The 144179-nt window shown below is 38.7% G+C and overlaps 1 protein-coding gene and 2 pseudogenes across 1 annotated transcript; all 3 read left to right on the top strand.

Moving 5' to 3' along the window:
* The first annotated feature begins 46074 nt into the window (after positions 1-46074).
* On the top strand, positions 46075-56188 carry LOC149146458 (scopoletin glucosyltransferase-like; annotated as a pseudogene).
* A 1295-nt stretch (positions 56189-57483) lies between these two features.
* Positions 57484-95264, top strand: LOC149146459 (cellulose synthase-like protein D2; annotated as a pseudogene).
* Positions 95265-122090: 26826 nt separating this feature from the next.
* On the top strand, positions 122091-124274 carry LOC149146460 (scopoletin glucosyltransferase-like). The gene has a single exon (XM_089449799.1). It carries the CDS (start codon positions 122459-122461, stop codon positions 123971-123973), a length of 1515 nt encoding a protein of 504 aa, XP_089305925.1. The 5' UTR covers positions 122091-122458; the 3' UTR covers positions 123974-124274.
* Positions 124275-144179: the final 19905 nt, after the last annotated feature.

The following is a 144179-nucleotide window of genomic DNA, read 5'->3' on the forward strand; positions in this document are numbered from 1 at the left end:
AAGTCAATTTCCAACCCGATCCGTGGGCTTCCTTAGTTACCCTTGCGCCAGTCAGCGCCTCGCGTTCTTCCTTATTTGGGGCACTTCCTTGGTTACTTTTTCTGGAAAGGTACCATACGTTGTCTTCTCCTTCGGTCGACGTGTAATGCTTGCATGATTTTGGTTTCCAATTTTCTGATATCTACGTCCATTATCATGCTCTTTTGATTCATTCGTACCCGATCTTCCTCAAGTTTGCGAAGCTCAAGGTTCCCTCGCTGAATGGCTTCTTGAATCTGCATATGTTTTTCCTTGCGTGGATGCATAATCTCTTCGCTCTGGTCCTCGCATGCTATCCCAACTGTGGGAGCTGTTGTATAGGGATTCTTCTCCGCTCTTATGGTTTTGTCACTTATCGCCAGTGTTGGGGTCATTTCCGCACTTTGGTTTTTGCTTATGGACCGATAAGCCCATCGAATCGTTGGTACGCACAAGTCCTAGTCAGTTCGTTTCATTTGGTAAAAAAATTTCATGATTCTGCATAGCTTTTTGAATGCTTTGACATGGAATAGTTGTAGTGCGTGTCGCTTTTCTTGCTGTTGTGTCTGGTTCTGATTTTTGATCCTTAGTCTAGGATGTGCTTGCACAACACACATCTTCACCCATCGACATGGGTGGGCGCGCAAGCTACTTCGTCCTAGCTGCTCGGCTCTCGTTCGATGCTAGGGACTTCCAAACCGTAAGCACATCCATCTTCTACATTCACACCAGTTTCCAATGGTCTTCTGATGTGTACTCCACCACCGTGCGGGTGTCATGTGCAACGCCCATTCCAGCGCACCATACTACTGCTATTCCAATACTGCACTTTCAAATATGTTTAAGAATTCATCCACTGCTGTTACCCCATCATATGTTGGCATTTCCCTTGCTTCTGTCATCACACACCACAGTGATCTAATCATCATGTAGCAATTCAGTGTCGTCACTTTGTGCAACCAGTTTTGCCAGTGTTCTACTTCTTCATTTGAGTCCAAAGTACAGGAACTATTGTGTTCCCATGAGATTCTCCCATCTGCAGCCGGGTTCACCCGATTCTGGTCTTGCTCTGTTATCTAGTAAATGCAATATAGCTCATCATCGCTGTCATCTTCGCGCATAGGTTCAGTGTAGCGCGCTCCTTCGGCTGGATCTAGTGGAACTACTACACGTAGGGACTTTTTCTCGAATATCATCTTCCACTTCTTCAAGTTGATGACTCCATTCATATCAGTGGCCCAGTCTATTCCTAGTAATGCGGGATAAGGATTGCTGTCATCAACAATCTCTATCACTTCAAAGTCCATCTGCGTGCTCATGCCTTCAATATCAACTGTTACCCCTTGCAACCTCCCCATGGGCAAAATCTTCTGTTGGTTAGCCATTCGTAATTAAATAGGGGACCATTGGAACATGGGCCTACCCATGCGTTCTCATGTCTGCTTTGGTAACACATTTGCGTTGGAACCCAGGTCCAAGATTACCTGATCCATTTCATATTCACCAATCTGTGCCGTCAACCTCATCTCCCTTCCAGTGCACAATGTATGCTTTCCCAGTTTTTGGACTACGCGTTGTTCACCCAACCCTACGCACCTAGTGATTAGCTCTTGTAGTCATTTAACTTCCCTATTATCACGCAGTAGCTTCATGCATGTCCCTAAAAAGGTAAGCATAGAAGGATCCATTTTGGGCTTTGGTTGATCCTTACTACCTGAAGTAGAGGCCTTCGCGAAACTCTTCTTAGCTTCCATAAACGTCTCCTTTGCACATTCCAAGTCAAACTTAGGTTCCTTTGTAGGAGCCTTGCAAATCCATGTATCTTCCTCGGGCTACTTCCCCTTATCTTCCCCTGTGGTCGCACTACTTCTGAGCACCATATTCACATTTGGGTATTCTTCGCGTGGTTCAGATCTCATCATTTGGAAGTTTTGGGTCGGAGTAGGCTGGAGTACCCCTTTCTCGTGCATTTGTGTGATAAACATAGGAAAATATATCATTTCATGATCAAATTGGTCGCAATATGAACAAGACATTCTCATTGGATTAGTATAATTGCGGGCATAGTGTCCTAGTCCTCCACAATTGTAATAGATTAACTGTCCGTGGCCCCTTCCTAGCCCCATTCCTCCTCGTCCTTGACCTTAGCCCTGAAATCTAGGGCACGCCATCCCCGTGGCTAGGTCGAGGCCTTGCTTTTGGGTCTACATTCTATAGGTTGGGGTTCGCTCCATCATCAATTCGTAGCTGCGACAAGTATGCTCGTCGTGGCCTACTGACCTACATAAATTACAAAATAGCTGCTGCAGGGTTTGTGTATACTTTTGCAATAGATGACAATTGTCTGTCATGTGTTTTCCCCCTATCTGATAGATCGTGCACCATAACACGGGTGTCATACTTAGCCCTGCCTGTGCTTCTGGTCTCAGTGGCATCGACCCCACTCCTGCCAAGTAGTTCGTGAATATTGGACAGTGATGCTTATCGTGGCCTTGACCTTTGTATTTTATACACCACACTTCCTCACGCGCCTCTGGCCATGGTGCCCTATCCTGCTTCAAGCTCTGCATTTCTAGGTAGAGATTTTGTAGTTGCACGTGGATTTGTTGAACTCCTAGCCCTGGATCCTGTATCGGTGTTTCATGCAACCTCATCGCCATTTCCAACGCTTCAGCCTGGGTTGAAAGCTTCTGTTGTGACAACGTCGTCCTTAGGTGGGGTGTCAAATATGCCACAAACCATGTGCAATGTTGCACATCTGTTAGCGTCATATTAGCCTTGCGGATCGTACTATTCAACCACTGATCCAGATCCCATGGGGTCTCGCCTAGAAGCATCGCAATCTCTTTAAAGCCGATGATTGACTACGTCTCTAATTTCGGCCAGCTAAATTATCTCTTCAACGTATTCTGGATCTCCGCTATTCCTGCATTTGGGTGATCATTTGAGTGCTTGATATACCATGTCAATGCACATTCTTGCAGCATGCTCACCAATGTGGCCTTCTTAATGTTTTCATCTATGACACCTTGTGCTTCCCACAGTGCTCTTACCACGAACCAAAACTGATCCGGATCCTCATTTCCTACTCCTCTAAATACGGGTAGCTTGATCGTGCTTGCCATGCTGAACTACGGTGTTGGTGGAGGTGGGGTGGGTGAAGATGTAGGTGAAGGAGGTGAAACGGGTGGTGGTGTAAGTGGAGGTGGTAACTGCGGAATGCGCTGCCCTATCAAACTGATCGCACTTCTTAGAGAGACTCGATCGAGCTCTTCCTCGCTCTCTCGCGAAGGTAAAATCAAGGGACTGTTTCCTAATTCCCCGCTACCTTTGTAGATTCTTTCGCTCTGTGTTGTTCCAAACATTAATGAATTCGCATCACCCATTTCTCACATAACAACATCTTAATCTAGGTATTCAGGGATTTAATGTACCTACCTCGCGGTCCCTTGAGAAAACGTCACTCCGCTTCGTTGTAGCTCACGGTCGTGTCTATCGCAAACTTAGTGATAAAAACCCCTATTATCTGGTCGAGCCAATGGTCCACAGCTCGCACGATATTATCTTCTGATGTCTCTAGTCTGTGCACTAATTCTGGAGTCCACACTATCAGTTGATCAAGCTTATACCTTCCCTGGCTGTCGGCTAACCTTGCGATCCACTCATATAGTTCAAAAGGGAAGAACGCGAAGAAGATCTCATGGATTTGTGTATATATGTAGTGATCCAGCCACCTCTTCTCAGATATCTGTGGAGTTCTATTTTCCTGTGTCACGAACTTGTGAAGTTTATTGTCCAACCACTCTTCAATTTCCTCCTTTGTAGGGTTCCAATGACACGACATCAGACATCCCTTAGGCAGATCCCGGTCCTGGCAACGGAACCATTTGTTGGCTACGTGGGGCTTGATCCAGGTTCAACAGTGAGTTTAGCGAAGCAAATCCCTGTACTACTGGCCCTTTTGGAAATAGTCCGCGGTGCGTGGACTGAGGTCTCACCTAAGGTAGTATGGGAGGGTGCTAGAACCAGGTTTCCACACCCTAGGGATGTCTTGATGAGGTCTAGGAAGTTTGAGAACCCAACCTGCATGCTTGCACTTCTCTACATAGCCATCTGACCTTCGCAACTTGTGCGACTGCTTCCATGTTGTTTTGTAAAGAACGCGAAGAGGTGATATCTGGATCCCTCTATCCTTACTATGCTATCATTATAGATCTTGACTTAATTGTATGTACCCAATATTCTTATTAACCATTCAATATTCATAACAAGTGCATGCAATCATAAAACTATAAAGAGATGCATAAATACAACAGAAGCATAAACACACAGATCTACACACAGATGCACAATATTTCAGAATCAACTTATCTTTTATTAATCCTCTGTTCAAGTACAATCCCAACTCCGCCCTGCACACTCAGCTGCAGGGGTCCACGCAGACAACTGCGGAATTTACCAGGCCTTTGCACACACAGCTACAGAGCCTCTTCCTACTAGTACAACCCAAGACTCGAACTTATAGACTCAGAGCGAATTCCTCATTCAAAAACCCATATTACTTCTCAACGCTAAGACCTCCCTTTACACTTAGAGCCTCACTCTATTTATACAATCCCATGGTCCGCAAACCATGGGTAGGCCGACACATTTTACATTAAATTATATTATTTTAGGGTGGACAACCCTAGACTCTCACGCTCCATGCCTGCATTTCACGGGGTATTTACATTACATTGACCAAAACTCGGGCTTTAAGCCCCAAAAACTTGCTATGGGGGGGGGGGGGGGGTCCGCTGCCCAACACTAGGTTCACCACCTTCGGTCCTTTGACTTCACACTGTCCTTCTCTCTCTGGGATGGTAATATTTCATGGATCTTCTTCTTCTTCTTCTTCTTCAACAGTCACATTGTAACACTCCATCGCATGGTGCAATTGCAAACTCCAATCCGGTTGAGCCCATTCTACTGGTTCCTTCGATGTTCTGAATATAACTTCTTTTATCTCTTTAAGTGCTTCATCAATGCTCTTAAACCCATCCTCAAAGCTGAAAGTTAATAGAAAAATCTCCCTTAAGATGTCCCATTAAACTGTCCCATGGCGAAGCTCTGTCTCCAGATACCATTTCATTGGAATTGTGTCTAAGGTATGACAGAAAATGTGCACCCATTCTGGCTGTGGCTCTATTCCCCACACCTTAGTCCATCGTGTCAAATGATCACTTGGAACATACTTCTCACTGTATTTTTTTGTCATCCGAGTATTAGAATATCCAAACCTTAATTTCATCATCCTCTTGTATTCCTTCCATCAAACAAATTTCTCCTTGTGCGTACCCCACCAACAGGTAGGCATAGTGCGTAATGCTAGTTCTAGAGCTTGGAAGCGATATTATTTAGATACTTTTCTTTCAAATTCATCTAAAAATAGCTCCACATCAGTCAAACCATCATAACGTAGAAGATTTCTTACCTCAGTTGAGACACACCGCAACGACTTGGTCATCATATTGCAATGGAGCGTAGATACTTCATGTAACCAATTCTGCCAGTGTTCAAGCTCTTCATCCGAATCTGAGGTGTAGGAGCTATCCTTGTCCCACACAATTCATCCATTGGCTGTATGATTGATCCAATCTTCATCTCGCGCTATTATCTTATATATCTGATCTAGATCATCATCACTTTCCACAAAATCGCGAACATGTTCCGTATAATGTGCTCCTTTGGCAGGGTCTAGTGGTACTACAACCCTGAGTGACTTCTTTTCAAATGTCATCTTCCGCTTCTTCAAGTTGATTACCCCATTCATATCAATAGCCTAGTCAATTCCTAGTAGCGTGGGGTATGGGTTACTATCATCCACTATTTCAATGACCTCAAAGTTAGCCAATGTGCTTGCACCCTCAATGTCCACCGTTACACCATATAAGTATGCCATCGAAATAATCTTCTATTGATTGGACATGCTCAGTTGAATAGGAGACCACTGCAGCATAGGTCTCCCCATTCTTTCCCATGTCTGCTTAGGCATGACATTGGCATTCGATCCCAGATCCAAGATTACATGGTCCATTTCATATTCTCCTATTTGTGCGTTCAGCCTCATCTCGCATCCTGTTTGCTTCTTATTCTTACCCATCTTTCTCATTGTGAGTTGTTCAACATAAGTGTTTTCATTATTTGCGCACCTATCGATTAACCCTTGCAACCCTTCCACCACTTTATTATCACGTAGTAACTTCATACAGGTCTTTAGAAAAGTAGCAAGTACCGAAGGATCTACTTCTTGTGTTTTACTAGTTTCTGGCATTTTCTCCTGACTCCCTAAGGTAGAGGTCTCATCAAAGTTCTTCTTTGCTTCCATGAAGGTTTCTTTAGCGCGATTAAGATCAAAGTCTACTTCCTTCTCAACAGCCTTGCGCACCCATCCATAATCCTCAGGCTACTTACCTTTATCTTCACCAGTGTCCATACCACTTCTCATCACTATATTTATGATTTGATCTTCTTCTGGGGCTCAACCCTCATCATTTGAATGTTTTGCATAGGATGCCGGGGTTGCGCCTTCTTTTCTTACATATTTTCCAGAAGGACTGGAAATTCCTCTATGAAATGGTCAAACTATCGACAATACTGATAGGATGGATGCGTGGGGTTTGTAGAATCTCGCGCGAAGTGCCCTGCTTCACTACAATTATAGCAGATTATCTGCCTGTGCCCTCGACCAGGTCTGCTGCCTCTACCTTGTCCTCGACCTTGGAATCCTCTGCGCGCATCTCTTGTGCCCTGATCCTGAAGCTGGTTCTCTCCCTGCATTTGGTAGGTGGGGGTTCTATCCATCATCATCTCATAACTTCTACAATGGAGTTCATCATGTCCCACATATTTACAGAAATTGCAAAACAATTGCTGAGGGGTTTGTACAAATTTTTGTAGTAAATGGCAATTATCAGTGACGTGTTGTCCTGTAACCTGACAGATGGTGCACCATAGTGTAGCTATTGTGCTTGTCCCAACGTTATTCTCTGGATTCAAGGGAACATGCCCTCCCCCAATAATATAGTTCTTATAGATCGAGCAATGGTCCTTTTTATGTCCATGGCTCGTAGACTTCAAACACCAGACCTCAACGCGCACCTCCGATTGGGCCTCCATACCTTTCTTCAGATTCTGCAACTCCAAGTGTATGATTTCCAGCTATGAGTTAATTTGTTGGAATCCTAGGTTCGTATCCTATATAGGTGACACATCCAGCCTCATCGCAATTTCCAAAGCTTCAACTTGTGTTGCTATCTTTTGTTGTGACAAAGACACTCTCAAATGCGGAAAGAGCAACGCTATATACCAGTCATGATGATGGGAATGCATGATTATCATATTGGCCTACCTGATCAGGCATTTCAACCTTTGATCAAAATCTCATGGTGTCTCATCTACCTTCTGTGGAATTTCCTTAAACTCAATTACTGACTTTGCCTCTAATTTAGGCTTATTGAACTCCCTATTCAAAGCTTGCTAGGTCTTTCCCAACATCGCGTTGGGGAAATTGGTGTAATACTTGATGTACCATATTAATGTGTGATCCTATAAGGCTGTAACCAGCTGCACTTTCTTGATGTTATCACCCGTAATCTATTGTGCTATCCATACAACTCCTGCAACAAACCAAAACTATTTGAGATCTTCACTCCCTACTCCTTTGAAAATTGACATCTCCATCGCATTCGCCATGTTGAATGGTGGAAGTGGAGGTGGAGTGGCTGAAATTCACTTCATGGCGTAGTCAACACCGTCCCTTTTTCGTCACTTGAAGGGGGTTCAATGAGCGGACTATATTCTAGAATTAATCCTTTGTTTCTTCTAAAGTATCTCCCACTTTGCGTAGCCTCAAACATCAAGGTAATTGCATAACCCTATTTTCACATAACAACATTTTAATCCCAATTTTTAAAGATTTCAAATACTTACCACATGGTCCTTTAAAGAGCCTTAATTTCACTTCGTTATAACTAATGTTTCTATTGATCGTGAAATAAGTCACAAAACTTCCCAATGTGCGATCAATCCAGTGATCCACAACCCACGCGATATTGCTTCCTGATGCCTCTAGATGTCACACCAGCTCAGGAGTCCACATTTTAGGGTCGTCAAGCCTCCACGTCCCTTGACTATTGACCAATTTAGACAATCACTCATTTAGTTCATCAGCGAAGAAACAAAAGAACATGTTGGTCTCGTCTGTGTACAAAAATCTTTGCAACCACTATTCCTTGGATAATTTAGGCCTCTTATTCTCTTGATTAGTGAATGCATGCATGTTTCGATCAATACACTTGTCAATCTATTTCTTCGTAGTAAACCATTTATCACACATCTCTTAGACAGATCCCAGTCCTAACAACGGAACCATTTGTTGGCTTCACGGGGCTTGACCCAGATTCAAAGTTGTTTGCACCAACCAACAAAACCCTAATTTTTGACCCTTTCAGCAACAACCTGCATAACACAGGCTGCAGTCTCACTTGAAGTAGTATTGGGGGATGCTAGAACCAGTTTTCTACATCCAAAGATCGTGTGATAAGTGACCTTAAGCCATTATTTCTTAGATCTGCCTTTGTGTTGATTTGTATCCTTCTATGGCTCGTTATTGCAACTCTATGGAAATGGCTTCTAGACCTTCGTGAAGGTCTGCGATCAGACTTTATAGACCTCTAGGAAATGATCTATCCACTTTCGTGCACTAAATAGTAACCCTAGATCTACCTCGATGCAGATCTATTCAATTTATTAGAAATCATAACAAATTCAACATTTATCTTCATGAAAATCTATAGTCACTTAGTCATGCATAGATATTAAAGGTTTCGTAAGTTCGTGCAACAATTACAAATTATTCCATAGAAAATATGTCATTGAGAAATAAATAATAACATGAACAAAAATAAAAATAATACTCAAAAACAAGATAATTGTCCCAAAATTAGTCTTTATTAAGTTCAGCGTTCAGTTTACAAACTTCTTCCACCCTGTGCACTCAGCTACAAGGGTCCGCGCACTCAGCTACAGACTTACCAAGGTCTCCTACGCACTATTGAAAATGTGTGCAATTTAAAAAATTCACTCATCTAAAATATGAAAGCCCTTAAATTTTGCCCATGGGCTAAAATATTCCCCTAAAATTTTCTATGATACACAAGCCAATTAATCAAGAAAAGCAAAAGGGGCATCAATTTGTGATCACCACTCAAGACTTAAGATCATTGAAGATTCCTTATCACGAAGTCATACCAAGGTAAAAGGAAGAAGAAGACACTCAACACTCAAAATAAGCAATGGCTTGACATTGCCACATCATCGTGAGTCCATGTCAGCAGTATCATGTCATGAGTAGTCACATGCCACACCTTATGGCCAATGATGTAACAAATGTTTCATAAATGTATTGTAAAGTGAAAGTCCAAAGGACATGTGTGGAATATAAAGAGTCATGTAAAGTTGAAAACTCATAGGAAGTCAAATAGTAATGAGGTTAGTCAAAGAGTCACAAGGAAGGGGAAGCATCACCCCTTGGTTATATATACTCCCTCATTGTATGAGCAAAGGACTTTTCACCTTGGCTCCTCCCGCAAAGAATTAGAGAGATAAGCTAGTTCTTTTGGGGAGAAAGGAGTGACTCCAATGATCCACTACTAGAGATAGTGATGTTCATTGTATACATGTGTCTTGGAACTTTTATTTAATAACAAAAGCCTTCAAGGCTAACACATTCTTCATGCATGGATTATGAATGTTTGTAAGACTATTCTGTGGATGTTTCTACTTCATGTTTGCTTTCACATGTGCTAAGATAGTTGAACTATTTCAGTTTTTAGTGCTTATATTATTGAGAATGTGTTGTAATGTTTTTCATTACTATCCCATCCTTGTGGAATAATCCGCAGGATATTAGACAAAATTTTTCATTTGTTGGTTGGAATGACTATCACATCCTCCATGGAATATTCCGATTTATGTTAGACGAATCCTTCCAGTTCATGTGTGTATCTTAATGGGTGGTAATACTACCTCTCTCTTAGAGGCTCTCTTTCCTCTCCTCCCTGCAGTAGAAGAACTTTGACACATTACAACGAAACACTCACCAAACACACCTTATTTCTTTTATAAAGAACCATTGCATCCCTCTCTCTTCCTGACTAGTTAGAGCCAAAGAAAATATTTAAGAACTTGGCAACCAGGCCTTTATACCGGATGTGACTCCTACACCAAATGGTGTGAGGCTTAATTGGGACTTCATATTGGGGAGATCCCTTGAATGTTGGTAGGTCTAGCACTATCAATACACTGGAAATATTTTTCTGAGCTCTTTCCATATAAGTGGGTTTCACCTACTTCTACGATGATATGATTCTCCAATACTAGCTCCAAATTCTGTGCATGATTCTGTTGCCATGCTGCTCCTTTAGTCGGCTTCACGAGACCTTCTTTGATACATGTGCCACCTATTGACATCAATGAAAACTTCGTTTCCATCAATGACAAAATATTTCAACAATCTCCCCCTTTGGCATTGATAACAACACCAAAATCAAACAAAACATCCTTAGCAAGATATAAACAAATCCTTTAATTATTGCCCCCCTTAGGTGCACTTCTTTTGTCCTTAATGGTTTCTTCTACTACTGGTATTGTTGTTGTGCTTGATCTGGTTTGATTTCCTTCTTTTTGTGTGATCGCTATGGATCTCTCCCCTTTTGAAATTAATTCAAAGACACCATTATGCTCCCCCTATCACCATACTCCACCTGTCAACAATCTTTCTTTGTTATGTTGATCTGGTTTACCTGGTAGCTACACCTTTATATGTTGAAAATGAAATATTTTACTTTATTCCTCTTAAAGGAAGAGCTAGTAGAGGGAGGCAAGAGGCAAATTTCCCAATATTTACCTCAAATACTCAAACTATTCTCTAGGAAGTGGCTTAGTGAATATATGAACAAATTTTTCTTTCATAGGAACATACTCCAACTTCACAATTTGAGTTGCAACTTGCTCTCTCAAGAAATGATACTTGATGGGGATATGTTTTGTTTTAAAGTGAAAGCTGGATTCTTTGACATGTTGATTACACTTGTGTTGTCACAAATAATGGGAATAGGTTGATCATAGAACACTTGTACATCTTGCAAATTTTGCTTCATCCACAAAAGTTTAGTACAGCAAGAAGTTGTTGCAATATATTTTTTTTCAGCTCTAGATAAGGAAATTGAAGCGAGCTTCTTTCTATGAGATATATAATAATCCTTTCAGTTGCTAATAGATGGCTTTATCTGGGAGATACTTGAAATATTCCAATTATAGCAACAACCTGCATGATGTCTTCCCTTGAAGCTGTCAAATATAAGAGGCTGCCAATTATGGATATATAAAGTCTAGTCCACTACTGGAGATTCAACCATATTGCTAAGATTGCAACCTATCACCATAGGAGTGCTTACTAAAGAACATTATTCCACGCCAAAGTTCTTCAACACTTATTTGAGATACTTTCTTTCAGAGATAAAAATTCTTGTGGGGATATGCACAGTCCATTTGGTTCGTTGTTTCACTCTCTCGATCATGATTTCTCACTATTTCTCATATAATTTCCCATATTTTCTTAACTAAATGAACTCGACCTCTATTCATAGAGCACCAAATCATCCATTCCGCCTCCACTCAGAGGACATCAAGGACATTATTTTATGCATTCCCATTTCACCTGTGCTCAAACAGAATGCAAAAAAACAAGGACAACAACGCAGTTGATCAACCAACAGGACTGGCAACACTATCTATTTGAGGCAAACCCGACTTAGCCATCACCGGAATGGCTCATGCTAAACCGTTAGGGGCGAGAGGAATTGGTACTAAATGGTCAGTTGAATTTACTTTTGCCCAGATTCATGGATTTGCCAATGCGAGAGATGTACTCGAATTGGTTACCCGACCTCTACGACGTAACGAAAATTTAGATAACTTGGATTGGACCACCCTGGTTCGAAAGAACAACGAGTTATATACCAGTACTCCTGTTAAATAAGATAACAAATAATATATATTAATAGCATATGCAATATCCAGATATTATAATATTTCTTATAAATCAATTATGTTAAATCGAATATTTATTTATATAATATAAAAACTATTTCTATACTTAGAAATAATATATATGATAAAATCATAAAGTTATCAAAATAATTCTTTGATCAAGATCAAAGGGAGTTTTAATATGATAAAATTACTTGGTCTACTATTGGGTCCATTATCCTCATGGGTAGAAGTTTCAGGTCCGATCATCATATTTGGGCTATATTATGGATTTCTTGCTACATTTCCTTTTGGTCCCTCTAAAATCTATTCCACGAGATCCTTCCTTTTGGGAAAACCTGGCTATGGTATAATAGCCATAAGTGGTTCTATTACGGGACAATTAATAGGATTTTTGTCCATGTATTATTCGCCCATCTATGCAGCGCTGTGGAAACCTTATGCAATAACTTCATTAGTCGTACCATATATGTTCTTTCGTTTTTTCCAAATTATGGACAAACCTTCAAGTTCTGAATCTCCGCACCTCATGAATTCGATCAACAATCCAAAAGCTCTAAGTCTATTTATGGATGGTCTAATTCTTCAATTGTTGAATCCCATTCTTTTAGCAAATCCCGTATTAACAAGACTGGTGAACCTCTTTCTTTTTCGTTACAGCCCTAATATATCCTTTATGATAAGTGGTCTTTGCGGTTGGTTGGGCGGTCATATTCTATTAACAATTTTTATAAAATGGGTATCTTTCCGTATAGATCGTAATTCACTTATCGATAATACTTTATTAAGACGTTATATCAATCGAACCTTTAGTTTATTTATTCTTTGTTATTGTTCATTCTATTTGGGTAGAGCCCCATTACCTTTTCTTAAAGGTAAAAATTATGAAGACAACAATGGCCGCTCTGTGACTATGGCTAGAGATGACCGCTCCATGGCTATGGCTAGAAAAAACCGCTCTGTGGCTATAGATCCACAAAAACTTCAAGAACTTATAAAAGAAGAAAAGTTCTTCCGGCAACAACCATGGCCCATTATGTGCTTTGATCATAATAGGGTCTATCAACCGATACGATATATTGGAAATAGCCCATTTACTCGCCTAGGTCCTGTGAGGACCGAAGTCTCTCAATATTTTTTTGGCGCATACTCAAGTGATGGAAAAAAAAGAATCTCTTTTACGTTTTTACCTAGTGTATTGGTCCTTGGGGAAAAGCTCGTCGGTGGATATAGAGATTTTTTATATACTTCTTGCTCATCTGAGGATCCTTATTATAGATGGAATCATACCATGAAAAGAAAAAGAGATTCTTTAGGGAATGAATTTTCGGATCGAGTGAAAGCTCTAAGCCATGGATCTCCCGCTGAAAATGTTATAGAAAGGAGAGTGAAATTCTCCAATTCTAAGGGGGATTCTTTTACTGAAATGTATGATCCATTCCTTAATGGGGCATTCCGTGGAACAATAAACCAATTTGAGTCCCCCCAAATGCTGAACGATTCGATCATTTCGAATCTTTCGGATTTCATAGAGATATTTATGAGAGACCCTAAAGAGGGATTCCCGAATGATCCACTTGGGTATGGGTACCATATCTCTTATCTTTGGCAGGAATTGGAACACGAAAGCTTTCCACTACCCTGGGAGCCCTTACCTACATATACTGTTTGTTCGCTTGTCCCGGTCACTATATCCTCTAATCCCGGAACTCCTCAACCCAAATATGCTTTAAATAGATTAAAAATGAAAAATATCTCTTATCTGATCCAGACCCCAGAAATCCATCCACCATATTGGTTGTGGTTAGCCTGGAGATCATCCATTATATATGTCCCACTGCAAGTAGCTAGATGTTATGGAGAGATCTACACAAACTTTTTAGTTTATGTTTACGGCCGATTTGACCGTCTTATAAAACCTTCGCCCTCAGGTATCGTAAGAATGGATTCGATTTCTTGTCTGTTTAAGAAGGAATATCTTTTCGTTTACGAGAATTTGTGTTTCCTTTTCGAGTGTTTGGCGCAATATGAGTGGACAATACTACTAATATCTCGCGCGGGTATACCTCGGGATAAGCGTTATTCAATGGAAAAGAAAGATTTTATTGCCCTTTACAGGGAAATACTATTAAATGAACCTCTCCAAATTAGAGAAATTCGGAAACATGTGCCTCGATGGTCATCTGGTTTGATGATAGGTGAATATGATGACGTAGACCCAGTTCTATTATCATCGAATAGGATTCTTTCAAGAAAGGTCAAAGATACAATGACCTTTGATATTGGGCAAAGACGAATAGGAGTAGTTCAAAACCGTTATTCTGCCGAGGCAGATTATCGTCGGAACTTAATCTCTACCAAAATGCCCAGAACAACACCAGAAACTCAACTGACCGATATTTTTAGCAGTTTGAAACTATTTTTATAAATTTTTGTAACAAATCTTGAATTCTGTTTCAATATATTTATTTTGTAAATAATTGTATAAATACTTCAGATTTCAAAGTATTGTGGGTTGGATGTTTGTGAATCATAGGTTGGAGCTAGTGTACATTTTGCAGTAATATAACAGGCAGTTGCAGTTATTATCTTGGGATTCTTGTGGTATGTTTTGGTGACAATGTTTTCTCTGATATTTCTTTTTCCTACCACCTCTATGCTTTCTTGTGATTATCTCATGAGTTTTAAACATAATTCATAATCTATATGCTCTAATTTGATGAGATTTCATGCTAGTGTTCTTTCCTCTTGATGAATGAATTCATGGTTACATTCTCATTCTCATCCTCTACCTTTTCATCTCTACACCACCTGACAACCTATTTATGTCACTGATCATGCCTACCTTTCCCAATTATATCTCTGCAATTGATCATTAGAAACCTTAGCCTAATTCCTAGATCTATGAGCTTCATCCAACAAACCTTAAAATCAAACACCATTGAGCTTAATAGCTAGCCTAACATCTGGAATTTCCTATCTAGTCACTTCATTGGTTGTGATATCCTTGAGAGAGCCCTCTCTGATTTGGTAGGGCTAGCTGCCAAGTCTAAATATTGGTTTGAGGTTACCTCCTTGGCTTCCTTTCTCAACCTTGGGACACTGAGGAGTTCTAAGACATACCTTGAGGGATCTTTGGCTTGAGTACTGGAACGTTCTTCATTTTCTTCTTTTGCAAAAGGCTCATCATGTTCCTCAAGGCTAATTGGTTCAACAATGCTAGCTTTTGCTAGTTATTTCTCTTCATGTTCAACGAGTTCATCCACCTGGACATCAATACAGTTAATGATCCTCTTGTTCATTTTGTTACAACATATGTATCCTTTTCTATTGTATGAGTATCCTGGAAAAATACCTGCCATTTTTCTCATCTTTTCTCTTGATGTAGCATTTTCTACCAAAAACTCTAAGTGTTTGATTGTTTTAGGTATTCCATGCCATATCTCATAAGGAGTTTTTTCACTGTTGGGTCTAAAATGATCTTTGTTTAGGATTACCATTGTTGTGTGAATAACTTGTGCCCAAAAAAAATGTTGAACTTTCTTTCATTCATCATGGATCTAGCTAACTGATGCACCAATCTATTTTCTCTTTCTGCTACACCATTTTTTTGGGGAGTCTCTGCTATTGTAATTTCCTTTTGATGCCATTCTTTTTATAGAATTCATCAAATTATTTTGAATTGAACTCACCTCAATTGTCTGACCTTATGCTTTTTATTTTTCAATCATTTTCATTCTCTGCCATGGCTTTGAACTCTTAGAACTTTTCAAAAGATTCAGACTTCTCTCTGAGGAAGGAAACCCACATCATCTTACTAAACCATCAATTTACCTATGGGTGAATGCATTTTGTATAGTCCACATAGATCCATGTGTACTAGCTGCAATGGATTTGATGATGTGTTCATCTTTGCCTTGAATGGAAATCGAGCTTGCTTTCCCAATTGGAAAGATTTACAAATTGTATTCTCTAGTTTTGAAATCCTGGGAAAATCCTTGACAAAATTTTTATTGCTAAGCTTGACTATCTGATCAAAGTTAAGATATCCAAGTCTTTTATGCAATAACCAACTCTCATCAATTTTTTTCAAGCAACACCTCTCTATCTTCTCCTTGAGCACATATGCATTATTATTTGTTCTCACAACTTCAAAAACTATCTCACCTGTGCCTATAGACTTGATTTGATAGTTCATGGCTTTAAATATCACATCATAGCCTTGATCACACATCCGAGATACACTAAGAAGGTTATGCTTTAACCCATCAACATATAGAACATTATTGGATTTACATTTTCCATCTGATAGACTGACCATTTGCAACTATTTTTCCTGGAGCATTGTTGCCAAAAGTCACATTACCTTTGTCAAATGGTTTCCAATTCAGAAACTTCCTTTTGTCTCTTGAAATGTGCCTGGAACAACCACCATCCACATACCATTGGCCCTTAATTATGTGCATACAATGAAATCTCACATTGCTCTGGTTTCTCCTTTTTTTTTTTTTTCCAGACCTTGGGGTTTTGCTCAATTTTCTCAATTACTAGCTCTGTCTTATTCTCCTGTAGCCTGCAATTAACTGTTATATGCCCAAAATTTTGACATTTAAAACATTGCACCAAATAATTCAGAGGAGAAAAATAATTATTATACCTGGGTTTTCTTTGTCTTTGTTGAAATATTCTTCAAGAACTAAGCTGCCTATAGGAAAGATTGACGCTGCAATTTTCTTCTTTGTGACCATAATTTATGCATGTGAAACAATACCCTAGGAGAATATAATTATACCTCGAAGGTTGTCTTCTGCACTAGACTAAATTATAGGCAGTTCGATTTTCTTGGCTAACGTTCTTGTTTTGCTGCTGCTTATTTTTCTTTGGCTCTGTAATTGTCTTTTGCTGCTATGTAGTCCCTTCTGTAACAAAGGTAATTTCATTTTTACCTTTTAATTCAGCTTTTGCACTGGACTTATCTTTAATCCAATACCACTATTATCTTTAGATGCACACTAAGCTTTTAATATTTCATTCAAATCTTCAGTCCCTTTTCCAAATTTTTGGCTGAAACTGAGTTGCGTTTTAGCCTTCTCTAACTCCTTATTCAACACCACCCTTTCTCCTTCCAACCTTTCACATGCTTGATTCTTTTCATTCATCTATTGGTTCAAAGAATCATGAGTCTTCTTTCCTTCTTCTATTTGCAAGAGCAATGTATCAACAACCTCAACCTTTTGTTTTATCAAATATTCTTTCTATTTTTTTCTTTCTTTCTCAGCCTATCTATTTCCTCAAGTGCACTTACAAGTTCTCCTTCAAGATTAACTTATACCTCTTCATCATTAGAATTAATAGTCTACCTACTTAACTCCTTCAATCAGCCAATATCACCACTTTGTCTCTCATCAACTCGAAGTCATTGAAAGCCAAGAAGGATGAGGTCATTGGCAGCTAAGCCAATGCAGTTCAAGGAAGATCTAGATCTACCTTTCTCGTGTTTTGGGAGACAAACATCTCTATTTCTAGGGGGCTATTGGTAGCTACGCTTTTGTATAAATAAACATGCCAAGGAACTCATTAGTATTTGAATTTTGGTTGCAGCTATGAAGCTATTTAGCTCAAGCACTTGTGGCTGTTATTTTTGACTTATTATGTGATGTGTTTGACATTTTTGCAATTATAATGAGAAGTTTATTATTGATCCATCATCGAGTTAGTTCAAAGGGTTGAGGTTCTTGGGTTTGGGCCCAACACTAGTAGCTTAGGTCCCTCTTGTGTATTGATGTTCTTCTTTATCTTACAATGCGTATTGGTTGTTTCATTTTAGTAGAATATAATTTCTCAAAAATCCTTTGACTGCACCTCTATCTCATCTCTCTCATGGAAGCCTGACTAGAGGAGTCCACAATCGCAGCCCAAAAACATTGTGTGATGACTTCTTGGAAAAATGTATACATTAGTTATCTTGTTTCACATATGATTGTTGTAGCTTAGAAGTTAATTCATTGCATAGATCAGGTTTTTTAGCATCAGTTAGATAGTTTCCAAATTCAACTCATCTTTTCCACCATTGGTTATAATATTTTGAAAATGAAAAGAAGAACATGTGCATGTTATGTTGCATGATTTTTGGACTTTTAGGAAACAAACCTTTTCACCATCCCCATCTAGGACTCCTCCACTCTCTTTTGATGAATCCGAACCGTTGTCATGATCTCTATTTTTTTGTCACCATGAGCAGCCCTCTTAGTCCAAAGCTGGCCTTCCTGAAGTGTTGAGCTTGGCTAGCGGTGTTGGTCACCTTCCATCCATCCTCCACAACATTCATCCATCTTTCCATCACTTTATCCCATCATCCTTACCCTCCAAACCCTCTAGGTAGACTTCTTGTAGCATTTTAAGACTTTTTGTAGCAATACAAGAATCGTATAGCAACTTCGTGTAGCATGTATATAGCAGCCTATTTTGCCCCTGTTTTGACCTGTAATGACAATGTAGCTTAGTTTAGGAGTATGTTTACCCCCCATCTTGGACTCCATTATCAAAGGTACCACCTATGCCATTCCCTCCATTCCTTTTCCTTCATTGCAAGAGAAAATAGCATTAGTTTCTTCATCACTGATTTGGAAAATAGGACATTACTTAATATGCAAGTGTGAATTAGGTAAATGATGCATGCAATATTGAGTTGTGATTTGGTATAATAATCTTATGTTTTCAAGTGAGTTTGATAGCTAGATGGTTGATTTCAATTAGTATAGTTTCCTTTCTGCAGGTAGCATAACTCTTGGGTTTTTTCTATGAATTGATTCAGTAGCATTTACAAGTGGATAAATTTCACAACTTGGATTTGAGAAACATTTAATTGCACTTTCAGTAGTTAATTCCCCCTAATTCAGTAGAATAATGGTCTTAGAACCCTACTGATCAAATGACCTAGTTGAGGGTGGCATGTGTATAATTCCATCTACTGTGTATACAACAATGTCACCTCCAAGTTTGTATGAACCCCGAGTTGATAAATAGAGTTGAGGAGCCTCTAGGAGTTGAAACAGTCTTGGTTCAATACTAAGGCTCACGACTTTTTGGCACCATTTCTAGGGAGGTGTTTAGGTAGATGTTATTTTTGCTTAAGCATTTCTTTCTATTTTGCATTTAATTTTGAAAAAATCACATAAAAGAAAAAAATTTCTTTCATGCCTCGTAGGAGTAGAGATACTCAAGGAAAATTCTTACCAAACACCCCCACACCATCAAACAATCAACCTTCACTCTTCTTTTGCGACTGTCAAATTCCCTCTAAGACTAGAGGGTAGTTAGAAGACCCCTTAGGTGAAAAACTTGAGATATTTGAAGAACCTATTGGGGAAGAAGAAGAACCCATTTCACCTACCCAAAGCATGTGTGAAAATAGGATTGAGGAGGTTTTTCCTATTAGATAAACTAATGGAGAGGCCAGAATGAAGAATATAATCCCTACTGCCCTTCCTCACTTCCAAGGATTAACCTCTGAGGACCCTAATGCTTTTATGTTTGAGTTTGTTGTTGTTTGTAGGACCTATGATTATACAACTTGGAAGTTTCTGGAAGAGAAAGCTTTGGGGTTCTTTTTAATTTTTTAGAATTTCTAGAATCAACGCACCCCCAATAAGGGAAAACCTGTTGTTGATCAGTGCTGGTGCAGAATGGAGCAACCTACTATTGAACATAGGTCCCTAAAGGGCCACGGTGACTTGGGCCTTAAAAGCACTGATTTGAGGTAGTCAGACCCAAAAAATTAGGGATTTGAGAGAGTCATGCTTATGGTTTTGTGTAGGGATCATGACAAGGTGTTCATGCATGCTGGTTGATCTAGTTTGCAGGCCTATTGATCATATGTGAAAAAATGGCCTATAACATATTACCCCCTAAAGCACAAATTCAAAAACAATGGTTGATCTAGATCTTCCTGGAACTGCATTGGCTCAGCTGCCAATGACCTCGTCCTACTTGGCTTCCAATGACTTCGAGTTGATGAGAGACAAAGTGGTGATCTTGGATTATTGAAGGAGTTAAGGAGGTATATGGATTCCTAGAATCTCTCCATGTTGTTCATCCTAAGTTGTTGTTTACACATGGTACATGAAACTTTGATAGTGTTGTCTCTAATTTTCATAGACATCCTCCTATTGAACATTGATAGATTAATTTCTCTTTTAATCCAAATCTTTATTTTATGGTGATAAGTGAAAGATATTAACATATTGTTGTTGTCTCCTTTACATTAATAGCTAGAATTTCAAATATTAATCAACTTGCATCTCTAAATATATATTTACATATTCACATTTACCTAGTACAATTATTAAATTACGAAGTAAATTATCGAATAATAAATAAAATCGTGTAAATGTATGTTTATCTTTTTACATTTACCTAATACAATTATGAAATCACTCTCTAAATTATTATGTAAGGTTATATAATAAAAACATTATGTGAATAAAAACTTTATAAAAAAAATAGTTATAATAAAACCATTAATTTAAAAGAAAAAAATAATAACATTAAATATATATTAATCACATTTATTAATATAAATATGTCAATAATCGCTCATTTCAAAAAATAACATTAAATATATATTAATCACATTTACTCATTTACTAATATAAATATATCAATAATCACTCATTTACTCAAATTTACTAATATAAATATGTCAATTATCACTCTACTAAATCACTATTAATACAAAACAAAAATCCATTAAAATATGTAATCTTTACATACATACATATATGTCAATTCCATGACACACAACAGATTCGAACCTTAAAAATACTTAGTCCCGACAGATTCCTGAGTTCGAAAGAAAATGTGGCTGTACCTGCATCGATTATGAGATCACTCTTCCTAAAAGAAAATAAACTGAATAAACAAAATAAAAAATCAATAAACTAGTTAAAGGCAAGGCCCAAAAACAATAAACGAGTAAGGAGTCAATTGTCAACATATAAAATTGAAAATCAAGATCAAACAAGTTAAGACGCTAATTCTCAAGATATAAAAAACAAGTGTTGTAACGAGATTGTTGAAGAATGATGGAGGATTAAAATATAGTGTCATGGAAAGTTTGGTAGGATTTTGAATCTTAATAATATTAATAGAAATTTTGTTTATAGCTATTAAGGTTTAAGATTTCAGGTGACTAGGAGTTTTTGATGATGTTAAATTTATTTTTATGGTAAAAATAAAAATATGATTTAAGTATTTTTATTCTCAATTTTTTTTAAAAAGATGTTCAAATTTCTAAATTTTTGTTGTCTACCTAAAATTAATATCTTATAAAAAAATGCCTTGAAAATTATAAATTTATTATTATATTATTAAAATGTAATTTATGATAAACAAAAAGTTTTTACAATATTTTACTATAATTATCTAATTTAATTAATTGCCTTAATTATATTAAAATTTAATGCAATTCTTTATTATAGTTATTTATAATAATATAATTAAATATATATTTATGTTAATTTAAATAATATTATAATGTGAATTGAATTTAAATATAAGATACATGCGAAATATAAAAATTAATACAAAATTAGGCTCATGGGGTAGCTTAATTTGTGTTTGCCTTGATAATCAAATATTATATTCCATGAGACTCTAGATTCGAACCCCTTATGGGTCAACCAACAAAAGAATAATAATAATAATAAACTAGTAATATATTTTTAACGATTATTTTAAGTATCTTGGATGGGGTGCTATCGAAGTGAAAAGGTGAGGATGGTTTATCGTCGTTCCACCTTGCCAAGACACTGGCAAGGTACCCAGACACAACTATTGGTTGTTTCCCTATCACACTGGATCATGTCATACCAAATTGCTTCACTTGTTTCTCATGCAGATACCTTAGTACTTTTCAATTGACAGGATTTTCGCATCAAAATTTCCAAATATAAAACTTGACAAAAACTTCCCCATCCAAGACTTACCATAATGTACTATTCCATGTTCATTTCAACATCTTAGTACTCAAGTAGCCCGGTATGGACCCCACAAGGGTTGACCTTTGGATATGCACTATTTTGGCACAAAACCTTTGTTTTCAGCCATTTTGGCCAAAAAGGAAATACATAGGAAAACCTCATCAGACGGGATCTTGGTACGAATCCCAAGACCTTTGGGTTTGTCAAGTCAATCCACCATGGACCAATCGTGCATTGTGACATGGTCCTTCTTCCAACTCATATTTTTCATGTCTCATTGCCACATCATATCGAATCCTGAACTCAACTTTCATATATAAACTACACTCAATTGTTTGGTGCTCTTGTACCCAGTATACTTAAGCACTACTAATCATGTCCCATACTCACTAATCTTGGTTTAATCATCATTAATCATGGATTAGGGGCCAAGATTAAGGAAACGAGATCTCACGACAAAGTCATTTATTTTAGTTATAATATTTTTCGCCAAGTTATATACTTCCTTAAGTCTTCTAGGAAATATACTAGATTATCCCTTCAACTTATACCAGGCCCCTTTGTTTCCTATTAATCACATTCATCTCCCACATTGTGTTAGACCCTTAGCTACTTCTTGATCTTGGTTCGACCCCCCCAATATTGATATCTATGAATTGCATAACTTGACATCATTGACAACATATACTACCAACATAGGGACCCTTGTAACCATACCTTTAAATGATTATTTTGTCATTAGAAGGTGTTGAACTCTCTTTCGGAAAAGAAATGAGAGTAAAATTTTGAGTTACAACATTGTGCATGTGGCTATGAGTTCATATTTTCTTTTCTTTTTTTCAATACACCATCCATACTTACATGGAATTTTTGTTTAAAGGAGAATGGAAATATGTTCCTTTCACTTTCTATGTGTTGTTTTAATTAACATTCCTTTGCACCTTCCAGGGAAATTACTAGTCTTAGTGTTTCTCTTGTCATGAAACATGGAGACAATTGTAACACAATTCTATGTCTTCTTATCATTGATGGGCATGGGAAAACCATAAATCCAATCTCAATTAAGTTAGAACTAATATTTAAGTTAAGAGATATTTCAATAGTTAGCATTATATATATGGCATATATAGAGGCATTTCAAATTAAAATGTTTCTCCCAAAAAATACTTTGCTACTCAAGGACACTCATCACCTTGCTCTCATAGTCATTGATTAGGAAATCTCCTCATATGTTTCCCAATGAAGGGACAACCTTCTACATGTTCTTCCAAATCATAGATTTCAATGTTTCTTTCGAGTAATAGATCAAACATGAACTAGACAAACTCTCAAATACCAAAATACTGGAAAACTATTTTCATGAGGTTAGAATTAATTGAAATAATGAGGATTTTTCACAAGCTTTTTCAAGTTTGTGAAACCATGAGAAAGGAAGTAACTATGACTAGTGATGCCCGATTTATCATGAGATTCAAAACATTTGAACTTGAATTTTGTCTTTTCAAATTAAAATATTTAGATTCTTATTCTCACTAAATATGGATATGTGTTATTTATTATTTAAAAGTTGTTATTATCTTCTATGTGTTGGATTAATAAATTCAGGGCAGTATACAATGCATGTCATCATGAAAGGACAACTACTCTTTGTGTGTAATGCATGTCATCATGAAAGGACAACTACTCTTTGTGTGTAGATGACAGAACCATGTACTTTTCATAATATTTCTTCTTATTTGAAAGGAAGAGGGTGTACCCAAGAATGTTCAATGGCTAAAATCTAGATTGGGTAAATGTTATAAGCTATAATTTCATAACTCTTGGGACACCTTCAACATTGGAACTCATGCTTCCCTATATAAAACATCCTTTAACATCAACATCGTCTTTGAGATTGGATTGTGGATCCACTATGGGGTCCCTCTAGAAAAGGTGTCATGGGATTTCCATTCTCAAAAGAGATGGGAATTGGAACCCCATATTATTTTTAAGCTCAAGGAACCCTTACACAATGAAATGAAAATGATGTTCTCCTTTCATATATTAGAGACGTGATTTTAATTGTTTATAACCATGATGAACACCCAAGGGAAGTTAACTAATTAATTACACCCATGTTATATTACATCTAAATTGAAAGTAGTCACTTCAGTTATACTTTAATTTGAGTGAAGGTATTATAGAGACAATTATATTTCTATGAAATTTTGAATTATGAACATTTTTAGAACAAGTTCATGAGAATTTGTCATACGAATTAATCTTCCCCAATGAACATAGATATATATTTGATTTTCAATTATTTAATGCAAATAAACCTGAATTGAGAGAGCAAGAAATCCCCTTAAAAAAAACAAGGGATAAGATTTAACATAAAATAGTTATTCCCAATAAAAATAAGTGTTAAATGATTAATGAATGAGATGCCATAAAGAATTTGAAGGAGACAGAAAAAATGTAGTGTCCATGCTTCATTTATCATCCATAGGGTCTATGACCCCATTTGACATGGAAATATAAATTATTAATTTTTTTTGCATTTATTTAATGGTTTCCCTAATTCAATTAAGTTTAATAAGTGTTGGTCTATACTGGCTCTACTAACCTTTATTTCATCCCTGGTTGATCATTTACACGCTTCGATGAAGATGATACATGTACAAGTGTGTCATAGTTCTCACACAAATCAAATTCAAATAAATCTAATGAAAACAAAAATCTAACAAGATCATAATTTATTAAAGCTAAAAAAAATTATTACTATTACATACATAGTGCAAAATACTAAGATATACATAGTACAAAATATTTATGGTAGAAAATATTTACACATAAAACACATTTTATCTTTCAATTCAATCTAAATCACTCTAATAATCATATTTATATAAATACACCAGATTAATTTAAATAATCTTTTTACATAAAACACATTTTATCTCTAGATTCTTCTTTTTGTTGAAGCAAGAGATGATCCTACTATTTAATTAATCCAAAGATAAAGTTACAAAATATACAAAAAATCGTCCAAGTTCATGGACTTAGAAAAAACAAAGGGCACCCTGTCATAGACAAGCCCCCCCCAACAACAGTCATTACAAAACTCTCAAATTACACAAAAAGTTGGACATAAAGATTCTCCAATCACGTGGAAAACGCAGGTTACTTCCTCACCCTACCACCAGGAAAATCGACAACAGTTGCCACCATCCATATTTCTCATGCCAAAACATCTTGATAATACTCGTGGAGAAAAAGATCTGGCCCCACAAAATAGCACGATTGTTTGAGACCGTAGATCCGGTCGGATAGATCCAACGGTCCGGTGCAATATCGCGCTGCCAAGTTGACCGAAAGTTAGTGCGCGATGGAAGGCGGTATTCATTACCACTCCCTTGCCACGTGTTGGAAGCCTAATGGGATCGCTTCCAAATCTCCAATACCAATTACCGCTCAGGAGCCATGCGATCACCTGAAAACTGCTCTGTGCACGGTTTTCCGTCCCGCAAGTGGATTGAAGGTAGATTGTCGCAGCAGGAAATCCCACCAACTTAGACCAATAACCTGCATGATCATTCCCAGCCGTTGAAATGCTTCGCATGATCCGACAGCTGAGGCTCAAATCGCACCGACCAATATCACTGACCATTAGCACTTCCCGCCCACTAAATCGATAACCTGCACGAACATTCTTGGCCGTCGAAACACTTCGCATGATCCAACGGCTAAGGAGCATATCACGCTGACTAATTTCACTGAACATTACTGTGCGATGAGGATGGTTTTTTAGCTGACCCCACCACCACGTGTAGTCCTCTGTATGGTATCGCTTCAAAATCGGCAATACCATTTCCTACATGTAAGGGCCGCGATCGCCTGAAAATCGCTCCCGTCCCGGTATTCCGAACCTGGACAGAAAACCCCTGGTTTTGCGGTTGCTGAGAGTCCCCGAGATCCTACCTATCGTTTCGTTTTCTCTGCCAGAAACTAGGAAGGTTGAAACACCCGCCAATTTTTCTTTCTTTGGAGAACCAGGGCCGCCCGATAGAGTACCCACTGAATCAACTGGATGCTGTCTCCATGGCCCTGCTCCGAAACACAGTCCTGTCTTCATTTGCCTGGTCATAACAATTCGCTTTTAACCTACTCTGTGGCATTTCTTTCCAGCCAAATGCAACCCTATTCTCTGTGCTGATCACCCCTTGATTGGCAAGAAGATCCGCCAATTTATTTGCCAATCTTCGTACATGTTTAAAACTAATAGTCTGAAGACTCTGGAGGTGCTGTTGAATCCATTGAAAGCCCTGGACACCAGTTCCTTGAGAATTTTTCCAGCCATGTACCCCAGCTGATTTTCTTAACTGATTCGATGATTAACTCCGAATCAGCCTCAACAATCACATTTTGCTGGTTATCATGTTTCAGGAAATCTAAACACTGCTCCATAGCCATCAATTTCGCCATGTTATCGGTGGCTCTTCCTAAATGACAGTAGAAGATGAAAATTACTCCTCCGTTCTTATCCCTTAACACACCTCCGTAGCCCGTGGAGCTCGAGTTGCCCTTTGAAACCCCATCAATGTTGAATTTCAAAAATCCCTTGGGGGGAGGATGCCAGAAATCTTTCTCTGAAACCAGGGAGATTACTTTCCTATCCCATCCCTAAGGTATAAGTCCCCGCAAACCCAGTTCACTGATAGTTCTCAAATCCACGGCAGAAGGAGGGTTCTTGGGGAGATATTGCACAATAGTTCCAATCGTTTCCTTGATTTGTTTTAAGATCTACTCAAAAAGGAATTGGGATGGCCTCTTTTCATTCTTGAAGATTCTATTGTTCCTTTCTTTCCAGAAATTCCAAATAATGAAACTTGGAATGATGGCCCATGCTGAGCTGAGAATCTCATTGTCTGAAAAAATGTTCTTCTCCATCTGTTTAGGGTGTTGATGATGCTTCCTTTGTCCTTGTCAATCTGTCAGAAAATGATGGAAAAGGAGTCCCACAAATTGGAGGTGAAGATGCAATTGTTGAGAAGGTGCTCCATAGTTTCCTCTTGGGCTTCACAGAGCTGACATCTGGAAGGCCACAGGACACCCCTCTTCCTGATATTATCCCAGGTCAAGATTTTCTTATGCTGAACTAGCTACATGAAGAGTTTAATCTTCATCTAGCCTTGATGTCTCCATAGGTCTTGCCAAGTCTTATCTGGAGCTTGTGAGTTAAGGTCTAGGAGAATGAGTTTTGCTTCTTTGAGATTAAAGGTACCCTCATTTTTGTTGCCCCATCTTAGCTGATCTTGTCCCCTTGATTTCAAAATCTTCCTTTGTTCTAACATGATTTTTAGAGTTTCTGCTTTAGCCTATAAGAGAGACACATATATTTGTGATTCACCAAATTTTGGCCACGTCAACAGAGAAATTCAAGTCCTTCCTTTTATATTATCCAACAAAGTGAAGAGATACAACCTACAACAAATCAGTTGTAATTTCCTCTTCACTCTCACACAACCTCCTCTCTTTCTCTCGGAATAATCATACAAAACCACAATACAATTCCCTCATATAAATTGAGGGTTTCCTTCTAGGGTAAAAAACCCTAAATTAACATAACTTCTATTGTCAGATCATTCGCCTAATGAATGGCCCAGATTGACTACGAAATTACAATATTTTACAAGGATTTTTTTTTTTATCTATTTTTATCTTCGGGGACGCTACCCCCAACTCCCTGGCAGGGGAGGATCTTTAAAAATAGTCTTCTTCCCCCTAGACCCTCCTGGCGGCTATCATATGAGTGATGTTGCATTTAGGAACTAGGGTCCAACATGGATGAGACCTCTAAAGCAAGAAGATAATCAAGCTCCACACGCAACAAAAAGGGAGATGTCAAAAGGTGAAATGATGGTTTCAAACCCATGGTTTAGGAAGCTTGTGGTATTTTCCCATGGTATTTGTAAAAATGAAATAAAAAAAAGATAATATTGTGTTCTATTTTCAACAATCGATAGATATCATGTATTATTCTTTTCTTATGGTTCATGAATGTTTAAATAAGTAAGAGTTGACTTACATTGATTCACACCCCCCCACCCCAAGTATAAGTGTGTGCTCAACATGGTCATGATCTTGAATAGGTGGAGTACCCTTAAACATATCTCCAAATACCTTGGAATGATTATTGATAATTTATTTTGGAGATCTGCTGCAGTAGAGGATATAATATATATTTGAATGTCTAATGAGCACAATTGTACAATTACACCAAGGTGTCCTTTATTTATTAACCTTGTCATGTTTTTAGATCTTATCACATTATAGGATTTCCCTTAGATACTTGTGAGCTCAATTTTCTTTTCTTCTAAAGAAAACATCATAAACAATTCCTAAAAATGAAGGCCATTATTTTGAATGATTGTAACCATTAGACCCCTAATACAACATTGACACCACCCATTTAGATTGCAATCATGGGACTATCCAATAAATACTCCCCCATATATAGCTTAATGCTATGGCACTTTGATGAATATTTATGTACCATCTATAATCATTACTTGAAACTCAAGGGCTAGAAATGCATAGAATTTGAGAAGTTTTGTCAATTTTCAATTGATGAAATCATGGGTATTAGTAGAATCAATCAAAATTGATACATTTTTATTTTTGATATATCCTTCTATATTCAGTGTTTGCGGAGTGTTGATACCAATCAATGCATGACAAGAATGGTAGGAGTAGTCTATTCTAGTTCTATATCTTGATATGGTAATTTTCTTGATCTTCTTCCTCTTTACCACCTGTGTATAATAATTTGTTCTCATTGCATTTATGACCATTAATATACTTGTTGAAATAATTAAAACACAGTCCTTTTGTTGTTTTATCATCTATTTGTTAATATTTCAACTTTGTTGGTTGAGTGAATTTACGAGAGGAAACATGGTTCTCTCAATAGTTCTTAGTGGCCATCCTTCTGGTAGCCATATTTTCTATTTCCACTTTCCTTGCAATGCAAAAGCATGATGTATGATTTAGGTTCAGAGAGATGCACCTCGTGTTGAATGTTCTCCTTTAAATTTTCCATAAAGAGATCTAACAAATTATCTAACATCTTTTGTAATGTTCTTTACCATAAGACTGAGCTTTTGAAATTGTTGAATGTGCTCTATATTTGGAAATTTTTGTTAAAGATTTATAAATTCAGTAAAGGATGTGTTTCTATCAATATCCCCATAGTCATAATTTTTTGTCAATGCATCTACAAGAATAGACCAAAAGATAATAGTTTTATTTTATTCATAAATCCATTGGTACCAAACAAATTGATCATGTTCTAAATACAAACTTGTGAGAGTTACCTTTTTTAAAGTTGGCACTTGGCGTAAATTGAACAATCACTACATCTAGAACATCCATGTTATAGGATCCTTACAATAAAAATTCCTCATATTAATATTGGGAGTGAAGTAATTCCTTGGTTATGAGTTAAACCCTTGATGATGTGGATATTGGAGTGATGAATAATCATGAATTTGGGATTCAATCTTTATGTCTTCCACATTCGCATAATTTCTTTGTGTCTTGATATCTCCTTTAGGGAATTTTTTGTCTAGGGTATTTATGATCATGGATGACATGGAATTTTTTAATTCTTCCATCTTCTTTTCCATATGTTCATTCATCTATTCCTTAATATCAATCATATTATTTTCCATTTATTGTAGTTTTTTTGGGGGGGTGTTTATAAAATCGTCCATTGTTAACAACTTGTCCCTCAATCCATTAACCTGCTTCTTTCACTACAATAACTAATTATGTATCCCATTATTTCTTCCTAAATAATGGAAGAGATATCTAGATATTTAATTTTCAAAGTAATTTTTGAAGCTCTTGTTGAGAAACAATAATAATTCTTCTCTTTTTACTCTTTATCACAAATTTTGAATCACCAAAAATAGATCTTCCAATAAAAAGCTATGCCAATTATAAGTTGTGTACCTTTCAAACCCTAATTTGGAGGTTGTTTAGAAGGATGATATTTGACATGAAGTATTTTTGAAATTTAAGCTCTTCCAAGTCTAAAATTTTGGCTTCCAACACTTTTGATATGCCTTCTTAAACTCCCAAAAATTTCATATTCTGAAACTTCGCCAAAATTATCAAATGACTTGTTTGAGACTAATTTTAGGACTACCCAAAAATCCCTAACTTCCAAAAAATATACTTCATAAACTATAGCAATTCAAAATATGAAATTTTCTTCACACATAATTCAATACATATCCACAAGATTCTCACAATTTCAAAGTCTAGAGTCTCACCAAAAAATAGTTATGATGAAAATTATAAGACTATATATCTAAAAGTATAATAAAACATGAACTAAACATTTTATGACATGTACCATTATATTTCTCCATTGTATCCTCAACATTTTCTATCTAAAACTTCCTAGGAAAAAGTTTATAACACAAATTCTAAGATGACTTATAAAAATTAATTTCAATATTAATCACAAACATGTATTCTAGTCTATATATCTAAAATAATAATGAACCTCACTCTAAAATTTGACAACTTGCACTCTGATATTTATCCATACTATCCTCAATTTTCACTATCTAGAACTTCTTGGTAAAAAATGTTATAGCTACAATGCCAAGATGTCCCAATCAGAGGAGAGAAACTTTAAGATTGCAGTCTTTGATACCAAATGCTAAGAAACAAATGCCAAATATCCTCAAGATAGAAAGATAAGAAGCTTCATGCCTTGATAAATAAATATAAGAATGAAAGATAAGCATCTTTAAAGGGGTGGCCTCCTTTTACAATAAAACAATTGTGCAAGAATAAATATGATGATTATAAAACCAAGTTTACTTAATTTGTGTGTGCATGATATAAATGGTCCAATTACAATTAAAGAATCTTAGTTGATAACAATAAGAATATAACTCACTCTCTAGGGCTTTGCAAGGGCCTTTTATGCTTAACATGAGACCTTTTCTAAGGCCTAATAAGATTAGATAGCTTGTTGAGTTCGGTAATGAAAAAAGAATGTTATAATATTAAGGTTTTTTAACATCATGAAAGAATGAATATATTGCAAGTTGAGACATTCTTCAAGTAAAAGACATTGAAGTTGCAATGCAAGTGAATTTTTATAATTCTTGGTCTCATAGATCTTACAAGGTTTACATTCAATGAATATAAATGATATTATTTTATTATATTATATCTATTAGTTTTGATTATACAAAATATATATATATATATATATATATATATATATATATATATATATATATATATATATATATCTATATATATATATATATATATATATATATATATATATATATATATATATATATAAACTATCTTGAATTTCTTTTCTAATGTGGATTTATTATGTCAGTCCAAAAGTGTGAAATTACTATTTGAAGGCATGTTATTAGTATGCAATTAATATTTTTGTTGCTTGAAAAAGTAATAAGTGCACTAAACAAGAATTAGTGTTGCTTGAAAAAATAACAAGTGCACTAAACATGACTATGAGGAATTAATTAAAACATGTGTACTATTAGAAACAAAAGTATGGGTTAATTTTCATTTGTTTTCTTCAACTATCTACCATTACAGAGTAATCATGGGATCAAACCACTCAATTCATATAAATTCACGCACAAAACCCAAAAAAAAAATTGTGGGCGCCATAATTCCATTTAATTAGTGGAATTTCCTTCATTGAACCTTTCCCTAGGAGGTTTCATGGTTAATCAAACTTTATGCCACTAAGAAAAAATGAGTTTAAAAAAAATGAATTTATTTATTGATTAACTCACTCCTTTTACAACTAAACACTTCAACTATTGTCTATAAATACTATCCTCCTTTCCCTTAGTATAGGTGAGTATAGGTGGGTATAGGTGGGTATTCCGAAGATTGATCAACACATATGGGTTGACTTTAGTAAATGAAATATGTAGTTTGTCTTCCACTTCTAAGAAATAAATTCAACTATATTTGTGTTAAGGTTGATTACTTCCAACCAGAAGTAAATATATATGTGGTCTCATTAATATAGGGTGTTAATTTTTGAGTTTATGGTTGCAGCAGACATGTGTTATATTCTTTATGATGTCTAAGAGGCTAAGGAACAAGAGATATCCAAAATATAGAAAAGGTTTGACGCGAAAAGACTTGGAAACACTTTAATTAAATTAATTAGCCATAATTAAAATATTTCTTAAGTCTGACGTAGGAAAAGTGGTTAATTAAAGTGAATTATTAAGGAAGTTCATTTTTCTCTAGAGGCTTCTATCGATGAAGTCAAATTTATCTTAGCCATCGGTTGAGATGTAATCGTGATCGTTGAGACTCCAATGAGAGACTATAAGAGTAGGTCGAAGGGCTTGGAGAAGACATTGAGTATTTTGAGAGTCGTTTGACTACCCAATTGTAGGTATTCAGTAAGGGCGCAGTTGAACTCAGGGAAGCATCAAAGGAAAGGGTTTCAGTAGAGATTTGGGAGTAGGATTATAGAGATATTCTTAGTGATTTTCAAGTGTTAGAGTGGCCAAAAAAGGGAGGTTAAATTATCTACAGAGGAAGTCATATTCAACTAGTACGAGTTTCTAGTAGAGAGAGCGAGTTGAAAAGGAGCTCATTTAGTGAGCCAGTGGTTGGATCTATCATCCAGAGGCAAAGCTAGTAAGCCAAGAGTATTACAAGAGGCATGAAAACTTGCAAGAAGGTGATTTTAGGGTTGAACGAATTTCTGGAGGTAGTTGTATGCATTTCCATCCAGGCAGTGTGAATAGCCAGGAAGTGTGAGTTGTCAGGAGAGAAGAAGATATAGTTGTAAAGGGAGATAATTAATCTCTATATTATTTTTCCAACTATTAATATTTGTATTTGCTGGTTCCATTGATAGGAAACTAATTTCAATTTCTCCTAAATAGTTGAAGATAATAATAAAACCCTCGTCTATTGTACTGGTTTTCCCTTTGAGATTTTTCTAGGGATAATTGTCCAAAAACAATGGTGTCATATTTTTATGTGCGTGTGTATATTTCTCATTTCTAGTTTTTATATTTCGCGGTGTTTTTAGTTATGAATATGGCAATAGTGATTTAATAGTTATTTTTCCTAAACTTAATTACATAAGACAAATAATCTGTAGTAGATAGAAGATTAAACTACAATTTATTTCAATTGTGGATTTTTCACATGGTATAAGAGTACTAAATATTGAGTTAGAGGCTCTAGAAGTGAGGGTTGTGAAATTAAAGGGGCGATCTAGAGCACAGTGAGCCAGATCTACATAGGCCAACTAGGACGTGTGAATTATAGAGATAAGTAGTTTGATTTCTAGTCCAATCCAAAGAAAAAGTACTAATTGTCTTAGAGGAAACAATAATAGGCAGTGAGGTTGATGGAATGGGTTTTCAGAGGTAGATCAGATATTCACAAAGAAAATATAGGGCAAAGATTTGCAGCATAAGGGTTTGATCTGTAAACTGTCGTGGATATTCCATTGGACAGTTTGTCACAATAGATTTGATAATATTATATTAAAAATATGAGATTCTACACTATTATAGTTTTATTTAAGTTATAGTGCATGCGTGTAAAAGTAAATTAATCAGAAAAGTAGAGAACAAAAAAATAATATTACACACACATAATACACAAGATATGCTCTCTCGGAAACCCTTTCAGGAGAAAACCCAACTAGAAGGTGAGGTCGTTTCGTTCTCTTTCTCTGTCTAGAAATATGGTTGTAGATACAAAGAAGTAATGTTTGTGGCCCATGGGTTACTATAGTGCACAGATTCTCTCTGTGTGCTCTACCTCCTGTCTCTCATGGCCCGGTTATAACACAGCCCGATAGCCTACTAGTGGTTAAGTTGGACTACATCAACTCTTAACTAGAGGTACAAAATAAACTCTTCTAAAGTATTTTACATCAAAAACACATGGCTAGCCCCTTTTCCATGAATAATTGGGGTTGACGTGGCATCCTCCCGAACTATAGGTGTGAAAACAGGAAGGTCAACTTCTCAGTGGCATAACCTTTGCATACTGACTCTGATTGATGTGATTCTTACGCCGTTGGAAAGTTCTCTGTGTGTAGAATTGCATGAAAAAGTGTTACACATAAGAAACAATTTTTTAAACCCAAGAAACATTGTTTGATGCCTCAAAATGCTCCTAGAAGGTTTCGGACAACGTTTCGCCAAATTGAGTCCCACCGGTAAAAATGGTCCTGTGAGCTTATTCCTCCACGTTTTCCACTCCAAATGCATCTAGATGGATGAAAAAAATATAATGATCCAATTCAGATCAGGGTTTTACAATAGCAAATCTATGCTGGGCAAGGAAGAGAAAGCACACAGAGGGAATTTCAAGAAAAATTCTCTAAAGTTTCCAATTTTCTAGTGTCAGGGAAGGAGGTCATAATTTCAAGCATAAAAACGTTTTAGAAAGAAAAGATATTTTCCATTGCGAGCTTTCCAATCCATCGAATGTGTGTTTCAAGGTCAGCAGTGTGTGTGCAAGAGCCATGAGATTTTCCGGAGCTAGAGCAATTTACCCAGGAGAAGCAGCAAGAAGTGGGAGTTCCGAGAAGAATATCTAGAGGAAAGTGTGAGTTACTTAGAGAAGAATTTCACAATTAAGTGAAGAGTGTGAACTTCCATAAGGGAGGTTGAGTAAAATTTCCGAAAGGAGAAGGAGATTTCCTAGTTTATTATTTCTCTTGTTTATTAAGTTTCGTAGTTTTTAGAGAAGACGATCATAGCAGGACTCGAGGATTAGGATAGGTTGGATGGAGCCTCCAACTTTGGCATCTAGAAGGCCAGGATCATATTCCTTTTGGTTGAGCATGGTCTAAAGGATTTTATGGAAATATTCGTAGTTGTATCAACAGATCCTATCCAGTTACATGAATACAGGAAGGACATGGCCAAATCCAAGAGGATGGTCCTCAACAAAGTATGGGATCATATCGCCCGACATATTACAAAGAAGAGAATTGTAAAGGAGATGTGGGATGCCAGAGTCAACTATACTAGGATCCTTCTGAGAGTCAGAATATGATTCTTAAGGAGAATCTTAGAATGGTCAAAATGCAAAAGGGTGAGAATGTAACATCCTACCTCACCATAATGCAAGATGTTAGAGATGAACTTGCAATAGTTGGAAAAAGTCAGTAGATGACAAGCTTGTATGTATAACTCTAAAAGGGATTTCGAAGGAATGACAAACTTTCATTCAAGTGATTACTAGACGGGAGAAGCTACCAAATTGGGAATGCCTGTGGAGTGACTTCACTGACATGAAATTAAAAACTGAAGGCTTCTTGAAAAATTTTGCAAGCTAGATTATGTCTTGTGGGCAATAGATCAAAATTGCAAAAGCACATAAACTTAGAAATTTTAGTTAAGTTTTGCAGATTTAACCAGAGAAAAATAGACAACATGCAGCATCACAAAACAACAATTTAATGACGGAGTTCACCCCTCCTGGGCTATGTCTCTGGGTCCAGCTTCCAATGTTGGCCCTTTATATTATATGCTCAAAATGTAAATTACATCAACATACAATGCTCAAATCATAAAAAATAATGCTTCCATCGTGTATAGAACACCAACAAACCCTTGTGTAGGCTCTTCTTGGTCTCAAAAAAGCTGAAGATGGCAAAGTTCGATCTCCTTATTCATTTCTCTGTTATCTACCCTACAAAATGACCAAATTAGCAAAACTGGTCATGTGCCTCCACCCACCCCCGCCCCCACCCCCCCCGCAACTCCAAAACAATTACATTTTAATAGAAATTTGCTACAGAGCATTAATAAGTGGATCTAGTGGTGGAACTGTTCGACAGTTTGTTTGTAACTATGAGGTTGTGCGATTGAACCCAATGGAATCCTGTTAGCCCACTAACCAAAATTTTGGCACAAATTCCAACGCTCCCATGGCACCCTCCCATTGGGCCACGTGGCACCTTTTGATTGGTCAAACCAAAACACAACAACTAATAAAAAATTTCCAACCCGAACTATATGACCTACCACATGTCAGCATGGGATTGGCCCGTCTGACATCCGTACTACCCAATCAACCTACTAATGCCAGCGCCATGTCACTGTACGATCTACCTAGTTAATAGTCCAGTCAACCATGCAAGTTGTTTTTTTATCTATTTACTAAAAGCTTCATAACATGATAACTTTCACATATGGTGTTGGATTGAGGTGATTCAAGCATCGTTGGAATCAGACCGACAAGGTCTATGATTTGGCACTAGTTTTGAGATATTTTGAGCACTTTAATTGTTAAGCATATTTTTGATCCCCTGGATCATTCAATCAAGAGGAGTTAAGGCTCAGTCTCATCAATGGTACTACCAGTAGCAGTGGCAAGGAACCAAAGATTGGAAGAAGAAAATGTTGCTGTTTTAAGGAAGGGAAAACCAAAGAAGGGTCCCACTCAAGGACAAGAATATAAAGGAGAGATTAAAAAGGACATGTCAAAGGTCAAGTGCTTTGGATGTGGTGAACTTGCTCACTATGCCAGTCAGTGTCCAAAGAGGAAAAAGGATAAGAAGGGGAAGACAAAAACAACTTCTGCAGAGATAAAGGATTTATCTTCCAGATTAGAGGATGAATTCACACTAATAACAACAATACCTATAAAGGGGAGCAGGATTATAGCACTCTAGTATGCCAAATTAGGTAGGATATGAGGGAGGAGTAGCAAGGAGGTCTAGATCTAGCTAAGGAGGTTTTGATCAGTAGATCAAATCTAATTGTTATTTGTTCCTTAGTTCGATCATTACCTTTGTTATGGGAGCCCAACAATTTATAATAGTAGGAGGATCTAAAAGTCCACAAGGTACAGTTAGATACTCGATAGATAGTTCATAGCTAGTTGCAGAGGGAGCAAGGCACATTCATTATTGAAGAGACAATTGCAGAACTAGTTGCAGTGACATAGTAGATCTAGATAGGTCAATTTTCTAGTTACAAGTGCCAATAGCAGGAAATTCATGTGAATCGGGTGGTAGTGCGATTTGGCTAGTTACAGAGTGCAGGCACAGTTCCAGCCAAAGGGAGACTCTAGGAAGGGGTTTCCATCTAGAGCAGATTTCCAGCATTCTAATTAGGAATGGAACCTAATATTTCCAACAAAATAAGCAAGAACGAGTTCCGTGGTGGAAGTGTTATGTAGTCTAGTAAGCCAATATATGTTGTCGGAAAGAGTGCAAGTAGTCAGGAGGTTCCGGAGATATTTTCTGGAGGTAGAACGAGTTTCCCAATAGCGGTACTACAAATTCCAGTTAGAAGTGCAAGTAGCAGGGAGGAGGTCGAGTTGATTTGCTGGAGGAGATCTCCTAGTTTATATTCAGAGGGAAATTGAGACTAACTATTGTAGTGATAGCAATAGTGCAGAGGTAGCACAAGGGCATCAACAATGTGAGATCAAAGTAACGTAATGGTAGCACATGATGGTTTAGTTACATCATGTAACGAGTGAATCAAATATTGTGTGTAGTGTGGATCAGTTCAACCACAACATGTTCCCATAGATTAGTAGGTGGCTAATATACTCATGAAGTCCTTAGGCGGGCAAAGTTTGCTTACCTTAGAGAGAAGATGGGTATAGTGGAGAACGCCTTCCTCACTAAGAGGGAGTGTTAGTTTTTGAGTTTATGGTAGCATTGAATAGGTGTTCTACTCTCTATGATGTCTACGAGGCTAAGGAGCACGAGATCTCCAAAACCCAAAAAAGGTTTTGCAAGAAAAGACCTTGGAGATTCCTTAATAAAATTAATTAGCCATAATTAAAATATTTTCTAAGTCCAACTGAGGAAAAGTAGTTAATTAAAGTGAATTAACTAAGGAAGTTTGATTTTTCTCTTAGAGAGGGTTCTATTAATGAAGTCAAAATGATCTTAGCCATTGTTTGAGATGTAATCGTGGTTGTAGAGACTCCAACGAGAGATTATAAGTGTAGTTCGAAGGGCTTGGAGAAGACATCGAGTATTTTGAGATAAATTCAACTACCTAGTTGTAGGCATTTAGCAGGGGCATAGTTGAAGCTAGGGAAGAATTAGAGGCAAGAGTTTAGCAAAGATTCTGAAGAGATTCCCAGTGATTTTCTAGTGTCAGAGTGGCAGGAAAAGGGAGGCTGAATTATTTACAAAGGAAGCCATATTCAGCTAGTGCGAGTTGCCAGTAGACAATACGAGTGGTAGAGGAGCTCGTTCCATGAGCCAATGGACATATCTATCATATGGAGGAAGATAAAATAAGCTAGGAGAAATTCATGAGGTAAGAAGACTTGTGGGAAGGTGATTCCAGGGCTGAACAAATTTCTAGAGGTAGGCGTAGGCATTTCCAGCGAGGCAGTGCAAATAGCTAGGAATTTTGAGTTGTTGGGAGAGAGAAAATCCAGTTCCATATGGAGATAAATAATCTCTATATTATTTTTCCACTTGAGATTTATATTTGCTGGAGGTTTTCCAGTGATAGGAAACTAAGTTTAATTTCTCCTAAATTGTTGAAGATAATAATAAAACCCTCATCTGTTGCATTCATTTTCCCTTAGGTTTTTCCGAGGACAATTGTCCAAAAACAACAATGTCATATTTTTAGGTGTATCCACATATTATTCAATTCCAATTTTTGTATTCCACAACATTTTTAATTGTGTAGATTGGAATAGTGATTTAATTTTTATTTTTCGTAAATTTAATTACAAAAGAGAAATAATTTGCAATAGATAAAAGATTCAATTCCATATTATTGTAATCGTGGATTTTTCACATAGGGTATTCATTATCCATTATAAAGAAATATGATGGGGAGCCTTGAATTAGTATTTTCAATAGGTTAGAACCATGCAGATAACATGATTCTAGCCTACCCTCCCTATTTGTTGAAGGTTTGAGGCAAGATTTTTGTCCATCTATAATTTTTCCAACTAGCAACATGTGACCATTATCTGCAAAATGCATAATATTCTTAATAAACATGCAACCTCATAAAATAAACATTGTTGATCCAATAATCTAAACTAAAAAATATTACATGAGGCATTTTATCTAGCTAACCGATTAAAAGACTGTAGTACCTCTCAATTAAAATTCAGCTAAGCACCAAATGCCCCTAAATCTATAACTTTTTACAATTCTAAAATACACATAATTCCAGTGTACCCTACCCTCCCTTATGAAGATTTTACTAAAAAGAATTATTCATTATAATTTTTCCCATGTTTCTTTAGCTTCTACAAAACGATTCCTAATAAACATACAATTACATAAAATGAAGCAAGGTCACATGTTTCTTTGACGTTTACAAAATGATTCCAATTACATAAAATGAAGCAAGGTGATTCAATCATCAAGATTAAAAATTATTATATGAATCCTTTTATCTAACTCACTCATTAAAACACTATAATACCTCTCGCTAAACTTCAACTCAGTATCAAATACCCAAAAAAACTATGGCCATTATAAAATACATACATAAATGATATTCAAATATTCATTTTTTATATTATATTTAATGTATCAAATTGTTAACATTATACTTTATTTAATTTGTAGGAGACCATTCCTAATATCTAACATACTAAACAACACAAATAGGACTTTATATTTCTTTATACCATGCATAACACTCACCAATCTCTAACATACGAGATAACATCAATGGGGCCTTATATTGAACAACCCAAAAAACATGTGTACATAGCCTCAGATTATATTTCTTTATATCATTTTTTTTGTAATATCCATCCCATTTTTCTATTAGTAGTCAAAAAGAGAAAGATTACATTTGATATGCTTTAGAATTCCTTGTTGACCTGGTCATAAGACCCGCATCTTATTGACAGAAAACCACATGTGTCTAATTCATAACATCGTGATTGACTTACATACTCAAAAATCCAAAAGATACTACTATTCAACCCATAACATATTGAGAATATGAACCAAAGAGAGGGAAACATGATGGAGCACATACATATAACATAACTGATTGTAATGTCGTATAAACAAAAGACCAATCAAACCAAAAATAACTAGAAGACGTTGTGTATTTAGTCGTCTAGTATAATGACCAGGAGATCTAGAGAAGGAGATGCAACAACCATATTCAATGGAGTTACATTGATGACCGCCTCCCCATTCTGGGGAGCCACTGAGTCAGAATCAGAATCTGTGACTATGTAACGCTCCATCTTGTTTAAATGAAATTTTATCTCATCCATATCATAGTGAATCTCTCTTCAGGTCCTCTTAATGGCCTCTTGTCCAACAAATAACTTGCAATTTTCTACCTAGTTATGTCGTAACATCATGTGGATAAGGATTTCCATTTGCCTATGGGTTGAGATAGAATGGAGGAAATATAAATGCCTCTTCCACCATTTGTCTGGATCAAGAACCAGTTGGTGTTACCCTTGCAAGCAATCTCTAAGTCTGAATGGTACATACATTCTCCAAACTCTTTGATACCAAGGTGTGAATTTCCTTTTGAATTTCAAGAGGGACTGAGTCAAAAGCGTTTGCTACCAATTCCCACCCGAAAAGGTGTCATTTCCTAGAGTGGGAAGCCCCTGGTGTGACACCTCTTCGACTGAGAAGGCATTGGGGCGATGCCATGCAACAGTTGTACCTGCAAAGAGTCGTGTGAAATAGAGATTTAAACTTCCTACTGACCTGATGACACTTCCGTTGTGAAGAAAGACAGACTACTATGACCCTATCGACTGTGAGATACTTGATGAAAGGACCATATTTGGAAATTAATACCGGGAGAGTGATGTCATCAATATATCCGCACCAAACTGCACCTATAGAGAAATAAAGTCTAAAGATATTATGCGCTTGAGCAGGCAGAAGAGTACCCCTATGTGATGTTAGCCTTAGTGTCATATGTTAAAACAATTCTAAGTCCAAATAATTTAATTAATTAAAATCGTGAAAGTTAGGATTTAATCCTACCTTTCTAGATTGAGTTTTTTCCTCATGGTTAGGATTCAGTTTAGGCTTAGTTTGTTGAGAGATTCTCTCCAACTAGTTAGGCTCCTAGATCCACCCAAAATTGAATAAGGTGACTGACAAAATTACAGTTTAAACACATAATTCAAGTATCTATTAAAACCAGACCAAGAGCGCGCCACTATACCAAACTCCAGCAACCAGGACAAGGCAATTGAAAGAGACTCTTGATGGCTCAACTAACTGAACGTATGCAGAGGACAAAACAAACAAACTCAAAGGAAGGGCCAGATGAGGAGCTATGCAAGAAACATACGAAAAACATGTGAGACCAACACTTACACCTTGATGACTGCATGGACAAATACTAACTATTGTGTTGTAGTGTGAGCATAAAACTTTGCCTAAATCCTTTGTATAACCCTTTACTATTGGTTCAATTGTGGAGAACAAAAAGATATAAGTGAAGTGGATGGATGCCTTAACTTTATGGTAGACATTTTCCCACAACCCTAACCCATACAACTTTGTTGTGAGACATAAAAGAAGCAAAGAATATAATAGAGTGCAGATAATATGAGCAATACCAACTCTTTAACAATACAAAAGTTGCCACCTTAAAATAACAAAGGGAGTTGTCTTTAGTGCGACTTTTTTGACTTTCCGGTGCCAGAATCCCGCAGAAAAAATTGAGTTTAAATCTTGATTTTTGTTATTTAAAACGGGCTTTTGACTACATATTTGGATTCAGCACCCTAAAAAACCCCTAGGAAGCTTTGATTGTGCAGAGATTACCCATAAAACTTGTGATTTCAATAAAATGCAGTCGGATTTTAGAGAAATTTGACCGAAAAACCCATTGGAAAAGCTTCCAAAAGGTCACACTAAAGACAACACATAAAAAAATATATTCACCACAACGAGCTTTTAGACAATAAGGTGTAAATTAACTACCCAACACCTATTTATATGGAATGCAAAACCCTAGTAAAGGGAGGAAACCTAAAACTACTAAGTGAAATCCTACTTCCCGAGATTCATCATCCCAAGGACCTGTATGATGGCAACTTTAATGTTGCGAGATCTTCTATCAGATGTAATCCAAGTCTCATCCAATCTCCTTATCTCTTGCATCACCTCCATGCCTGCGACATAATAGCACATGAAATGTTTTTTCTTGTGGAGGAAGGAAAACTCTCCGCCGTCTTACGTTGTGAATTTAATGTCATCCCCCTTGCATTTTACGAATGCCATAAGTGAAATAACTCAATGCCATGTGTGGATAATAATCAGTAGAGGCCAGGCTTTAAAATTCACACCCGTATGCACGTTTTCACGGTTTTTACTCGTAAAATACAATTTAATTTAAAATAAACATGTCATTATCAACTTGCTAATAATTTTAAAAAATGTCATAATGACTGGCATATCATAAAATGACCAGTTTCAATTAGATATATAAGACATATATATTTATATATCTGTAACGATACTACTGAAGATTTGTAACGATCGTATTCAAGATTTGCAGGACGAACTGACTAGGTGCTCAAGTGTTGCGAGTCAATCCAATCAAAATGATGTGAATACACAGTGGTTAAGAGAAATGGCCTCTAGATATTTGTACTATGTATAGATTTTGATGGACGAACATAGTCTAGCTCTAATGAAATGCATTTCTTAGAGAGGAATGGCCTAGACCTCTTTCACTGTGTAATGCCAAAAATGCCAAAAAGGATCGGGTGAAAGTCGCTCATTTCACAAAAAATTATAGCAAAGTTCAAAATCGTTTGTTTCAGCACATACAACTGAAACCAACGGTGAAAAATTTGCTTTAATAGTGAACAAAATCACAAGATTTAAAGAAGTTTGTTCAAGATTCAAAGTTGGTAATGGACATCAGCTATGGTATTCATTTAACTTCTTCGCAAAAGTAGGTATGTCGTCTTAGATTCCCTTCTTAGAAATGTCCTTGTTGCTTGAACAATCATAAAACTTATTCCTGGATTAAAGAGCTATAGATGTGGTTTTATATTTTATTTTCCCGATTGCTCTGCGCTTCTGATAATTAGAGTTTTTTATTTGGGGAATGGTTAGTTTTCTATTGATAGTAAATATGTAGTTGTTGTGAAAGCATGATTAAAATTTCGGGAATGCGTATACTTTCAATTCCATAACTCCTTCTATTTTGAAAAGCCATTGATTGTTTTGAGTTTAGAGGTGTGATGGTTAAGATACAGTTATAGAATTAAAGTACGAAGGTCATGGTGTGAAATAGAAACACTAAAGTTTAAAGGAGCAACCCACAACTCCATGTCTTTGACTTGCACACAAACAACTAAGATTATGGATAGGAGTGTAAGCTTGACTACAATGTCGAACAAGAGTCAACGAGTATGAGTGTCGAATAACTTAACTACTCCTGATTTGTTTTCCCACTGCTGTTGATTTGTTCTCACTCATCATTACCAGAACCAATCTATTTACTACAAACACATTGGATACATTTCAATATCGATTTACAATTGAGGCAGAATCTTAAATTTGCACAGGAGCTGCTCTTCAGTCAACCAACACTTTCTCTGCCCTCGTTCAGGTGGTGGGGCTCACTTTGTTACTGTTGCTTGCTCAGAGGTGGGTACCCCTGCTATTGGATATTGAAATGGTGGATATGCAATCAATTACTCTAATGGAACTTAAATTGGCTTTCGAACCTTGGGAGATGTTGGGCAATATAGTGGAAAAGGAGAAATTTGGTAACCCGCCTATGCGTGCTTGGCTTCTTCACTTGTAGATCCATGTACCAGCACAAGATGATATAAGCGGAGTCACTACGCAGAGATTCATGATCCTAAATTGAAACGTAGATCCTTATAACAATTCAAGATGATAAAAGGGGAATCATTGAAAATAGATTTGAACAATGATTATTAGATTTGAATTTTGAACTGATAATTACAAGATTTGAATTAAACAAAATATTTCGGTAGAAATCACATGAGAGAATCTTTTGGCCAATGCGTTTCGAACCAACAAGTGTGGTTCATCATCAAGACCAGATGATGAGAATTTTGAACCATAAAACAATAGGCTTGACTCTTGAGGACACAAAAACTTATGTCTCACAAGGAAACCAAGGTAGATTGATTTGAAATATTATTAGATTTCATACACCAGCAAAGCAAAGGCACGCCTAAGCATACCTTCATTACATTTGATTCAATAACCCACCAATCACGCAAAAATGGCAATAATCCTACTCTCTCAATGCGTACTCTCTTAATGAAACCTCATATGACGGGCCGTTTAAAAATAAAACTGTCATGAAAAAATTCACTGATGGGTAGGGGGAATGGCTCGCACTCCAAAGGTCGCTTTCAACTTGGCCATTAGGATGCCTTGCATGCAAATTATTACGAGCGGGGAAGGATTGCCGCCAGAATCCGTCATTTGATTAATTTCCGGGATAACACTCCATCGAGATTCTTTATAATATAACACCAATATATAAACATACAAGATAACATCAATGGGACCTTATATTGAACAACCCAAAAACATGTATACATCGCCTAAAATTAAGAATATTAAATCCACCGCCTTCGTTGTTCGAGCTCCAACCTCCGACCAGTGATATTGGACATTCAAAAATTCAAATTAGATGTCCTCGTAAAATGAATGATCCCCTAAAATAATAATATTATCGTACTGAAAATTTGCATTAGATATACTCGCTCTTAAAAATCAATCGTCCCCTGAAATATAAATACGCAAGATTGATTTAAATATTTTTTTTAAACCAAAGTAAATTGTTATGGGAGTGATTTAGGAGATTTAAAACTGTCGCTATAACAATAGAAACTAGAAATAAAAGAAATTTAGAAAAACTGAAACTCTAAATAGCAGAGCCTACTCTCCTAGACCAAAAATATCTTCCCATAAAATTGGAAACCCTATAAAAACATAATATACGAGTGTACCAAACATTACTCTCGCAAAAGGCTTAGAAAATTGACTTAATTAAGAACGCTATTACCGGGAACTTGCAAGCCATGGGAACCCCACTGACTTAATGTTCTATATCATCCCTATAACACAACCGTGACGCCAATGCTGACGCACATCATGCATCACGGCGGTGTAAATGACGAACAACCTTTCGTCATTTCCACGCACGAAGGCAGTGTTGCCAGTCTCTATTATTACAAATCAACGATTACCGCAGTTAAATCACGGCTCCTCCCTGTTGATTCTGGTACGAATCACGCAATTTAATGACATTGTAAATTAAATTTACTGAAATTTATAACTTAACACAATCCAAAACTCAAAATAAGAGACCTTACTCTGGGACCAAAAATGTCCTCCATAATTGGAAACCCAATAGGAAAACAATAACATTCCTCTCGCACGAGGGCTAAAAAATTTACCCAATTAACAATGCAGTTACACCCAGCGGATTTAAGTTCTATATCCTCCCTATAACACAACCGTGATGTCAATGCTGACGCGCATCTTGCGTCGCCGCGGCCTTAGTCAAGGCACGAAGACAGTGTTACCCATCTCTATTTAACATCAACGAAGCCCGTAGTTTAATCACAGCTCCTTCCTGTTGATTATTGTACGAATCCCGCAGTTTAATCATACCTCCTCCCTGTTCTGATTCTCCTACAAATCCCATTGTTTAATCACAGCCTCCCGCAATTTTGATTCTCGAGCTTGTTTTAGGCTTCTTTGTTTCTACATTCCTTTCGATTTGATCCTTCTTGTTATTTATTGTACGAATCCCGCAATTTAATCATACCTCCTCCCTGTTCTGATTCTCCTACAAATCCCGCTGTTTAATCACAGCCCCTCGCAATTTTGATTCTTGAGCGTGTTTTAGGCTTCTCTGTTTCTGCATTCCTTTCGATTTGACTCTATAAAATTGAAAGCGCAAACAAGAAGGGTGGAATAGAATCAATGGTGCCCAGTATGCATGACCAGGATGGCTCATAAGCGTCATGTGATGATGCTGCCGTCTCTTGGTCACGGCCATCTCATTCCCTTCATGCAGCTCGCCAACAAGCTCGCTGCCAAGGGCCTCACTGTTACCTTCGTCGTCACTTTCCATCATATTTCTTCCCTGAAGGAGAAGGTCAATGAAGCCCGGGAGAGCGAGCTGGACATCCACTTGGTGGAAATGGAGGTCACCAAAGACGAATTGGCGCTTGGCAAGGTCAATAGCAACAACGTCCAGTGGCATCAGCTGCCACCTTTGCTCGCTGGCAACGAGCGCCTCAAGGAACCCTTCGAACGCTTCCTCCACCGGTATCTGGGCAGCCAAGTGAGCGGCGCCCTCACCACTCCACCCCTGAAATGCCTTATTGCCGACTTTCTCCTGGGCTGGGCCTCTGCCGTGGCCAAGAAATTTGACATCCCCAGAGTGTGCTTCGACACATGTGGATGTTAAGCTCCATTAATTTTTTTACCAACTTCTGCCTACAATTATGGAAGTAAACTGCAGTCTTTCCTTAATTTCTGGAAACCAACTGCAGTAATTTCATTAAATTAAGGAAATCAACTGCAGTTAATTAATTTTCTTGTTGGGAGCTTCTGAAGTGGTCCATTACTCCATCTGGAGTTCTCTACCTTGATCTGTGGAACACCTGACACATAGCCATCAGAAGCTTGATGGAAGCTTGGCTATAAATTTATCTGTTTGGTCCCCAAGCTAGCATCTCAATCCCCTTCACTTTTTACACCATCAAGCTGAGAGAGTAGAGCTTGGAAGTGCCTTGAGACTTTCTGTATTCTTTTCTTTATGCTTGGATGAAGATGCTGTTACGATATTTTTAGGCGTGGATAAAACAAGGCAGCAACTGCTGCTCCTCATTTGAATGACTTTGGATTGAAGCTGGAGCGCTGTTTTTAGTCAAGAAAGCAAGTGGACTGTGGAAGCGTAATAGGAAAGTTTTGGTTTGCAATAAGAGCGTTATTAATGGCTGGAGGTAATTTATTTTCCCTGGGCATTAAACCTTCATTTTGATTCTTTAAAGAAATTAATTCCAAATGTAAAGAATTGTATTTCTGCTTGCATTTTTACTGGGCATAAAAGTTTATTCCAGTTTTTATGATTCTTTAAGTTTTTATGATTTCTTTAAAGTTCTAATTCCGCATATAGAATCGCTGTCATAAACTAACATTGGTATCAGAGCGTACACACTTATCTCTGCCTTGGTGTGTTCTGCTTACCAAAACGAGTTGTTATGAGAACGGAAATTACAGATCTTCCACTTTTATAAACAACCACTATTCTCTTCGTGCCATGTTTCACATATTCAGTCTACCCACTCTTCTGGAATACATCCATTGCACGATAGCTTTCCCCAGGTGGGTCATCTCAGAAATTATATTTTTTTTTTGCTTGATTACTACGAATCTAGAAAAGATACATTCACGCATTTGGCTTTAGAATATGATTCGTTTAATTTCTGGATTTTATTACTCTTGAGAAATGGTCTTAATCGACCCAGGTCCCACATGATCTCTCATTTCCATATTTGAGTACTTTTGTGAAATGGCTTTGGAATATATTTTATTTCTGAGAAGACACATATAAATCGATATTGGTCTCTGCGTATTATCACAAATTTATGATACATTTGGGGTTTAACAGTGGTGTCTTGGTCCTTTGTCTCTGGTATATGGTATGTGATTATGGCATCCGACATGATTTGTATGGAACTATAATCTGGAATGAACCTCGAGTTTCTTCAATTGAGCCACAGTATCCCTCATCTACATGACGTGCTCGCGCACACCTTTCACACTGGTGAGCCTTAGGGATGAGAACTTCATGATTAGGGTGCTTTCTAGTGCCTTGTCTGAAGTGACGAATTGATCATCAATGGCCTTCAACAAGTCTCGGACCTTTTCATGCTGATCAACGGAACCACAAATACCAGCTGAAATTTTAGTCTTAATGAACATCATGCTTAGACGATTGGATCACTCCCATCGTTCATAAAGCGTGATGTCCGCTGCAGTGCTGGTATTAGTGAGTGCCGGTGGTTCATCTTTCCTAATAGCATAATATATGTCCATCCACCCCAAATGAAGGAGAATCCTCTCCTTCCAAACCTTATAGTTATCTCCCTTAAGTTCGGGAATGTCACAACGAATTTCAGAGAAATTTGCAGGTTGTACAACTGCATCAAAATTAAAAATCACATGCTTATGTTAAAATTGAGGCTTAGATAAAATTGCATGGTTTACCAATGTAAATCTTGCTCAAAATTGAATCTAATGACATAAAAATTGCCTGTGGGCTAAATTTTTAATTCAAACAGATTCAATTATTCATAATTCTGAACTTTATGATAAAACTTATTAATTCATAACTCCTGTGGGTAGGTTATGAAATTTTATCCTAATTAATTACATAAATATAATAAAAATTCCTGTGGGATAAAATTTATTATATTTAGTCTAATTAATTACAATTTAATGTCTAAATAATCTTTATGTGATCTAACCAATCATAATATATAATTTTATTTAATTAAAGATGTTGTGGCTATTCTCTAATTAATTAAAATTATATGGCTCACTAGACATTATCCATTATAAATTGCATAAACAAAAATATATATATGGAAAGCGGAAACAAATACCGCACTAATCAAACTCTTAAAAAAAAATTTCTTATAAAATTATAAACATTTCTTTAACCAGAGTTAAAAAAAAATGTTTAGTAAAATGAATAAGTCAAAATGTCATTTTTAAATAAACTTCATACAAGAAACTATATGAGTAAAAACTGTGATAAATATCAGTATTACTCCAAATGATGGCAAGATTTCTCCTCAAAATAAATAAACTTTAAATACCTTTTAATGAAAACCATTTCATCTTGGTATATTTATTTTTTTTTGAATGAAAAGGAAATGGAAAACCTAAGAGATAAATCACACATTAAAAGAAAATTCAGACAACCATCTTTACAACAGTACCAGACAAACCCACAATATCTAGTAAGTCGAGCTGCAAAATTTACTAGACCAAGACTGTAACAATGACTATATAGCTAAATTTCAATTATTCTTCACTTTATTATTCATGAAGTTCTCATCCCTAAGGCTCACCAGTGTGAAAGGTATGCGCGAGCACATCATGCAGATGAGGGATACTGTGGCTCAATTGAAGAAACTCGAGGTTGATATATCAGAGTCCTTCCTAGTGCACTACATCTTGAACACCCTTCCACACCAATATGGACCTTTCAAAATCTCATACAACACACATAAGGATAAATGGTCAATTAATGAACTCATGACCATGTGTGTTCAAGAGGAAGAGAGACTAGTGATGGAACTGGGAGAGAGTGCAATGCTGGTAACGCGTGGAAAGGGAAAATCTCAAGCCAATCAGAAAGGGAAAGGTAAAGTACCTCCCCAAGCCGATATCAAAAAGGATTCCAAGTGTTTCTTCTATAAAAAGAAGGGACACATGAAGAAGGAATGTGCCAAATTTCAAAAATGGCTTACGGACAAAGGTAATTTAATCTCGTTTGTTTGTTATGAATCTAATATGGTTAACGTCAATATTAACACATGGTGGATTGATTTTGGATCAACAATTCACATTTCGAATTCCTTGCAGGGTTTGCAAAACCTAAGGAAACCAGTGGGAAGTGATTAAAGCATCTTATCAGGAAACAAGATGGGCTCGCGTGTGGAAGCTATAGGAACATGTTAGTTAACTTTAAGTAGTGGCTTTGTTTTAGAATTAGAAAAGACCTTTTATGTTCCAAGTTTTTCTAGAAACTTGATTTCAGTCTCAAGGCTTGTACCTTTTGGATATTCCATTAACTTTTCAGAAAAATCTTTCAGTCTATTTTATAAATCTGATTATGTTGGGAATGGTATTTTGTCTAATGGTCTTTACTGCATTAATTTACAAAACAATGTGACTTATGATTCAATGCATGTTCACACTGACACTAAAAGATGTGTTATTAATGAAGATTCCTCTAAATTATGGCACCAGAGACTAGGTCATATCTCCATAGAAAGAATTAAAATATTGGTAAATGAAGGGGTACTTAATACTCTAGATTTTACTGATTTTGAGACTTGTGTGGACTGCATAAAGGGAAAGCAGACCAACAAGTCAAAGAATGGTGCCAATAGGAGTTCGGACATATTAGAGATCATACATACTGATATATGTAGTCCAGACATGGACTCACATGGTCACAGATACTTCATCTCCTTTATAGATGATTACTCACGATATATGTATCTCTACATGCTTCATAAAAAGAGCGAAGCATTAGATGCCTTTAAGATCTTTAAGGCTGAAGTAGAGAAACAATGCGGCAAGCAAATTAAGATCGTGAGATCAGATAGAGGTGGAGAATATTATGGTAGATACACAGAAGATGGACAAGCACTTGGGCCATTCGCTAAATTTCTTCAAGAGCATGGGATTGTTGCCCAATACACCATGCCTGGTTCACCCGACCAGAATGGTGTAGCAGAAAGAAGAAACCGAACTTTATTGGACATGGTGCGGAGTATGATTAGCAGCTCCAATCTTCCTAAATCCGTGTGGACTGAAGCACTTAAGATGGTAGTGTATATATTAAACCAAGTTCCAACCAAGGCAGTTCCTAAAACGCCATTTGAATTATGGAAAGGTTGGAAACCGAGTTTGCGACATATGCGCGTTTGGGGATGCCTGTCCGAAGTGAGAATTTATAATCCACAAGAGAAGAAGCTGGATCCAAGGACCATTAGTGGGTATTTCATTGGATATGCTGAAAGGTCTAAAGGTTACAGATTTTATTGTCCATCTCACAGCACTAGGATTGTGGAATCAAGAAATGCAAAGTTTCTTGAAAATGACTTGATCAGTGGGAGCGATCAAACCAAAAACATAGTTTCTGAGAAGGATCATTCAGAATCTCAACCTTCCACTTCAAGTGATAGATTGGTTATTGTTCATGGCACCCCTCAAGTACAAACTGGTGTTGAACAACCAATTGTTGAAGTTCCACAAGCTGCTGACGATATTCCAGTAGATCAAGGAGTTCAAGAGTTTCCAAGAACTTTTGAACAAGTTGAACCACATACTTCTCAGGAAGATGATGGTACAACATTAAGAAGATCTACTAGACCAAAGAGATCGGAAATTCCTAATGATTATGTTGTGTATCTACAAGAATCTGACTACAACATTGGAGCCGAAAATGATCCCGAGTCATTTTCACAAGCCATGAGTTGCAAAGAATCAGAACTATGGTACAATTCCATGAAGGAAGAGATGAATTCCATAAAGAGTAACGAATTCTAGGATCTTGTTGAGTTGCCTAATGGTGCAAAAGCCATTGGATGTAAATGGGTCTTTAAGACAAAGAAAACTCATTGGGCAACATTGAGAGATACAAGGCAAGACTTGTTGCTAAGGGATTCACTCAGAAAGAAGGAATCGACTACACGGAGACTTTTTCTCCTATATCTAAGAAAGATTCCTTGCGCGTTATTATGGCATTAGTAGCCCATTTTGACTTGGAGTTGCAACAAATGGATGTGAAAACGACTTTTCTTAATGGAGATCTAGAGGAGGAGGTTTACATGAAGCAACCTGAAGGATTCCCCTCTAGTGATGGTGAGCAATTGGTTTGCAAGCTCAAGAAGTCATTATATGGTTTAAAACAAGAATCCCACCAATGGTATTTGAAATTCCATAATGTAATTTCTTCTTTCGGTTTTGTAGAAAACATTATGGATCAATGTATATACTTGAAAGTTAGTGGGAGTAAAATTTGTTTTCTTGTTTTATATGTGGATGACATTTTGCTAGCAACCAATGATAAGGGTTTGCTACATGAGGTGAAACAATTCCTCTCTAAAAATTTTGATATGAAGGATATGGGTGAGGCATCTTATGTCATTGGCATTAAGATCCATAGAGACAGATTTCGAGGCATCTTGGGTCTGTCATAGGAAACCTATATTAATAAAATTTTAGAGAGATTTCGGATAAAGGATTGTTCACCAAGTGTAGCTCCCATTGTGAAGGGTGATAGGTTCAATTTGAACCAATGCCCGAAGAATGACTTTGAAAGGGAACAAATGAAGAACATTCCATATGCTTCTGCTGTCGAAAGCCTAATGTATGCTCAAGTCTGCACAAGGCCTAACATTGCATTTGTTGTGGGAATTTTGGGACGATATCAGAGTGATCCAGGTTTAGACCACTGGAGAGCTGCAAAGAAAGTAATGAGGTACCTTCAAGGAACCAAAGACTACATGCTTATGTATAGACGGACGGACAACTTGGAAGTAACTGGATACTTAGATTCTGACTTTGCTGGATGTGTTGATCCATGTAAATCAACATCAGGTTACATTTTTATGATGGCCGGTGGAGCTTTATCATGGAGGAGTGCCAAGCAGACCTTGATTGCCACTTCCACTATGGAAGCCGAGTTCGTCTCCTGTTTTGAGGCTACTTTACATGGTGTATGGCTTAAGAGTTTCATTTCTGGGCTTAGAATTATGGATTCTATCTCTAAGCCATTGAGAATATATTGTGATAATTCAGCTGCTGTTTTTATGGCTAAAAACAACAAAAGTGGGAGTCGAAATAAACACATCGACATTAAGTATTTAGCTATAAGGGAACATGTTAAAGAAAAGAAAGTGGTCATTGAGCACGTCAGCACTGAGTTGATGATCGCTAATCCTTTGACTAAGGGCATGCCACCATTTAAATTCAAGGATCATGTAATGAATATGGGACTTGGTTCCATTATGTAGTTTCTCATTGTATGGACAATGTTATTTTAATGAAATTATTAATTATTGTGATTCTTTTTCTCATATTTATGTGCTCCTTAAGTTGATTTGAGAAAATTCATTTAAGAAGGACCAAGAATAAACATAAGGTTTATTCATTAAGAAATTGTTGCCACATAAATTATAATAAGAATAAATACATAGTAATACATGGAAGATAATACTCGTCATTAGAGGACTTATCGCCATGATTCATGTATCTATTACTTAATACAGATTATCAATGGGTTTTAAGTTGAGACATTAAGTTTGGAAGTATGGACCAAGTGGGAGAATGTTAAGCTCCATTAATTTTTTTACCAACTGCTGCCTACAATTATGGAAGTAAACTGCAGTCTTTCCTTAATTTCTGGAAACCAACTGCAGTAATTTCCTTAAATTAAGGAAATCAACTATAGTTAATTAATTTTCTTGTTGGGAGCTTCTGAAGTGGTCCATTACTCCATCTGGAGTTCTCTACCTTGATCTGTGGAACACCTGACACATAGCCATCAGAAGCTTGATGGAAGCTTGGCTATAAATTTATCTGTTTGGTCCCCAAGCTAGCATCTCAATCCCCTTCAGTTTTTACACCATCAAGCTGAGAGAGCAGAGCTTGGAAGTGCCTTCAGACTTTCTGTATTCTTTTCTTTATGCTTGGATGAAGATTGTATTACGATATTTTTAGGCGTGGATAAAATAAGGCAGCAATTGCTGCTCCTCATTGGAATGACTTTGGATTGAAGCTGGAGGGTTGTTTTCAGTCAAGAAAGCAAGTGGACTGTGGAAGCGTAATAGGAAATTTTTGGTTTGCAGCAAGAGCGTTATCAATGGCTGGAGGTGATTTATTTTCCCTGGGCATTAAACCTTCATTTTGATTCTTTAAAGAAATTAATTCCGAATGTAAAGAATCGTATTTCTGCTTGCATTTTTACTGGGCATAAAAGTTTATTCCAGTTTTTACGATTCTTTAAGTTGTTATGATTTCTTTAAAGTTCTAATTCCTCATATAGAATCACTGTCATAAACTAACATGTTCTGCCTCACCCATATCCTTCATATCATAATTTTTAGAGAGGAATTGTTTCACCTCATGTAGCAAACCCTTATCATTGGTTGCTAGCAAAATGTCATCCACATATAAAACAAGAAAACAAATTTTACTCCCACTAACTTTCAGGTATATACATTGATCCATAATGTTTTCTACAAAACCGAAAGAAGAAATTACATTATGGAATTTCAAATACCATTGGCGGGATGCTTGTTTTAAACCATATAATGACTTCTTGAGCTTGCAAACCAATTGCTCACCATCACTAGAGGGGAATCCTTCAGGTTGTTTCATGTAAACCTCCTCCTCTAGATCTCCATTAAGAAAAGCCGTTTTCACATCCATTTGTTGCAACTCCAAGTCAAAATGGGCTACTAATGCCATAATAACGCGCAAGGAATCTTTCTTAGATACAGGAGAAAAAGTCTCCGTGTAGTCGATTCCTTCTTTTTGAGTGAATCCCTTAGCAACAAGTCTTGCCTTGTATCTCTCAATGTTGCCCAATGAGCCTTTCTTTGTCTTAAAGACCCATTTACATCCAATGGCTTTTGCACCATTAGGGAACTCAACAAGATCCCAGACTTCGTTACTCTTTATGGAATTCATCTCTTCCTTCATGGCATTGTACCATAGTTCTGATTCTTTGCAACTCATGGCTTGTGAAAATGACTCGGGATCATTTTCGGCTCTAATGTTGTAGTCAGATTCTTGTAGATACGCAACATAATCATTAGGAATTTCTGATCTCTTTGGTCTAGTAGATCCTCTTAATGTTGTACCATCATCTTCCTGAGAAGTATGTGGTTCAACTTGTTCAAAAGTTCTTGGCAACTCTTGAACTCCTTGATCTATTGGAATATCGTCAGCAACTTGTGGAACTTCAACAATTGGTTGTTCAACACCAGTTTGTACTTGAGGGGTGCTATGAACAATAACCAATCTATCACTTGAAGTGGAAGGTTGAGATTCTGAATGATCCTTCTCAGAAACTATGTTTCTGGTTTGATCGTTCCCACTGATCAAGTCATTTTAAAGAAACTTTGCATTTATTGATTCCATAATCCTAGTGCTGTGAGATGGACAATAAAATCTGTAACCTTTAGACTTTCTCCTGGGTTGGGCCTCTGCCATGGCCAAGAAATTTGACATCCCCAGAGTGTGCTTCGACACATCTGGAATGTTCGGAGAGTCAGTCCAGCAGATCGTGTGGGACGTTCTACCACGCAATCTCCCGCGCACTGACTCTGGTCGTTATGTTGTCCCGGGGCTTCCCAAGGAAGTCCGTCTCACTCGCCTTCAGATGCTGCCAGAGCACCCTGAGGCCACCACCGACAATGGCACGTACCAGTTCTGGCTCCGGCAAAGGCATGGGAACAAACAGAGCTGGAGGATCATCGCCAACACCTCCTACGAGTTGGAGGCAGAGTTTGTGATGCATTTCCAGAGGGTTAACGACACTCTCAGAACAATCGGCCCTCTGCTCCCTCCAGAGGCATTTGAGGACCGACCTCGCAGGATCGCCCCCGCGGTCGAGATGGGTCTCAATAGGGAAGAAGAAAAGTGCTTGGAGTGGCTGGACGCGCAAGCGTAGGCGTCGGTGCTTTACATTTCTTTTGGCAGTGAGAACTCCATATCGATCGCTCAGATTGAGGAGCTAGCGATGGGATTGGAGGCAAGCGGGACGAAGTTCGTGTGGGTTCTGTGAACCCCGTCGGACACCAGATCGAAGGCGTTCTCATCGGCTCTGGACTTTCTTCCCGAGGGATTCCATGATCGTATGGTGGAGAAGAAGCAAGGATTTATCATTCTGGGGTGGGCCCCGCAGCTGAGCATCCTGGCGCATCCTGCTACAAGGGGCTTTATGTCGCACTGCGGATGGAACGCCGTGCTGGAGACGACGACGATGGGGGTTCCCATGATCACATGGCCGCTGTATGCAGAGCAGCACTTCAACTCAAATTTTGTGGTGGACGAGATCCAGATCGCACTGGAGGCATCGTAGAGAATCGACCAGAATTGGGTGGTCACCAGAGAGGACGTGGAAAGAATTGTGAAAATGTTAATGATGGAAGAAACAGGGCAAGAATTGAGAGAAAGAGTCGGAGAACTGAAGGCGGCTGTCAGAGCAGCGGTGGCCGAGGGCGGATCCTCCACAAAGAATATAAACCTGTTCGTCTCCGAAATCATGTCTCTGTAGACATAACATCATCATTCAATCTGTAATCTCTGTAGGCATCACACATCATTAAATCTGTAATCTCTGTATGCATATTGAATACGTCACGCCTCTGAAAATATAATTAAGAGAGTTGCTTATTTTAGTAAAACTTCGACAGTATTGCCCTCCTTCAACCTGTATTTCAGTTATTGTGATTGTGTTAAATTAAAATTAATATATCAATTTTATGGATGCACACTTTAAGAGTTTCGAGTTTAAAAGAGAGAGTCTCTTCTCATAACAGATTCCGCTGTTTATATGAAAATGAATGCCGAAGTCGTCTTTTTTACTCTTATGGAAATGTTGCTCATAATTTGAAGGGATTTTTGTTAAATAAAAATGGTTAAATTTCATAATTTTAAGTGCTTTAAAAGTTGTTGTTGGTGCTGAATTTATTTTCATCATATGATGATTCAAATATTGTTTTTATAAGATTTTTAAATTTTTTTACTAGGATTCAGAACATTTTTGACTTTCTTCCTATTTATCTAAATTTTTGATGTTGTTGAATCTATTTTAAACACCACTTTTGTAAAAATTTTAAATTGAAATATTTTTACAGAATTCAAATCACTTTTAACCTTCCCAGCAATTCTTCAACCGCGACAGACTACTCCAGAATAAATCTAGGCTAGAGTTCTATATGCCCTCTGGATATAATTACAATCAGACAAAGTTAGAAATAATTAATTCCTACTTGTCTATGGTTGTAATTCTCCATTTGAGGAGTTTGTTCCTATATAATAGGAATTTAGTTTCTCCTAGTTTAGTGTGTGGTTGAGAGAATCTCTCAACCACACTAGTGTACGTCCAAGATAGAATTCCTATCTTGAGACTATTGATTGTATAAATATGTGTGTAATTTCCTCATTCATAAATAATAGAGAATATATTGTTGTGTGCAATTTTATCTTGGTATCAGAGCTTGTGAGGGCTTGCCCCCCCTGGGCTAAGGAAATAAAGAGTTTGCTGTTTACTGTGTATGCGATTTTGTGTGTGCAGTTTTGGGTGTGCCAGGGCGATTGATAGGCAATATGAAGAGTGATACGGTGCTGCATTTTTTTTTTTTTTTGGCGTCTACGATGGCCATGGCGAATCGCAGGTGGTCTTGTTCTGTAAATAATGCCTCCCCGAGGTTCTCGCGGAGGAGTTGAAGATTTTCGGTGGCAACGCGCTAGATGAGATGCAATGGCAGCAGCTCACGAGCGCTTGTTTTGGGAGAGTGGACGCCGAGATCTTATCCGGCAGTATTGTGTGTAGAAATGACTGCATAAATGATGCAGAACCTGGAAATTCTGGATCTTCTACAATATATTTTTGGATTTCAGAAAGACAATGTGAGCAACCAGTGTGAACAAATTGTTTTCTTGCCTTCAAATGCACAAGCTCGCCTTCGTATCCCCGAGGAGAAGCGATCTGGGGGGATTCACGGAGGTGTTAGCCACCGCACTGCCGAGAAGAAGCGATCTGGGGGGGTTCACAGAGGAGTTAGCCATCGCACGGCCGAGGAGGAGGCCGCCGTTGACGCCACCGACACCCAAAACCGACGGCAACTTCGCATAACTGGAATCGAGTTTCCCCAACCTGGATTTAGATCAGCAGAGAGAATTGAAGAGACTGGGTGCAGACTAGAAGACTGATGGAGGGAAATGTTCCCCTAGGGCTTTTTGGGTTGAAACCCTAGCATATTGAAAGTTGTCTCTTCAAAGAAGCACACTTTCACACAGCCATTATGCTATTATAAGAAAATTCTATTGTAAAGGGTACGTACCTTAGGTCCTACATTTGAGAAGACCTTTAGGGTCCAAACCCTTCTTGGAGTTCCCTTCTTCTCCTTTGTCCTGCAAAACAACCAATTCAAAGAACACAGCAGTATATGGACAAAAACTTATAAAGAAACCATCTTCATGTTATAAATAAAGGTAGTTAGTTATGAAATCCACATAACCATTTACATATGAATTCTAAACATGAATATCATTAACATAAAGAAGATTCATTTCGGGAAACAAGACATGTGTTTCTTTTATTATAGACAAAAAAGTACATAAAAATGGAATATTTTCACCTGAATCACCTTCAGCAGGCTCCAAGCAAAGCTTCCTTCCGGATCCATTCCAGCCTCAAGCCTTTAACAAACTCCTTCCATGACTCTCTTCATGATGTCATAAATGGTGGATGAACATCAACACATAAGGAAACAAAGGTTTCCTGGACAAATGGGGGAAGTGCAGAAGGCACAAGGGACTTCAAACCTGGTCAGGGGAAAAATCTCAGCATAATAACCTTTCTCTCTCTTCTCTCCTCCTTTAGGCCTTCCCTTTGAGGTCTTTTTATACCTCTCCCAAAGTAATTTTTTAGTTGGGAGTTGGTTGGCAACAGTTGGGCCACGGGCACTAACAGGTGATCAGCAGGTAAAACCCACGATCTCCGCCCGAAAATGAGGAATTTTATATTTTTTTAAGTGTTTTAATACATATACGTGGGTTGGATATACACAGACCTGCGTATACACGCGTTTAACTCAGGGCAATGTCGCGTATAAGGGATAAAACATTGTTTTTTAAATTTTAGGACTAGGTCTGGAAGGAGGGGTTGCCCTAGGCCATGAATACAACATCACAAACCATAAGAGTGAGATTTGGAGCTATAACAGATGCCCCCTAATATATGAGGTCAGAAGGGGTACATAATGGCCGAAATATATTATGCGAGTACATGGAAAGGAAGTCTGTCAAAAACCTAGGAGGACTTCACCAGAATTCAGCCTGCCAAGCCACCAAAGGAGATCAGAAAGAAACACTGTCTGAGGTGGGCATACCCATGCTCAGAAAAAGTAAAGCATGTCCGCATATCAAGTACAAGCGGATCCACTAAGTATATAAGTATAAATTACTGAAAGATACATAATGGATCATCTGATCATAATAAACAAGTACATGTCTGAATATCACATATAAAACTGTCAATGATGCTGAAAGACGCAACAGATCACTGATATTAAAGACTGATCCCAAAAGGTACCAACTGAACATGATGGTATAGGATGGTACTACACTGCAAACTCAGGTGCCAGCAGATAGAATGTCGCCATGACTAACTGCAACATATAAGGTGGAGTGGTATCAACTTGCAGCAACAGGAGAAACTGTCAAGTGAACCAATGAGTGCTGATACAACTTGAGGTCTTCACCGACCACCGTGGTACATTTCTACACCATGGGAATAAATGATCTGAAGTCGACCATGTGAGAAATCATTTGATTCTGGTCATTGATGTATACCGTTAACAAATGCGAGACTACTCACCGATAATGATAATGAGTGTCAAGGTACCCAATACAATCTAACAAGTGTGAATAGATGAGCTGGAGTCGAACACCTATAAGAATCTATCGATCAGGAGACAATGATGATTTCCCACTGTCGATAGCGAAGGATCTGTCACTAATGACTGCAAACCCCAAGGTACTGCCAAATGGACTCTAGATCTTTGCCCCAGAGCAATGAGTCGGAGTCAATAGGGAAAGATCTGCTAGAAGGAAGGCATTAAGGCATCCTTCATCAATCTAGCGTGAGTGTAACCCGTAGGCCAATAATGTGGAAGGAATCGGACGAAAAATATGTAGTAACCCAACCAAAGTACATTTCCGGCGTACACAAGATGTGGCTAGCGCACGACAGAAACCCTCTGAACAAACCAATAATGAAAGCTGACACAGAGGCGAGGTATCCACCAATAGGGTCAAATGGAAACCAAGGTACTGCACGAATCCCAATGTGTGATAATGTAAGTTGATGTCGAACATAAGGGAAACCACTCAGTTGAAGACCCATGATACTGATCGATGCTGAGCACAAGGTGACCTATCAATAATGAAAATAGGGCCAGGGTGCAGCTCTAGGCCTGTCCTCAGAGCAAGGTGTCGTCGTCGATAAGGACAAGACCCGCCAACAAGAAGTCAATGGGGACCTTCTCAAACCGGCACAAGTAAAGGACCAATATAACTGATGTGATGATAGACATGACACTGACAACCAGGGATGGCCGACTGAAAAATGAGTCAAGAGACACCGCAGAGAGGCCGACTCAGGCTAACTTCCCTTGAACAAAAGCACGACTCAATGTGATTATGTGGCAGCATATGATGACTCTGTATAAGTTCGCCATGCAGGAGGCACGAACAAACCCTCCATATGATTGGAAGAGATAACCAATCGGGGGAGAACTGACTCAATAACAAGGTTATGGTGTACCTAAGTCAAACTAAATCCCACCCATGCGGAGGAGACTTTGTTTTGAGTGCTTTGTTCAAGGGCGACAAGACTGACTCTAGCTGCCAACAATAAATGGAAATACTGTCCCGTTCCCGCTCTTTTTTGAAATATTTAATTTTTTTGTCTTTTGCTGTTAAGTTGGAAAAAGAATAAAAGAATGCTATGGTACAGTGGAAAGAACGAGTGCCGATGAAACAGATGATCTAGTTCCTGGGAATGGAACGTTCCTATGCTCAATGTAGGGAGGTGAAAACTGGTCAGTGACACTCAAAGGTGTGTTCCTTCCACGGGTCAAGGTGTGTCAAGCTGCAGAAGTCAAAGGTATGCAAGGTTGATTTTGCAGTCGTCATGGTTAAAATTTGGCTTAAACACGAGTCCAAGTGAAGCCAGCCCTAGGCCAAAAGGTGCAAGTGGTCAACATGCAATGCAGTAGTACAACTCAACACAAAGGAGCCTCTAGGGTATAAGGCCAGAACAAAGGGGAGAAGCTAAGAGGAATGAGTCTTCAACACATAAGTCATGGCGGGACTACAGAGGACTCTCGAGCCTACTCAATGGAGTAGCATGGGCAACAAATGTCAGTGAGGTGCTAACTACGATGCCCATGTAAAGGATGGCTCTACCATCGTGTCATGATTTAAAGAATCGGCGAGTGAAAATGGCTTACGAACCATAACACGATGGGATCGACCCTATGGCAGATGTATCGGCAAATGGAGGCTAGTATGCATAATGCAATGGAAAAAATGGTGTCCCTAACCTATATGCCAGTGAGAAAACGATACCTGCCATGACAGATCAGCAGTCATGGAACCATCTCAAAACTGAAAAATGTCCAAAATGTCCTGAAAAACAAACCATTCTCGACATTCCAAGCTCCCAAGTTAAAAGTCACATGAGGCCAAACAAAATAAAATTTTGAAAAAATTTTACATTTTCAAAACTTATAAAAAGCATTTTGGACTCACCATTTTTACCATTTGAGTTTGAGAGCAAAGGTTTTGGAGCAAAAGGAGCAAACTTCCCACAGCCAGATTCAACCGTTCAAATTCATCAAAATCCTCCAGGTAACTCTTATACTTAGCTTGCAATTGATTGTGACAGGTTTTAAGATTTTTGATTGATGTTTCACCGTTGAACTTTTGTCAAAAATTTCCTCACGGTGTATATGCGGGTTGGTAATATTGAACCCGCGTACACGCGGGCCCTATACACGACTGTGTGCATAGGGACCCGCGTATATGCCGCGAACCATTTTTAAACAAAAACTAACGATTTTAAATCAATTTTTTCTCAGGATGCCTGTCACGTGGTGTGAAAGAGAGCACGCAACAGTAGATAATGAAGTTATGAATAGTCCAGAAGCATTAGATGCCCTATGGGGATGCGGTTTGCTTAAATTTTTCAAACTGCCAAATATGAAAGCGAACACGCGTCTGCTTGAGATGCTCATTGATTATTGGGACGTCGAGGAGGAAGCCTTTATGATCGATCAAATGCCGCTCAGGGTAGAAGTGGAGGATATCTATTTTATCACGGGCCTTTCCCGAAGGGGAGAGGTAGTACATTCCCGAGGCAGGACACGGAGTAGCCTCTAGATAGAGGACTATGTACAGATATACTGCCCGAGACATCCCAAAAAGGTTGGGAGCTAGATTTCCATCACACATGTGGCGAGTTTGTCACTTAGGATAATCATGTTCACCATAGCTCGAGTGAACAGATAATCCTCTCTGCATTAGGCATCACGGGTCACCATGAGCGTGGCAGTTGACTGTCTCACTACTGTGTTTGACTGGTGTACTCCTCTTATAGCCAACATGAAGAGCCAGCTCACTTCTATCAGGAGGGGACAGACCAAGAACTTTGGATATGGGACTGTTGGAGAGGTAAATCCCCTCTACGGATAGAGGCGATCCCTACTAGCCCAGAGTGGGTCTAGCAACAATCAGTCAATGCTACTATGCAAGTTCCTAATTGCAATTAAAAGGTAGGCAAAGAACACCTACTTGGATTCCAGCGCTGTTGTTTGATGAAGAGATGCCACCTTCGCTCCTCCGCTCTGGCTGGTCACGATCCTCCGCGATCTCCGCGAATAGATACCTGCACACATGAAGAGGAAACAAACACAAGCGTGAAATCTAATAAAAGCAACTATACATCAGTCAGAAAGGATGTAATTCACATTAACCATTGCATAGACAAATGAGAATGGAACCATAACAGTAGTCATCTATTATTAATCAATAATCAGAGAAAGATACAACCATTGTTCTGACGCTGAGTCCTTCTCAAGAGGGTCCAGCCAGCAAATCTCATAAGCATTCACACAAGAGGTAGATCTCCCAAGACAAGAAACTCTCTCTCTCACCCAAGCAACACAAAACAACCTTCCCTAAGCTATCAAGCACTTCCACACTTATCACACCAACTACCTATAGTAGCAGCAATCTGAGCACTATAAGCTCCACACAATCCAAGCTATTCTTCAAAAGGGTCAAACAGACATGCCATAGAAGGGAGTCGATACTCACAAGGCCAACAACCAAGTCTGGAGTTATCTGGAAGGCTGGCTGTTGAAACAAATTCGCCCAAACAGGATCAGCGCGGATTATAACAGGACTGGCACGCTAACGTCGCACCTCAATAACTGAGAAGGCCATGTCAGCGCGACTCAATACAAAGGCAAGACGCGCTGGCACATGAAATTCGATCAGCGCGGAAAATAGGTGTACTTCCGCGCTGGCAGCGCATTTGGTCTGTTATGGAGCACCCATCAGCGCGGTTATTTGGACAAAAGTCGCGCTGATAGCAAAAACTTTGGCAAAGTGGGTTATTTGGCCAGTTTAAAGAGCATGAGCATGATGAATTTGATTTCATGACACAGTAGGGATACTGACAGGATGACAGTGACAAATTGCTGTGTAACAGATGCCCCCTAAAGCATGAAGCCCGAGAGAGTGGGAGGGGTGAAATTCTTTACAAAACTGCCGAACTGGAACACCACCAGGAAGGACCTGCACGTATGTACAACTGACAGCTTGATTACATGTAGTCTAGGCATGGGCGCAGCCATCCAAAAGACATATGAAGAAAGGTCTGTGGTATGGATGTAGCCACCTAGCTGAAGAGACCATGATGATAACAAGGTATGGTCGCAGCCATCCTAAAGGACTCAGGTATGGTCATAGCCATCCATCAATGAGTCATGTAATATCAATCCACAAAAATCGCAGCCTGGCTCACAACAGACTAGAACCAGGGTCTTGTGCTCCATCCCAATCCGAAAAAAGTACAAGTTCAAGCACGTGAATACATGAGTTGAAGTCGAACATGCATGAACATCGTCTGATTACCAGTCAATGATGAAAACTATTAACAGACGCGAGAGGGGCCACCAATAATGACAATGGTCCTCAAGGTACTATAGGTACAATCCACGGCATGCGAATCAATGAGCTGGCGTCGAACACCCGCGGAATCATTCGATCGGAGGTCAATGATGAAAACCTCGCGTCAAACACGAAGAACCTGCCATTGAGGCATGCAGGCTCTAAGGCACCTGAAGGGAGTCTCTAAGTCACCTTCCCGGATAATGAGCTGAAGTCGACAGGAGGTAACCTTGATCGAAGGTGGGCCATAATGTTTCCCACATCATCGACACGAGACAGAGGAAGATTAGTGTGATGAATCAGAAGTATGTGAGGCGTCAAGGGTAGGTTGTAACTCTGTAGAGGTCAACTTCTCTTGAACATATCGGCGGCACGATAGCGGACTTCGCAGTATTTGACATCAAATGAGCAGGGGTCATGGTGACAAGGAAATGAGCAGATGAGAGGTCAAATAGGATGACCCAAACCCACGGAGGCCAGTGAAAAACAAGATGAGATGGTCCCACCCAAACACGAAGCAGAGGAGTGCCATGTTCAAGAGCGACATACTGCCGACACGACTATGATTTACAGTTCCATTTTCCCCACCATTTCTGGCAGGTACCCCGATTATTTTTGGATGACAAGCTTGACGGGGGAGGCATATGCTTGAAAAAGTGTCATTTCGACGATACCCGATGTCATTTAAGTTTTAACGAGTCTGACAAAGGAAGAACTCAACGTCTTTTCCTGTTTAGAGAGTCTGAAAAGACAGCAGAAAAGAAAACTCCAGGAGGGTCCTTTTTCGTAAAGTTGTGTCTCTCGAGCCCGAAAAAGTATAAAACAATACTCGAAAGAACCGCCCGACCAAAATGATCGAGGTGTACTTTTCGTAAATAGTGACTTTGACCCGAAAAAGTAAAAAAGCGGTCAGAAGCACGTCATTTTGGAGCCAATAACGAGTTCGAAACGACAAAAACCCGGCAATCTTTTTAGTTTAAACGGTCGAAAAAAGAGCTTTAAAGGCGACCACCTCTCATTCCTTTTAATGAGTCAAGGGGAAACTCGGCAATCTTTTCATCTTTAAACGGTCGGAAAAGAGCTGAAAGCAGACCTCCATTTTTATTCTCTTTAACGAGTCAAAAAGGGAAAAATACTCGGCAATCTTTTCACATTTTACAAGTCAGAAAAGAGCTTAAAGGTGACTCGTCCTAGAGGAACGAGTGGTATAAAAGGTAGCAACTGGTTCCAGAAATGGTGGAACTGCTCAAAACATGTAATGGTCAAGAGGCTGGCTAATAAAACCACTCATCGCTGCGGTTCCTAGGAAAGGAAAAACAACCAAGTGAGAGCATATGATCAGCCAAAGAGATGGTAGCAATGGAATGAAACAACCAAGGCTCGTCTAGCAGAATTCAGTAGATAAAAATGGCAATCACGAGATGTAATTCGGGTATGGGTTCATTTTTACACAAGCTTGAACCATGGAGAACTCTGCTTGGATTTGGTTTCATGTTTACACAAGCTTGAAATGAGAAACTATGCTTGTTATAAGTTCGCATGCCCCCAGCATAATGACGCAAATCGAGGTACATGCCCCCCAAGCTTCATTGCATTCAACAAAGTGGATGGAATGAAGGTTCACTCTCGAGATCGATGAAAGACTCGACTTGTATTTTACGAGATCTTAATCAAAAGACTCGATTTGGAAAGGGAGTTATTTCATTTTTTAATGAGGTTGACACAGTAAAAGAACTATCCTCATAACCGTTGTTTCATTTTTTAACGAGGTCGCCACAAGATCAAAGCTATCCTCGGACCAAACCTAATTTCATTTTTTAGGAAGCTTGACATAGGAAAGTGAACTATGCTCTGACCGAACTGCATCATAATGAACAGGAAGTCGGTGCTTCCAAGAGTGTTACCCCCGGTGAAAGGACCACATCTCGGAAGTCAGGACCCAATGCCCCCAGGACACTATGCACGATGGCGGCATCACAGGATCCAGGCATGGGATAGGTGGCCACGTAGTTGATTTGCGGCAAGGCAGATGCAACTTGTGGATGAAAGCCAGGAGGGAAGGACGAGTGCGCCGGAGGGGCTTGTGGACGAACGAACGATAATTGATCGAACGTCACGATTCTTCCATCGTGTGGAAAACAAACCACACGGAAAAGTGAAGAAACAAGGGCTCCCATGGCATACACATAATCACGACCAAGGAGAAGACTAAAGTCTAAAGAACCTTGGTTAACTGAGATGTCTATATAGACAGTCTTGCCCCCCAAAGTAATAGGAAACTTTGGAAGGATCCCTAATGGCTGACTCGTCCCTCCGTCAAACGCAGTGAGATGCGGTGCGACAGGTACAAGCAATGGGGAACCCAAAGCTCGCCAAGTAGTAACGGGCATAAGACTAACCGATGCTCCTTCGTCTAACACAGTGCCAGGCAGCGCCTTATTGCAAGCATAGGCGGTGACCCAAAAAGGCACATGGGACGGAAGGGGAGGGGAAGTCAAACGACTCCAATCAAAGGAGATGACCGAACTACTTGGTGGGGGAACCATATGGTTGCCCCCCTGCTCAGAAAGAACCGACTCTGAATCCTCAGGAGAGGTTGGGGTGGGAACACCATTATCAGGCTCCGGAGGATTTGCCGAGACGAGAAGAACATGAGAATTTTGCTCTTCCGAAATAGAGTGCTCGAGAGGGGGGGAACTCGAATCAACACTCTTTCCGACCAACGGCGGGTCTGGAACAGGCTGGGAACAGCCAGGTTCGGGAAGAGGGGCCTGGACAAGAGAAGAATCTAAAGCAATCTCTTGGTCAGCAAGGACGCGATCTGCAGTCGCAGAAAGACGTTGATAACCAGCGGGAAATGGATTCGGAGGAGCAGCAAGACTTTCCAACACAACAGAGGCTTTATCCATGAGTGGACAAAGGTGAAGGGGATGCTTGCCTTCACAAAGTCAACAGGGGATTCGAAGCTTCCGCTTCTCCTTACCATTCCCAACTGGTGAGGTAGCATCGCCATGATCATCGGTGGACGATGAAGGGCGGGCCGGATCGTGAGACCAAACTTCTAATACCCTGGGAATGCCAGGACAATCACGAAGCAGATGGTCCTCCTTGCATAATCGACAAGGAAACTTGACCTTCCGCAGAGGAGCAGAAGGCGACCCGACTTCAGGTGTACTGGAGTGGATAGCTGGAGTTGAGAGGGGGACGGTGTGTCTAGGCTCTCCCTTAGGGGACTTCTTCTTCTTGGTTTTCCTCTTCTTCTTCTGAGCCACCTGGTTACTCACATCGAGAATTTCACCAGGCGAAGTACAAGAGGACGACATAGAAGTAGGCGTCGAAGGGGAGAGATCCACCTTAGGATCAACATGACGTTGTTCAGGTGGAGGGACTGATGGACTAACAGCCGATACGGTAGGGACCAAAGAGGTTGAAAACAACCAAACAGGCAACCCAACAGTTAACCCTGGTAGGGACAATGTTGCCATATACGGAGCACCAACATTCCCAAGAGGAGGGAATTGACCTGGATTCCCATCAGAGGGGGACCCTGGGTTAGTGAATCCCGGAAAAGTTGCCATAGCAAACGAAAATGAAACCTACTCAAGCTAATGCACACAAGATCTAACCAGGTGATGTTATCGTGGCCGAATAAATTTTTAAGACACAGGAACCAAACTTGACCTTTTCATGTTTCAAGAGTCGAGAAAAGGACGAAAAGATGACTCCAGTCTCCTTCGAATGTTTAATGAGCACAAAGTGACAAGACGCTCACAGGAACCTATTCATTTAGGGAGTCCGAAAAGGATCAAAAGTGACTGCTCTGGAGACTCTAGGTAAAGGGTTTACCAAGCGACCCGTAAAACTGCTTATACACCTTAGCAATCGTATGAGAGCCAAGGACTTTCCGTACTGCAGTCAATCTTCCCGAATGCTGTGTTCGGTGCGTTACGGTTCACAAGGCGGCAGACTCGGCTTCCTATGGATAAAGGATAAAAGCCTAGTGGGGTCTCCCTATATACGCGACGGTACGTGGGAGCACAAGTCCGTGCTAGGCCACTATCGAGTCACAAAAGGAGGAATCACCCAACCATAGTGTGAAACAACAGTGACTAGGTTTAACGACGCCGGAACACGTCTCTAGCCTAGACCTCTAGATATTTGCGTTAAGTTCCAATGCGTTTTTAGATTTATTCAGTTTATTTTATGGTTGATCTTGAATTAAGTTTCGATTTCAGGTCCTATCGTGTGTTCTCTCACAATTACCTAGATGCAAACTACATGCCAAAGAATACCATTTTGTTCGATGAATTCTAGCTATGAGAAGGTAAAGAATTTTTGATCAAACAAAACGAACACGAGCAATCAAACAACCTAATGCAGCTAAAAGCAAGGAAAGGAAACTTTTCTTTTGAAAATGCGAATCAATGAAATGTTCTTTTCCTTTTCAATTCTCGAAAGCAAAGCTACTAGTTTGATTTTCTTTCAATGGCACAAAGCATCCAAATGAATTTTGAGGAACAGGAACACCAAGCAAATTACTTAATGAAAGCACACAAAGTTCCCAAAACATCCAAAAAAGATCTCCAAATCAAAAGGAAAAACCAAGGCTTGTACGAGCTATGTGATCTAAGCCCAACAAGGCAAAAAGGAATTCAAGCAAGAAGGAAGCAAGTGTGAACTGATCGATCCAAACAATCGTGATTTATGCTTGGTAGTGAAGAAATCGAATCAACATAAAAAGGTGGTTCAATAGTCGACACTAAAAATCAACCAGCAACAAGCAGTGAAAAAGCCTCAAGCAAATCAATAAGAGGGTTGTGGATGAACCTTGAATAGACAAGTAACCCAAGCAAACGGTTTCTCGATGAAACTTCTAAAGGGCTAGGTCACATGGTCTAAAAACACAAGAGTCACTTGAATGAAATCAAAGAGAGAGCGTCCCTTAACCAAAAGCAATCAAAACAAGCTAATGAGGGACAAGAAACAACAGGGGATAAGAAAGATTGATGAATTCAGGAGATAAAGTTATAAAAACAACTTTTCAGGAATCAGCGCAAGTTTCACACTAAAAACCCATGTCAGCGCAATTTTTACACAGACCACCCGCGCTGTCAGCGCGACTTTTGTCGAAAAAACCAAGTTGATCTCAAAAAAACACAGTCGTCGCGGGAATTAAGCTAGCAACCCAAGGTCAGCGCGGGTAAAAAGCTAGCAAGTGGCGCTGACATCGCGACTATACACGTCTTTTCCGCGCTGATCTGATTTCTAGGATCGTCGCGACTGTTAGGCGTAATTACGCGACGAACAGGATGTTGCAAAAGGGGGAGCGCGATATCAGCGCGACTGTTAAAATTAAATCCGCGATGGAGCTCAAAAATAGTGACAGGCAAATCAAAACTCCCAAATCAAAACAGCCAATCTTTCAATCAAACAGGGGCATTTCCTAGATCAACCCAGGAAACGCAAAAGACTGATAATTAATCCCCAAAATTTCAAAAAGGGAGCAATCAAAAAAACTCAAAACAAGGATGAATGAAAAAGGACAAAGGCCAGCTCCCCAGCGGAGTCGCCAAATTGTTGGAGAGGTAAATCCCCTCTACGGATAGAGGCGATCCCTACTAGCCCAGAGTGGGTCTAGCAACAATCAGTCAATGCTACTATGCAAGTTCCTAATTGCAATTAAAAGGTAGGCAAAGAACACCTACTTGGATTCCAGCGCTATTGTTTAATGAAGAGATTCCACCTTCGCTCCTCCGCTCTGGCTAGTCACGATCCTCCGCGATCTCCGCGAATAGATACCTGCACACATGAAGAGGAAACAAACACAAGCGTGAAATCTAATAAAAGCAACTATACATCAGTCAGAAAGGATGTAATTCACATTAACCATTGCATAGACAAATGAGAATGGAACCATAACTGTATTCATCTATTATTAATCAATAATCAGAGAAAGATACAACCATTGTTCTAACGCTGAGTCCTTCTCAAGAGGGTCCAGTGAGCAAATCTCATAAGCATTCACCCAAGAGGTAGATCTCCCAAGACAAGAAACTCTCTCTCTCACCCAAGCAACACAAAACAACCTTCCCTAAGCTATCAAGCACTTCCACACTTATCACACCAACTACCTATAGTAGCAGCAATCTGAGCACTATAAGCTCCACACAATCCAAGCTATTCCAAACTAACTAGCTGCTCATGGTAATGGTGGAAGTTTATATAGGAGAAGGAGCCTCCTAAAAGGGGGGAAGGATGAGCTTATCTTCAAGGGAAGTAGTTGCAAAAGGGTCGAACAGACATGCCATAGAAGGGAGTCGATACTCACAAGGCCAACAACCAAGTCTGGAGTTATCTGGAAGGCTGGCTGTTGAAACAAATTCGCCCAAACAGGATCAGCGCGGATTATAACAGGACTGGCGCGCTGACGTCGCACCTCAATAACTGAGAAGGCCATGTTAGCGTGACTCAATACAAACGCAAGATGCGCTGGCACATGAAATTCGATCAGCGCGGAAAACAGGTGTACTTCCGCGCTGGCAGAGCATTTGGTCTGTTATGGAGCGCCCATCAGCGCGGTTAGTTGGACAAAAGTCGCGCTGATAGCAAAAACTTTGGCAAAGTGGGTTATTTGGCTAGTTTAAAGAGCATGAGCATGATGAATTTGATTTCATGTCACAGTAGGGATACTGACTGGGTGACCACCACCTCCACATGGCATGACGCGGGCCCATCGACTGGCCCTCGTCTCCCGGGGACCTCTAGGTGGATCCACAGCCATGGTCTGTAGCTGTAGAACCGGCACCCGCTCCAGCATGAGCGGTAGTAGGAGCGACCCATACGCGAACTGCTTCGTCTCTCCACGACGGTAGTTGCTCAGTTGCCTCTTCATACTAGCGGTCACAGCAGTCGCCCAGTCAAAGATGGTGGGCTGTAGGCACTCCAGAGCTAACAACAGTTGGTTCTTCGAGGCCTCATGATTGGCCAAAGAACCCGCTGCCCGTGTCACTAGGAAGATTATCGTGCGGAGAGGCATGTCCCGCACTGTCGGGATAGCAACTTTCCCGCTTCGTGTCTTTTCAGCTCCTGGGCATACTCTAGCCATCAACTGGTCCAGAGTCTCGCCGTTGGGTCGCTACCCCTCCAGGATGGACCTCTGGCCCCGGCGCGACAAACCAGTCAAAAAGTAGATATCCGAGGCATCAAACTCGATATCTTGCCCGCGGATGGTGAATTTCCCATCTACTGGGTTCCAAGCTCTGATCAGGAACTCCAGCAGATCAGGTTGCGCTCTCAAGCGTGGAGTCAGGAAAAATTTCAGGAAACCGCATGCCTGCATTGCATTCCGGCATTCGACAAGCGCATATGCAGCTATATCCTCATTATCGTGGGCACTCTCTTGCCATACGAAAGCCATTGTACCCTGCAAAGCCATGAAAAAATATTAGGTCGCTGTTTGTGGAAAAATTTACGTTCAATTTACAAAAATTCATATTTTTCCGCGCCAGCGCGACTGTTTTAAAAACAGTCGCGCTGAAAATGGCACCTCAGTTGTTTTTTCATTGGGTCAGCGCGGAAGAACACGGGTTTTCCGCGCTGACCCAAAAGCTGGTACGTGTATTTCTAAATCGGTCAGCGCGGTCCCGAGCGGGAAACCCGCGCTGACCGAGAGCGCACCCATGCTCAAGAAATTTGCCCAATTGGGCGAATTCCACCGTTAAAATCTTGCTAAATATAATCAAAATGGAGCGCATGGCAAGGGGAACCTACCTGGATCCAACCGTTCGACGAATGGTGTCCGCACGGGGAAGAATTTGCTCCGTCAACTTCACAGCTTCACAACGTTCTCAGAGGCTCAATATGGTAACAATGGTAAAAATGACTATTTACCTTTCTATTTATAGTAAAAATGGCTTAATTAACTATAGATTTTGCAAATGTGGGTTTTTGTCATGCTTTTACCATGGATTTAGCACTTCTGTCAATGTCGTTATGCATGTTTTAATATGTTTTTTAACATGTCGAACGGATTTATGCGGGTATTTTTACTGTGCAGGTCCTCAGAATCGGTGAAATCACTCGGTCCCAAAAATGTCGTCTTTGAGCTCTTTTCCGACATGAAACAAGAAAAGATGGCCGAGCTTCCTTTCAGCTCATTAAAGGGAACGAGAGGCGGTCATTTTAAGCTCTTTTTCCGACCGTGTAACTTAAAAAGATTGCCGGGTGTTTGTCGTTTCGCACTCGTTATCGGCTCTAAAACGACGTGTTTCCGACCGCTTTTTTACTTTTTCGGGTCGAAGGCACTATTTACGAAAAGTACTCCTCGATCGTAATGGTCGGGTGGTTCTTTCGAGCATTGTTTTATACTTTTTCGAGCTCGAGAGACACAACTGTACGAAAAAGGACCCCCCTGGAGTCTCCTTTTCTGCTGTCTTTTCAGACTCTCTAAACAAGAAAAGACGCCAAGTTTTTCCTTTGTCAGGCTCGTTAAACACTTGATGACATCGGACATTGTCGAAATGACACTCTTCAAGCATATGCTATCCCCGTCAAGCTTGTCATCCAAAAATAACCGGGGTACCTGCCAGAAATGGTAGGGAAAATGGAACTGCAATTGTTGCGTCGGCAGTATGTCGCTCTTGAACATGGCACTGGTCTGCATTCGTGTCGGGTGGGAATTTCTCATTTTGTTTCACAACCGACCTCCGTGGGTACGGGTTATCCTATTTGACCTCTCATCTGTTCATTGCCATCATCATCACACCCTCTGCTCATTTGATGTCAAATACTGCCAAATCCGCTGTAGTGCCGCCGATATGTTCAAGAGAAGTTGACCTCTGCAATAGTACAACCTCATCTGCTATCTCACACCAATCATTTTACCTCTGTCTCGTGTCGATGATGTGGGAAACATTATGGCCTACCTTCGATCAAGGTCACTCCCTGTCGACTTCAGCTCATTATCCGGGAAGGTGACTTAGAGACTCTTTTCAGGTGCCTTAGAGCCTGCATGCCTCAATGGTAGGTTCTTCGTGTTCGACGCGAGGTTTTCATCATTGGCCTCCGATCGGATGATTCTGCGGGTGTTCGACACCAGCTCATTGATTCACACGCCGCGGATTGTACCTATAGTACCTTGAGGGCCATTGTCATTATTGGTGGTTCCTCTCGCGTCTGTTAACGGTTTTCATCATTGACCGGTAATCAGGCGATGTTCATGCATGTTCGACTTCAACTCATGTATTCACATGCTTGGACTTGTACTTTGTTTGGATCGGGACGGAGCGCAAGACCCTGGATCTCTGTCTATTATGATCCAGGTTGCGATTTTGTGGATGATCATTACATGACTCATTGATGGATGGCTGCGCCCATACCTGAGTCTTCATGGATGGCTGCGACCATACCTTATCATTATTTTGGTCTCTTTAGCTGGGTGGCTGCGTCCATTCCACAGACCTTTTCGCATGTCTTTCGGATGGCTGCGCCCATGCCTAGCCTGCATGTACTTGATTATCAGAGATATTCGGTCCTTCCTGGTCGTGTTCCAGTTCGGCGAGTGTTGTAAAGCATTTCACCCCTCCCACTCTCTCGGTCTTCATGCTTTAGGGGGCATCTGTTACACAGTAATTTGTCACTGTCTCCCTGTCAGTCACCCTACTGTGTCAGGAATTCATAATACTCAAGTTCATGCCTTCTGAACTGGTCAAAAACCCACTTTTCCAAAGTTTTCCTCATCAGTGCGTCTGTTTCTAAAATATCCGCGATGACTGGCGCCTTATAACAGACCGCATGCGCTGCCAGCGCGGAAGCACACGCCTTTCCCGCGCTGATCGAATTTCATGACCAGCGCAACCCCTGTTTGTATTTACCCGCGCTGACATGGCCTTTTCCATTATGTCATTGCGACGTCAGCGCGCCAGACCAGTTATGCACCCGCGCTGATCCAGTTTTGGCGAATTTGTTCCAACAGCCAGCCTTCCAGATAACTCCAGGCTTGGTTGTTGGCTTTGTGAGTATCGACTCCCTTCTATGGCATGTCTGTTCGACCCTTTGCAACTACTTCCCTTGAAGATAAGCTCATCCTTCCACCTTTTTAGGAGGCTCCTTCTCCTATATAAACTTCCACCATTACCATGAGCAGCTAGTTTGGAATAGCTTGGATTGTGTAGAGCTTATAGTGCTCAGATTGCTGCTACTATAGGTAGTTGGTGTGATAAGTGTGGAAGTGCATGATAGCTTAGGGAAGGTTTTGTTGTGTTGTTTGTGTGAGAGAGAGAGTTTCTTGCCTTGGGAGAATCATTTCCAAAGGTAAATGCTTGAGACACTTGCTGACTAGCCCCTCCTGAGAAGGTTACCGACGTCAGAACATTTGGTTGTACTCTTCTCTGCTTGATTAATAATAGATGACTGCTATTATTGTTCCATTCTCATTTGTCTATGCAATGGTTAATGTGAATTACATCTTTTCTGACTGATGTATGGTTGCTTTTATTAGATTTCACGCTTGTGTTTGTTTCCTCTTCGTGTGTGCAGGTGTCTATTCGCGGAGATCGCGGAGGACCGTGACCAGCCAAAGCGAAGGAGTGAAGGCGGCATCTCTTCATCAAACGACAGCACTGGAATCCAAGTAGGTGCTCTTTACCTCTTGTTTAATTGCAATTAGGAACATGCATAGTAGCATTGACTGATTGTTGCTAGACCCTTGCTGGGCTAGTAGGGATCGCCTCTATCCATAGAGGGGATTTACCTCTCCAACAGGGACTATCCTGTGTACTTTCTTTTTCGAGAAGGTTCCTGCACTCCACCCCAGGGTAGCAGTTTCCATCAGCACCCCACGCGATCCACGCATGGGCCGGTGGGCCGATCTGATGAAACATCTGGGGGGTGGGGAGGTCCCAAGGACTGCCTTTGACGATGATTTCTTCACCTGGTGTGATCAGCAGATCATCGCCGTGGATGACTATGCCTATGCTGGGCTGGATTTCCGAGGAGATCCTGATCTAGTGTTACCACCGAACGCAACTTGGGGCGAGATTGGTAAGAATTTTTTGATTTTTTTGGATTTTTAAAATGATGCATTTTGAAAAATATTTTTGATGAGATTCAAATGACTGATATGATGATCATGTTCCAGACATTAGGTCGGTATGACCAGATGGGTTCCCACGGCATGGACGGTGGGGCCGAGGAGCCGAAGAGGCGGCTGCTGATACAGAACGGACTCTAAACAACGTCCAGCGACACTTGGCGAGACTGAGCTACCGAGTACCGATGGCCGTCATAGAGCACCTTCCTGTGGATATGCAGCGTCATGTGGTTGGCATGCCACGTGACTGGGTTCGCACTTTTCGGCATGTGGCCACTGCGATAGTTGCATACTTAGATGCTCATCCTGAGCCGAGGCATTAGATATGTCGGACATGATTATGGGCATTTGAGTCCCAATTTTGTATATTTTTGGACACACATATGTACACTCGAGATGCTTTATGATATATATATATATATATATATATATACAGTTTGACTTTTTGATGCTTGATTTTATTATGATGAATGATTGATGTGCCAGTCTAATGCCTGATTAGCGATAGAATCAGCTAACCAATTATGAGATCTTGGAATGTGAAAATAATTAATATAAGTAAATGATCTTTGCAACAACCTCACCCTTAAATACTGGCGATATAAAGATGGATCCCGTACCCGATAAATGTTATTTAATTGAGACACTATCAATTGAGAATCAAGATACACTACCAACGAGTCGATCCCATGAGAGATTGCCTCGGATAATAAATTAATAACGGCAGTATACTCGGCCATATTGTTTGAAGCAGGACCGATACACACGCCTCTTGATGCCATCAATTGACCAGTTGGATAATAGATTACCCAAGCTATGGAAGCGAGATTCCGAGTGTGCCGACTAGCACCATCGGCGAACCCAAAATAGACCAAATCATCCATCAACACCTGCCACAACAGACCAAAAAGTGTTGATATCAGAAAACTCTCGACAATATATGTACAAATATAAATAAAGTACAAAGAAGCCATTGCGTGGCCAAAACTAAGCAAAGTACTTCTTTAGGTGGAGCCCATCAGGAGGCTTCACCAACTTACTCCTAGGGATGTTTATAGGTACGACGATTGAACCAATCAATATACTCCCTTCGGTGAATAACTGTGTTGGAGCCAAAGCGACCGTACAAACATTGCTAGTCGAACTGGAGGACCGAGATTCGACTTCATGCACAGTGGAATGAAAACATGACCGACGATGTAGATCGTCCAAAGGTTGATCTACAGCCGTCATTGCTTCGAATATTGCTTCGTCCAATGGAAAAACAATATCCGAGCAATCCGATGGAGAGCTGGAATCAAGGGTCCGAAAATGAGCCACATCACCATCTATCTCTTTCCCAGAGGAAGTAGTAGAATGGTTATCTGCAGAGTTATCAATAGATTCACATCTAAGCTCTACTGCAGATATAAGAGATTCTATTCCACCCACCTTGTTGTCACATGATGTGGTCACAAATGAAGCTAAGGTTCCAGGTTTCGAAGAATAAGGAGTTTGAACAAACTCTCTCCGTAAAGGGTCCCTGGAGGATGAAATTGTATCTATTCTAGCTGTAGGAGGGGGAAGATTAAACGTACCCATCAATGAAGAGTACATCCCGACTCCTAGACTCTCAGTAGGCGGACGGGGGTTACCCACTAAAGGAATAGTAGAGTCAGAGGTTGCTTGAGGATCGACTGGACAATAATCCAATTGATCAACCTTAACGATTTTCCCCTCATGAGGAAAGCAAATGACACGAAACAGAGTTGAAACAATGGCATCCATTTCGTATACCCAGTTCCTTCCTAAGAGGAGATTATAGTCTAGGTTAGCATCTATGACCTCTACTTCAATATTAACGACCTTTCCTCCAACACATATAGGAAAGGCCGGGATAATCCCGTATGGCCTATGAGAATGAACATCAAATGTTGTCAATAGGGTGGGTGAAGGAACAACCGACGGTGATCCAATGGCCTTCCAGCATGACATAGACATGACACACGTGGAAGCTCCCTCATCTATAATCGTCTGAAAAATATTCGTTTTCTGGTAGGTAGACTTTATCTGGAAAGCCATGTGATTAGGAAGTCTCTTTTTGACATTATTCATATCAAAAGTGAGAGTTAAAGAATTACTTGGATCCACTGCCCCCATTTCCGATAGCAAGGCACTTTGTTGAGCAGGACACGACTGGAGAACCTCTAAAGCGGACATAGCACATGGACTCTGAGCCAGATCCTCAACAATGGAGTAATTCTGGGCTACCCTAATATTAGGGTTGATAGTCGCGCGTTTAGCGGAACCTTTCGGCACCCGAGGTATAGTCTCAACACAAGGTCACTCAATATGAAGTGGGTTGTTTGTTTCGGGAACTGATTTACCCTTGGAAGTTTCACCTTCACCATACTCGCGTGACCGTGTGGTCACATTAGCGTGAGAACCCATCATGAAAACGTGTGATGACTTGTCCCCTTCCTAGTTGCCCCCTGCGAAGGTACCAGGGTTTGAACTTGCGCCAACAAGATGTTGTTGCCCTCGGGGAAAAGGGTTGGTTAACATAGCTTGAGAACTAGAAGTCCCTTGCTATCCTAACAAGCGCTGAGCATCTTGAATCTTGGGGCAGATATGAGTTAGATGGTCTCCATTGCACAACTTGCATGGAAACTTGACTTTCTTTCTCAGCTCATTTCTACCACCACCAGCGTTGTTGCCGAATTTATTTGCATCAGGCTTCCCATCCTGGTTCTTTTTCTTACCTCGTCCTTTCTTTTTCCCATTGGAATTTTGATTTCCTTTGGGGTTATCATATTGGACGGCATTAATTGAAGAAGTTTGGGAAGCCGGGGGATTAGATGATGTGACTTGGTTGTTAGAAGCAGTTTGTAAGGACAATTGCTGCAATTGATTCAACAAGTTCACGGTAGTTGTGTCTACTGACCCGACGATACCATCCGCGTGCGGACCTGGCTTCGACTTAGCTACGTCAACCTTAGACCCAGGAGCATCTGGCAAGTATTTTTGTAGGATCCCAGACTGAGAGTAGATCAATTCTAATTGCTGGGCCCTAAAAATGGCTTGCTCCTTAGAATAGACCCCAGACATGGAGACATCCTTGGAGATCTCGGGTTGTAAAGATTTCAAAAACCACTCGAGACGGTACTTCGGAGGGATTTCAGCTTTAATGAGCCTATTTCTCCATCTCCATTCCTGAATATGGTCAGAAATGTGAGTTGCCTTATCCTGACGAAAAGTGGCCAGAAGTTCAGTTCCGGCATCATAGCGGACATGCAACTGGAAATGATTTAAGAAAATATTGGCTAAGTCAGCGAAAGATGTGAAGCTTCCCCCTGGCAACTCTATATACCATTTGGCCGCATTACCAGTCAAGGTGCGCTGAAAGAGTCTCAACCTAATCGAGTCATCGATAAGGGAGTTAGATGAGCACCACAAATGGAATGTGGTTACATGGTCGACTAGGTCTTCACCGCTCTTCCCTTCGAATTTTGGAATGTCCGAAGGGAGTTTGGTTGGGACCGGAGGCCAGGCCGGATTGTATTTGATTGGGTCATTTGTTAACTTAGTGAGATCTAGCAAGTTCAACGTTGCCAAAAACGGAAGCCTAGGAGGACCTTGGGGATTCCACCCAGAATGGGCAAAACTCCCAAAGTTCTGAAAAGATTGTCCTGGATTTTGGGAGGCACCAGGCTGCCTGAAGTAACCCGTAGAACCGACTGAACCAAAACGCAAGCCTTGTGATCCAGCAAAATTCGGAGTTTGACCAACTCCGGCCGCAAAACCTCCATAACCAGCAAAGTTTCCTCCTAAAGGATTATAAGGGGTTGATAACCCCTGATAAGGATTCCAAGCCGAAGCTAGGGGAGGAATACTTTGAAACGAACTAACCGTGGAGTACGGCCTATTCCCTTGTTGGCCGATAAACGGATTCCCTGTTCCCGCGCCACTAACCCCAGGGTTATTCCAACCTTGGAAAGGATTGCTGCTTTGTCCTACAGAAGAAAAAGGCATGGATCCTATCGTCGGGTTGGAATGTGGTATATGACCACTTCCGAAAGGAAAACCCTGGAATGAAGCTGATCCACCATCATGGATGTAGCGACACTAAATGGAACCGATGGAATACCCTGTGAGTGGGTGCCAAATGGGAAGAATCCAGTAACAAAAGCATTGGTTTGGGCATTTCCACTCGTGGATGGAATGCAGGTAGACCCAACTAAAGATGTGCTAGCAAAAGATCCAAACAAGGAAGCAGAGGAGATGGAAATCGTTCCTCCTCCTTGCACCGATGTTGGAGTTTGCATAGTCGTAGCACTTGTAGAAGCCATTCTTCCAGTAGTGGTCATCAATGGTAAGTGCGTAGCGTAACCTGGACTTGACGGTCTATGCGTCGGAGTCCCAACGTATTGCAATACGTCCAGATGACTAGATGGCAGCGGAGAATCTAGAGCCGCTAATGACTCTGAGATTTCTTCTACCTCTATGTTATTCTCCACTTGAAAGAGAACTCGAGAAAGGACTGGAGTGTCCCTCTCTTGTTCAGAAGTGCCAGGCCTTGCTTGAACACTAATGCCCCCGAGAGGAGGATCAATCCCCGATGCGTCAACTGGCATGGGACGGAACCCACCGGTAGTAATTCCTCTGCGCCTTCTAGGAGAAGGCTCTAAACTTGGTGGCGAAAGACCACGAAGTCTTCGAGACCGTCTGGCAGATCGGTCAGCCACTTTGAATTTTTTGTTATGATCTAACTAAAGACTCAAAAAATTGAAAGCTAGGCCGACTAAGAGCATAGAGCACACACTATAAAGTCCCTAAAGATAACAGTCAGTCAAACAACTTCCAAGTATTTCCGCTCCGGGTGATTAAGGCCAGACACCAAAATACAAGAAAGTGAAATTAAGGGGCCTTCCAAAGATAGTCTGGGATGATGAGGGCCCAGTCCTATCAGCAAAGGTATCAGAGGAAGTACAGAATGCGTGTATACGCGACTGTAACTAAGGAAACCTGCGTATACGCGGGTTCACTTAAAGAAACATGCATACATACGCCTCTGTAACTAAGAAAAATAGCGTATATAGAAGGTTTCAAGAAAAATAAAAAACAAACTGAAGAAACTGGCAAAACTTAAAGTCCAAAAACAGACCAGACAGCAACAGCAAACAAACAGGCAGCTGAGCCCTGATTGGCTTGAAAAACACCCAAAATAGGAACAACAAGAGTGTTGTCCCCAGTGGATTCGCCAATTCTGATGGAGGGAAATGTTCCCCTAGGGCTTTTTGGGTTGAAACCCTAGCAAACTGAAAGTTGTCTATTCAAAGAAGCACACATTCACACAACCATTATGCTATTATAAACAAATTCTATTATAAAGGGTACGTACCTTAGGTCCTACGTTTGAGAAGACCTTTAGGGTCCAAACCCTTCTTGGAGTTCCCTTCTTCTCCTTTGTCCTGCAAAACAACCAATTCAAAGAACACAGCAGTATATGGACAAAAACTTATAAAGGAACCATCTTCATGTTATAAATAAAGGTAGTTAGTTATGAAATCCACATAACCATTTACATATGAATTCTAAACATGAATATCATTAACATAAAGAAGATTCATTTCGGGAACCAAGACATGTGTTTCTTTTATTATAGACAAATAAAGTACATAAAAAAGGAATATTTTCACCTGAATCACCTTCAACAGGCTCCAAGCAAAGCTTCCTTCCGGATCTGTTCCAGCCTCAAGCCTTTAACAAACTCCTTCCATGACTCTCTCCATGATGTCATAAATGGTGGATGAACATCAACACACAAGGAAACAAAGGTTTCCTGGACAAATGGGGGAGGTGCAGAAGGCACAAGGGACTTCAGACCTGGTCAGGGGAAAAATCTTAGCATAATAACCTTTCTCTCTCTTCTCTCCTCCTTTAGGCCTTCCCTTTGAGGTCTTTTAATACCTCTCCCAAAGTAGTTTTTTAGTTGGGATTTGGTTGGGAACAGTTGGGCCACGGGCACTAACAGGTGATCAGTAGGTAAAACCCGCGATCTCCGCCCGAAAATGAGGAATTCTATATTTTTTTAAGTGTTTTAATACATATACGCGGGTTGGATATACACAGACCCGCGTATACACTCGTTTAACTCAGGGTAATGTCGTGTATAAGGGATAAAACACTGTTTTTTAAATTTTAGGACCAGGTCTAGAAGGAGGGGTTGCCCTAGGCCATGAGTACAACATCAAAAAACATAAGAGTGAGATTTGGAGCTATAACAAAGACTATGCAAAATCTTTCGATGTGCCCTTTGAATACCAGGCTATTGCAACAAAGTGGGAGAACCTAGATGTGGAAGAACTTGGCCTCAGGAGTGACGAGGTACTGGTGGTAAACTGCCTGTACAGGTTGGGGAATTTGCTGGATGAGACTGTGGTTCAGGATAGCCCCAGAAATATTGTGCTGAACAAGATTCGGAGCATGAATCCTCGAGTTTTTATACAAGGTGTGGTAAACGGAGCATACAATGCTTCCTTCTTTATAACAAGGTTCCGAGAGGCACTTTTCCATTATTCTGCTCTGTTTGATGCATTGGAAACCACTATTCCTCGAGACAATCAGCAGAGGTTTTTGATAGAGAAAGAAATTTTTGGCCGAGAGATCTGAGTGTTGCATGCTTTGTTCACTGCGTGGAGGAGAAGCGTGAATTGTGCTTTATGATGGATCGTGGAGGGGATCGTATCTGCTATGTTCAATTTCCTCAGAGATTTGAGGGAATAGATCCCAGTGATCGGTATGCAAATCACAATACAGTGTTTTTTGACGTCAATATGAGGGCTCCTGATGGGTTGCAGGGTCCTGTATATGTGGGAACAGGTTGTGTGTTCCGACGAATAGCTTTGTATGGGTTTGACCCTCCAAGGGCAAAGGAGCACACTGGTTGCTGTGGTAGGGAAAAGAAGAGCAGCAAAACTCGTGGTGACATAGAGGGACGTGCCCTTAATTTAGGTGATGGTGATGAGGAGGAGATGGAATCAGCTCTTATCCCTAAGAAGTTTGGCAACTCCACTCTTCTGGCAGATTCCATTCCTGTTGCAGAGTTTCAGGGCCGACCCTTGGAAGACCACCCTGGTGTAAAGAATGGACGACCACCAGGTGCTCTGACGGCTCCTCGTGAGCCTCTTGATGCTTCCACTGTTGCAGAAGCTGTAAGTGTGATTTCTTGCTGGTATGAGGACAAGACAGAGTGGGGAGAGAATGTAGGTTGGATTTATGGTTTTGTAACTGAAGATGTTGTCACTGGATATCGTATGCATATTAAGGGTTGGAGGTCTATTTACTGTGTAACGAAGAGGGATGCTTTCAGGGGCACAGCTCTGATTAATCTGACAGACAGATTGCATCAGGTTCTTCGATGGGCAACAGGTTCTGTGGAAATATTTTTTCTCACGTAATAATGCACTTCTTGGAAGCTCCCGTTTGAAATTCCTACAGCAAGTAGCATATCTCAATAGATTAAGTGGTCTGGTATTGAATTAGAAGAATGGTGGAGAAATGAACAGTTCTGGTTGATAGGGGGTACTAGTGCTCACTTGGCAGCCGTCTTGCAAGGGTTGTTGAAGGTTATTGCTGGAATAGAAATTTCTTTCACACGGACTTCTAAGTCTGGAGGTGAGGATATTGATGATATGTTTGCTGATCTTTACATAGTGAAGTGGACTTCCCTTATGATTCCACCAATTACAATAATGATGATTAACCTCATAGCTATAGCTGTTGGATTTTCAAGGACAATTTATAGTGAGATCCCTCAATGGAGCAAACTCATTGGTGGAGTTTTCTTCAGCTTTTGGGTGCTGGCGCATCTCTATCCGTTTGCTAAGGGCTTGATGGGAAGGAGAGGAAAGACACCTACTATTGTCTTTGTATGGTCAGGTCTTCTTGCTATTTTAGCTCTGAGGCCCGTGATGTTTGTCAGGAACCGAGGGCAGATTAGCATTTGTCTGTTTTGACTGGCAGAATTATTTTTCTGTATTTTACAACGTTGTTGTTTGTTTGACGTTTGCAGAGTTTTAAGTACTAAATGATTGTACTGCTTTGTCTACTTATGATCTGCCCTGTATATGAATGCAGTATAGTCTAATTGGCCCAGAAGCAGGAGCCTTGCTACTTATGATTTGTGCCCTGTACATGAATGCCGTAGTTAACGATTATGCTTCTTGGCCCGGAAGCAGGAGCCTTCATGATACAGAGGACAAGAGTTGATGTATCTCGCTGTTTTGTATTAGAAAAACGAAGGGCTTCTTATGATTTGCCTTGCATATGGATTTCTCGTGGCAGAGAAAGTCTGGGCGGAGGATTACTTTTACTTGGAAAAGTTCTATGGAGGCCATTAGTTTGAAATGAGGGCTGGTTAGCATGGTGATTTTCCCAGTGGTGGTAGATCAGACTTGCCCGGTGGTGGGATATTCCCTGAGTGGCTAACGTGTACACGGCAGCTTTGTGCTCGTAGGAGCAGGTGGACTGTAGTAACACCTGGCTCACAGTATCAGATCTAAGGTGTTCCTCATGCTCCTTCCTTGATCGAGAGTAAATCAAAATATCATCTATGAATATCAACACAAATTTATCTAAGAACCTGTGAAACACACTGTTCATCAAACACATGAAGGTAGCAGGTGCATTGGTCAGACCAAAAGGTACCACGAACTCATAATGCCCATACCGCGTTCTGAAAGTTGTCTTAGTGATATCCTCTTCTTTAATTCTGATATGATGATAACCAGATCGCAGATCGATCTTAGAGAATACCATTGCCCCCTTCACTTGATCAAAAAGTTCGTCTATCCTAGGCAAAGGATATTTATTTTTAATCGTGAGCTTATTCAGCTGACGATAATCAATGCACATCCGAAAAGTTCCATCTTTCTTTTTGACAAATAACACTGGGGCTCCCCAGGGTGATACACTAGGACGGATGTAATTTTTATCTAACAGCTCCTGCAGTTGCATTTTTAACTCTGTTAGTTCTGGTACACTCATTCGGTATGGTGCCCGTGACACGGGTGCTGCCCCCGGAATCAATTCAATAGTGAAGTCCACATCTCTTTTAGGTGGCAATCCCGGTACTTCCTCGGGAAAAACATCTGCAAATTCTTGTACCACCGGAATGTTACCTAGCATAGCAGTTTTATCTTTCTGGTTTGCGTAACCCACCTGGATAGCGTAAATTTGACATTTCTTTCTGATGCATTTAGCTAACTGAGATGCTGTAATGGGTCGAATCTGTACGGGATGCTTGATTCCTTGTAATTCCTGCTGCTCTCCACGGTCATCCCTATAGTAAATGGTTTTTGTCTTGCAATTTACCAAAGACCAGTGTTTCTCCAGCCAATCCATCCCAATCAGGATGTCATATGAACCCAAAGGTAATATGTTTAAGTCTGCCACTATTGGCTGCCCTGCTATGGTCAAAGAGCAATTATTTATTTTGGCCAAGACCCGTCTCTTGGCTCCTATAGCTAATTGGACCAACCACGGATTCCTGAATTTTTCAGATTGTAACTTACACTGTTCTACTATCTTTGGGCTAACATAACTTAAAGTAGCTCCTGGATCAATAAGAACAGCAATAGAAAGGTTTGAAATTTTACCTTCAAATTCAACCATAGTCGGCTGATATTCTGCTTGGCGGTCCTCCAAATCTGCATTAATTCTGGGTACATTACGTGCCACGTCCCCAACGGTCGAGGCTTCATGGATTTGGGATATCTGGTCTGTCCCCTTCCGCTGTGGGCAGTTTTTAACATAGTGAGGTCCTCCACAGCCCCAACATTGAACTGGAGGTCTGGTCATCCCTTCACCTTCTAGCCTAACAGGCTGCTCACTTACTCTAGATTCACTTATTGGCCTAGCTCGGGGCGCACTCTTTGCTACAGATCTACTGTTTAATCCTTTACCAGCTCCCTTACTTCCATTGTTGCGACCTCCCTTGCTGCTTCCAACCATCCGACTACTCTTCTTTTCATTCCATCTTTTATTTGAAGTATCCCCCTTCTGTTTATTTTGCTGGTAGCAGATCCTTGCTTTACGAATAACCTCATCCATGGTCCTAGGATTGTCAAACTCAATCCTCTCTCTTATATACGAAGGTAAGCTGCTCACAAACCTTTGTACCTTGGCCTTTTCCTCTTTGATATAAGGTACATAACGTAGCAGAGAGGTAAAGCAATTAATGAACTCGTCCATAGTCTGCTGTCCCAATCTTAAATCATGGAATTCTCTTGCCTTTTCATCGTAGAAGCGCTCAGTCAGGTACCTTTCTTTGAAGTATTTCTGAAACTTCTCCCATGTAATGGTCCGTTCACTTACCCCCTTGACAATCTTGATTTCCTCCCACCACAAGGTTGCCTTACCTTGTAACTCGAAGATAGCTAATCTCGCCTTCAAGTTATGATCATACTCGTACAACTGAAAATATTTATTCATATTTATTAATCATGCTTCAGTTGCTTCCTCCTGTTCGCCATCGAAATGTGGGGGTTTAATTTTTCGAAATTCTCCCTGCAGCTCCATTCTCTGACGTTTTGAAGTTTGCTGCTCTGGTACATTGTCAGAATGATCCTCTTTGCCTTCTGAATTTTCAGGTTCAATCTCATAGTTTTGTTCTTCTGTCATCCTCTGTTGTTCCGCGCTGGGGTTAGATAGAGGTGGATTTTGCCTGTCCGACAAACTCTTCAGAATCCTTTCTTGTTCTACCGTCAAACGCGCGTTGTCTTCTCGCAAACGTGCCATCTCATTTTTCAACTCTTGAACAGTTTCCAGTATTGCAAGATTGGTACTTCGTGTTTCCTCACCCAACTGTACCCACAGCTCTGGGTTCTCCCGAGGGTTGCTGCCGGCTCCTTGCATTTCGTTCCCTTTTCTGGCTTAACTTTTAGCTGTTATAATTCTGTATCTTACCCCTAAATAGACAGAGCAACAGTTAAGTGATGTATTAGCTTTCATATGTTTGCATGGTGTAACTTCCGCACAGTGAAACATGTCATGCTTGAGGCCACAGTGTTGAAACTGGGCTCTGATACCAATTTGTCACACCTTTGATCACATACACATAAAAAAAAAAAAAATTAATGTATACCTCATATAAGGGACTTGCTAAATACTACATGATTCATCCCTTATGCATGTGCGCATGTTTAACTCTTATCGAATATTCTCATACTTTATGCCATGTATTTACAGCTGATTAGCCTATGTTTAATTACTGTTGTAATCCTTGTTTACATATGCTACGTGGCATTATATTATGCTGTCATATGGGTTTTAGTGTAAGCATTGACTTCACGATGGAACCCAGCTATTAGACTACCAGTCTGCTGTGAATATTAATGTGGCGCGGGCTTTGGTGGTCCTGCCGCAGCCCTTGCAGGTGCCAACTCACCCTTGCCTTAATGACTTCAGTCCTTATCGAGGCAGGTGGCATGGTTTGGCTCCTTTGGCCATGTGACACCTCGGTTACGGTGTTCTCGGCCTTCTCGCTTCATGTTCCCGCCTTGCTTGGACGGTTGGGATCTCACTCTTGGATCGAAGGGCTGATATGCATTCGAGGGTTTAAGCCTTTACATAATCACCTCCGAGCAGTCTCAGGGTTTATTTTCTCGTTTGGCCTTTCCAGCTTCGTCTCGGTGTTCAATCTCTGGTTCAATACCACTAGCATTATATTCTCACCCTGCAATTGCTCCGGAAGCTGTGAAGTGCCCGTCATCAAGCCATCACAGGTATTGACCTTCGGCTCCTAAATTTACAGCATGCATTTACAGTTCTGGTTAATTGAACGATCCTTACTGACTTATTTCCGCTTCATTGTTAGGGCGTGCAGCTGGGTTATTCAAACCCCTCTGTCGGTGCCAAGGTGGCTATACACGACGGTTCAACCCTCTCAGCGGTCACAGGTAAGCTATCAGTTCTTGTTTACTCTGCCCTGCATATGAGAGCTCGAAGTTCATAGGTCTTGAGCTGTGGTTTTATGGTTTGGTGCAGACCGCCATTCAGAAGCGGGTTTCCTTGCTTCAATTAGTGAGGTATTCTCCACCGAGAACCCTCACGGTTTACATTTATGTTTGTAGTCTGGTCATGTCAATGACTCGTCTGTTAAGTTATTATCCACGGCGGAACTCCTGAGTTCTTTTACATGTGTTTGCGGATTCATTTTGTTTATATTGCTGCCCTTGCGGCATAGCCGGATTTTGGTTTGCTTTATCTGCTATCAAACATATGGCTTCGGATCTGGCCGTAATGCACAGATCTGGGCTAACGGATTCAGGTTCTGTTTGAGGTTTTTCCTTATCAATGTATGTACAGTTATATCCTTTCCAAGGTTTCACCATCCGGTGTTATTTTTTTGTAATTATATACATGGAACTGTGACTCTGTCTGAGCCCTCAGGGCAACTTACGCTTTGCATCTTATATGAATCTATTTCGTGTACTCAACAGTATTAGAACAGTGCATGGGGTTTATCTTGTTATTGTTGGTTTCGCTCGTCTCAACGACGGCAACCTCATAGATTTACTCAGGTTATGATCATTGTTCCGAGTCACTCGCTCTAGTGTTCACTATGTGACTTACGTCTTTGCTAAAACTTGTACAAGATGGTTTCGGTTAATTATAAGAACAATATCATACTTTCTCCTTTCTTTATGGGAATTTCGAATATAAGTATGCCTGAAGTTTTTCTTCTTTAAAGTAACATGCACAGGGTTTTTTGTATATATATATATCTCGTTTCCTTTATCGCTCTTAACGAACTGGTTTCTCTGTTTTATACCTGCGAGCACTGTGTTTTAATAACGCTGGTATAATGGATTACGGTATGGTTCTCGCTCTCGGTTTTTCATAGTTTACAGATTAAAATCTCCTTGTCTGGAATAGCTTATTTATTTCTTCACATATCAACAGTCAATTATTATAGATAGCTGTAGTTTATTTCCTTCCGTCGACAAATTAGAATCCGACTACAGTCGGTACTCTCTACCCAGACTCAGAGGGTTCTAATTTCGTTCCTGTCGACACATTAAAATAACTGCCTGTTTATATTCAAGGTGTTCTGCGCTATTTATTCCATTATTCGATGTTCTGTTATTAACACAGAGCCTCTATCTCTCTGACGAGGTTGTGTCCTGTTTATTGTTCAATAGCCGGTTTCTGGGTAACTTCCCTTCTTATTCTATAACCAGTCTTTAATTTAACTACACCTATTGTAGCTTTATTTACCACATGACTAGTTTTAGATTATGCCTTTCGATTGGTAATTTGACCTTTCACTTAAAACTACACCTGTGCAGTTCTTAGACAATATAACAGTATCTAGGAGAATGAAACATAATCCTTATTTACCTACTGTAAATTCACTGTATATTTATATTCAATCAGAGACTCTGCAACTTGAAACCGTACCTGGTTCACCAGAGTCAGGAATAGGTTCTCAAGCAAGTCACCTGTGCTTTGTTTCTGCTCTTCCACCCAGCCATGAGATCCATCCCTCAGATGGAATTCTCCCCCCGAGCCATCTTGCAGGCCTCAAGCCCTCAACAAGATTTGTGCACCTCGTGCCTGGTTATCTGGTCCTTACCAGACTTAACTAGTTTTCTTTTGTATCTTTTCTCCTTTTTCCTTTCCTTGGAAAAGGTCTCTTCTGTCTGTCCCCACAGCACAGAACTTCCTCCCTACAGCCAGGACTTTTCCTGTTTTGGGAGGGTAGTTTCAATCAGTTATTATAACTGATCTTTTTCTTTTAAATCCACCTCCTAGAGGCTGCCAGCATTTCAAGAAAATATTTAAATTACTTAAATAAAATAGTTTGTCACAGTTTGTTTTTAAAACATAAAACAACAACTGTCATACTGTCTTTTACCACAGTAAAATCTCACATTTACATTGTCTGGGGTCATTACATCTCCCCCTCCTGTGATTGGACATCGTCCCGATGTCTGTCTCCCTTAAACAAATTCGGGTAAGCTTCTTTAAGGAGTTCCTCATCCTCCCAAGTGGCCTCTTCAGGCCCATAGTGCTGCCACTGCACCTTAGCTTGGAAAATAACCCGTTTCCGTAGCCGCACTTCTCTCTGGTCGAGAATGGTCAGTGGTTCGACCAGAACCTCGCCTTCCGGCTCGACCTGCAATCAACAACAGATTTAGTTATTTTCTTGTTTAAGAACAAAGCTTATCTAGAATGACCAGATTAATTCTTACCCGAACATTCTGCCATTGAATCACATGTTTAGGATCGTAGACGTATTGTTTTAATACGGAAACGTGAAAAACATTGTGGATCTTAATATGGCTTGGTAGGGCGAGTTGATAAGCTACTGGCCCCACTCTTGCCAAGATTTGAAAAGGTCCAAAATAGCGAGGTGCAAGTTTGGCACACCCGCTCCACTGCAAAGTACTCCTTCTGGGTTGAATTCTTACAAACACATGGTCCCCAACTTGGAATTCTTTGAACCTTCTCTTTCGATCAGCAAAACTTTTCTGTCTGTCCTGAGCGGCTTTTAAGTTGGTACGCACTTTTTTTACCGTGTCTTCCATTTCCTTGAGCATTTCAGGACCAATTCGTAACCTATCCTCAGGTCCACCCCAACTTGAGGGTGTGCGGCACTTCCGCCCATACAGGACCTCAAAAGGACTCAGCTGTGTTGAGGAATGATACCCATTGTTATATGCGAATTCGACCAGGTGGAGGTATTCCTCCCATTGAGTTGGTTTCATCATAACACATGCTCTCAGCATGTCCTCCACTACCTGATTCACTCGTTCCGTTTGGCCATCGGTCTAGGGATGATAAGCTGTGCTAAAGTTCAGCTGTGTTCCCAGTTCAGCAAACAATGTCCTCCAAAAGGTTGATGTGAACTTAACATCACGATCAGAGATTATTACCTTCGGAAGTCCATGCAATTTGAACACATTTTGCATGAAAATATGAGCAATTTGCACAGCCTTATACGTGGATTGCACAGGTATGAAATGTGCTGCCTTACTTAACTTATCCACTACCACCATAATGGAATCATTATTTTTCTTCATTCGAGGCAATCCGGTTATAAAGTCCATGGAAATAGTCTCCCATTTCCATTCCGGAATGGGTAAGGGTTGTAACAGCCCTGCTGGATGCAAATGCTCCGCCTTAATTTGTCGACATTCTAGACATCGCGCTAGATACTCAGCTACCTCCTTCTTCATTTTTGGCCAGTAATATTCTTTTCGAAGAGCGGTAACCATTTTCTGGTACCCTGGATGCCCGGTGTAATGGCTGATATGAAATTCGTCCAGAATCAGTTTCCTAAGACTATCTTCATTGGGTACATACAACTTTTTATTAAAATACAACATTTCGACATCATCTAGCTCATACCCCTGTTGTATTTCCTTACCAGAAAGTTGTTGTACTTGCTGTTTAATTTGCTGGTAAACAGCATCTTGATCAGCCGCTGTTTTTATCCTTTCAAGTAGGGTACTCTGCCATTTACTGACCGAAATCTTGCACACGCATTGTACCTTTCGACTCAATGCATCAGCTACTCGGTTCTCCTTCCCCTTTAAATGCTTAATTTCAAAATCAAACCCGCTTAAGAAGTCGGCCCAACGAGCTTGTCTCGTATTTAAGGTGGGTTGGCTGAAATAGTTTGTTAAGCTGTGGTGGTCTGTTAACAGCAGAAATTTTCTTCCCAAAAGGTAGTGTCGCCACATTTTCAGTGCATGAATAACAGCTGCCAGCTCCAAGTCGTAAGCAGAATATTTCTGCTCATGTTCCTTTAGTTTCCTTGATTCGTATGCAATTACTCTTCCTTCTTGCATCAGCACTCCTCCCACACCTTCTTTACTTGCGTCAGTACAGACCACGTAATCCTTATTAGGATCAGCTATGCTTAATATGGGCGCGGTGGTGAGCAAGTGCTTGAGCTGTTCAAGGCTCTGCTGACATTCTGAGGTCCACTTAAATACCTTTCCCTTCTTTTGTAAGGAGGTGATAGGGTATGCTACCCTGGAAAAGCCTTCCACAAATCTTCTGTAATAACCCGCTAGCCCCATAAAGGACCTAATATCTACCACGTCCTTTGGTATGGGCCACTCCATTATAGTTCTGATTTTTTTAGGGTCTACTGCAATTCCTTCCTTTGTGATTACATGGCCTAAGTATTGTATCTCCTCCTTAAAGAAATCACACTTACTAAACTTTGCATATAATTGATGTTCTCGCAAAGTTTGCAACACCAATCTAAGGTGTTCCTCATGCTCCTTCCTTGATCGGGAGTAAATCAAAATATCATCTATGAATATCAACACAAATTTATCTAAGAACCTGTGAAACACACTGTTCATCAAACACATGAAGGTAGCAGGTGCATTGGTCAGACCAAAAGGTAGCACCACGAACTCATAATGCCCATACCGCGTTCTGAAAGCTGTCTTAGCGATATCCTCTACTTTAATTCTGATCTGATGATAACCAGATCGCAGATCGATCTTAGAGAATACCGTTGCCCCCTTCACTTGATCAAAAAGTTCGTCTATCCTAGGCAAAGGATATTTATTTTTAATCGTGAGCTTATTCAGCTGACGATAATCAATGCACATCCAAAAAGTTCCATCTTTCTTTTTGACAAATAACACTGGGGCTCCCCAGGGTGATACACTGGGACGGATGTAATTTTTATCTAACAGCTCCTGCAGTTGCATTTTTAACTCTGTTAGTTCTGGTACACTCATTCGGTATGGTGCCCGTGACACGGGTGCTGCCCCCGGAATCAATTCAATAGTGAAGTCCACATCTCTTTTAGGTGGAAATCCTGGTACTTCCTCGGGAAAAACATCTGCAAATTCTTGTACCACCGGAATGTTACCTAGCATAGCAGTTTTATCTTTCTGGTTTGCGTAACCCACCTGGATAGCGTAAATTTGACATTTCTTTCTGATGCATTTAGCTAACTGAGATGCTGTAATGGGTCGAATCTGTACGGGATGCTTGATTCCTTGTAATTCTTGCTGCTCTCCACGGTCATCCCTATAGTAAATGGTTTTTGTCTTGAAATTTACCAAAGACTATTGTTTCTCCAGCCAATCCATCCCAATCAGGATGTCATATGAACCCAAAGGTAATATGTTTAAGTCTACCACTATTGGCTGCCCTGCTATGGTCAAAGAGCAATTATTTATTTTGCCCAAGACCCGTCTCTTGGCTCCTGTAGCTAATTGGACCAACCACGGATTCCTGAATTTTTCAGATTGTAACTTACACTGTTCTACTATCTTTGGGCTAACATAACTTAAAGTAGCTCCTGGATCAATAAGAACAGCAATAGAAAGGTTTGAAAATTTACCTTCAAATTCAACCATAGTCGGCTGATATTCCGCTTGGCGGTCCTCCAAAGCTGCATTAATTCTGGGTACATTACGTGCCACGTCCCCAACGGTCGAGGCTTCATGGATTTGGGATATCTGGTCTGTCCCCTTCCGCTGTGGGCAGTTTTTAACATAGTGAGGTCCTCCACAGCCCCAACATTGAACTGGAGGTATGTTCATCCCTTCACCTTCTGGCCTAACAGGCTGCTCACTTACTCTAGATTCACTTATTGGCCTAGCTCGGGGCGCACTCTTTGCTACAGATCTACTGTTTAATCCTTTACCAGCTCCCTTACTTCCATTGTTGCGACCTCCCTTGCTGCTTCCAACCATCCGACTACTCTTCTTTTCATTCCATCTTTTATTTGAAGTATCCCCCTTCTGTTTATTCTGCTGGTAGCAGATCCTTGCTTTACGAATAGCCTCATCCATGGTCCTAGGATTGTCAAACTCAATCCTCTCTCTTATATACGAAGGTAAGCTGCTCACAAACCTTTGTACCTTGGCCTTTTCCTCTTTGATATAAGGTACATAACGTAGCAGAGAGGTAAAGCGATTAATGAACTCGTCCATAGTCTGCTGTCCCAATCTTAAATCATGGAATTCTCTTGCCTTTTCATCGTAGAAGCGCTCAGTCAGGTACCTTTCTTTGAAGTATTTCTGAAACTTCTCCCATGTAATGGTCCGTTCACTTACCCCCTTGACAATCTTGATTTCCTCCCACCACAAGGTTGCCTTACCTTGTAACTGGAAGATAGCTAATCTCGCCTTCAAGTTATGATCATACTCGTACAACTGAAAATATTTATTCATATTTATTAACCATGCTTCAGCTGCTTCCTCCTGTTCGCCATCGAAATGTGGGGGTTTAATTTTTCGAAATTCTCCCTACAGCTCCATTCTCTGACGTTTTGAAGTTTGCTGCTCTGGTACATTGTCAGAATGATCCTCTTTGCCTTCTGAATTTTCAGGTTCAATCTCATAGTTTTGTTCTTCTGTCATCCTCTGCTGTTCCGCGCTGGGGTTAGATAGAGGTGGATTTTGCCTGTCCGACAAACTCTTCAGAATCCTTTCTTGTTCTACCGTCAAACACGCGTTGTCTTCTCGCAAACGTGCCATCTCATTTTTCAACTCTTTAACAGTTCCAGTATTGCAAGATTGGTACTTCGTGTTTCCTCACCCAACTGTACCCACAGCCCTGGGTTCTCCCGAGGGTTGCTGCCGGCTCCTTGCATTTCGTTCCCTTTTCTGGCTTAACTTTTAGCTGTTATAATTCTGTATCTTACCCCTAAATAGACAGAGCAACAGTTAAGTGATGTATTAGCTTTCATATGTTTGCATGGTGTAACTTTCGCACAGTGAAACATGTCATGCTTGAGGCCACAGTGTTGAAACTGGGCTCTGGTACCAATTTGTCACACCTTTGATCACATAAACATAAAAAAAAAAAAAAAATTAATGTATACCACATATAAGGGACTTGCTAAATACTACATGATTCATCCCTTATGCATGTGCGCATGTTTAACTCTTATCGAATATTCTCATACTGCATGCCATGTATTTATAGCTGATTAGCCTATGTTTAATTACTGTTGTAATCCTTGTTTACATATGCTACGTGGCATTATATTATGCTGTCATATGGGTTTTAGTGTAAGCATTGACTTCACGATGGAACCCAGCTATTAGACTACCAGTCTGCTGTGAATATTAATGTGGCGCGGGCTTTGGTGGTCCTGCCGCAGCCCTTGCAGGTGCCAACTCACCCTTGCCTTAATGACTTCAGTCCTTATCGAGGCAGGTGGCATGGTTTGGCTCCTTCGGCCATGTGACACCTCGGTTACGGTGTTCTCGACCTTCTCGCTTCATGTTCCCGCCTTGCTTGGACGGTTGGGATCTCACTCTTGGATCGAAGGGCTGATATGCATTCGAGGGTTTAAGCCTTTACATAATCATCTCCGAGCAGTCTCGGGGATTATTTGCTCGTTTGGCCTTTCCGGCTTCGTCTCGGTGTTCAATCTCTGGTTCAATACCACCAGCATTATCTTCTCACCCTGCAATTGCTCTGGAAGCTGTGAAGTGCCCGTCATCAAGCCATCACAGGTATTGACCTTCGGCTCCTAAATTTACAGCATGCATTTACAGTTCTGGTTAATTGAACGATCCTTACTGACTTATTTCCGCTTCATTGTTAGGGCGTGCAGCTAGGTTATTCAAACCCCTCTGTCGGTGCCAAGGTGGCTATACACGACGGTTCAACCCTCTCGGCGGTCACAGGTAAGCTATCAGTTCTTGTTTACTCTGCCCTGCATACGAGAGCTCGAAGTTCATAGGTCTTGAGCTGTGGTTTTTATGGTTTGGTGCAGACCGCCATTCAGAAGCGGGTTTCCTTGCTTCAATTGCTGAGGTATTCTCCACCGAGAACCCTCACGGTTTACATTTATGTTTGTAGTCTGGTCATGTCAATGACTCGCCTGTTAAGTTATTATCCACGGCGGAACTCCTGAGTTCTTTTACATGTGTTTGCGGATTCATTTTGTTTATATTGCTGCCCTTGCGGCATAGCCGAATTTTGGTTTGCTTTATCTGCTATCAGACATATGGCTTCGGATCTGGCCGTAATGCACAGATCTGGGCTAACGGATTCAGGTTTTGTTTGAGGTTTTTCCTTATCAATGTATGTACAGTTATATCCTTTCCAAGGTTTCACCATCCGGTGTTATTTTTTTGTAATTATATACATGGAACTGTGACTCTGTCTGAGCCCTCAGGGCAACTTACGCTTTGCATCTTATATGAATCTATTTCGTGTACTCAACAGTATTAGAACAGTGCATGGGGTTTATCTTGTTATTGCTGGTTTCGCTCGTCTCAACGACGGCAACCTCATAGATTTACTCAGGTTATGATCATTGTTCCGAGTCACTCGCTCTGGTGTTCACTATGCGACTTACGTCTTTGCTAAAACTTGTACAGGATGGTTTCGGTTAATTATAAGAACAATATCATACTTTCTCCTTTCTTTATGGGAATGTCGAATATAAGTATGCCTGAAGTTTTTCTTCTTTAAAGTAACATGCACAGGGTTTTTTGTATATATATATATCTCGTTTCCTTTATCGCTCTTAACGAACTGGTTTCTCTGTTTTATACCTGCGAGCACTGTGTTTTAATAACGCTGGTATAATGGATTACGGTATGGTTCTCGCTCTCGGTTTTGCACAGTTTACAGATTAAAATCTCCTTGTCTGGAATAGCTTATTTATTTCTTCACATATCAACAGTCAATTATTATAGATAGCTGTAGTTTATTTCCTTCCGTCGACAAATTAGAATCCGACTACAGTCGGTACTCTCTACCCAGACTCAGAGGGTTCTAATTTCGTTCCTGTCGACACATTAAAATAACTGCCTGTTTATATTCAAGGTGTTCTGCACTGTTTATTCCATTATTCGTTGTTCTGTTATTAACACAGAGCCTCTGTCTCTCTGACGAGGTTGTGTCCTGTTTATTGTTCAATAGCCAGTTTCTGGGTAACTTCCCTTCTTATTCTATAACCAGTCTTTAATTTAACTACACCTATTGTAGCTTTATTTACCACATGACTAGTTTTAGATTATGTCTTTCGATTGGTAATTTGACCTTTCACTTAAAACTACACCTGTGCAGTTCTTAGACAATATAACAGTATCTAGGAGAATGAAACATAATCCTTATTTACCTACTGTAAATTCACTGTATATTTATATTCAATCAGAGACTCTGCAACTTGAAACCGTACCTAGTTCACCAGAGTCAGGAATAGGTTCTCAAGCAAGTCACCTGTGCTTTGTTTCTGCTCTTCCACCCAGCCATGAGATCCATCCCTCAGACGGAATTCTCCCCCCGAGCCATCTTGCAGGCCTCAAGCCCTCAACAAGATTTGTGCACCTCGTGCCTGGTTATCTGGTCCTTACCAGACTTAACCAGTTTTCTTTTGTATCTTTTCTCCTTTTTCCTTTCCTTGGAAAATGTCTCTTCTGTCTGTCCCCACAGCACAGAACTTCCTCCCGACAGCCAGGACTTTTCATGTTTTGGGAGGGTAGTTTCAATCAGTTATTATAACTGATCTTTTTCTTTTAAATCCACCTCCTAGAGGCTGCCAGCATTTCAAGAAAATATTTGAATTACTTAAATAAAATAGTTTGTCACAGTTTGTTTTTAAAACATAAAACAACAACTGTCATACTGTCTTTTACCACAGTAAAATCTCACATTTACATTGTCTGGGGTCATTACAGCTATTAAGGTTTAAGATTTCAGGTGACTAGGAGTTTTGATGATGTTAAATTTATTTCTATGGTAAAAACAAAAATATGATTTAAGTATTTATATTCTCAAATTTTTTTAAAAAGATGTTCAAATTCCTAAATTTTTGTTGTCTACCTAAAATTAATATCCTATAAAAAATGCCTTGAAAATTATAAATTTATTATTATATTATTAAAATGTAATTTATGATAAACAAAAAGTTTTTACAATATTTTACTATAATTATCTAATTTAATTAATTGCCTTAATTATATTAAAATTTAATGCAATTCTTTATTATAGTTATTTATAATAATATAATTAAATATATATTTATGTTAATTTAAATAATATTATAATGTGAATTGAATTTAAATATAAGATACATGCGAAATATAAAAATTAATACAAAATTAGGCTCATGGGGTAGCTTAATTTGTGTTTGCCTGGATAATCAAATATTATATTCCATGAGACTCTAGATTCGAACCCCTTATGGGTCAACCAACAAAAGAATAATAATAATAATAAACTAGTAATATATTTTTAACGATTATTTTAAGTATCTTGGATGGGGTGCTATCCAAGTGAAAAGGTGAGGATGGTTTATCGTCGTTCCACCTTGCCAAGACACTGGCAAGGTACCCAGACACAACTATTGGTTGTTTCCCTATCACACTGGATCATATCATACCAAATTGCTTCACATGTTTCTCATGCAGATACCTTAGTACTTTTCAATTGACAGGATTTTCGCATCAAAATTTCCAAATATAAAACTTGACAAAAACTTCCCCATCCAAGACTTACCATAATGTACTATTCCATGTTCATTTCAACATCTCAGTACTCAAGTAGCCCGGTATGGACCCCACAAGGGTTGACCTTTGGATATGCACTATTTTGGCACAAAACCTTTGTTTTCAGCCATTTTGGCCAAAAAGGAAATACACAGGAAAACCTCATCAGACGGGATCTTGGTACGAATCTCAAGACCTTTGGGTTTGTCAAGTCAATCCACCATGGACCAATCGTGCATTGTGACATGGTCCTTCTTCCAACTCATATTTTTCATGTCTCATTGCCACATCATATCGAATCCTGAAGTCAACTTTCATATATAAACTACACTCAATTGTTTGGTGCTCTTGTACCCAGTATACTTAAGCACTACTAATCATGTCCCATACTCACTAATCTTCGTTTAATCATCATTAATCATGCATTAGGGGCCAAGATTAAGGAAACGAGATCTCACGACAAAGTCATTTATTTTAGTTATAATATTTTTCGCCAAGTTATATACTTCCTTAAGTCTTCTAGGAAATATACTAGATTATCCCTTCAACTTATACCAGGCCCCTTTGTTTCCTATTAATCACATTCATCTCCCACATTGTGTTAGACCCTTAGCTACTTCTTGATCTTGGTTCGGCCCCCCCAATATTGATATCTATGAATTGCATAACTTGACATCATTGACAACATATACTACCAACATAGGGACCCTTGTAACCATACCTTTAAATGATTATTTTGTCATTAGAAGGTGTTGAACTCTCTTTCGGAAAAGAAATGAGAGTAAAATTTTGAGTTACAACATTGTGCATGTGGCTATGAGTTCATATTTTCTTTTCTTTTTTTCAATACACCATCCATACTTACATGGAATTGTTGTTTAAAGGAGAATGGAAATATGTTCCTTTCACTTTCTATGTGTTGTTTTAATTAACATTCCTTTGCACCTTCCAGGGAAATTACTAGTCTTAGTGTTTCTCTTGTCATGAAACATGGAGACAAATGTAACACAATTCTATGTCTTCTTATCATTGATGGGCATGGGAAAACCATAAATCCAATCTCAATTAAGTTAGAACTAATAGTTAAGTTAAGAGATATTTCAATAGTTAGCATTATATATATGGCATATATAGAGGCATTTCAAATTAAAATGTTTCTCCCAAAAAATACTTTGCTACTCAAGGACACTCATCACCTCGCTCTCATAGTCATTGATTAGGAAATCTCCTCATATGTTGCCCAATGAAGGGACAACCTTCTACATGTTCTTCCAAATCATAGATTTCAATGTTTCTTTCGAGTAATAGATCAAACATGAACTAGACAAACTCTCAAATACCAAAATACTGGAAAACTATTTTCATGATGTTAGAATTAATTGAAATAATGAGGATTTTTCACAAGCTTTTTCAAGTTTGTGAAATCATGAGAAAGGAAGTAACTATGACTAGTGATGCCCGATTTATCATGAGATTCAAAACATTTGAACTTGAATTTTGTCTTTTCAAATTAAAATATTTAGATTCTTATTCTCACTAAATATGGATATGTGTTATTTATTATTTAAAAGTTGTTATTATCTTCTATGTGTTGGATTAGTAAATTCAGGGTAGTATACAATGCATGTCATCATGAAAGGAAAACTACTCTTTGTGTGTAGATGACAGAACCATGTACTTTTCATAATATTTCTTCTTATTTGAAAGGAAGAGGGTGTACCCAAGAATGTTCAATGGCTAAAATCTAGATTGGGTAAATGTTATAAGCTATAATTTCATAACTCTTGGGACACCTTCAACATTGGAACTCATGCTTCCCTATATAAAACATCCTTTAACATCAACATCGTCTTTGAGATTGGATTGTGGATCCACTATGGGGTCCCTCTAGAAAAGGTGTCATGGGATTTCCATTCTCAAAAGAGATGGGAATTGGAACCCCATATTATTTTTAAGCTCAAGGAAACCTTACACAATGAAATGAAAATGATGTTCTCCTTTCATATATTAGAGACGTGATTTTAATTGTTTATAACCATGATGAACACCCAAGGGAAATTAACTAATTAATTACACCCATGTTATATTACATCTAAATTGAAAGTAGTCACTTCAGTTATACTTTAATTTGAGTGAAGGTATTATAGAGACAATTATATTTCTATGACATTTTGAATTATGAACATTTTTAGAACAAGTTCATGAGAATTTGTCATACGAATTAATCTTCCCCAATGAACATAGATATATATTTGATTTTCAATAATTTAATGCAAATAAACCTGAATTGAGAGAGCAAGAAATCCCCTTAAAAAAAGCAAGGGATAAGATTTAACATAAAATAGTTATTCCCAATAAAAAGAAGTGTTAAATGATTAATGAATGAGATGCCATAAAGAATTTGAAGGAGACAGAAAAAATGTAGTGTCCATGCTTCACTTATCATCCATAGGGTCTATGACCCCATTTGACATGGAAATATAAATTATTAAATTTTTTGCATTTATTTAATGGTTTCCCTAATTCAATTAAGTTTAATAAGTGTTGGTCTATACTGGCTCTACTAACCTTTATTTCATCCCTGGTTGATCATTTACACGCTTCGATGAAGATGATACATGTACAAGTGTGTCATAGTTCTCACACAAATCAAATTCAAATAAATCTAATGAAAACAAAAATCTAACAAGATCATTTATTAAAGCTAAAAAAAATTATTACTATTACATACATAGTGCAAAATACTAAGATATACATAATACAAAATATTTATGGTAGAAAATATTTACACATAAAACACATTTTATCTTTCAGTTCAATCTAAATCACTCTAATAATCATATTTATATAAATACACCAGATTAATTTAAATAATCTTTTTACATAAAACACATTTTATCTCTAGATTCTTCTTTTTGCTGAAGCAAGAGACGATCCTACTATTTCATTAATCCAAAGATAAAGTTACAAAATATACAAAAAATCGTCCAAGTTCATGGACTTAGAGAAAACAAAGGGCATCCTGTCATAGACAAGCCCCCCCCAACAGCAGTGATTACAAAACTCTCAAATTACACAAAAAGTTGGACATAAAGATTCTCCAATCATGTGGAAAACACAGGTTACTTCCTCACCCTACCACCAGGAAAATCGACAACAGTTGCCACCATCCATATTTCTCATGCCAAAACATCTTGATAATACTCGTGGAGAAAAAGATCTGGCCCCACAAAATAGCACGATTGTTTGAGACCATAGATCCGGTCAGCTAGATCCAACGGTCCGGTGCAATATCGCGCTGCCAAGTTGACCGAAAGTTAGTGCGCGATGGAAAGCGATATTCATTACCACTCCCATGCCACGTGTTGGAAGCCTAATGGGATCGCTTCCAAATCTCCAATACCAATTACCGCTCAGGAGCCATGCGATCACCTGAAAAATACTCTGTGCGTGGTTTTCCATCCCGCAAGTGGATTGAAGGTAGATTATCGCAGCAGGAAATCCCACCAACTTAGACCAATAACCTGCATGATCATTCCCAGCCGTTGAAACGCTTCGCATGATCCGACGGCTAAGGCTCAAATCACACCGACCAATATCACTGACCATTAGCACTTCCCACCCACTAAATCGATTACCTGCACGAACATTCTTGGCCGTCGAAACACTTCGCATGATCCAACGGCTGAGGAGCATATCGCGCTGACTAATTTCACTGAACATTAGTGTGCAATGAGGATGGTTTTTTAGCTGACCCCACCGCCACGTGTAGTCCTCTATATGGTATCGCTTCAAAATCGACAATACCATTTCCTACATGTAAGGGCCGCGATCGCCTGAGAACCGCTCTCGTCCTGGTATTCCGAACCCGGACAGAAAACCCCTGGTTTTGCGGTTGCTGAGAGTCCCCGAGATCCTACCTATCGTTTCGTTTTCTCTGCCAGAAACCAAGAAGGTCAAAACACCCGCCAATTGTTCTTTCTTTGAAGAACCAGGGCTGCCCGATAGAGTACCCACTGAATCAACTGGATGCCGTCTCCATGGCCCTGCTCCGAAACACAGTCCTGTCTTCATTTGCCTGGTCATAACAATTCGCTTTTAACCTACTCTGTGGCATTTCTTTCCAGCCAAATGCAACCCTATTCTCTATGCTGATCACCCCTTGATTAGCAAGAAGATCTGCCAATTTATTTGCCAATCTTCGTACATGTTTAAAACTAATAGTCCGAAGGCTCTGGAGGTGTTGTTGAATCCATTGAAAGCCCTGGACACCAGTTCCTTGAGACTTTTTCCGGCCATGTACCCCAGCTGATTTTCTTAACTAATTCGAAGATTAACTCCGAATCAGCCTCAACAATCACATTTTGTTGGTTATCCTGTTTCAGGAAATCTAAACACTACTCCATAGCCATCAATTTCGCCATGTTATTGGTGGCTCTTCCTAAATGACAGTAGAAGATGAAAAGTACTCCTCCGTTCTCATCCCTTAACACACCTCCGTAGCCCGTGGAGCCCGAGTTGCCCTTTGAAGCCCCATCAATGCTGAATTTCAAAAATCCCTTGGGGGGAGGATGCCAGAAATATTTCTCTGAAACCAGGGAGATTACTTTTCTATCCCATCCCTAAGGTATAAGTCCCTGTAAACCAAGTTCACTGATAGTTCTCAAATTCGCGGCAGAAGGAGGGTTCTTGGGGAGATATTGCACAATAGTGCCAATCGTTTCCTTGATTTGTTTTAAGATCTACTCAAAAAGGCATTGGGATGGCCTCTTTTCATTCTTGAAGATTCTGTTGTTCCTTTCTTTCCCGACATTCCAAATAATGAAACTTGGCATGATGGCCCATGCTGAGCTGAGAATCTCATTGTCTGAAAAAAGGTTCTTCTCCATCTGTTTAGGGTGTTGATGGTGCTTCCTTTGTCCTTGTCAGTCTGTCAGAAAATGATGGAAAAAGAGTCCCACAAATTGGAGGTGAAGATGCAATTGTTGAGAAGGTGCTCCATAGTTTCCTCTTGGGCTTCACAGAGCTAAGATCTGGAAGGCCACAGGACACCCCTCTTCCTGATATTATCACAGGTCAAGATTTTCTTATGCTGAACTAGCCACATGAAGAGTTTAATCTTAATCTAGCCTTGATGTCTCCATAGGTCTTGCCAAGTCTTATCTGGAGCTTGTGAGTTAAGGTCTAGGAGAATGAGTTTTGCTTCTTTGAGATTAAAGGTACCCTCATTTTTTTTGCCCCATCTTCGTTGATCTTGTCCCCTTGATTTCAAAATCTTCCTTTGTTCTAACATGTTTTTTAGAGTTTCTGCTTTAGCCTATAAGAGAGACACATATATTTGTGATTCACCAAATTTTGGCTACGTCAACAGAGAAATTCAAGTCCTTCCTTTTATATTATCCAACAAAGTGAAGAGATACAACCTACAACAAATCCGTTGTAATTTCCTCTTCACTCTCACACAACCTCCTCTCTTTCTCTCGGAATAATCATACAAAACCACAATACAATTCCCTCATATAAATTGAGGGTTTCCTTCTAGGGTAAAAAACCATAAATTAACATAACTTCTATTGTCAGATCATTCGCCTAATGAATGGCCCAGATTGACTACGAAATTACAATATTTTACAAGGAAATTTTTTTTATTATCTATTTTTATCTTCGGGGGCGCTACCCCCAACTCCCTGGCAGGGGAGGATCTTTAAAAATAGTCTTCTTCCCCCTAGAACCTCCTAGCGGCTATCATATGAGTGATGTTTCATTTAGGAACTAGGGTCCAACATGGATGAGACCTCTAGATCAAGAAGATAATCAAGCTCCACACCCAACAAAAAGGGAGATGTCAAAAGGTGAAACGATGGTTTCAAACCCATGGTTTAGGAAGCTTGTGGTATTTTCCCATGGTATTTGTAAAAATGAAATAAAAAAAGATAATATTGTGTTCTATTTTCAACAATCGATAGATATCATGTATTATTGTTTTCTTATGGTTCATGAATGTTTAAATAAGTAAGAGTTGACTTACATTGATTCACACCCCCCCACCCCAAGTATAAGTGTGTGCTCAACATGGTCATGATCTTGAGTAGGTGGAGTACCCTTAAACATATCTCCAAATACCTTGGAATGATTATTGATAATTTATTTTGGAGATCTGCTGCAGTGGAGGATATAATATATATTTGAATGTCTAATGAGCACAATTGTACAATTACACCAAGGTGTCCTTTATTTATTAACCTTGTCATGTTTTTAGATCTTATCACATTATAGGATTTCCCTCAGATACTTGTGAGCTCAATTTTCTTTTCTTCTAAAGAAAACATCATAAACAATTCCTAAAAATTAAGGCCTAATACAACATTAGACACCACCCATTTAGATTGCAATCATGGGACTATCCAATAAATACTCCCCCATATATAGCTTAATACTATGGCACTTTGATGAATATTTATGTACCATCTATAATCATTACTTGAAACTCAAGGGCTAGAAATGCATAGAATTTGAGAAGTTTTGTCAATTTTCAATTGATAAAATCATGGGTATTAGTAGAATCAATCAAAATTGATACATTTTTATTTTGATATATCCTTCTATATTCAGTGTTTGCGGAGTGTTGATACCAACCAATGCATGACAAGAATGGTAGGAGTAGTCTATTCTAGTTCTATATCTTGATATGGTTATTTTCTTGATCTTCTTCCTCTTTACCACCTGTGTATAATAATTTGTTCTCATTGCATTTATGACCATTAATATACTTGTTGAAATAATTAAAACACAGTCCTTTTGTTGTTTTATCATCTATTTGTTAATATTTCAACTTTGTTGGTTGAGTGAATTTACGAGAGGAAACATGGCTCTCTCAATAGTTCTTAGGGGCCATCCTTCTGGTAGCCATATTTTCTATTTCCACTTTCCTTACAATGCAAAAGCATGATGTATGATTTAGGTTCAGAGAGATGCACCTCGTGTTGAATGTTCTCCTTTAAATTTCCCATAAAGAGATCTAACAAATTATCTAACATCTTTTGGAATGTTCTTTACCATAAGACTGAGCTTTTGAAATTGTTGAATGTGCTCTATATTTGGAAATTTTTGTTGAAGATTTATAAATTCAGTAAAGGATGTGTTTCTATCAATATCCCCATAGTCATAATTTTCTGTCAATGCATCTACAAGAATAGACCAAAAGATAATAGTTTTATTTTATTCATAAATCCATTGGTACCAAACAAATTGATCATGTTCTAAATACAAACTTGTGAGAGTTACCTTTTTTAAAGTTGGCACTTGGCGTAAATTGAACAATCACTACATATAGAACATCCATGTTATAGGATCCTTGCAATAAAAATTCCTCATATTAATATTGGGAGTGAAGTAATTCCTTGGTTATGAGTTAAACCCTTGATGATGTGGATATTGGAGTGATGAATAATCATGAATTTGGGACTCAATCTTTATGTCTTCCACATTCCCATAATTTCTTTGTGTCTTGATATCTCCTTTAGGGAATTTTTTGTCTAGGGTATTTATGATCATGGACGACATGGAATTTTGTAATTCTTCCATCTTCTTTTCCATATGTTCATTCATCTATTCCTTAATATCAATCTTATTATTTTCCATTTATTGTAGTTTTTTGGGGGGGGTGTTTATAAAATCGTCCATTGTTAACGACTTGTCCCTCAATCCATTAACCTGCTTCTTTCACTACGATAACTAATTATGTATCCCATTATTTCTTCCTAAATAATGGAAGATATATCTAGATATTTAATTTTCAAAGTAATTTTTGAAGCTCTTGTTGAGAAAAAATAATAATTCTTCTCTTTTTACTCTTTATCACAAATTTTGAATCACCAAAAATAGATCTTCCAATAAAAAGCTATGCCAATTATAAGTTGTGTACCTTTCAAACCCTAATTTGGAAGTTGTTTAGAAGGATGATATTTGACATGAAGTATTTTTGAAATTTAAGCTCTTCCAAGTCTAAAATTTTGGCTTCCAACACTTTTGATATGCCTTCTTAAACTCCCAAAAATTTCATATTCTGAAACTTCGCCAAAATTATCAAATGACTTGTTTGAGACTAATTTTAGGACTACCCAAAAATCCCTAACTTCCAAAAAATATACTTCATAAACTATAGCAATTCAAAATATGAAATTTTCTTCACACATAATTCAATACATATCCACAAGATTCTCACAATTTCAAAGTCTAGAGTCTCACCAAAAAATAGTTATGATGAAAATTATAAGACTATATATCTAAAAGTATAATAAAACATGAACTAAACATTTTATGACATGTACAATTATATTTCTCCATTGTATCCTCAACATTTTCTATCTAAAACTTCCTAGGAAAACGTTTATAACACAAATTCTAAGATGACTTATAAAAATTAATTTCAATATTAATCACAAACATGTATTCTATTCTATATATCTAAAATAATAATGAACCTCACTCTGAAATTTGACAACTTGCACTCTGATATTTATCCATACTATCCTCAATTTTCACTATCTAGAACTTCTTGGTAAAAAATGTTATAGCTAAAATGCCAAGATGTCCCAATCAGAGGAGAGAAACTTTAAGATTGCAGTGTTTGATACCAAATGCTAAGAAACAAATGCAAAATATCCTCAAGATAGAAAGATAAGAAGCTTCATGCCTTGATAAATAAATATAAGAATGAAAGATAAGCATCTTTAAAGGGGTGGCCTCCTTTTACAATAAAACAATTGTGCAAGAATAAATATGATGATTATAAAACCAAGTTTACTTAATTTGTGTGTGCATGATATAAATGGTACAATTACAATTAAATAATCTTAGTTGATAACAATAAGAATATAACTCATTCTCTAGGGCTTTGCAAGGGCCTTTTATGCTTAACATGAGACCTTTTCTAAGGCCTAATAAGATTAGATAGCTTGTTGAGTTCGGTAATGAAAAAAGAATGTAATAATATTAAGGTTTTTTAACATCATGAAAGAATGAATATATTGCGAGTTGAGACATTCTTCAAGTAAAAGACATTGAAGTTGCAATGCAAGTGAATTTTTATAATTCTTGGTCTCATAGATCTTACAAGGTTTACATTCCATGAATGTAAATGATATTATTCTATTATATTATATCTATTAGTTTTGATTATACAAAAAATATATATATATATAGATAAACTATCTTGAATTTCTTTTCTAATGTGGATTTATTATGTCAGTCCAAAAGTGTGAAATTACTATTTGAAGGCATGTTATTAGTATGCAATTAATATTTTTGTTGCTTGAAAAAGTAATAAGTGCACTAAACAAGAATTAGTGTTGCTTGAAAAAATAACAAGTGCACTAAACATGACAATGAGGAATTAATTAAAACATGTGTACTATTAGAAACAAAAGTATGGGTTAATTTTCATTTGTTTTCTTCAACTATCTACCATTACAGAGTAATCATGGGATCAAACCACTCAATTCATATAAATTCACGCACAAAACCCAAAAAAAAATATTGTGGGAGCCATAATTCCATTTAATTAGTGGAATTTCCATCATTGAACCTTTCCCTAGGAGGTTTCATGGTTAATCAAACTTTATGCCACTAAGAAAAACTGAGTTTAAAAATAAATGAATTTATTTATTGATTAACTCACTCCTTTTACAACTAAACACTTCAACTATTGTCTATAAATACTATCCTCCTTTCCCTTAGTATATTCTTGAAGGCATACATAAAGTCCATATTTTTGGGTATAGGTGGGTATTCCGAAGATTGATCGACACATATGGGTTGACTTTAGTAAATGAAATATGTAGTTTGTCATCCACTTCTAAGAAATAAATTCAACTATATTTGTGTTAAGGTTGATTACTTCCAACAAGAAGTAAATATATATGTGGTCTCATTAATATAGGGTGTTAATTTTTGAGTTTATGGTTGCAGCAGACGTGTTATATTCTTTATGATGTCTAAGAGGCTAAGGAACAAGAGATATCCAAAAGATAGAAAAGGTTTCACGCGAAAAGACTTGGAAACACTTTAATTGAATTAATTAGCCATAATTAAAATATTTCTTAAGTCTGACTTAGGAAAAGTGGTTAATTAAAGTGAATTATTAAGGAAGTTCATTTTTCTCTAGAGGCTTCTATTGATGAAGTCAAATTGATCTTGGCCATCGGTTGATATGTAATCGTGATCGTTGAGACTCCAATGAGAGACTATAAGAGTAGGTTAAAGGGCTTGGAGAAGACATTGAGTATTTTGAGAGTCATTTGACTACCCAATTGTAGGTATTCAGTAAGGGCGCAGTTGAACTCAGGGAAGCATCAGAGGCAAGGGTTTCAGTAGAGATTTGGGAGTAGGATTATAGAGATATTCTTAGTGATTTTCGAGTGTTAGAGTGGCCAGGAAAGGGAGGTTAAATTATCTACAGAGGAAGTCATATTCAACTAGTACGAGTTTCTAGTAGAGAGAGCGAGTGGAAAAGGAGCTCATTAGTGAGCTAGTGGTTGGATCTATCATCCAGAGGCAGAGCTAGTAAGCCAAGAGTAGTACAAGAGGCATGAAAACTTGCAAGAAGGTGATTTTAGGGTTGAACGAATTTCTGGAGGTAGTTGTATGCATTTCCATCCAGGCAGTGTGAATAGCCAGGAAGTGTGAGTTGTCAGGAGAGAAGAAGATATAGTTGTAAAGGGAGATAATTAATCTCTATATTATTTTTCCAACTATTAATATTTGTATTTGCTGGTTCCATTGATAGGCAACTAATTTCAATTTCTCCTAAATAGTTGAATATAATAATAAAACCCTCGTCTATTGTACTGGTTTTCCCTTTGAGATTTTTCTAGGGATAATTGTCCAAAAACAATGGTGTCATATTTTTATGTGTGTGTGTATATTTCTCATTTCTAGTTTTTATATTTCGCGGTGTTTTTAGTTATGAATATGGCAATAGTGATTTAATAGTTATTTTTCCTAAACTTAATTACATAAGACAAATAATCTGTAGTAGATAAAAGATTAAACTACAATTTATTTCAATTGTGGATTTTTCACATGGTATAAGAGTACTAAATATTGAGTTAGAGGCTCTAGAAGTGAGGGTTGTGAAATTAAAGGGGCGATCTAGAGCACAGTGAGCCAGATCTACATAGGCCAACTAGGAAGTGTGAATTATAGAGAGAAGTAGTTTGATTTCTAGTCCAATCCAAAGAAAAAGTACTAATTGTCTTAGAGGAAACAATAATAGGCAGTGAGGTTGATGGAATGGGTTTTCAGAGGTAGATCAGATATTCACAAAGAAAATATAGGGTAAAGATTTGCAACATAAGGGTTTGATCTGTAAACTGTCGTGGATATTCCATTGGACAGTTTGTCACAATAGATTTGATAATATTATATTAAAAATATGAGATTCTACACTATTATAGTTTTATTTAATTTATAGTGCATGCGTGTAAAAGTAAATTAATCAGAAAAGTAGAGAACGAAAAAATAATATCACACACACATAATACACAAGATATGCTCTCTCGGAAACCCTTTCAGGAGAAAACCCAACTAGAAGGTGAGGTCGTTTCGTTCTATTTCTCTGTCTAGAAATACGGTTGTAGATACAAAGAAGTAATGTCTGTGGCCTATGGGTTACTATAGTGGACAAATTCTCTCTGTGTGCTCTACCTCCTGTCTCTCATGGCCCGGTTATAACACATCCCGATAGCCTACTAGTGGTTAAGTTGGACTACATCAACTCTTAACTAGAGGTACAAAATAAACTCCTCTAAAGTATTTTACATCAAAAACACATGGCTAGCCCCTTTTCCATGAATAATTGGGGTTGACGTGGCATCCTCCCGAACTATAGGTGTGAAAACAGGAAGGTCAACTTCTCAGTGGCATAACCTTTGCATACTGACTCTGATTGACGTGATTCTTACGCCGTTGGATAGTTCTCTGTGTGTAGAATTGCATGAAAAAGTGTTACACATAAGAAACAATTTTTTAACCCCAAGAAACATCGTTTGATGCCTCAAAATGCTCCAAATTGAGTCCCACCGGTAAAAATGGTCCCGTGAGCTTATTCCTCCATGTTTTCCACTCCAAATGCATCGAGATGGATGAAAAAAAATATAATGATCCTATTCAGATCAGGGTTTTACAATAAAAAATCTATGCTGGGCAAGGAAGAGAAAGCACACAGAGGGAATTTCAAGAAAAATTCTCTAAAGTTTCCAATTTTCTAGTGTCAGGGAAGGAGGTCATAATTTCAAGCATAAAAACGTTTTAGAAAGCAAAGATATTTTCCAATGTGAGCTTTCCAATCCATCAAATGTGTGTTTCAAGGTCAGCAGTGTGTGTGCGAGAGCCATGAGATTTTCCGGAGCTAGAGCAATTTACCCAGGAGAAGCCGCAAGAAGTGGGAGTTCCGAGAAGAATATCTAGAGGAAAGTGTGAGTTACTTAGAGAAGAATTTCACAATTAAGTGAAGAGTGTGAACTTCCATAAGGGAGGTTGAGTAAAATTTCCGAAAGGAGAAGGAGATTTCCTAGTTTATTATTTCTCTTGTTTATTAAGTTTCGTAGTTTTTAGAGAAGACGATCATAGCAGGACTCGAGGATTAGGATAGGTTGGATGGAGCCTCCAACTTTGGCATCTAGAAGGCCAGGATCATATTCCTTTTGGTTGAGCATGGTCTAAAGAATTTTATGGAAATATTCATAGTTGTATCAACAGATCATATCCAGTTACATGAATACAGGAAGGACATGGACAAATCCAAGAGGATGGTCCTCAACAAAGTATGGGATCATATCACCCGACATATTACAAAGAAGAGAATTGTAAAGGAGATGTGGGATGCCAGAGTCAACTATACTAGGATCCTTCTGAGAGTCAGAATATGATTCTTAAGGAGAATCATAGAATGGTCAAAATGCCAAAGGGCGAGAATGTAACATCCTACCTCACCATAATGCAAGATGTCAGAGATGAACTTGCAGTAGTTGGAAAAAGTCAGTAGATGACAATCTTGTATGTATAACTCTAAAAGGGCTTTCGAAGGAATGAAAAACTTTCATTCAAGTGATTACTAGACGGGAGAAGCTACCAAATTGGGAATGCCCGTGGAGTGACTTCACTGACATGAAATTAAAAACTGAAGGCTTCTTGAAAAATTTTGCAAGCTAGTTTATGTCTTGTGGGCAATAGATCAAAATTGCAAAAGCACATAAACTTAGAAATTTTAGTTAAGTTTTGTAGATTTAACCAGAGAAAAATAGACAACATGCAGCATCACAAAAAAACAATTTAATGACGGAGTTCACCCCTCCTGGGCTATGTCTCTGGTTCCAGCTTCCAATGTTGGCCCTTTATATTATATGCTCAAAATGTAAATTACATCAACATACAATGCTCAAATCATAAAAAATAATGCTTCCATCGTGTCTAGAACACCAACAAACCCTTGTGTAGGCTCTTCTTGGGTTCAAAAAAGCTGAAGATGGCAAAGTTAGGTCTCCTTATTCATTTCTCTGTTATCTACCCTACAAAATGACCAAATTAGCAAAACTGGTCATGTGCCTCCCCCCCCCCCCCCCCAACTCCAAAACAATTACATTTTAATAGAAATTTGCTACAGAGCATTAATAAGTGGATCCAGTGGTGGAACTGTTCGACAATTTTTTTGTAACTATGAGGTTGTGCGATTGAACCCAATGGAATCCTATCAGCCCACTAACCAAAATTTTGGCACAAATTCCAATGCTCACATGGCACCCTCCCATTGGGCCACGTGGCACCTTTTGATTGGTCAAACCAAAACATAACAACTAATAAAAAAATTCCAACCCAACCTATATGACCTACCACATGTCAACATGGGATTGGCCCGTCTGACATCCGTACTACCCAATCAGCCTACTAATGCCAACGCCATGTCACTGTACGATCTACCTAGTTAATAGTCCAGTCAACCATGCAAGTTGTTTTTTTAGCTATTTACTAAAAACTTCATAACATGATAACTTTCACATATGGTGTTGGATTGAGGTGATTCAAGCATCGTTGGAATCAAACCGACGAGATCTATAATTTGGCACTAGTTTTGAGATATTTTGAGCACTTTAATTGTTAAGCATATTTTTGATCCCCTGGATCATTCAATCAAGAGGAGTTAAGGCTCAGTCTCATCAATGGTACTACCAGTAGCAGTGGCAAGGAACCAAAGATTGAAAGAAGAAAACGTTGTTGTTTTAGGGAAGGGAGAACCAAAGAAGGGTCCCACTCAAGGACAAGAATATAAAGGAGAGATTAAAAAGAAGGACATGTCAAAGGTCAAGTGCTTTGGATGTGGTGAACTTGCTCACTATGCCAGTCAATGTCCAAAGACGAAAAAGGATAAGAAGGGGAAGACGAAAACAACTTCTACAGAGATAAAGGATTTATCTTCCAGATTAGAGGATGAATTCACACTGATAACAACAATGCCTATAAAGGGGAGCAGGATTATAGCACTCTAGTATGCCAAATTAGGTAGGATATGAGGGAGGAGTAGCAAGGAGGTCTAGATCTAGCTAAGGAGGTTTTGTTCAGTAGATCAAATCTAATTGTTATTTGTTCCTTAGTTCGATCATTACCTTTGTTATGGGAGCCCAGCAATTAATAATAGTAGGAGGATCTAAAAGTCCACAAGGCACAGTTAGATACTCGATAGATAGTTCATAGCTAGTTGCAGAGGGAGCAAGGCACATTCATTATTCAAGAGACAATTGCAGAACTAGTTGCAGTGGCATAGTAGATCTAGATAGGTCAGTTTTCTAGTTGCAAGTGCCAATAGCAGGAAATTCATGTGAATGGGGTGGTAGTGCGATTTGGCTAGTTACAGAGTGCAGGCACAGTTCCAGCCAAAGAGAGACTCTAGGAAGGGGTTTCCATCTAGAGAAGATTTCCAGCATTCCAATTAGGAATGGAACCTAATATTTCCAACAAAATAAGCAAGAACGAGTTCCATGGTGGAAGTGTTATGTAGTCTAGTAAGCCAATATATGTTGTCGGAAAGAGTGCAAGTAGTCAGGAGGTTCCGGAGATATTTTCTGGAGGTAGAACGAGTTTCCCAGTAGCGGTACTGCAAATTCCAGTTAGAAGTGCAAGTAGCAGGGAGGAGGTCGAGTTGATTTGTTGGAGGAGATCTCATAGTTTATATTCAGAGGGAAATTGAGACTAACTATTGTAGTGATAGAAATAGTGCAGAGGTATCACAAGGGCATCAACAATGTGAGATCAAAGTAACGTAATGGTAGCACATGATGATTTAGTTACATCATGTAACGGGTGAATCAAATATTGTGTGTAGTGTGGATCAGTTCAACCACAACATGTTCACATAGATTAGTAGGTGGCTAATATAATCATGAAGTCCTTAGGCAGGCAAAATTTGCTTACCTTAGAGAGAAGATGGGTATAGTGGAGAACACCTTCCTCGCTAAGAGGGAGTGTTAGTTTTTGAGTTTATGGTAGCATTGAATAGGTGTTCTACTCTCTATGATGTCTAATAGGCTAAGGAGCACAAGATCTCCAAAACCCAAAAAAGGTTTTGCAAGAAAAGACTTGGAGATTCCTCAATAAAATTAATTAGCCATAATTAAAATATTTTCTAAGTCCAACTGAGGAAAAGTAGTTAATTAAAGTGAATTAACTAAGGCAGTTTGATTTTTCTCTTAGAGAGACTTCTATTAATGAAGTCAAATTGATCTTAGCCATTAGTTGAGATGTAATCATGGTTGTAGAGACTCCAACGAGAGATTATAAGTGTAGTACGAAGGGCTTGGAGAAGACATCGAGTATTTTGAGATAGATTCAACTACCTAGTTGTAGGCATTCAGCAGGGGCATAGTTGAAGCTAGGGAAGAATTAGAGGCAAGAGTTTAGCAGAGATTCTGAAGAGATTCCCAGTGATTTTCTAATGTCAGAGTGGCAGGAAAAGGGAGGCTGAATTATTTACAAAGGAAGCCATATTCAGCTAGCGTGAGTTGCCAGTAGACAATACGAGTGGTAGAGGAGCTCGTTCAGTGAGCCAATGGACATATCTATCATATGGAGGAAGAGAAAATAAGCTAGGAGAAATTCATGAGGTAAGAATACTTGTGGGAAGGTGATTCCAGGGCTGAACAAATTTCTGGAGGCAGGCGTAGGCATTTCCAGCCAGGCAGTGCAAATAGCTAGGAGTTGTGAGTTGTTGGGAGAGAGAAAATCTAGTTCCATATGGAGATAAATAATCTTTATATTATTTTTCCACTTGAGATTTATATTTGCTGGAGGTTTTCCAGTGATAGGAAACCAAGTGTAATTTCTCCTAAATTTTTGAAGATAATAATAAAACCCTCATCTGTTGCATTCGTTTTCCCTTAGGTTTTTCCAAGGACAATTGTCCAAAAACAACAATGTCATATTTTTAGGTGTATCCACATATTATTCAATTCCAGTTTTTGTATTCCACAACATTTTTAATTGTGTAGATTGGAATAGTGATTTAATTTTTATTTTTCGTAAATTTAATTACAAAAGAGAAATAATTTGCAGTAGATAAAAGATTCAATTCCATATTATTGTAATCGTGGATTTTTCACATAGGGTATTCATTATCCATTATAAAGAAATATGATGGGGAGCCTTGAATTAGCATTTACAATAGGTTAGAACCATGCAGATAACATGATTCCAGCCTACCCTCCCTATTTGTTGAAGATTTGAGGCAAGATTTTTGTCCATCTATAATTTTTCCAACTAGCAACATGTGACCATTATCTACAAAATGCATAATATTCTTAATAAACATGCAACCTCATAAAATAAACATTGTTGATCCAATAATCTAAACTAAAAAATATTACATGAGGCATTTTATCTAGCTAACCCATTAAAAGACTGTAGTACCTCTCAATTAAAATTCAGCTAAGCACCAAATGCCCCTAAATCTATAACTTTTTACAATTCTAAAATACACATAATTCCAGCGTACCCTACCCTCTCTTATGAAGATTTTACTAAAAAGAATTATTCATTATAATTTTTCCCATGTTTCTTTAGCTTCTACAAAACGATTCCTAATAAACATACAATTACATAAAGTGAAGCAAGGTCACATGTTTCTTTGACGTTTACAAAATGATTCCAATTACATATAATGAAGCAAGGCGATTCAATCATCAAGATTAAAAATTATTATATGAATCCTTTTATCTAACTCACTCATTAAAACACTATAATACCTCTCGCTAAACTTCAACTCAGTATCAAATACCCAAAAAACCTATGACCATTATAAAATACATACATAAATGATATTCAAATATTCATTTTTTATATTATATTTAACGTATCAAATTGTTAACATTATACTTTGTTCAATTTGTAGGAGACCATTCCTAATATCTAACATACTAAACAACACAAATAGGACTTTATATTTCTTTATACCATGCATAACACTCACCAATCTCTAACATACGAGATAACATCAATGGGGCCTTATATTGAACAACCTAAAAAAGATGTGTACATAGCCTCAGATTATATTTCTTTATATCATTTTTTTTTGTAATATCCATCCCATTTTTCTATTAGTAGTCAAAAAGAGCAAGATTACATTTGATATGCTTTAGAATTCCTTGTTGACCTGGTCATAAGACCCGCATCTTATTGACAGAAAACCACATGTGTCTAATTCATAACATCGTGATTGACTTACATACTCAGAAATCCAAAAGATACTACTATTCAACCCATAACATATTGAGAATATGAACCGAAGAGAGGGAAACATGATGGAGCACATACATATAAAATAACTGATTGTAATGTCATATAAACAAAAGACCAATCAAACCAAAAATAACTAGAAGACATTGTGTATTTAGTCGTCTAGTATAATGACCAGGAGACCTGGAGAAGGAGATGCAGCAACCATATTCAGTGGAGTTGCATTGATGACCGCCTCCCCATTCTGGGGAGCCACTGAGTCAGAATCAGAATATGTGACTATGTAACGCTCCATCTTGTTTAGATGAACTATTATCTCATCCATATCATAGTGAATCTCCCTTAGGGTCCTCTTAATGTCCTCTTGTCCATCAAATAACTTGTAATTTTCTACCTGTTTATCTCGTAACACCATGTGGATAAGGTTTTCCATTTGCCTATGGGTTGAGATAGAATGGAAGAAATATAAATGCCTCTTCCACCACTTGTCTGGGTCAAGAACCAGTTGGTGTTACCCTTGCAAACAATCTCTAAGTCTGGATGGTACATACATTCTCCAAACTCTTTTGATACCAAGGTGTGAATTTCCTTTTGAATTTCAAGAGGGACTGAGTCAAAAGCATTTTCTACCAATTCCCACCCAAAAAGGTGGCATTTCCTAGAGTGGGAAGCCCCTGGTGTGACACCTCTTCGACTGAGAAGGCATTGGGGCGATGCCATGCAACAGTTGTACCTGGAAAGAGTCGTGTGAAATAGAGATTTAAACTTCCTACTGGCCTGATGACACTTCCGTTGTGAAGAAAGACAGACTACTATGACCCTATCGACTGTGAGATACTTGATGAAAGGACCATATTTGGAAATTAATATCGAGAGAGTGATGTCATCAATATATCTGCACCGCACTGCACCTATAGAGAAATAAAGTCTAAAGATATTATGAGCTTGAGCAGGCAGAAGAGTACCCCTATGTGATGTTAGCCTTAGTGTCATACGTTAAAACAATTCTAAGTCCAAATAATTAAATTAATTAAAATCGTGAAAGTTAAGATTTAATCCTACCTTTCTATATGACACTAAGGCTATGCAATACCAACTCTCTAACAATAGAGTGCAGATAATATGAGCAATACCAACTCTCTAACAATATAAAGTCGCCACCTTAAAATAACAAAGGGAGTTGGCTTTAGTGCGACTTTTTTGACTTTCCGGTGCCAGAATCCCGCAGAAAAAATTGAGTTTAAATCTTGATTTGTGTTATTTAAAATGGGCTTTTGACTACATATTTGGATTCAGCACCCTGAAAAACCCCTAGGAAGCTTTGATTGTGCAGGATTACCCATAAAACTTGTGATTTCAATAAATTGCGATCAGATTTTAAAGAAATTTGACGGGAAAAACCCATTGGAAAAGCTTCCAAAAGGTCGCACTAAAGACAACTCCATAAAAAAATATATTCACCACAACGAGCTTTTAGACAATAAGGTGTAAATTAACTACCCAACACCTATTTATATGGAATGCAAAACCCTGGTAAAGGGAGGAAACTTAAAACTGCTAAGTGAAATCCTACTTCCCGAGATTCATCATCCCAAGGACCTGTATGATGGCAACTTTAATGTTGCGAGATCTTCTATCAGATGTCATCCAAGTCTCGTCCAATCTCCTTATCTCTTGCATCGCCTCCATGCCTGCGACATAATACCACATGAAATGTTTTTTCTTGTGGAGGAAGGCAAACTCTCCGCCCTCTTACGTTGTGAATCTAATGTCATCCCCCTTGCATTTTACGAATGCCATATGTGAAATAACAAGATGCCATTTATGGATAATAATCAGTAGAGGCCAGGCTTTAAAATTGACACCCGTATGCACGTTTTCACTGTTTTTACCCGTAAAATACAGTTTAATTTAAAATAAACATGTCATTATCAACTTGCTAATAATTTTAAAAAACGTCATAATGACTGGCATATCATAAAATGACTAGTTTCAATTAGATATATAAGACATATATATTTATATATCTGTAACGATACTATTGAAGATTTGTAACGATTGTATTCAAGATTTGCAGGACGAATTGACCAGGTGCTCAAGTGTTGCGAGTCAATCCAATCAAAATGATGTGAATACACAGTGGTTAAGAGAAATGGCCTCCAGATATTTGTACTATGTATGGATTTTGATGGACGAACATAGTCTAGCTCTAATGAAATGCATTTCTTAGAGAGGAATGACCTAGACCTGTTTCACTGTGTAATGCCAAAAATGCCAAAAAGGATCGGGTGAAAGTCGCTCATTTCACAAAAAATTATAGGAAAGTTCAAAATCGTTTGTTTCAGCACCATACAGCTGAAACCAGCGGTGAAAAATTTGCTTTAATAGTGAACAAAATCACAAGATTTAAAGAAGTTTGTTCAAGATTCAAAGTTGGTAATGGACATCGGCTATGGTATTCATTTAACTTCTTCGCAAAAGCAGGTATGTCATCTTAGATTCCCTTCTTAGAAATTTCCTTGTTGCTTGAACAATCATAAAACTTATTCCTGGATTAAATAGCTATAGATGTGGTTTTATATTTTATTTCCCCGATTGCTCTGCGCTTCTGATAATTAGAGTTTTTTATTTGGGGAATGGTTTGTTTTCTATTGACAGTAAATATGTAGTTGTGAAAGCATGATTAAAATTTTGGGAATGCCTATACTTTCAATTCCATAACTCCTTCTATTTTGAAAAGCCATTGATTGTTTTGAGTTTAGAGGTGTGATGGTTATGATACAGTTATAGAATTAAAGTTCGAAGGTCATGGTGGAAACACTAAAGTTTAAAGGAGCAACCCACAACTCCATGTCTTTGACTTGCACACAAACAATATGAGCAATACCAACTCTCTAACAATACAAAAGTCGCCACCTTAAAATAACAAAGGGAGTTGGCTTTAGTGCAACTTTTTTGACTTTCCGGTGCCAGAATCCTGCAGAAAAAATTGAGTTTAAATCTTGATTTGTGTTATTTAAAATGGGCTTTTGACTGCATATTTGGATTCAGCACCCTGAAAAACCCCTAGGAAGCTTTGATTGTGCAGGATTACCCATAAAACTTGTGATTTCAATAAATTGTGATCAGATTTTAAAGAAATTTGACGGGAAAAACCCATTGGAAAAGCTTCCAAAAGGTCGCACTAAAGACAACTCCATAAAAAAATATATTCACCACAACGAGCTTTTAGACAATAAGGTGTAAATTAACTACCCAACACCTATTTATATGGAATGCAAAACCCTGGTAAAGGGAGGAAACTTAAAACTGCTAAGTGAAATCCTACTTCCCGAGATTCATCATCCCAAGGACCTGTATGATGGCAACTTTAATGTTGCAAGATCTTCTATCAGATGTCATCCAAGTCTCGTCCAATCTCCTTATCTCTTGCATCGCCTCCATGCCTGCGACATAATACCACATGAAATGCTTTTTCTTGTGGAGGAAGGCAAACTCTCCGCCCTCTTACGTTGTGAATCTAATGTCATCCCCCTTGCATTTTACGAATGCCATATGTGAAATAACTCGATGCCATTTGTGGATAATAATCAGTAGAGGCCAAGCTTTAAAATTGACACCCGTATGCACGTTTTCACTGTTTTTACCCGTAAAATACAGTTTAATTTAAAATAAACATGTCATTATCAACTTGCTAATAATTTTAAAAAACGTCATAATGACTGGCATATCATAAAATGACCAGTTTCAATTAGATATATAAGACATATATATTTATATATCTGTAACGATACTATTGAAGATTTGTAACGATCGTATTCAAGATTTGCAGGACGAATTGACCAGGTGCTCAAGTGTTGCGAGTCAATCCAATCAAAATGATGTGAATACACAGTGGTTAAGAGAAATGGCCTCCAGATATTTGTACTATGTATGAATTTTGATGGACGAACATAGTCTAGCTCTAATGAAATGCATTTCTTAGAGAGGAATGACCTAGACCTGTTTCACTGTGTAATGCCAAAAATGCCAAAAAGGATCGGGTGAAAGCTGCTCATTTCACAAAAAATTAAAGGAAAGTTCAAAATCGTTTGTTTCAGCACATACAGCTGAAACCAGCGGTGAAAATTTTGCTTTAATAGTGAACAAAATCACAAGATTTAAAGAAGTTTGTTCAAGATTCAAAGTTGGTAATGGACATCGGCTATGGTATTCATTTAACTTCTTCGCAAAAGCAGGTATGTCATCTTAGATTCCCTTCTTAGAATTGTCCTTGTTGCTTGAACAATCATAAAACTTATTCCTGGATTAAATAGCTATAGATGTGGTTTTATATTTTATTTCCCCGATTGCTCTGCGCTTCTGATAATTAGAGTTTTTTATTTGGGGAATGGTTTGTTTTCTATTGACAGTAAATATGTAGTTGTGAAAGCATGATTAAAATTTTGGGAATGCCTATACTTTCAATTCCATAACTCCTTCTATTTTGAAAAGCCATTGATTGTTTTGAGTTTAGAGGTGTGATGGTTATGATACAGTTATAGAATTAAAGTTCGAAGGTCATGGTGGAAACACTAAAGTTTAAAGGAGCAACCCACAACTCCATGTCTTTGACTTGCACACAAACAACTAAGATTATGGATAGGAGTGTAAGGTTGACTACAATGTCGAACAAGAGTCAACGAGTATGAGTGTCGAATAATTTAACTACTCCTGATTTGTTTTCCCACGGCTGTTGATTTGTTCTCACTCATCATTACCAGAACCAATCTATTTACAACAAACACATTGGATACATTTTAATATCGATTTACAATTGAGGTAGAATCTTAAATTTGCATAGGAGCTGCTCTTCAGTCAACCAACACTTTCTCCGCCCTCGTTCGGGTGGTGGGGCTCACTTTGTTACTGTTGCTTGCTTAGAGATGGGTACCCCTGCTATTGGATATTGAAATGGTGGATATGCAACCAATTACTCTAATGGCACTTAAATTGGCTTTCGAACCTTGGGAGATGTTGGGCAATATAGTGGAAAAGGAGAAATTTGGTAACCCGCCTGTGCGTGCTTGGCTTCTTCACTTGTAGATCCATGTACCAGCACAAGATGATATAAGTGGAGTCACTACGCAAAGATTCATGATCCTAAATTTGAACCGTAGATCCTTATAACAATTCAAGATGATGAAAGGGGAATCATTGAAAATAGATTTGAACAATGATTATTAGATTTGAATTTTGAACTGATAATTACAAGATTTGAATTAAACAAAATCTTTCGGTAGAAATCACATGAGAGAATCTTTTGGTCAATGCGTTTCGAACCAACAAGTGTGGTTCATCATCAAGACCGGATAATGAGAATTTTGAACCATAAAACAATAGGCTTGACTCTTGAGGACACAAAACTTATGTCTAACAAAGAAAACAAAGTAGATTGATTTTAAATATTATTAGATTTCATACACCAGCAAAGCAAAGACACGCCTAAGCATACCTTCATTACATTTGATTCAATAACCCACCAATCAGGCAAAAATGGCAATAATCCTACTCTCTCAATGCGTACTCTCTTAATGAAACCTCGTATGACCGACCCTTTAAAAATAAAACTGTCATGAAAAAATTCACGGATGGGTAGGGGAATGGCTCGCACTCCAAAGGTCGCTTTCAACTTGGCCATTAGGATGCCTTGCATGCAAATTATTATGAGCGGGGAAGGATTGCCGCCGGAATCCGTCATTTGATTAATTTCCGGGATAACACTCCATCGAGATTCTTTATAATATAACACCAATATCTAAACATACGAGATAACATCAATGGGACTTTATATTGAACAACCCAAAAACATGTATACATCGCCTAAAATTAAGAATATTAAATCCACCGCCTTCGTTGTTCGAGCTCCAGCCTCCGACCAGTCATATTGGACATTCAAAAATTCAAATTAGATGTCCTCGTAAAATGAATGATCCCCTAAAATAATAATATTATCGTATTGAAAATTTGCATTAGATATACTCGCTCTTAAAAATCAATCGTCCCCTGAAATATAAATACACAAATTGATTTAAATATTTTTTTTAAACCAAAGTAAATTGTTATGGGAGTGATTTAGGAGATTTAAAACTGTCGCTATAACATTAGAAACTAGAAATAAAAGAAATTTAGAAAAACTGAAACTCTAAATAGCAGAGCCTACTCTCCTAGACCGAAAATATCTTCCCATAAAATTGGAAACCCTATAAAAACATAATATACTAGTGTACCAAACATTACTCTCGCAAGAGGCTTAAATTAAGAACGCTATTACCGGGAACTTGCAAGCCGTGGGAACCCCGCTGACTTAATGTTCTACATCATCCCTATAACACAACCGTGACGCCAATGCTGACGCACATCATGCGTCACGGCGGTGTAAATGACGAACAACCTTTCGTCATTTCCACGCAGGAAGGCAGTGTTGCCCGTCTCTATTATTACACATCAACGATTACCGCAGTTAGATCACGGATCACGCAATTTAATGACAGTGTAAATTAAATTTACTGAAATTTATAACTTAACACCATCCAAAACTCAAAATAAGAGACTTTACTCCAGGACCAAAAATGTCCTCCATAAAATTGGAAACCAATAAGAAAATAATATCCCATTGTACCGAACATTCCTCTCGCACGAGGGCTAAAATATTTACCCAATTAACAACGCAATTACACCCGGCGGATTTAAGTTCCATATCCTCCCTATAACACAACCGTGATGCCAATGCTGACGCGCATCTTGCGTCGCCGCGGCCTTAGTCAAGGCACGAAGACAGTGTTACCCATCTCTATTTAACATCAACGAAGCCCGTAGTTTAATCACAGCTCCTTCCTGTTGATTATTGTACGAATCCCGCAGTTTAATCATACCTCCTCCCTGTTCTGATTCTCCTACAAATCCCGCTGTTTAAGCACAGCCCCCCGCAATTTTGATTCTTGAGCGTGTTTTAGGCTTCTCTGTTTCTGCATTCCTTTCGATTTGATCCTTCCTGTTGTGATTATTGTACGAATCCCGCAATTTAATCATACCTCCTCCCTGTTCTGATTCTCCTACAAATCCCGCTGTTTAATCAAAGCCCCTCGCAATTTTGATTCTTGAGCGTGTTTTAGGCTTCTCTGTTTCTGCATTCCTTTCGATTTGACTCTGTAAAATTGAAAGCGCAGACAAGAAGGGTAGAATAGAATCAATGGCGCCCAGTATGCATGACCAGGAAAATGGAAGGATGGCTCATAAGCATCATGTGATGATGCTGCCGTCTCTGGGTCATGGTCATCTCATTCCCTTCATGCAGCTCGCCAAGAAGCTCGCTGCCAACGGCCTCACTGTTACCTTCGTCGTCACTTTCCATCACATTTCTTCCCTGAAGAAGAAGGTCAATGAAGCCCGGGAGAGCGGGCTGGACATCCACTTGGTGGAAATGGAGGTCACCAAAGACGAATTGGCGCTGGGCAAGGTCAATAGCAACAGCGTCCAGTGGCATCAGCTGCCACCTTTGCTCGCTGGCAACGAGCGCCTCCAGGAACCCTTCGAACGCTTCCTCCACCGGTATCTGGGCGGCCAAGTGAGCGGCACCCTCGCCGCACCGCCCCTGAAATGCCTTATTGCCGACTTTCTCCTGGGCTGGGCCTCTGCCGTGGCCAAGAAATTCGACATCCCCAGAGTGTGCTTCGACACATCTGGAATGTTCGGAGAGTCAGTCCAGCAGATCGTGTGGGACGTTCTGCCTCGCAATCTCCCGCGCACCGACTCTGGTCGTTATGTTGTCCCGGGGCTTCCCAAGGAAGTTCGTCTCACTCGCATTCAGATGCTGCCAGAGCACCCTGAGGCCACCACCGACAACGGCACGCACCAGTTCTGGCTCCGGCAAAGGCGTGGGAACAAACAGAGCTGGAGGATCATCGCCAACACCTCCTACGAGCTGGAGGCAGAGTTTGTGAAGCATTTCCAGAGGGTTAACGGCACTCTCAGAACAATCGGCCCTCTGATCCCTCCAGAGGCGTTTGAGGACCGACCTCGCAGGATCGCCCCTGCGGTCGAGATGGGTCTCAATACGGAAGAAGAAAAGTGCTTGGAGTGGCTGGACGCACAGGCGGAGGCGTCGGTGCTTTACATTTCTTTTGGCAGCGAGAACTCCATATCGATCGCTCAGATTGAGGAGCTAGCGATGGGATTGGAGGCAAGCGGGACGAAGTTCGTGTGGGTTCTGCGGACCCCGTCGGACACCGGATCGAAGGCGTTCTCGTCGGCTCTGGACTTTCTTCCCGAGGGATTCCATGATCGTATGATGGAGAAGAAGCAGGGATTTATCATTCTGGGGTGGGCCCCGCAGCTGAGCATCCTGGCGCATCCTGCTACAGGGGGCTTTATGTCGCACTGCGGATGGAACGCCGTGCTGGAGACGACGACGATGGGGGTTCCCATGATCGCATGGCCGCTGTATGCAGAGCAGCACTTCAACTCAAAGTTTGTGGTGGACGAGATCCAGATCGCACTGGAGGCACCGCAGAGAATCGACCAGAATTGGCTGGTCACCAGAGAGGACGTGGAAAGAATTGTGAAAACGTTAATGATGGAAGAAACGGGGCAGGAATTGAGAGAAAGAGTCGGAGAACTGAAGGCGGCTGTCAGAGCAGCGGTGGCAGAGGGCGGATCCTCCACAAAGAATCTAAACCTGTTCGTCTCCGAAATCATGTCTCTGTAGACATAACATCATCATTAAATCTGTAATCTCTGTATGCATCTTGAATACGTCACGCCTCTGAAAATATAATTAAGAGAGTTGCTTATTTTAGTAAAACTTCGACAGTATTGCCCTCCTTCAACCTGTATTTCAGTTATTGTGATTGTGTTAAATTAGAATTAATATATCAATTTTATGGATGCACACTTTAAGAGTTTCGAGTTTAAAAGAGAGAGTCTCTTCTCATAACAGACTCCGCTGTTTATATGAAAATGAATGCCGGAGTCGTCTTTTTACTCTTATGGAAATGTTAAGACCATAATTTGCAGGGATTTTTGTTAAATAAAAATTGTCTAATTTCATAATTTTAAGTGCTTTAAAAATTGTTGATGTTGTCGAATTTATTTTCACTTTATGATGATTCAAATATTATCTTTATAAGATTTTTAAAATTTTTTATGGGGATTTAGACATTTTTTTTACTTTCTCTCTATTTTTTCAAATTTTTGATGGTGTTGAATCTATTTCCACATTAAAAACACTATTCAAACATCACCTTTATAAAAAAATTGAAATATTGTTACAGAATTCAAATCACTTTTAACCTTCCCAGCAATTCTTCAATCGCGACAGACTACTCCAGAATAAATCTAGGCTAGAGTTCTATATGCCCTCTGGATATAAATTGTGCTTTGGAATGGAACCCCAATTTTAAATTTACTGTATTGTATTGCCCGCCAGGTATAACGCTCAAGGCCTGAATGGTGAGTTTCATTTGCAATGAAAGCTTAACAATTTAATTTTTGCTAACTATTGTATAATTAGTTTACTCATGTATATTAATAGGCGTCAGTTAAACATTATTGTTGAAATTTTTTAAAAATTTGTTTATTATAATTTATCTAGTTTTTTATACAAATTTAAATTTAAGTAGGAATAAAAATGTAAATATTTAAATTTATTAAATATAGTGTTCATTAAAATTTAGGCAAATTTTTATACAAAATATAGATGGGATGATTGATATTATTATTTTTTCACTAATTTAAAATTAGATTGTGAGAATAAAAAGAGATGATAGATAAATGTAGATAAATATTCGTCCAAGAGTTACTTTAGACATTTTTTATATTTAGGTAAATATTGTGCACCATATTTTATGCAATTCTTTATATAAATTTAGGTAAAAGTAAAAATTAAATATGCAAATTAAAGTTTCGTGTCCACCAAAATTTATGGAAATCTTTGCACAAAATTTAGGTAATAAGATCAAACTAGCCAATGATTTGTGCAATAATGTATAGTCACTATTTATGTAAATTCAAATATTTTGCAAATCATACTCAACCATTCTCCAAAAGTTCTCAAGTATCTTGAGAAACAATGTGTAAGTACAAGGAGTTATGAGAGAAATTATCACTAATGAATAATATGTAAAAGTATATAAAACCCCAATATTACACTAGCTTTTCAACATGTAACATAAATGTTATATTGATATTGCAATATTATTATTTTTTATTTATAATATAATTTATTTTAAATTGTATTTATAATTAGCTTATGAGGTGTTGAGTAGATGGTGAGAGGGTCTTCTGTTAAGACATTTAGTGGCGTAAAAGACACTAATTCTAAACTTGTGGGTAAAAATCCAACCATGCTAAGGGTTGGTGTGGCCCAAGCTAAGCCACAGGTTAGGAGTATATATATATATATATATATATATGACTTTTTTGGATATGTTGTATTTATAAACTGCTTATTCACCCATGGTCTTGTAACATGGTATTGAATCATAGTTATCGTAACAAAGTCTATTTACAAATTAAGAACTCCTATGATTAAGAATCATGTTACACATTTTCTTAAATATATGTACATTTAACTTATACATTAATTGTTTTTAATAATAATAATATTTATAATTTAAGATAAAGGTAAAATTTAGTTAACGTTATGAATTTTTTATCTTAGCAATGTAAAATGTGTCATGACGTAGGTGTTTTTGATGCATATCTGTATTTACCAACCATTATGTAATAAGAGAAATATTTATGTGACAAAATAATTTCATCGTATTTCCTTTTGACCCGAGCAATCAGCTTTTGAATATATTCATCCTAAGTTGTTGTTTACACATGGTACATGAAACTTTGATAGTGTTGTCTCTAATTTTCAACTTATTGTTATGATGTTATAACTACGTAGATAGACATCCTCCTATTGAACATTGATAGATTAATTTCTCTTTTAATCCAAATCTTTATTTTATGGTGATAAGTGAAAGATATTAACATATTGTTGTTGTCTCCTTTACATTAATAGATAGAATTTCAAATATTAATTAACTTGCATCTCTAAATATATATTTACATATTCACATTTACCTAGTACAATTATTAAATTAGGAAGTAAATTATCAAATAATAAATAAAATCGTATAAATATATGTTTATCTTTTTACATTTACCTAATACAATTATGAAATCACTCTCTAAATTATTATATAACATTATATAATAAAAACATTACGTAACTAAAACTTTTATAAAAAAAATAGTTATAATAAAACCATTAACTTAAAAGAAAACAAAATAGCATTAAATATATATTAATCACATTTACTAATATAAATATGTCCATAATTACTCATTTTAAAAAATTAACATTAAATATATAATAATCACATTTACTCATTTCCTAATATAAACATATCACTAATCACTCATTTACTCAAATTTACTAATATAAATATGTGAATAATCACTCTAGTAAATCACTATTAATACAAAACAAAATTCTATTAAAATATGTAATCTTTACATATATATATTTATATATATATATATTTCATGACACACAACAGATTCGAATCTTAAAAATACTTAGTCGCGACAGATACCTGAGTTCGCAAGAAAATGTGGCTGTACCTGCATCGATTAGGAGAACACTCTTCCTAAAAGAAAATAAACTGAATAAATAAAATAAAAAATCAATAAACTAGTTAAAGGCAAGGTCCAAAAACAATAAACGAGTAAGGAGTCAATTGTCAACATATAAAATTGAAAATCAAAATCAAACAAGTTAAGACGTTAATTCTCAAGATATAAAAAACAAGTGTTGTAACGAGATTGTTGAAGAATGATGATGATTAAAATATAGTGTCATAGAAAGTTTGGTAGGATTTTGAATCTTAATACTATTTTCGGAAATTTTGTTTATAGCTATTAAGGTGTAAGATTTCAGTTGTTGAGGAGTTTTTGATGATATTTCTATGGTAAAAATAAAATATGATTTAAGTATTTTTATTATCGATTTTTTTTTTTAATGTTCAAATTCCTAAATTTTTGTTGTGTACTCAAAATTAATATCTTATAAAAAAAATGCCTTAAAATTATAAATTTATTATTATATTATTAAAACGTAATTTATGATAATAAAAAAATTGTTTACAATATCTTATTATAATTATCTAATTTTATTAGTTACCTTAATTATATTAAAATTTAATGCAATTCTTTATTATAGTTATTTATAATAATATAATTAAATATATAAATATGTTAATTTAAATAATATTATAATTTGAGTTGAATTTAAATGTAAGATACATGTCAATATAAAAATTAACAAAATTAAGCCTATGGGGTAGCTTAATTTGGGTTTGTTTGGATAATCAAATATTATATTCCATGAGACTCTAGATTCGAACCCCTTATGGGTCAGCCAACAAAATAATAATAATAATAAACTAGTAATATATTTTGAACGATTATTTTAAGGATCTTGGATGGGGTGCTATCCGAGCGAAAAGGTGGGGACGGTTTATCGTCTTTCCACCTTGCAAAGACACTGACAAGGTACCCAGATGCAACTATTGGTTGTTTCCCTATCACATTGGATCATGTCATACCAAATTGCTTCACTTGTTTCTCATGCAGATACCCTAGTACTTTTCAATTGACGGCATTTTCGCATCAAAATTTCCAAATCTAAAACTTGACAAAAACTTCCCCATCCAAGACTTACCATATTGTACTATTCCATGTTCATTTTGACATCTCAGTACTCAAGTAGCCCAATACGGACCCCACAAGGGTTGACCTTTGGATATGCACTATTTTGGCACAAAACCTTCATTTTCAGCCATTTTGGCCAAAAAAGAAATACACAGGAAAACCTCATCAGACGGGATCTTGGTACGAATCCCAAGACCTTTGGGTTTGTCAAGTCAATCCACTATGGACCAATCGTGCATTGCGACATGGTCCTTCTTCCAACTCATTTTTTTCATGTCTCATTACCACATCTTGTCGAATCCTGAACTCAACTTTCATATATAAACTACACTCAAGTGTCTGGTGCTCTTGTACCCAGTATACTCAAGCACTACTAATCATGTCCCATACTCACTAATATTGGTTTAATAATCATTAATCATGGATTAGGGGCCAAGATTAAGGAAACAAGATCTCATGACAAAGTCATTTATTTTAGTTATAATATTTTTCACCAATTTATATACTTCCCTAAGTCTTCTAGGAAATATACTAGATTATCCCTTCAACTTATACTAGGCCCCTTTATTGCGTATTGATCACATTCATCTGCCACATTGTGTTAGACCCTTTGCTACTTCTTGATCTTGGTTCGATTCCCCCTAATATTGATATCTATGAATTGCATAACTTGACATCATTGACAACACATACTACCAACATAGGGACCCTTGTAACCATACCTTTAAATGATTATTTTGTCATTAGAAGGTGTTGAACTCTCTTTCGAAAAAGAAATGAGAGTAAAATTTTGAGTTACAACATTGTGCATGTGGCTATGAGTTCATACTTTCTTTTTTTTCAATACACCATCCATACTGACATGGAACTGTTGTTTAAAGGAGAACGGAAATATGTTCCTTTCACTTTCTATGTGTTGTTTTAATTAACATTCCTTTGCACCTTCCAGGGAAATTACTAGTCTTAGTGTTTCTCTTGTCATGAAACATGGAGACAAATGTAACACAATTCTATGTATTCTTATCATTGATGGGCATGGGACAACCATAAATCCAATCTCAATTGTGTATATGCACAAAACTATCGTCAATATCCTTCATATTTCTATCATCTCAATTATGTAAAGAGATATTTCAATAGTTAGTATTATATATATGGCATATATTGAGGCATTTCAAATTAAAATGTTTCTCCCAAAAAATACTTTGCTACTCAAGGACACTCATCACCTCGCTCTCTTAGTCATTGATCAGGAAATCTCCTCATATGGTGCCCAATGAAGGGACAACCTTCTACATGTTCTTCTAAATCATAGATTTCAATGTTTCTTTCTAGAAATAGATCAAACATGAACTAGACAAACTCTCAAATACCAAAATACTAGAAAACAATTTTCATTAGGTTAGAATTAATTGAAATAATGAGGATTTTTCACAAGCTTTTTCAAGTTTGTGCAATCATGAGAAAGGAAGTAACTATGACTAGTGATGCTCGATTTATCATGAGATTCAAAACATTTGAACTTGAATTTTGTCTTTTCAAATCAAAATATTTAGATTCTTTTTTGTATTGAAGCTTCTGTGATCCATAATGAATTAAACTCTCATGTGACTTCTACCGAAAGACTTTGTTTAATTTATTTAGATTCTTATTCTCACTAAATATGGATATGTGTTATTTATTATTTAAAATTTGTTATTATCTTCTATGTGTTGGATTAATAAATTCAAGGCGGTATACAATGCATGTCATCATGAAAGGACAACTACTCTTTGTGTGTAGATGATGGAACCATGTACTTTTCATAATATTTCTTCCTATTTGAAAGGAAGAGGGTGTACCCAAGAATGTTCAATGGCTAAAATCTAGATTGGGTAAATGTTATAAGCTATAATTTCATAACTCTTGGGACACCTTCAACATTGGAACTCATGCTTCCCTATATAACACATCCTCTAACATCAACATCATCTTTGAGATTGGATTGTGGATCCACTATGGGGTCCCTCTAGAAGAGGTGTCATGGGATTTCCATTCTCAAAAGAGATGGGAATTGGAACCCCATATTATTTTTAGGCTCAAGGAAACCTTACACAATGAAATGAAAATGATGTTCTCCTTTCATATATTAGAGACATGATTTTAATTGCTTATAACCATGATGAACACCCAAGGGAAATTAACTAATTAATTACACCCATGTTATATTACATCTAAATTGAAAGTAGTCACTTCAATTATACTTTAATTTGAGTGAAGATATTATAGAGACAATTATATTTCTATGGCATTTTGAATTACGAACATTTTTTAGAACAATTTCATGAGAGTTTCTCATACGAATTAATCTTCCCCAATGAACATAGATATATATTTGATTTTCAACTATTTAATGCAAATAAACCTGAATTGAGAGTGCAACAAATCCCCTTTAAAAAAACAAGGCATGAGATTTAACATAAAATAGTTATCTCCAAAAAAAATAAGTGTTAAATGATTAATGAATGAGATGTCATAAAGAATTTGAAGGAGACAGAAAAACGTAGTTTCCATGCTTCACTTATCATCCATAGGGTCTACAACCCCATTTGACATGACAATATAAATTATTGAATTTTTTTGCATTTATTTAATGGTTTCCCTAATTCAATTAAGTTTAATAAGTGTTGGTCTATACTGGCTCTACTAACCTCTATTCCATCCCTGGTTGATTGTTTATAGGCTTCGATGAAGATGATACATGTACAAGTGTGTCATAGTTCTCACATAAATCAAATTCAAACAAATCTAATGAAAACAAAAATCTAACAAGATCATTTATTAAAGCTAAAAAAAAATATTACTATTACATACATAGTGCAAAATACTATTTTTTTCCCTTGGAAAAAAGTCGTAATTTCTATTAATATGTAAGAAATTACATTTTGTATATGCTTAAGCAGATGCATGTGGAGGCATGTTGCCTATCAAGTTCAAAAGAACAAAAAAAATCCAAATATGTATTCTCCATGCAGGGAGCATTTGGTATCCCTTCATCTGATTTCCAGTGCCTGTTCTCTACAGGAGAATCTGTATCAAAATTTTTTCTGTCTCTTCTCAAAGAGAGAAATAAACATCAAAATTGGTGACTAAACATCTCAAACAGTAGTTCAAGTGCTGTAAAAATAAAACATCATAATATATACAAGTGTTCATGCAAAAAAGATGGGCCTATAGCCCATGAAATTGGAGATCGATGAAAGGTCTATGATAATGCTGATAGTATGTCCCATCGATCTCTTCCTGAATTAACCAGTCATCGTTCTGTCTAAGCGCTGCCTCTTTGGATAGGAAATCTGCCCCCGAGTTGCGCTCCCCATAAATGTGATGACAGATAAATGAGTCAATCTGTGGGCCTCATCCAATATATGCCTCAATGAAAATGCATTGCAATGTGATGCTTTATTTAACCAATTGCAAACAAATTTGGAATCCCCAAAAAGCTGTAGATGTCTGCAATGCTTTTCTAATGCAAAGTGTATGAGATGTTTTGTAGTGCATAATTCAGCATAATTATTAGTTCCCCTCCCTAGTCTCATTTGTATTTTGAAGCAATGTGATTCATTCAGGTATAGTATGGCTCCGCCACCACATCCTGCCTCCTGTGCGGATCCATCAAAATATGCCCACGGGATGGTCTTGTCAATGACTTCAGACTTGATGATTCTGGGAGGGGGTTGGGAGTCCTCCTTGAGTAGGAGGTCAAAGTCCGCAGCGACTCTGATCATAATAGTAGGCCAGTGCAGGTTCTTCAAATTAAATATAGAATGATTTCTAGCAATCCAAAATGACTAGCACATAAGTAAAGGCATGTTCCTAGCTTTGCCATTATGGTTTTCACACCATAGACTCCAGGCATCCATGATGTTCTTGCCTTGCCAATTTTTTAAAGAAGGATAGAGAGCAGTAATGATATTCCATTGAACCTTGATGATGGGGCAGTTAAGGAATAGGTGTTCAGTACTCTCCTCATCTCTTCGACAGAGATGACACCAGAACGGACCATGAAAAGTTCTCTTCATCAAATAGAGGCCAGTAGGTATCTTGTCAAATAGTATATTCCACATTAGTAGATGGGCACGAAGAGCAGCTTTAAGTTTCCAGAGTGCTTTCCAAGTAGGGTTGATATGTTGTGGTTTATAAGGCTCCATCGGCTTGATATATCCATCCTTTAGAGAGTAAGTGTTGTGCTTATCAAATGCCCAGACAATTTCATCTGAACCTTCTGCAATGCGAATATGTGCCTGAGTAAGGGCCTCCATGTATTCATACCAATCCCGCTGCCATCAATTAGGTAGATCCAAATCTTGGGCTAATTTACATGCCTGTTGTAATATAGATGAGTTGTCGTTGTCTGCAATATGTCTGATGTGAGGGATATCCTTGTTTTGGAGGTGTTGTATCAATGCCATAGACAGTATGTGCATTGTCACATCCAATCCATGGATCTATACCTATGCGAATTGCATTACCCTCCTTGATTCTCCATGTTAAGCCTTCTCAGATGAGAGGAATAGAGTTTATTACCACCTTCCAAATATTCAATATGTTGTTGTTGACCCTGTGTTGCTATCTAAACCAGTCCATAATGTCCACAGGGCATATGTATTTGGCATATGTTACCTGGGTCTAGAGACTATTTGTAGAGACAAGTTGCCAACAAAGCTTTGCAACTAGTGCTTTGGAGAATAAGCCCAGTCTTTTTATTCCCCAACTACCCCATTTCTTGGGCTTGGCGATCGAATCCCATTTTACCCATGCAAATAATCTGCCAGGTTGGTTACCTTTCTAAAGAAACCTGTAGCATACGTTTTGTAGTCTATTCAAGATACCTCTCGGGATCCAAGCAAGAGTCATCCAATACACAGGAGTTGCTTCCAACACAGCCTTAATAAGAACTAATCTTCCTACGCGAAAGAGATATCTATGATACCAGACATTTAGGCGTTTCTCCACCTTAGCTATAAGCCAGGTCCAGTATGCGATATTGTATCCATGAGGCTTGAGCCTGTATCCAAGATATTTCAATCCATCCTCTATCTTCTGGATGGTGAAGGGAAAACATTGTGTTGTAAACACGATCTCATGCTGGGAGCAGCTGAAGGCCGATAATGTAGACTTGCTGACATTAATAATCATCCCAGTTGCCCGCTGAAAGAGATTAAAAACAGTCTATAGTGTCGTAGTTTCCCCAATACTACAATTTAAAAAAATGAGAACTTCGTAAACGAATAAAAGATGTGTAAGAATGCAGTTCTCTGTGATCTTGATACCAGCAATGTGACCCCTGCTTTGTGTTGGCATTTTGGCACAGGTGTGGCTCTACGGTACAGGTGTTGTCCTTGATGGCAACTCTCTTTGATGACAGATCTCAGTCCAGACTATAAGAATGAAGAGAAATTTCATATACGCAGGTTCATTAAGCCCAAGATGCGTATACACGCTGGTACGCTAAGTCGAGGATACGCAGGCTTGCTATATACGAAGTCGCGTATACACGCAGTTTCATGAACAGAAAAGAGCGTACATGTCGAGAAGCTTCCCTTTGGTCCGTGGTAGTTAGTCCTTGGTACTTGAGCCTATGTTTTTGGACCAAGGTATCTCGACAGTCGTGTTGATCCCGAGTTTTGAAGTTGATGGTATTGTATTTCTATGGTTTTGGCCTGTGGTATTGAGGAGGGCCTAATGCTATATAAGGAGAAGAAGATCATTAGGCTATGGTATTGGAAAAAGTATTGAATATCTAATGAAGAAAGAGATCTAGTACGCAGGTTCTGGGTTGATGATACATTGCTTGATCTGAGCTAAGGAGAGATCACATCGGTGGATGGAAGGATAGATTGGGATCAAATTGTTTGAAATGAACTATCGGTATGTGGTTGACTACGCATATTTTTAGATCTGCATACTGACGCAATGTTATGTTCTGAGTATGACTGATGACTGGTACAGCTGCAAGTTATGAGAAATTATTTTTAGATCTGTACGCAGGTTGGCTTCGGTAAAAGCGCGTGTATACGCGGGTTTATTTCATTGAAGTAGCGTATATCTTTTGAAGCTTAATTTTTGGGTTGCAGTTGGGTCTGTCTGTTATTGCAGGGTTCTGTAGTCTGCTCTGTGTTCTGGTGACTGGGTGTTGACAGGGTTTCAGTGGTTCAGTGATTCAAAGTTTGATGATGCTAGTATTGGTTGTTTTGTGCTTCTATGATTTGCTATGAAAAGTGAATGAATCGTGGTCTTCAGATTGAAATGTTGTGCTTCAAGAGTATCCAGTCTGAAAATTGATGAAAAGTGGTACCTGAAGGAAGGAAGATTGTAGGCCAGCACCTACGTACCAGTATCTTAGCTAGTACAAGAGCAAAGGGGGTTAGAGCTCCCTTCCAAGAGAGTTTGGAAAACGAGAGAAGGTTGTAGCCTTCTGCAGGTTGTAGCCTGCATACTGGTATAAGGCTGCACTAGTACAAAAGATTGTAAACTAAAGTTTCTTATTAAAGAAAGATAGAGACGACTTGCAGCAGGTGGTTTTCACCCACATTGGGTTTCCACCTTATATCATGGTGTTCATGTGTGTGGTTTTTGTGTGATGATCTGTTCTACACCTGTTTACTTTTAATATGGTTAATAATGTCATGATGCATTTACTGAAGATAAACTAACTGAATCATAAGATTTCTGGTTATACGCTGGTTGCTTTAGACACAGTAGCGTGTACACGCTGGTTCACTTAACTAAAGTAGCGTATATGTTTCTGAGTATTGAAAAAGTTTTATTGATTTGATAATACTGATTCACCCCCCCCCCCTCTCAGTATTATTTCCAACAATTGGTATCAGAGCAGGTCCTTCAGAGAAGCTTGATCCCTTGAAGGTAGATTGTTCATCATGAGCAACTACGAGAGAGAAGCATCAATCAGGCCACCGGTTTTTGATGGGACAAACTTCAATTATTGGAAGGTAAGAGTTACTGCCTATCTTCAATCTCTTGGTACAGAAGTTTGGGACATCGTAGAGACAGGCTACGCTTTTCCTTCAGCTACTCCTACAAATGCAGCCGAGAAAAAGAAGTATGAAACAAATGCAAAAGCAGTCAGTACCCTATTAGGATGTATATCCCAATCGGAATTCATGAAGGTAATGCACTATAAATCTGCAAAAGAAATATGGGACAAAATTGTCACGAGCTATGAAGGAGACGAACAGGTAAAGCGTGCTAAACTTCAAACTCTCAGGATTAAGTATGAGACTCTCAGAATGTATAATGATGAAAGTGTGGCTAACTATTTCCTTAGGGTAGATGAGATTGTTAATTGCATGAAAAACTTGGGTGAAGAAATAAAAGAGGCTATTGTGGTTGAAAAGGTTCTAAGATCATTGTCCCCCAAATTTGAATCTAAAGTGTCTGCAATAGAAGAAAAAGAAAATCTACGAATTCTTACTATGTCTCAGCTTCACGGAATTCTAACTGCTTATGAAATGAGAAAAGGAGGTCCATCAGACAGAAGAGAAGCTGCTTTCAAGGCTTCGGGCAAAGAAGATTATTATGAAGCAAGTCACGTGCCAGAAGATGAAGAAGAAGAATCAAATTTTGTCAGAAATCTTCAAAGGGGTTCTGGAAGGTTCAGAGGTAAGTTACCTTTTAAATGCTTTGCTTTTGGAAGAGTAGGTCATTATGCTGCCAAATGTCCTCACAAAGATAAGAATGACAAGGGAAAGGAACCTGTTAAATGGAACAAGAAACAGAATGAAAAGAAGAAAAGCTATTACACTCATGAAGATAGTGATGGTCTTTCAAATAGTGACGAAGATGAACAGGGTTATAGATATAAACTTTTAATGGCTTTTGAAGATGATGACTACATGGATGCTATAGATGTAGAAGGCTTTTATGAAGAAATGAATAATCTCAAAGTTTGCTTAGAAGAGAAAAGTGCTATTATTGATTCTCTACAATGTCAACTGGCAGAAAAGGAAAAACATCTTGAAAAATTGGAATGTGAGATTGTTTGTCTTAGAAAGGAGATTGAGAAAACAAAAGCAATTAATCTTAAATTTGTTAAAGGATCTGAAACCTTGGATGAGATTATCAATGTGCAGCGTTCTCCTCTGATCAAGACAGGTCTGGGATATAATGGAGAAACATCTCAAGCTTCTACCTCTAAAAGTTATCTTGATGCAGCAAGGAGGAGCGAACAAAGACCAAATAAAAGTCATCAGGTGAATCAGGGACAGTTTACCTCAAGAACAAATAAAGACTATCAAGAAGTTCAGGGACAAGCGGCCTTAAGGACAAACAGAAGCTACAATCAGCCACAGGTAAAATCTTCCCAATTTGCCCCAAGAATGGATGTCAATAGAAGCTACAATCGGTTGGATGATAGATCTGATTATCGGAGAAATTTCTTTAATGGCCAATGATTTTCTTGCCATAACTTCGGTCACAAAGCAGCTCAATGTGTTGCCTACAAGACAATCATGACTAGAGAAGCTCAAAAGCAAAGAAGTATGACTGGAACCATGAAAAGGACTTATAACAACTTTTCGGTTCTTGAAAATGAAGTTGAATGCTCTATTTGTAATAGCTTTGGTCATGAAGACTCTGAATGCAGGAGCAGGTTCTGGAAGACAACTCAGAAGGAACAAACCTCAAATGTCAGAACATGGAGAATAAAGGAACCGCAACCAGAAAGATGTGGGATAGCCTTTTATGCAGAAGGTCAAGAAAGTCTATGGTACATTGACAGCGGATGTTCGAAGCATATGACAGGGGGCAAAGAAAAACTTGAATCATATACCGCATTAGAAAAGGGAAAGAAAGTTTCTTTTGGAAACGATATCTCTGCAGCCATAAAAGGAAAAGGCGTTGCTCCGTTGAAAGAGAAGGTCAAAGCTGGAAATGTTCTGTATGTTGATGGATTAAAGCATAATCTTCTGAGTGTCAGTCAGATGTGCGATCAAGGAACAGAGGTAATATTTAGATCAAATGGATGTTGTGTTCGTGATCTTGATACAGGTGAAACAGTGATCAAAGGAAGAAGGACTCCAAATAATCTATACATATTTGAAGAAAGACAACAACAATGTTATTTGAGCAAGAATGATGAACACTGGCTATGGCATCGGAGTTTGGGCATCTAAGCTTTCCACAAATAAGGAAAGCATGCAAATATCAGGCAGTTCGTGATCTTCCAGATATCAAAATTCCAGACAACACCATATGCAAATCATGTCAGTTTGGAAAGCAAACCAGAACTAATTTTCCTGAGAAGGAAGGATCAGCTAGCATGCCTCTTGAGCTAGTACATACAGATACATGTGGTCCTTTCAGAAAAAGAACACCTCGAGGAGAAGAATATTTGATATTATTCATTGACGATTTCTCCAGGTTTGTCTGGTTAGGACTTATGAAGCACAAAGATGAAGCATTCGAAAAATTCAAATCCTTCAAAGCCTTGGCTGAAAATGAATCAGGACACAAGATTAAGTGCCTCAGATCTGACAGAGGTGGGGAGTTTACCTCAAATGAATTTTTTGATTTCTGTGAAGAACATGGGATAAGAAGAGAATTCTCTACAGCTAGAACTCCTCAGCAAAATGGAGTTGTGGAAAGAATGAACAGAACAATCCAACAAATGGCTCGTGCTATGCTTGATGAATCAGGTACTCCCGCAACTTTCTGGGGTGAAGCTGCACATGCTGCGGTTATTATTCTCAACAAAACAAATGTCCGAGTAAACAACACTCAAACTCCTCATGAGCTCTGGTGTGGTAAGACTCCTTCGGTGAAGCACTTCAAAATCTTTGGAAGCAAATGTTATATTAAGAATATTGATGAGCAACTTGGCAAACTTGAACCAAGAGCAGACGAAGGCATTCTTCTTGGTTATTCTCCACATAGCAAAGCATACAAGTGCTACAGTAAAAGACTTGGAAGAATTGTTGACAGCATTGATGTTGTGGTTGATGAGAAGGGATACATTCCTAGGCAAGTTCATCAGGAAGACATCGAAGAAGATGAAGGCTACCCTCAAAGACAGAATGATGAAGAAGAACCTCAAGAAGAAGAAGAACCAGAGGAACAGACAAGAATAGAAGAGAAGACTCCATCCAGATATGTCCAGAAGAATCATCCAGAATCTCAGATTGTGGGACAGAAAGAAGCAGGAGTACAAACAAGAAGAACGATTGCAGAAGCTTCAAGCTATTTGGCATTACTCTCTTCCACTGAACCACAAAATGTGAAAGATGCATGCAAAGATGAATGTTGGGTCAAAGCAATGGATGAAGAAATTGAGCAGATCGAAAAGAACAACACTTGGGAATTGGTTCCTAGACCAAAAGATAAGAATGTCATAGGGACAAAATGGGTCTTCAAAAATAAATTGAATGAAAATGGAGAAGTAATTAGAAACAAGGCCAGACTTGTTTGTAAAGGGTATGCACAGCAAGAAGGAATAGATTTTGAAGAGACCTTTGCTCCTGTTGCAAGACTTGAGGCCATCCGAATGTTCCTTGCTCTCTCAAGTTTTCAAAACTTCAAGGTATTTCAAATGGACGTGAAATCAGCCTTTCTGAATGGAGACTTAGAAGAAGAAGTATACATTGAGCAGCCAGATGATTTCATTCTTGGGAATGATCCAAACCTTGTATGCAGATTGAAAAAGGCTCTCTATGGTCTCAAACAAGCTCCAAGGGCTTGGTACTATCGGTTGGACAAATATCTTCACCAAAAAGGCTTTTCAAAAGGATCAGCAGATAGCAATCTCTATATGAAAGTTGAAAATAACAAATTGCTAATTCTTGTTGTGTATGTAGATGATATTATCTTTGGCAGCAATGAAGAGGCTATGAGTCAAAACTTTGCCTTGGTTATGCAGAAAGAATTTGAAATGTCATTACTTGGAGAATTGACATACTTTCTTGGATTACAAATCCAACAAAATGAAGGAGGTATTTTCTTGTCTCAAACCAAGTACCTCAAGCAGATCTTGAAGAAGTATGGCATGGAAGATTCAAAGCCAGTATGTACTCCCATGGTTACAGGATGCAGCCTCAGTACAAATGATGAATCAGCAGCAGTTCATCAACCAACTTATAGATCCATGATTGGGAGTTTGTATTATTTGACAGGTACCCGAACAGACATTATGCATGCAGTAGGAATTGTTGGAAGATTTCAAGCCAACCCAAAGGAAACTCATCTTCAGGCAATCAAAAGAATCTTCAAGTATCTTCAAGGGACTCAAAACTATGGCCTATGGTATCCTAGAGATACAGATCTCACTCTTCATGCTTACACAGATGCAGATTGGGCCGGAAGTGTGGATGACAGGAAAAGCACAAGTGGTGGTGCATTCTTCATGGGTTCCAGATTAGTATCTTGGTTCAGAAAGAAACAGAGTTTGATTGCTTTATCTACAGCTGAAGCAGAATATGTGGCTGCGGCATCTTGTTGCACACAACTTCTTTGGATGATGCAGACCTTGCAGGATTTTCAAATCACTTGCACTCCACCTGTCTCTATCTTATGTGATAATACAAGTGCAATCAGCATTTCAAAGAATCTAGTCATGCATTCAAAGACCAAGCACATACCAATCAAGTATCACTTCCTCCAGGAACAAGTGCTTGAACAAAAGGTCAAGTTGGAGTATGTTCCTTCTAAAGAACAAGTTGCTGATATTCTCACAAAACCACTGCCCAGAGAGACTTTTGAATATCTCAGACAGAAGTTGGGAGTAGTTGATGCTTCATCCTGCTGTTGAAGCTTGTCTGTTCTAAAGAAAAGTTGGTATACGCGTGTTGTATAAGGGATATCCGCGTACATACGCTGATTTATGCAGGTGAAGTCGCGTATATGGAGTTCTGAACAGCAAGGGCAGATTCTGATTGGAGAAGGTCTGAGATGGGTATGACAGAGTCCTTCAGGCACAGTTTCAGGGGGAGCAGCAGGCACAGTTTCAGGGGGAGCAGCTTAAAGTCTAATAAAGCATTGTTGGCATTTAGATGCTTTTGGTCCTAGTTCACAACTATTGTTGAAGAAGGAGCACAGAAGGAAATCTTGGTTGCTGATCTAAAAAGATGATTATCAGATGCTGCTGGTGACTTTCATAAGTCTTGGTCTAGTTCTTTCGTCTCTATGTCATGTATCTTTTTTTTGTGATATCTCTTCTATGGTGTCAAGGTCATGTAACGGCCTATGTTGATTTCCCCACTATGCCTGGGATGAATGATGTAATGTAATTGGTTGTTATATGTAAATTTCTGATGTATCCCCTCTTGGTTGGGAGTATGGATGTATGTATTGAGTCTTTTGGTGATAGGAAGGTCCTTTATGATGTATAAGGCTTGGTTCTTTTTGAAGAACATCTTTTGCAGATCTTGCCTACAGTCAGGGGGAGCATGTTCAGCACAGCAGAGCAGAGATATCAGCACATTCACAGGGGGAGCACAGCCCTTTGCCCTTGATGACAAAGGGGGAGAATGATTCTAAGGATCTTGGGGTTGCCATCAAGTCCAAAGGGGGAGATTGTTGGCATTTTGGCACAGGTGTGGCGCTACGGTACAGGTGTTGTCCTTGATGGCAACTCTCTTTGATGACAGATCTCAGTCCAGACTACAAGAATGAAGAGAAATTTCATATACGCAGGTTCATTAAGCCCAAGATGCGTATACACGCTGGTACGCTAATTCGCGGATACGCAGGCTTGCTATATACGAAGTCGCGTATACACGCAGTTTCATGAACAGAAAAGAGCGTACATGTCGAGAAGCTTCCCTTTGGTCTGTGGTAGTTAGTCCTCGGTACTTGAGCCTATGTTTTTGGACCAAGGTATCTCGACAGTCGTGTTGATCCCGAGTTTTGAAGTTGATGGTATTGTATTTCTATGGTTTTGGCCCGTGGTATTGAGGAGGGCCTAATGTTATATAAGGAGAAGAAGATCATTAGGCTATGGTATTGGAAAAAGTCTTGAATATCTAATGAAGAAAGAGATCTAGTACGCAGGTTCTGGGTTGATGATACATTGCTTGATCTGAGCTAAGGAGAGATCACATCGGTGGATGGAAGGATAGATCGGGATCAAATTGTTTGAAATGAACTATCGGTATATGGTTGACTACGCATATTTTTAGATCTGCATACTGACGCAATGTTATGTTCTGAGTATGACTGATGACTGGTACAGCTGCAAGTTATGAGAAATTATTTTTAGATCTGTACGCAGGTTGGCTTCGGTAAAAGCGCGTGTATACGCGGGTTTATTTCATTGAAGTAGCGTATATCTTTTGAAGCTTAATTTTTGGGTTGCAATTGGGTCTGTTTGTTATTGCAGGGTTCTGTAGTTTGCTCTGTGTTCTGGTGACTGGGTGTTGACAGGGTTTCAGTGGTTCAGTGATTCAAAGTTTGATGATGCTAGTATTGGTTGTTTTGTGCTTCTATGATTTGCTATGAAAAGTGAATGAATCGTGGTCTTCAGATTGAAATGTTGTGCTTCAGGAGTATCCAGTCTGAAAATTGATGAAAAGTGGTACCTGAAGGAAGGAAGATTGTAGGCCAGCACCTACGTACTAGTATCTTAGCTAGTACAAGAGCAAAGGGGGTTGGAGCTCCCTTCCAAGAGAGTTTGGAAAACGAGAGAAGGTTGTAGCCTTCTACAGGTTGTAGCCTGCATACTGGTATAAGGCTGCACCAGTACAAAAGATTGTAAACTGAAGTTTCTTATTAAAGAAAGATAGAGACGACTTGCAGCAGGTGGTTTTCACCCACATTGGGTTTCCACCTTATATCATGGTGTTCATGTGTGTGGTTTTTTTGTGATGATCTGTTCTGCACCTGTTTACTTTTAATATGGTTAATAATGTCATGATGCATTTACTGAAGATAAACTAACTGAATCATAAGATTTCTGGTTATACGCTGGTTGCTTTAGACATAGTAGCGTGTACACGCTGGTTCACTTAACTGAAGTAGCGTATATGTTTCTGAGTATTGAAAAAGTTTTATTGATTTGATAATACTGATTCACCCCCCCCTCTCAGTATTAGTTCTCTGTGATCTTGATACCAGCAATGTGACCCCTGCTTCGTGCTGCACTAATAGATCTGCTTAAACCCTCCATGATGAGCAGGAAAAGAAGAGGGGAGAGTGGGCATCCCTGCCGAAGTCCTCTCTCCGATATGAAAAATGGGGTAGCCGCACCATTTAAAAGGACACTGTAAGTAACATCCGATATGCAACGCATTATCCATTTAATAAATGAATAAGGAAAACCAAGATGAGTCAGTAACAATCTGATGTAGAGCCAATTTGTTCTGTCAAAAGCCTTGGATAAGTCCACTTTCAATATCATGCCTTTCAATTTCCTCATCTGTACCGAGTGGAGAAGTTCTTAGGCCGTGGCAATGGCCTCATGTATCTATTTATGTTGTAGGAAAGAAAATTGTTCTGAGGAAATATGGTTAGATAGAATAGGTTTCAGGCGATTTGCGATGATCTTGGCAGTGATCTTGTAAAGGCAGTTGCAGAGGGATATGGGCCTGAAGTCATTGAAAGAGGATGGATGGTCAGATTTCGGGATGAGGGCTATAAAGGTGGATTTAATGGCCGAAGATAATCTACCTCTCCTTTTGCAGTCCTCCACGACTTTAAGCAAATCATCCCCTAGGATTTTGAAGAAGGCAATATAAAATTCAATAGACCATCCATCCGATCCCAGGCTCTTGTCTTTCTTGAACCATTTGATAGTGGCCTCTAGTTCTTCCTTCGACACTTCCTTCATAAGGTCCTCAGCATCCTCTTGATCCATGAATCTTGGAAAGTGTTCGGCTGTTCGCATGACTTCCATTATATTTGCTACCCTTGGAGCCTTGTATATATTTTTAAAGTGGGAGGTGGCAAGACTAGCCAGATCCCTGTAAGATGTGACAGTTTGTCCCTGTTCATTTTGAAGCTCCCATATGGTGTTGATTTCTCTCCTGCCATTGGCAAATTTGTGGTAGAACTTGGTGTTATCATCTCCTTCTGTGAGCCAGATTTCCCTGCTTCTTAGCCTCCAACTCTCTTCTCTGCCCTTCAATATTTGAGTTCGCTTCTTGATAAGGGAAGAGTAGTGTTCTTTTTGTTCTTGTGATATGAATGTGCCATCCGAGGGGTCTTCATGTGTGGCAATGGCCAGCTCCACTTCATGCAATGCGTTGTCATCATTCTTTCGTTTCTGATGTGCCCATGTTCTTGAGATCCCTTTCAGTGCCTTCAGTTTACGAACAAAACCATCAGTGTAGTCCTCGTCTTCCCTGATAGGATGAGACTGCCAAAAATCAGTTACCAGCTGAATGTATGTTGGGTCCTAGAGCCAAGAAGAATTGAATATAAATGGGGCTTTTATCCTTTGATTGATGTCTTCGAACTCCATATAAATAGGGCGGTGGTCAGATATACCACTTGTTCCCACCCATTGCCTGATGCGAGGAAGGGTGTTTAACAAGGATTCCTTAATGAGATAACGATCCAGTCTTCTTGCCAAAATTTGTTCTCTACTTCGATTATTTGTCCATGTATGATGGATCTTAGCAGATGGGATGTCTACCCAGTGATGATCCTCCAATAAATTGGTGATTGTATTAGTTAAACCATCTATTTGAGCAAGGTGTCCCCAGGATTCTTTAAATCCTAAGGAGAAATTTAAGTCACCACTGAGGATGATGTTATCAGCCTGAAGATTATATGAGTCTAAAATCTTCTCCAGAAGTTAGCCCTATCCATACAAGGGCCATATACATTCATAATTCTAAGGTCAGTCTCCAATGAGAAGGAATATATATCTGCATTAATATATCCCCTACCTCCCCATATATTTCTGAGATCAATAGTCTTATTACTGAAACCAATAGCAATGCCCCCAGATCTCTCAGTTGCATCCAGAGCATGAAAAGTCCAATTCGGCATCCAAGAATTTAGGAGGGTAATAAGGACCTCGGCCGAACATAGGGTTTCTTGTAGAAAAATGATATCAACCAGTTTTGATGATAGAAGCCTCCTCAGAGCTAGTTTTTTATGAGGGCTAGCTATCCATTGACAATTAAATGAAATGATCTTCATGGAGGGGGTGAGAGAGGGCCATTCCTTGCTCTAAGGACCCGATCAATAGTTTGTTGTCGCCCAAGGGAAACCTC

This window comes from Pinus tabuliformis, chromosome X (genome assembly GCF_031772625.1).
Source record: "Pinus tabuliformis cultivar Carrire ecotype Pingquan chromosome X, CPIR1, whole genome shotgun sequence".
Taxonomy (NCBI): Eukaryota; Viridiplantae; Streptophyta; class Pinopsida; order Pinales; family Pinaceae; genus Pinus; species Pinus tabuliformis.

What these genes read in the sequence shown, in the direction of transcription:
- LOC149146460 (XM_089449799.1), top strand. Translation starts at nt 122,459, where the DNA reads ATGGCGCCCAGTATGCATGACCAGGAAAATGGAAGGATGGCTCATAAG.